The following is a 144179-nucleotide window of genomic DNA, read 5'->3' on the forward strand; positions in this document are numbered from 1 at the left end:
AACACTTGTCATTTCTTGACTTGTTAATTGTAGCCATTCTGACTGGTGTGAGGCGGTATCTCACTGTGGTTTTGATTTGCATTTCCCTGATGCTGAGTGATGTGGAGCACTTTTTCATATGTCTGTTGGCCATTTGGATGCCTTTTTTGCCTAAATGTCTGTTCATGTCCTCTGCCCATTTCTTGATTGGATTATTTTATCTTCGGGTGTTAAGTTAGACAAGTTCTTTATAGATTTTGGATACTAGCCCTTGGTCTGATAGGTCCTTTGCAAATATCTTCTCCCATTCTGTCGGTTGTCTTTTGGTTTTGTTGACTGTTTCCTTTTATGTGCAAAAGGTTTTTATCTTGATGAAGTCCCAATAGTTCATTTTTGCCCTTGCTTCCCTTGCCTTTGGCAATGTTTCTAGGAAGAAGTTGCTGTGGCTGAGGTCAAAGAGGTTGCTGCCTGTGTTCTCCTCAAGGATTTTGATGGATTCCTGTCTCACACTGAGGTCTTTCAACCATTCTGAGTCTATTTTTGTGTGTGGTATAAGGAAATGATCCAGTTTCATTCTTCTGCTTGTGGCTATCCAATTTTCCCAATACGATTTGTTGAAGAGACTGTATTTTTCTTTCCATTGCACATTCTTTCCTGCTTTGGAAAGATTAGTTGACCATAGAGTTGAGGGACCATTTCTGGGCTCTCTCTTCTGTTCCACTGATCTATGTGTCTGTTTTTGTGCCAGTACCGTACTGTCTTAATGATGACAGCTTTGTAATAGAGCTTGAAGTCTGGAATTGTGATGGCACAAGCTTTGCTTTTCTTTTTCAACATTCTTCTGGCTCTTTGGGGTCTTTTTTTGGTTCCATACAAATTTTAGGATTGTTTTTTCCATTTCTGTGAAAAAAGTTGGTGGTATTTTGGTAGGGATTGCGTTAAATGTGTAGATTGCTCTAGGTAGCATAGACATTTTCACAATATTTTTTCTTCCAATCCATGAGCATGGAACATTTTTCCATTTCCTTGTGTCTTTCTCAATTTCTTTCATGAGTATTCTGTAGTTTTCTGAGTACAGATTCTTTGCCTCTTTGGTTAGATTTATTCCTAGGTATCTTACGGTTTTGGGTGCAATTGTAAATGGGCTCGACTCCTTAATTTCTTTTTCTTCTGTCTTGTTTTTGGTGTATAGAAATGTAACTGATTTCTGTGCTTTGATTTTATATCCTGACACTTCACTGAATTCCTGTATGAGTTCTAACAGTTTTGGGGTAGAGTCTTTTGAGTTTTCCACATAGAGTGTCATATCATCTGCAAAGAGAGAGAGTTTGACTTCTTCTTTGCTGATTTGGATGGCTTTTATTTCTTTCTGTTGTCTGATTGCTGACGCTAGGACTTCTATTACTATGTTGAATAATATTGGTGATAGTGGACAGCCCTGCCATGTTCCTGACCTTAGAGACAAAGCTCTCAGTTTTTCCCCATTGAGAATGATATTTGCTGTGAGTTTTTCATAGATGGCTTTTATGATATTGAGGTTTGTACCTTTTTTCCCTACAATGTGAAAAGTTTTAATCAAGAAAGAATGCTGTACTTTGTCAAATGCTTTTTCTACATCTGTTGAGAGTATCATATGGCTCTTGTTCTTTCTTTTACTATTGTATTGTATCACATTGATTGATTTGTGAATGTGGAACCAACATTGCAGCCCAAGAATGAATCCTACTTGGTTGTGGTGAATAATCCTTTTAATGTACTCTTGGATCCTATTGGCTAGTATTTTGGTGAGAATTTTTGCATCCATGTTCATCAGGGATATTGGTCTGTAATTCTCCTTTTTGATGAGGTCTTTGTCTGGTTTTGGGATCAAGGTGATGCTGGCCTCATAAAGTGAGTTGGAAGTTTTCCTTTCATTTCTATTTTTTGGGACAGTTTTAGAAGAATAGGTATTAATTCTTCTTTAAATGTTTGGTAGAATTCCCCTAGGAAGCCATCTGGCCCTGGGCTCTTGTTTGTTGGGAGATTTCTGATGACTGCTTCAATCTCCTTACTGGTTATGGGTCTGTTCAGGTTTTATATTTCTTTCTAGTTCAGTTTTGGTAGTTTATACGTCTCTAGGAATGCATCCATTTCTTCTAGATTGTCTAGCTTGTTGGCATATAGTTGCTCATAATATGTTCTTATAATTGTTTGTATTTCTTTGGTGTTGGTTGTGATCACTCCACTTTCATCTGTGATTTTTTAAAATTTGGGTTCTTTCTCTTTTCTTTATGATCAGTCTGGGGAGGGGTTCATAAATCTTATTAATTCTTTCAAAGAACAAGCTCCTGGTTTCATCTATCTATTCTAATGTTTTTTTAAGTTTTTATATTTTCCACCTCAGATTGCCTTTGCTGTATCCCAAGGATTTTCAACAATTGTGTTTTCATTTTCATTTGTTTCCATTAATTTTTTAAATTCTTCTTTAATTTACTGGTTGACCTATTCATTCTTTAGTAGGATGCTCTTTAGCCTCCAGGTATTTGAGTTCTTTCCAACTTTCCTCTTGTGATTGAGTTTGATTTCAAAGCATTGTGGTCTGAAAATATGCAGGGAATGATCCCAATCTTTTGGTACTGGTTTAGACCTGATTTGTGACCCAGGATGTGATATATTCTGGAGAATGTTCCATGTGCACTAGAGAAGAATGTGTTTTCTATTGCTTTGGGATGGAATGTTTCGAATATATCTGTGAACTTCATCTGGTCCAGGGTGTCACTTAAAGCCCTTATTTCCTTATTGATCTTTTGCTTAAATGATCTGTCCATTTCAGTGAGGGGGATGTTAAAGTCCCCTACGTTATTGTATTATTGTCTATGTGTTTCTTTGATTTTGTTATTAATTGCCTTATATAATTGGCTGCTCCCATGTTAGGGGCATAAATATTTACAATTGTTAGATCTTCTTGTTGGATAAGTATAAAGTAGAAGTAGAAGTAGAAGTAGAAGTTGGGTAAGTATAAAGTATAAGTATAAAGTATACTTAAAGTATACTTTAAGTGTGATATAGTGTCCTTCCTCATCTCTTATTATAGTCTTTGGTTTAAAATCTAATTTGTCTGATATAAGGATTGCCACACCAGCTTTCTTCTGATGTCCATTAGCAGGGTAAATGGTTTTCCACTACCTTACTTTAAATCTGGAGGTGTCTTTGGGTCTAAAATGAGTCTCTTGGAGAAAGCATATCAATGGGTCTTATTTTTTCATCCAATCTGATACCCTGTGTCTTTTGATTGGGGCATTTAGTCCATTTACATTCAGGGTAACTATTGAAAGATACGAATTTAGTGCCATTGTATTGCCTGTAAGGTGACTGTTACTGTATGTTGTCTCTGTTCCTTTCTGGTCTATGTTACTCTTTGCTTAGAGAAGCTTTTAAAATTTCTTGTAGGGCTGGTTTGCTGATTGCAAATTATTTCAGTTTCTGTTTGTCCTGGAAGCTTTGTATCTCTCCTTCTATTTTCAGTGACAGCCTAGCTGGATATAGTATTCCTAGATGCATATTTTTCTCATTTAGTGCCCTGAATGTATCATGTGAGTCCTTTCTGGCCTACAAGGTCTCTGTGGATAGGTCTGCTGCCAGTCTAATGTTTCTACCATTGTGGGTTACAGACCTCTTGTCCCAAGCTGCTTTCAGGATTTTCTCTTTCTCTCTGAGATTTGTAAGTTTTACTATTAGATGTTGGCTTGTTGACCTATTTTTTTTTTATTTTGGGGGTTCTCTTTGCTTCCTGGATTTTAATGCCTGTTTCTCTCCCTAAATTAGGGAAGTTCTCTGCTATAATTTACTCCAGTAGTTCTTTGAAAAACAATAAAATTGATAAATCCCTACCCAAACTTATGAGAAAGAAAAGAGAAATTAATAAAATCACAAATGAAGTGGAGAAATAACAACCAATGCCACAGAAATGCAAACAATTATAAGATAGTGTTATGAAAAGTTACATGCCAACAAATTTGACAACCTGGAAGAAATGGGTAAATTCCTAAAAACATAAAAACTACCAAAACTGAAAGAGGAAGAAATAGAAAAGCTGAACAGACTACAACCAGCAAAGAAATTGAATCAGTCATCAAAAAATCTCCCAACAAACAAAAGAGCAGGGCCAGATGGCTTCGTAAGTGAATCTTACAAAACATTTAAAGAAGAATTAATACTATTCCTTTCAAACTATTCCAAAAAATAGAAATGGAAGGAAAACTTCCAAGTTCATTCTGTGGGGACACCTGGGTGGCTCAGTTGGTTAAGTGTCTACCTTTGGCTCAGGTCATGATCCGAGGGTCCTGGGATCAAGTCCTGCATCGAGCTCCTTGCTTGGAGGGGAGCCAGCTTCTCCTTCTGCCTGCTGCTTCCCCCGCTTGTGTTCTCTCTCTCTCTCTTTCTTTCTCTTTCTCTGACAAATAAATAAATAAAATCTTCAAAAAAGAAATTCATTCTATGATACCAGCATTACCTTGATACCAAAATCAGACAAAGAATATGCTGAAAAAAAGAACTACAAGCCAACATTCCTGATGAATATGGATGCAACAATTCTCAATAAAATACTAACAAAATGAAACCTATAGTTTATTAAAAGTTATTCACCATGATCAAGTAGGATTTATTCCTGCACTGCAGGAGTAGTTCAATATTTTCAAATCAATCCATGCGATATACCACATTAATAAAAGAATGGATAAGAACCATATAATCCTTTCAATACATGCAGGAAAAGCATCTGACAAAGTACAACATCCATTCATGATAAAAACCCTCAAGAAAGTAGGATTAGAGGAAACATAAGTCAACAGAATAAGGGCCATATACCAAAAAACCACAGCTAACACCATGTTCAATGAGGAAAAACTGAGAGCTTTTATTCTATATTCAGGAACAACACAGGGATGGCTACTTTCACCACTGTTATGTAACATAGTACTAGAAGTCCTAGCCACAGCAATCAGACAACACAAAGAAATAAAATGCATACCAGTCAACAAGGAAGAACTCAAACTTCCACTGTTTGCAGATCATATGATCTTCTTTATAGATAACCCAAAAGATTCTACCAAAAATTGCTAGAACTGATACATGAATTCAATAAAGTCACAGGATACAAAATTAACCTATAGAAATCTGTTACATTTCTATATACCAGTAATGAAGCAGCAGAAAGGGAAATAAAGGATCGATCCCATTTACAATTGCACCAAAAACCATAGGATACCTAGGAATAAACCTAACCAAAGAGGTCAAAGATCTACATTCTGAAAACTATAAAACACTGATGAAAGAAATTGAAGATGACATGAAGAAATAGAACAACATTCCATGCTGATGGGTTGGAAGAACAAATATTGTTAAAATGTCTATATTACCCAAAGCGATCTACACAGTTAATGTAACGCCTATCAAAATACCAATAGCATTTTTCACAGAGCTAGAACAAACAATCCTAAAATTTGTATGGAACAACAAAAGACCCCAAGTAGCCAGAGGAATGTTGAAAAAGAAAAACAAAGCTGGAGGCATCACAATTCTAGACTTCATATGATATTACAAAGCTCTAGTGATGAAGACAGTCTGGTGCTGGAACAAAAATAGGCACATAGATCAATGAAACAGACTAGAAAAATGCAGAAATGAACCCACAACTATACATCCAATTAATCTCTGACAAAGCAAGAAAAAAAAGTCAATGGAAAAAAGGCAGTCTCTTCAAGAAATGGGGTTGGGAAAATAGACAGCCACGTTCAAAGAATGAAACTGGACCACTTTCTCACACCACACACAAAAATAAATTCAAAATGAATGAAAGACTTATGTGTGAAATAGGAAGCCATCAAAGTCCTAGAGGAGAACACTGGCAATATCTTCTGACACCAGCCAGAGCAACTTCTTACTAGATATGTCTGTCTCCTGAGGCAAGGGAAACAAAAGCAAAAATAAGCTTGGGACTTTATCCAAATAAAAAGCTTCTGCCCAGTAATGGGAACATCAACAAAACTAAAAGGCAGCCTACAGAATGGGGGAAGATATTTACAAATGACATATCTGATAAAGGGTTAGTATCCAAAAGATATAAATAATTTATAAAATTCAACACCCAGAAAACAAATAATCCAGTTTAAAAATGGGCAAAAGACATGAAAAGATATTTTTACAAAGAAGACATTCAGATGGCCAACAAACACATGAAAAGATGCTCAACATCACTCATCATCAGGGGAATGTGAATCAGAACTGCAATGAGTTATCACATCACACCTGTCAGAATGGCTAAAATTGTTTAACAACACAGGAAACAACAAGTGTTGACCAGGATGTAGAGCAAGGGAAACCCTCTTACACTGTTGGTGGGAATGCAAACTGGTGCAGGTTTGTAGAAAACAGTATGGAGGTTCTTCAGAAAGTTAAAAATAGAACTACCCTATGATCCAACAATTGTACTACCAGGTATTTACCCACAAGATACAAAAATACTGATTCAAAGGGATACGTCCACCCCAGTGTCTAGCATCCCAGTAGCAGCATTATCAACAATAGCCAAATTTTGGAAAGAGCCCAAATGTCCGTTGACTGATGATTGGATAAAGAAGATATGGTATACTGGAGTTGGGGGAGAGGGCTCAGTCGGTTGAGCATCTGACTCCTGATCCCAGCTCAAGTTATGATCTTGGGGTCTTGCGTTCCAGCTCTGCATTAGGCTCCACACGGAGCATGCAGCCTTCTTCGAATTCTCTCTCTCCCTCTCCCACTTCCCCTCCTCATGAGCTTTCTCTCTCTTTGGGAAAAAAAAGTTGTGGGGGGTGTATGTGTGTGTGTGTGTGTGTGTGCGCGCGTGCACACACACACACACACACACACACGTGCACTGGAATATTACTCAGCCATAAAAAAGAATGAAATCTTGCCATTTGCAGTGATGTAGATGGAGCTAGGAAGCATTATGCTGAGCAAAATAAGTCAGTCTGAGAAGGACAAATATCATATGATTTCACTCATATGTGGAATTTAAGAAACAAAACAAACAAACATGGTGATTGGTTGGGGGGGGACAAAAGAGAAGAAAACCAAGAAACAGACTCTTAACTATAGAGTCTGTTTCTGATGGTTATCACGGGTGGGTAGGGGATGGGTTAAATAGGTGATAGGGATTGAGGAGGGCGCTTTTGGTGAGCACCAGGCATCATGTGTGATGAATCACTAAATTCTACACCTGAAACTAAATCCTCACTGTATGTTAACTTACTGGAATTTAAATAAAACTTGAAAAGAAAAAAAGTATCCTTGTCTCAATGTACTGATTTTGATCATCCTACTGTTGGTTGCGGAAGAGAATGTCCTTGTTTGGGGGAAATACACAATTAGGATTTAGGGATTTTCTGTACAACTCAGAAAAAAACCAACATGGATAGATGGATGGATGGATGGATGGATGGATGGATGGATGGATGGAACAAACGTGGTAAAATGTTAACATTTAGGGAATTTGGGTAAAGGATATATGGGAACTTTTGTATTATTACTGATACTTTTCTGTCAGTATGAAATTATTTCATAAAAAAAGAATGTGAAAGAGTGAAGGCAGCTTTATGGAAGGGGATGGAAAGAAAAGTTGAGTTTGATGATTTATGGAGACAAGGGGAAAATATACAGGAATCAGGGAAAACTATGCAGTAAGAAATTCCAAGACAGAGCATGCGGTCAGACTGCGCCCGGAGAAAGCATGTGGGCTGAAGGTACCTGGCTGACCCAGCCGCATTGGTGGATTTGCAATCAGCTGCTACTGTGTGGAGGTACACAGTGTGAGCCAATGCTACTTCTGCTTTCATAGATAGAATTACTTGGTTTACCAGTTGCATATGGGCTAATCTGCCTTAGAGAAACAGACACATAGCACAATAGGTTGGAATTTTATTCCCATTTCACAGATTGAGAACTGAAGCTTAGGGAAAATGAGAAACAGTTTAGGCCATGTTGCTGATAAGCAGCCAAGGTCATTGTGGCTGAGATGCCAGGGTATTCACCAAAGACCCATGCTTCCTGTCCACGGTGAGGAGCAGCTGCTGGGAAGCGGCTGCCTCTCTGGAAACTGCCTCGGCCGGGTTCCTCTACATGTCCGCGGAGCCCTGTGACTATTCTGCCTAACAATGTGGACCAGCAATGCAGACTTCTGCCGGAACCGGCCCATGAAAAACTCCTTCGTGATCTTCCACAGACTCTCTTGTATGTAATCCGCTGGCTGAATGGGGAAAAGTCCAAGACATAGAACGGGGTGAGAGCCATGTCGCAAGAGGAGTATGGGGCCCTGATGACCATGAACATGGAAAGCTGCTTAACCAGGAACGTCAGACCCTGGAGTGAATGACAAACGAGTCATTACTACAAAGCCTCAAAACTGAGATCTATCTGCAATGACCACTAACATCACTTTAACTAAATCACTGGTATGGGTCCTTGAGGCTGTGTCAGACTGACGGCAAGGCCCCTGCCTTGAGCTACAATCCTGTGCTGTTTCCAACAACAACAACAAAAAAACCCAGGAAAAGTTTGTGAGAAATCTGATTCACTTAGGCGATTAGATTATGGTGTAACGGGTTCCACATTTACCTCTATACTTACTTACCTGTATTCTGCACATGCATACATTATCCACCATTCTGTATATCCTGGGAGTGGGAACTGGAGGCCCTCGTAGTTTGCCTAAACAGTGACTTCACCCAAGACTCTCCCACTTACATTCGGTCCTGGGTCACTGGCTCAAGCTTAACCCCTAGACTCTTGTCTCACACTCTCATTGGAACATTCTGGACAAGAACCCACGGAGAAGGTGCTTTGAGACACTCAGCTCCTGCTCTCTTGTCACCCAACCTCTACAAGCAACCACCCAGGTAATAACAGTTTGGCAATTCCAGTATAATGACATTTCCAGTATAATGACATTTCCTGAGACACGTTTATGAGCCGTTCTCTACAAATCTGCTTGGTCAGATGCCATAACAGGGACCGTTTGTTAAGAAGATAATCCTGGTCTGTGCATTTTACTCGATAAACTACAGTGGAGAGGTTTTCCTGTTGCAGATATCTTATGTCATTAAAAACCTCTCTGGCTTTGACTTAGGTATTGAGTTAAAAGTAGAAACTAGATCTTGATCATGAGAATTACTCTAACAAAGTCGTGATCCCCGTAGTTTTCTTATTCAGAAATTTGCATTAACTCTGACATTCCAAGAATTGGAAGCCATACACAGCGGTGGGAAATGTATCAGCAATCTAATCTTGATTTTGCTCTCAAGAGTGATGTGACCTTGCGAAAATCATTTAAGCTGCAAATTCGTCATCTGTGAAAGTAGACTAAAATGAGTTCTCTCTGATGTTGTATGGAAAATGAAATAGAGATTCTGCTAAGTGTCATTTTGACCTGGGGTCTACACAATGGTAAATCTCTTTTCCTGGCCGTGCCCATTACTGTCCATGGCACAGGGTAGATTAGAAAATGTTTGACTAAATAAAAATATCAATTTATGCGGCACCTGTGTGGCTCAGTCGGCTAAGCAACTGCCTTCGGCTCAGGTCATGATCCTAGGGTCCTGGGATTGAGCCCCACATCGGGCTCCCCGCTTGGTGGGAGGCCTGCTTCTCTCTTTCCCTCTGCTGCTCCCCCTATTTGTGCTCTCTCTCAACCAAAAAATAAAATCTTTTAAAAAAAAATCAATTTACATTGTGTTTTTAGAGTTGACTGGTATGTTCTAACTTTTTTAATGCCTGGCTTCTCTGGCTTTGATAGTCTTAGTAAGGAGCCAGCCACATGACTCTTAAAGCCCGGTGCAAAATGGAAATGCAGGCAGGGTCCCTTGTTCAAAATTCTTTAAAATTTTAAGAGGGCAACAGCAGCACATGTAACTAAGTGAAGATGCTTCTAAAGATTTTATTTATTTATTTGACAGACAGAGATCACAAGTAGGCAGAGAGGCAGGCAGAGAGAGAGGGGGAAGCAAGCTCCCTGCTGAGCAGAGATCCTGATGCGGGCCTCCACCCCAGGACCCTGGGATCATGTCCTGAGCCAAAGGCAGAAGCTTTAATCCACTGAGCCACCCAGGCGCCCCATGAAGATGCTTCTAAGTGTGGGGTTGGGGTGACTGAAAAGATCCCAAGCCTTTAGAGGTGACTCTGAACATAGTTAAGAGAACAGACTCGAGCTAGATTTCTTGTGTTCAAATCCCAGCTCTCCTTTTTTTAGATGCATGATCTTGTACAAGTGACTTTAACCACTCTCTGCCTAAGTTTCCCCATCTGCTAAAGGAAGGTAATTAGAATGTCCAACCCATAAGGTTATTGTCAGGTTAAATGAATTATTTACATAAAATGATTAAAGTTGACACATTGAGAGCACTCAATTACTCGTAACAATTACTACTATTATTTTTATTTTTGTACTGAGCCCCGGGAGATTAGTGTTATTATTCCACTGAGGACTAAGGGCCATATGTATCTCTTGCACTAACGTGTACCCAGGGCTTAGCAAAGATGCTGGTGCTTTTACTGCATGAAGCCATTGAAAATTAAGGTTGATCTCAGATAAGGTAAAGGCAACTCACTTTACTTTAATACACTGGTTTTGGTACTTGAAGCTGCATGAGACTGACTCAAAAGTCCATTCTCTAAGCTAATATGCTATACTCTTCCCAACATTAAAAACACAGTTGCCTGGGTGGCTCAGTCCATTAAGCGTCTGCCTTTGACTTAGGTCATAATCCCAGAGTCCTGGGATCATCAGGCACTCTGCTCAGTGGGGAGTCTGCTTCTCCCTGTGCCTCCCACTTCTGCTGCTGTGCTTTCTTTCTCTGACAAACAAATAAAATCTTAAAAAAAAAAAAAAACAGTAAAAGGTTTTGGAAAAAATGTATGTGAATCATCTAAACATGAAGATTATATAGCACCAGGTTTCACATTTAACTTAAATAGACTGTCCCTGGAAGATTTTTAAGTACAGATTGGCCGGGTATCCATCCTGGGAGTGGGACTCTAGACACCAGTTTGCCTGAGAAAAAGTGACTTCACCCAAGATCGTCCTGCTCACAGTCAACCCTTGCCCATGTTGGTTAAGTAAACATTGAATCCTCGCTTGACTTATGAGGAAACTAAGTTTAGAAGGGCTCAATAACTTGCCTAAGTTCACATACCAACTACTTGGTCAAGTTAGGATTTGAACTTGGATGTCTCACGGTTGATCATGATCTTTCTACTCTGTAATAGAGCCTCCCAGACACCATGTCTCCCCTCTGTTGCTTCTCCAGGCTGGGGGCTTGTTGAACTGTAGCAAAAGCAGAGTTCAGGACATAGACAGAAGTCCAGTTTCTAGCCTCTTTCCTACCTCCACCACGTTTAGCTCCATCTGACTATAAGAAGATATGAAACATTCATCTTAATTTTGGAATGTGATTAAAAAAATTAAGAATGCTTACTGCTGGCTCTTGTTTGAACAGCTCAGTTGTTGGAGTCATTGAATCTAATTATTTGATACAAATATTTAACCATTTTAAACTAGCCAGCTCGATGAAGAATCAAATCATAGTTTTGGAAAGGAGCAGCATAATGTAAGTCACGATCCCAGTGGAATTTTCCATTGGAAAAAATCCGTTTCCATTTTATTTATAGAGTGCATGTTCTGGAAACATCTCTGGCCCTCTAACAGAGATGGCGGCTCCCATAGCTTTGTCCATAAAGTTACCAATGTAGCATAATAATAGCTACGTGACATTTATAGAGTTTGATTTCTGCTGTGACACTTCTTACTAGTTTTTTTTTTTTAAGATTTTATTTATTTATTTATTTATGGGAGAGAGACAATGAGAGAGAGAGCATGAGAAGGGGGAAAAGTCAGAAGGAGAAGCAGACTCCCTGCTGAACAGGGAACCTGATGTGGGACTTGATACCTGGACTCCAGAATCATGACCTGAGCCGAAAGCAGTTGCTTAATCAACTGAGCCACCCAGGCGCCCCTCACTAGTTTTATAAGTAGAGAGAATATAAAGATATCTAATTTCTTGGTTTTACCAGTGTGAAAATACTTGACAGGATTATAGAAGTAGTCCTAAATTATTAAATTTATTAATTTATATCATTATTTTTATTATATTAATCTATAAAAGTATGCCTGTCTTGGGCTACTTTTTTAAAAATTTACTTATTTTCTTAATTCCAGTAAAGTTAACATAGTGTTATATTGGTTTCATGTGGAGAGTATAGTGATTCAAGGATTCAACAGTTCTATACATTACTCAATGCTCATCACGAGACATGAACTCTTAATCCCTTTCACCTATTTCACCCATCCCCCCTCCCACCTTGCCTCCGGTGACCACCAGTTTGCTCTCTATAGTTAAGAGTCTGGGTTTTCTTTTTTTGGTCTCTTTTTTTAATTGTTCGTTTTGTTTCTTAAATTCCACATATGACTGAAAGCGTACTAGTGTTTATCTTTCTCTGACTTAGTCCACTTAGCGTTGTACTCTCTAGATCAATCCATGTTGTTGCAAATGGCAAGATTTTGTTCTTTCTTTATGGCTGTGTAATATTCCATTGTATATATATATACCACTTGTTTATCCATTCGTCTATTGATGGACACGTGGGCTATTTCCATAATTTGGCTATTGTAAATAATGCTGCAGTAAACATAGGGGTGCACATAGCTTTTTGAATTAATGTTTTCATTTTCCTTGGGTAAATATCCAGTAGTGGAATTACTGGATCATATGGTAATTCTATTTAATTTTTTGAGGAACCTCCATACTGCTTTCCACAATGGCTACACCAGTTTGCATTCCCACCAACAGTGCACAAGGATTCGGGTTTTTTGCACATCCTTGCCAACACTTGTTGTTTCGTGTGTTTTTTTATTTTAGTCACTCTGACAGTTGTGAGGTGATACCTCATTGTGGTTTTGATTTGCATTTCCCTGATGATTAATGATGTTGAATATCTTTTCACGTGTCTATTGGCCATCTGTTTGTCTTCTCTGGAGAAATGCGTGTTCATGTGTCCTACCCATTTTTAATTAGATTATTTGTGTTTTTTAGTGTTAAGTTGTATGAGTTCTTTATTTTAGATACTAACTCCTTATTAGATATATCATTTGCAAATATCTTCTCTCATTAAAGAGGTTGTCATTTTGTTTTCTTGATTATTTCTTTTGCTGCACTGAAGCCTTTTATTTTGATACGGTCTCAAGCATTTATTTTTGCTTTTGTTTCCCTTGTCTCAGGAGGCATATCTAGAAAAATGTTGCTACAGTCTATGTCAGAAAAATTACTACCTCTGCTTTCCAAGATTTTTATGGTTTCAGGTCTCACATTTCGTCTTTAATCCACTCTGAATTTATTTTTGTGGGACACCTGGCTGTCTCAGTTACTAGAGCACGTGACTCTTGATCTCAGGGTCTTGAGTTCAAGCCCCATGGTGGGCACAGAGCTTATTTAAGAAATAATAATAATGAAATAATGAATTTCTTTTTGTGTATGGTGTAAGAAAGTGATCCAGTTTCATTCTTTTTCATGTAGCTGTCCACTTTCCCCAGCATTTGTTGAAGAGGTTTTTCCCATTGCATATTCTTGTCTCCTTTGTCAAATACTAATTGGCCATATAATTGTATATATATTTCTGGGCTTTCTATTCAGTTCCACTGATGTGTGTGTCAATTTTTGTGCCCATACTATACTGTTTTGATTACTACAGCCTTGTAATATAACCTGAAGTCCAGAGTTGTGATAGAAGTATCACAGTTTTATTCTTCTTTTTCAAGATTCCTTTGGCTACATGGGGTCTTTTGTGGTTCCATACAAATTTTAGGATTATTTGTTCTAGTTCTATGACAAATGCTGTTGGTATTTTGATTGGGATAGAACTAAATCTCTAGATTTCTTTGCATAATGCGGACATTTTGACAACATTTGTTTTCCCAGTTTGTGAGCATGGAATATCTTTCATTTGGTTCTGTCATCTTCAATTTCTTTTGTCAGTGTTTTAATAGTTTTCAGAGTACAGGTCCCTTCATCTCCTTGGTTAAGTTTATTCCTAGGTATTTTATTCTTTTTAGTACAATTGCAGATTGGATTGTTTTCTTAATTTCTCTTTCTGGTACTTCATTATTGGTGTTTAGAAATGCAAGAGACGGGTCGCCTGGGTGGCTTAGTCGGTTACGCAGCTGCCTTCGGCTCAGGTCATGATCCCAGTGTCCTGGGATTGAGTCCCACATCGGGCTCCTTGCTCAGCGGGGAGCCTGCTTCTCCCTCTGCCTCTGCCTGTGCTCACTCTCTCTTACAGATAAATAAAATCTTAAAAAAAAAAAAGAAATGCAAGAGACTTCTGTACATTGATTTTGAATCCTGTGAACTTACTGAATTCATTTTATGGTTCTAATAGTTTTTTGGTGGAGTGTTTAGAGTTTTCCATATATAATACCATGTGATCTGAAAATAGTGAAAGTTTTACTTCTTCCTTACCAATTTGGATGCTCTTTATTTCTTTTTGATGTCTGATTGCTGTGGCTAGGATTTCCAGTACTATGTTGAATAAAAGTGGTGAAACAGGACATCCTTGTCTTCCTTCTGATCTTAGTGGAAAAGCTCTCAGTTTTCACCAGTATGATATCAGCTGTGGGTTTTTCACCAGTATGGTATCAGCTGTGGGTTTTCATATAAAGCCTTTATTATGTTGAGGCATGTTCTCTCTAAACCTGCTCTGTTGAGGATTTTTATCATGAATGGATGTTGTATTTTGTCAGATGGTTTTTCTGCATCTATTGAAATGAAAGGTTTTTATTCTTTCTCTCATTTTTAAAAAAGATTTTATTTATTTATTTGACAGAGAGAAAGAGAGAGCACAAGCAGGGGGAGCAGGAGAGGGAGAAGTAGTCTCCCCACTGAGCAGGGAGACTGGTGTGGGGCTCATCCCAGGACCCTGGGATCATGACCTGAGCTAAAGGTAGACATTCTGATTGAGCCATCCAGGCACCTCTAATCTTTCTTTCATTTACATGATGTATTATGTTGATTGATTTGCAAATATTGAACCACCCTTGCATCCTGGGAATAAATCCCACTTGCTCGTGGTGAATGATATTTTTAATGTATTGTTGGATTTGATTTGCTAATATTTTGTTGAGGATTTTTGCATCTATGTTCATCAGAGATATTGGCCCAAGTCTTTTTTTTTTTTTTTTTTTTTTCTGTAGTGTCTTTATCTGGTTTTGGTATCAGGGTAATAGCTAGCCTCATTGAATGTATTTGGAAGTTTCCCTTCCATTTCTATTTTTTGGAATAGTTTTAGCAGAATAGATATTAACTCTTTAAACGTTTGGTAGAATTCATCTATGAAGCCAGCTGGTCCTAGGCTGTTGTTTGTTGGAAGTTTTTTGATTAATGACTTAATTTCATTGCTGGTAATTGGTCTGTTCAAATTTTCTGTTTCTTCCTGTTTCAGTTTTGATAGGTTATATGTTTCTGGGGATTTATACATTTTTTTTCCAGATTGTCCAATTTTTTGGCATATAATTTTTCATAATATTTTCTTATAATCCTTTGTATTTCTGTGGTGGTGTATCTCCTCTTTCATTTCTAATTTTATTTGTATCCCCTTTCTCTCTCTCTTTGTTTTTATTTTTTTTGATGAGTCTGGCCTAAGGTTCATCAATTTTGTTAATATTTTCAAAGAAGCAGCTCCTGGTTTCATTAATCTGCTCTATTGTTTTTTAGTTTCTATTTCATTTATTTCTAATCTTCCCTTTATTTCCTTCCTTCTACTGGCTTTGAGTTGTGAGCTTGATCTTTTTTTTCCCTAGCTCCTTTAGGTGTAAGGTTAGAATGTTAATTGGAGATTTTTTTTTTTTCTCCTTAAGGTAGGCCTGTATTGCTATCAACTTCCCTCATACAACTGCTTTTACTGTATCCCAAAGATTTTTTACCTTTTTTTTTTTTTCATTTTCATTTGTCTCCATGTATTTTTTTTTAAATGTTCTCTTTGATTTCTTGGTTGACTCATTATTGTTTAGTAGAATGTTATTTAACTTCCATGTATTTGTGCTCTTTCCAGATTTTTTTCTTGTGGTTGATTTCTATTTTCATAACATTGTGGTCAGAAAAGATGCATGCTATGACTTCAGTCTTTTTGAGTTGGTTGAGACTTGTTTTGTGATCTATCCTGGAGAATGTTCCATGTGCACTTTAAAAGAATGTATTCTGGGGCACCTGGGTGGCTCAGTGGGTCGTGATCCCAGGGTCCTGGGATGGAGCCCCGCATCAGGCTCTCTGCTCAGCAAGGAGCCTGCTTCCCTTCCTCTCTCTGCCTGCTTCTCTGCCTACTTGTGATCTCTGTCTTTCAAATAGATGAATAAAATCTTTAAAAAAAAATAAAAGAATGTATTCTGCTGTTTTAAGTTGGAAGGTCCTGAATACATCTGTTAGATCCATCTGGTTCAATGTGACATCCAAAGCCACTGCTACCTTGTTGATTTTCTGTTTGGATGATCTATCCATTGTTGTAATTGTGGTGTTAAAATCCTCTACTATTAATGTTTTTACTATAGATTATTTCCTTTATCTTTGTTATCAACTGCTCTGTATCTTTGGGTACTCCTATGTTGGGTACATAAATATTTAAAATTGTTATATCTTCTTGTTGAATTGTTTTATGATTATGTAGTGTTCTTCTTTGTCTCCTGTTACAGGCTTTGTTTTAAAATCTATTTTGTTCAATATGAGTAATTCTACCCCAGATTTCTTTTCACTTCCATTTGAATAATAAATGTTTTTCTATCTCTTCACTCTCAATCTGCATTTGTCTTTAGGTTTGAAACGAGTTTCTTGTAGATAGCATGTAGATGGGTCTTGCTTTTTTATCCATTCTGTCACCCTGTGTCTTTTGATTAGAGCACATATTTATTTATGCTCAAAGTAATTATAGATAAATACATACATATTACCATTCTGTTACTTTTTTATGGTTGTTTTTGTAATTCTTCTCTGGTCCTTTCTTCTCTTGTGGTTTGCTGGTCTTCTTTAGTGATATACTTGGATTTCTTTTCTTCACTTTTTGCATATCTGTTACCAGTGTTTTGACTTGTGGTTGCCATTAGGTTTATACATAACATCTTATGCATATAACAATCTATATTAAGTTGATGGTTGCTTAAGTTAGAACCCATCCTAAAAGCACTAGATTTTTACTTTTCTCCTACCCGCCATGTTTTAGGTGTATAGTGTCATACTTTATATCCTTTTAGTTTGTGAATCCCTTGACCGATTTTTATAGATTTGCTTAATTTTATTGCTTTTGTGCTCCATACATTTGTTACTCCTGCTTATGGTCTTTCCTTTCTACTCAAAGGATCTCCTTTAATATTTCTTATATGGCTGGTTTAGTGGTGATGAATTCCTTTTGTGTGAGAAAGTCTTATCTCTCCTTCTATTCAAAATGATATGTTACTGGATGGAGTATTCTGGGCTGCAAGCTTTATTCTTATGGCACTTGAATACATCATGCCACTCCCTTCTGGCCAGCAATTATTCTACTGAAAGATTAGCTGATAGCCTTATGGGGTTTCCTTTGTATGTAACTGTTTTCTTATATCTTGAAGTTTTTAAAATTCTCTCTTTATCACTACTTTTTGTCATTTTAATTACTGTGTGTCTCTGTGTGGACCTCCTTGGTGTGGATCTCAATTTCTGTTTCTTTCCCCAGACTAGGGAAGTTTTCAGCTATTATTTCTTTAAATAAATTTTCTGCTCCCTTTTCTCTCCCTTTTCCTGTTATCCCTATAGTGCAAATGTTGTTATGCTTGATGGTGTCACTGAGTTCCCTTAGTCTATTCTCATTGTTTTTTCTTTCCTCTGTTCTACTTGATTGCTTTTTCTTCTCCTTCTTTTTTTCACTCAATTGCTTTTTATGACTCTGTCCTTCACGTCGCTGATCCAATCTTCTGCTTCATTTAGTCTTTCCTATTTATTCCCTCTAGTGTGTGTGTGTGTGTGTGTGTGTGTGTGTGCTTGTGTGTGTGTGTTTAAAGATTTTATTTATTTATTTATTTATTTGACAGGCAGAGAGAGGGAGGGAACAAGTAGGAGGATCAGCAGAGAGAGAGGGGGAAGCAGACTCTCTGCTGAGCAGGGAGCTCAATGAGGGGCTTGATCCCAGGACCCTGGGATCATGACTTGAGCCAAAGACAGATGCTTAACCAACTGAGCTAGGTGCCCCCTCTAGTATATTTTTAATATCAGTTATTGAGTTCTTCATCTCTGATTGGTTCTTTTTTAGGCTTTCTGTTTCTTTGTTGGGGTCTTACTGAGATCCTCCACTCTTTTCTCAAGTCCAGTAAGTAACTTACGACCATTACTTTAAACTCTCTATCAGACATATTATTTAGCTCCATTTTGTGTGGCTCTCTTGCTGTGATTTTGTCCTGTTCTTTCATTTGTGACATATTCTTCTATGTCCTCATTTTGTCTAACTCTCTGTGTCTGTTTCTATGTGTTAGGAAAGTAGCTACGTCTCCTGATCTTGAAAGTAGTGGCCAAGGAAGGAAGGAAGGAAAGAAAAAGTGAGAGAGAGGAAGGAAGGGCCTTATGAATAGAGGTCCTGTGGTGCCCTGTAATGCAGTGTTGCCTGTTCAACAGAACCTGGCACTTTGCAGGTATCTCCTATGTCCATCACATGCACCCTATTGTTGTGGCTGAGCCTCATTTGCCTTCAATCCAGTTATCAGCAATGGCTCTCTTTGCCTGTTGTGGGCAGGGTTTGGTCCCTGTGTTGTTAGTAGGCCAGTCGGGGTTTGCCTTGGGCTTGAGTCAGACTAGGCACTTACCAGAGCTGCTGTAGCATCAAAATGTAGTCTCCCTGTGTCATCCCCTGAGAAGACTTGTTGGTGGGCAGGGTTTGCAATCAGACCATATGTCTGCCCCCAACCTACTGCTTGGGGCACAGTGGAAGTAGTGTATGTGGTTATCTTCCCTTCTCTACAGGGTAGGAGTCATTTTGGGATGGTGCTGGCCCTTGTCAGGGCTGCTTGCACAATGTCAGCCTTGTGGATTCCTGCTAAGGACAGGTTAGAAAGGGTGGGGTGCCTGGTGTTAGCAAGCTGGGTGGAGAGAGTTGGCACTGGTCTATATCTATCCTGGAGGCCAGGGGAAGGAAATGGTGCTCCCCAGCTCTTTTGTTCTTGAAGAAATCTCCTAAAGATCTCTAACCCTCCAGCACATGTTCTGAGATTAGTAGATAAATCTTCCAGTATACCCCAGGCATTTTTCCAACGGCTGTTTCTATGCGATATCTCAGTGGGGCTGCTTGTTGTGCTGTCTCTTTAAGGGTAGGGACTCAGTATCCTACCACCCTCCACCTTTCCTAGAACCAGGCCACTGATTTTTAAAGTTCCAGATGTTAAGTCCCACTGATTGTAAAAACTCACAATGTTAAGCCCCTCTGGCTTTCAAAACCAAATGTTATGGGGATTTATCTTCCCAGTGCAGATCTCCTGTGCCTGGGGTGCCCTGTGTGGGGTCCACTCCTCTCTCTTCTCCCTGCTTGCAGTGTCCCTCCCACAGCCATTCTTGTAGGTCCACTTTGTTCCCATCCATGTCTCCACCCTTCCTTCTGGTTTTTTTGTTTTTTAAGATTTTATTTATTTATTTATTTATTTATTTATTTATTTATTTGACAGAGAGAAAGAGAGTACAAGAAGGGGGAGCAGAAGCCAGAGGGAAAAGCAGGCTCCTGCTGAGCAGAGAGCCCGTTGTGAGGCTCGATCCCAGGACTTGAGTCGAAGGCAGATGCTTAACCAACTGAGCCACCAGGCTCCCTCTTCCTTCTGTTTTTGATGTGGTTTCTTCTCTATGTTTATCTGTGGAGAGTCTGTTCTTCCTGTTTTGGGGTCATTTTCTGGGTTATTTACACTTATGTGGGTGTTATCTAAGTGTATCTGTGGGATGAGGTGAATTTACAATCCTCCTACACTGCCATCTTCCCCAGAAATCCTGTGTAAGACTACCTTTAATGGAAAACCTGACATTGATAGTCATCAGCAAGCCACTAGGTTCTGATGGGGCTTGTGGGTAGGGGAGTAGATGCTGTCAACAGTTTTCCTTACCAAAGCAATGTTGACAACATTGACAGTATTGTCAGTCCATTTTATTATATCCAAAGTCCTTATCACCACCTTCAGCAAGTTTTGGGAAAATAGATTCAGAAAATTAGATTTTTGTTAAATGACCACTTTTAAAAGTGTAAAATCAACCTGCTTGGAAAACATAGGGAAAATAAGGTAAACCTTATTCTGAGGTATTCATTTCTCTTAAAATATACTGAAAAGGCTGTATATTTATTTTCCAAGGAAACACCATACATTTTATTGGTGGGAAAAGAATCACAGGTGGTCAACAATATGTTCAGAGCTATTGTCAAATTCATTCTCAGTAAAATGTGGAAAGAACCCTGTATTCTTTTTCTGGTTGTTTGATTTATAATCCATAAACCACACTGAACTGAGATGGAATAAATCAATTTTAAGGATATATGACTTTCTATATCAAAATTTAAAAACTTCTAAATGATTTCTCAATAATCGGGGGGAATGGAGAGTTCCATCTTATACATGGTAAGAAACCCAAAACACTTCTGTGCATCAAAGGACATAATCAACAGAGTGAAAAGGCAACCTATGGCATAGGGGAATATATTTGCAAATCATATATCTAACAAGGGGTTAATATTCAGAATATATAAAAATCTTCTATAACTTGCCAATAAAAAAACAACCAACCAATTAAAAAGTAGGCAAAAAACTTGAATAGACATTTCTTCAAGGAAGATATAAAAATGGTCAATAAACACATGAAAAAATGCTTAATATCACTAATCATTGGGGATATGCAAATCAAAACCACAGTGAGATGGGGCACCTGGGTGGCTCAGCCAGTTAAGCATCTGCTTTCAGCTTGGGTCGAAATTCCAGGGTCCTGAAATCGAGTCCCACATCAGGCTCCCTGCTCAGTAGGGAGTCTGCTTCACCCTCTGTTTCTTCTCATGTGCATGCAAAAAAAAAATAAATAAATAAATCTTAAAAAAAAAATCCCACAGTGAGATACTACTTCATACCCATTAGGATGGCTACTATCAAAATGATGGAAAACAAGTATTGGCAAGGATGTGGGGAAATTGGAACCTTTGTGTACTGTTCATAGAAATGTGAAATTGTGCAGCCACTATTGAAAACAGTATGTCAGTTGCTCAAAAAAATAAAAAATAGAATATATGATCCAGCAATCCCCTCCTGGGTATATACCCAAAAGAATGAAAAGCAAGTTCTCAAAGCAATATTTTTACACCCATATATATCCATGACACCATTATTCACAAAAGGTGGAAGCAACCCAAATGTCCGTTGACTGTTGAATGGATAAAGAAAATATGTTTTATACACAAAATGGGTAACTATTCAGTCTTGAAAATGAGGGAAATTCAGACATATGCTACAACATGGGTGAACCTAGAAGGCATCATACTCAGCGAAATATGCCAGTCACAAAAGGGCAAAATATTGTATGGCTCCATTTATAAAAAGGTACCTAGAGTGGGGCTGGGAGTGGGGGTAGGGAATGGGAGAAGTCTCTCATTGGTACAGAGTTCCAGTTTTGCAAAATATAAAGCATTCTGGAGATGGTGGTGGCAATAGTTGCACAACAATGGAAATGTACTGAATACCACTGAACTGTACACTGAAAATGGTTAAGATGATAAATTTTATGTCACGAGTGTATTTTACCAGAATTTTTAAAATAAAGGAATATATGACTTACTACAGCAGCTTCTTTATGCTCATTGCAATGATCTCCATATCTAATTAATCTAAACCCTTTTGAAAACAAACCTATCAATGTCTTCCTTCTCTGTGTTGTGACCTTGGGTTGAAAATCTCAATGCTACCTAATACACTGCACAAGAGAATTAATTAAATCCCAGACATCTCAGCATCGTTAAACACAGATGATCACTCCCTTCTGGTAAGACTCTCCACTCTCAACTTCCAAGGTATGACAGTGTTTTGGTTTTCTTTCTACTTACTGACAACTATTCCTTATCTTTGCTGGTCTTCCTCCTCTACTTGATCTCTAACATTTCTAGTAAATTTAGACTCCACTGTGGGCCTCTGTCCCGTGCTGTATGTACTCCCTCCCTAGGTGATTGCATCCATTCCACAACTTTCAGTTCCACTGAGAAATCCTGAAAGGGAAATGGTAGGGATGTGCCATGCAAATGGAAGAATATTTGTGGATGTTACTGGAACAGCAAGTTGGCCCCCCTCCAAAGCTAGGCTCTCAGCGGGTGCTGGAAAATCTCTGATACCCTGTAGGATTCTCTACAACCAAATGCTCAGACCAGCTGTTTTCTAGCTGCCATGTAATCATTTAAAAAAAAAAAAAAGGCAAACAAGATTCGCTGTATTTAGACTGTCTACAGTCCTTTTTTTTTTTTTTAAATCATTTTCCCTTCCTCCCTCTCTGTTATCAATCCTGTTTTTATCTTTATTCCTTAACACCAATAGTCTAAAGGCTGCGTCCCTCATTGAAGTTTCTTGGAAGCCATCTATCCCCTGCTATTTCTCAAAACTGTCCGGATTGAACCTTTCTTCTGAGCTCCATACCTATGTGGCGGTCCAAAGGAAGATCTGGTAACTTGATGTCGCGAGATGCTTGAATTATCTCTAAGGAATCTGAATTCCCAAATGCCCTCGAGCTTCTCCCTCTCTTAGTCATCCCCTCTCAATAAATGGTACAAACAGTTGGTCAAACAGAAGCCAAGGGAGTACCCTAAGTTTCCTTCCTTTCATTTTTATTTAAATTCAATTGATTAACATATAATGTACTATTAGTTTCAGAGGTAGAGGTCAGTGATTTATCAGTCTTATATAATAACCAGTACTCATTACATCACATATCCTCCTTAATGTCCTTAATGTCCATCACTCAATCCCCACCCCACCTCCAGCAATCCTCAATTTGTTTCCTATGATTAAGAATCTCTTATGGTTTGTCTCCCTCTCTGGTTTCATCTTGTTTTATTTTTTCTTCTCTTCCCCTATGATCCTCTGTTTTGTTTCCTAAATTCCACGTGAGTGAGATCATATGATGTGTCTTTCTCTGATTATTTCACTTAGCATAATATCCCCTAGTTCTATCCACGTTGTTGCAAATGGCAAGATTCCATTTTTTGATGGCTGTGTAATATTCCATTATATAGATACACACCACATTGTCCTTATCTATTCAATACCCATGGACATATGGACATTTGGGCTCTTTCCATAGTTTGTCTATTATGGACGTTGCACAAGTTTTCTTTTCACTCCCTTATTCATCTCCCATAACAGCAAACATTTGGCTGAACAAATGAAAGGAACTAATGAATGACTTATAGCAAAAGAACACATTTCATAGGTGGGCTTAATGGTGAAATGTTTTGATAGTTTATTCATGTAAAAAATTTATTTTAACCATCTACCATGAACATAGAACTGGGAGGAGAGCCAACAGAAGAAATAAGCATGGTACACACCCTTAAAAACATTCTAGCTAAGTAAAATAAGACAATCCATAAGGTATTCAAAAATGAAGTAGCTTAAACTTTTCACGCAAGACTGTGGAATGCAGAAGAAACACTTGAAAGATGAAACAAAGGAAGAGAAGATGAGAGAAGAAGATAGGGGTAGTACAGATGCACATAAAGGGAGCCACTTGATGGATGGCTTTACTTATCAGCTGAGGTCTTTATATCTGTCCCAGAAATAGCAAAGACGCATTACATTTATTGTGCATACAAGTGACTTGATATTTTAGAGTAAGTTTGTTGACATTCTTATACAACTTCATTAAAAATATTCACAATGATAGTTTTCATTTATTTTTAGATGCTCTTTAGGTTTTTTCTAGCTCCAAATTCAGTAATTCTGTGGTTCTCTTACATTGAAATAATTTGTGACTATTTGTGGAGTGTTTGTCCACACTCCCCAGCCTCTGAGCCTGATACTTTTGAAAGGTTCTCCCCAGATGAGCTTTTCCTTTCAGACTGATGGAGGTAGGAAGCATTTTTTGTGCTTAGGCACCTAGGTGGAAACACAAAGCCAAGACAAGGTATGGGAGAGGGTGGTCCTGGTATTTTGAGAGGAGAGAGCAGACATGTACCGGGGCTGACCCATATTCTCAAGTGCATTGCTGAAATTAACCTCCAAGAGGCAGACGGAGTGGAGAGAAACTCCTAGGCTTGCTTCTGAACAGACTCAGAAATGCCTGAGGGCTCAGACTCTAGAGGTAGGAGGTTAATGAATTAGCAAATGTGGATCTTAATATCATTATCATCTCAGTTAAATCCACAAGCTGGTGAGAGTGTGATATTTGAGAAAGACCTAAAGGAGGTGAAGGAGGGAGCCATGTGGCTATCTAGGGAAGACCATTCCAGGCAGATCCTAAAGTGAAAAGGCCCTGGGAACAGAGGGGAGGTTGGAGTTGGGAAGGCAGGGCATGCTTAGTGCATTCAAGGATCTCAAGGAGTCTGTGTGGACCAGTGATACTAAGGAGGGTAAATCCTTAGGAAATGCAATTCAGTGGAGGGGGTTGAGAGGTAAATCACAGTGAGCCTCAGAAATCACGATACATTATTTAGATTTTATTTTTTTGAATGACAAGAGAGTTCACGGAAGGGTTTCGAGTGAAGGAGGAACAAGATCTAACAACATGTTAGAATGGATCTTTCTGGCTGCTCTAGAGAGCATACATGATAGGGGGCGAGGGCAGAAGCAGGAAGACCAATGACGATGCTATTGTAATGGTCTCGGCAAGAGGTCAATGCGCCATTCTCTTGGCAGTAGAGAGAAGTGTTGGGGTTAAGACATAACTCCAAAGTAAAGTTGGCAGAATGTACTTGCAGGTTGAGTGTGCAGTGTGACAGGCAGGTTTATTAGCTTAAGCAACGGGAAGAATGGGGTTGCGTCTTGTTTTATCGATTATTTATTTTAAGATGGGAAAAAGGGAGGGGCGCAAGTTTGAGGGACATGGAATGAAGAGTTCTACTTTGAACCCGTTCAACTTGAAGTGCCTCCTACAAGGGTATCTAAATGGAAGTGTAGAGTGGGGATCTGGATATGCGAGACTGAAGTTCAAGGGGGGAGATCCAGGCTAAAGATATATTTCCGGAAGGCATCCTTGTATAGATGGCATTTAAAGCTGTGGGACAAGAAGAGTTCATCTGGGCAGTGAGTGCAGATAGAGGAGAGACAGGCAGCTGGCTGCTTGCTGCTGGGCTAGTCTGCAACTTTCTGTCATAGCCACCAACAGAAAATTGGGAATTTTGTAAATATTGTGCATATTGAATTCTTGTAAATATTGTGACTTTTGTAAATATATCAAGACTTGTAAATCACTTAACCGGATCTGTTCCCAAACCTCTTGTGTCAGTTGATCTGTTTCCATCGTTACAACATTCAAGTGAACATTAGAAGAACTAATTAATACTCATCTGAAGTAAGACCTGATTCTTTGACTATAGGAGACTCTTAATGACAGGGAACAAACTGAAGGTTGATGGAGGGAGGTGGATGGGGGATGGGCTGGATGGGGGATGGAGGGCACGGGTTGTGATGAGCCCTGGGTGTTGGATATATGTGATGACTCACTGAATTCACTCCCAAAATCAATATTGCACTGTATGATAACTAACTAGAATTTAAATAAAACTTTGAAAAAAGAAAAGGGAAAAAAAAACCATTTCCTAGTAAGTTTCAGATATATTCAACAATGGCAAATGACTAAAAAAATTATTAATAAAAAAATTTCATTCTGTAGGATTAAGTATGGGTAGGACAACTTTAAGAGACTAGGAAAAAATGAAAATCTGGATAAATTCTGTATTCAAAATGCCTCTCTTCACAGTGCTTTTTTGTCTCTTGCCGTAGTTTCAAGAACTAAAACGGGAAATAAAAAGTATGCAGTTTGCGCAAGAAAGGTGACATGGAACTCCGGTCAGTGGGTCTATATTCAAAGGAAGGGCCTTGCCCTTACATCACCTTAGATGGCAGCATAGCCACTGCCTTCCTGGGTGGAAGAGGCAGCTAAAAGCAAACTACGGGGAACTGTCACCGACATTCCCCCTTCCTTACATGCCTCATTTGTAAGATAGTAAAGAGCCAAATTCAGGAAATGTTACGCTGCTCCAAAAAGCCAGCATTTTGTTACAGCAGCGGTGACTCAGGAATGTACCACGGGAGGGACAAAGCCAGATGTTCAGAACTTGCTCTTAGATGCCAGGCTGCCTGGCACCGTCCTGTGCCTGAGCTGCCATCAGGGATTTGTGAGCAGCGGGGAGGGTTAAATTGCCTACAGGTGAGCATTCGGCGAGAGACGGATCGCAGCAGCTGGGGGCACACACGTTCACGCTGGATGTCTGTCTTCTGCTTTGGCTCTTCGAGTCGTTTTTCAGTACAGTCTCATCAGAGAAAACGGATACTTCAAATTTTAGTTGACCCTCACCTCAGTACGTCTACCATTTTTTTTTTAAGATTTTATTATTTGACAGAGAGAGATCACAAGCGGGCAGAGAGGCAGGCAGAGAGAGAGAGAGGAGGAAGCAGGCTCCCTGCAGAGCAGAGAGCCCGATGTGGGGCTCGATCCCAGGACCCTGAGATCATGACCCGAGCTGAAGGCAGAGGCTTAACCACTGAGCCACCCAGGTGCCCCCACGTCTACAATGTTTAAAATTCAGAATATTACGTTTAGTCATCACATATAAACAGTGTCTCCTAACAACTTCACTGGAAATCCCCAGGAAGTTAATTTATACTCATGACTTTATTATGAAGTCCTACCATTACCTACTAAGAGCTATTTCTGGAACCAGATTTGGCCAAGTCCCAGGATCACTGCCAAACTTCTACAAAATTTCCTCGTAATGTGTTGTTGTTGTTACAATGTTTAAATTGTGGCAAAATGTACATAATATAAAATTTACCATTTTAACTGTTTTTAAGTGCACGGCTCACTGTTAGGCAACCAATCTCCAGGATTTTTTCAGACCCACTAAATGACCACTCCCCATTTTCCCCTCCTTCCAGCCCCTGGCAACCAGTACTTTCTACTTTCTGTCTCTATGAATTTGACTCCTCTAGGCACCCCAAATAAGTGAGATCATACAGTATTTGTCCTTTTGTGACTGGTTTACTTCATTTAACATGATGTTCCTAAGGATCCTTTGTGTGTAGCATAAGTCAGAACTTACTTCCTTCCTTATTAAAGCGGAATAATATTCCTTGTATGTATAGACCACGTTTTGCTTACCCATTCATCTGTCCATGGACACTTGGGTTTCCTCCACCTTTTGGTTATTATGAATAATGCTGCTGCGAACACAGGTGGGCAAATAGTTCTTTGTGTGCCTGTTTTCCATTATTTGGGTATATACTTTATAATTCTGATGTAATTTTTATGTTTCTAACTTTTAACCTCATCTCATTATCGTTTTGTACAGTTTGAATTATAGAGTTGTAAGGGACTTTACAGATCTGGCCCAACTGTCTCATTTTTTCAGATGAAGAAACTAACACCCAGCAGACTTTAGTGAATAAGGTCTCACCGAGAGTTGAGAGCAGAACTGAGACTAGAATCCAAGCCTCTGAACTCCTAATCCAGAGAGCAGGCTATCATATAGGCCCACCCTGGGGCCACCCGATAATAATATCCATCCCCTCTCCTGCTTGAATTCTCCCACCTACTGTCTTGCTATATATTTGAAAAACTGGGCAAAGGTGTACTGCCTGTACCTAAATGAATAATTTTTATCTCCAGAAGAGCATTAACCAGCAACGAGCAATGTTCATGCGCCCCAACATGGGCTTTTTAGCGTCAAAAGCGAGACTCCCAAAAGCAGATACACTACAAGAAACACCTTTGTGACTGGTTATTTGTCATGGCAGATGCTCAAGGAGGTAAAAGGAAAATTTTTTTCTTTTTTTTAGATTCTTTTTTGTTTATTTATTTGACAGACAGAGATCACAAGTAGGCAGAGAGGCAGGAAGAGAGAGAGGAAGGGAAGCAGGCTCCCCCACTGAGCAGAGAGCCCGATGCAGGGCTCCATTCCAGGACCGTGGGATCATGACCTGAGCCGAAGGCAGAGGCTTTAACCCACTGAGCCACCAGGCACCCCAGGAAAAAGGAAATTATAAACTCACACTAAATGATGGGCAAGGATATGCTGGAGCACACTAGTGTTGTTAGGGACCCTGTTCAGAGTTATGGGGGGTGGGGGAGACAGTGTTACATAGCCAAGCTTATAATTATTTTAGAGGGATTGTGAGCAGGGGGAGGAGCAGAGGGAGAGAGAGAGACTCTCAGGCAGACTCCCTGCTGAGCACTGAGCCCGCAGAGCCAGACATGGGGCTCAACCTCATGACCCTGGAAGAGTCAGACATAGCCCACTCGGCCACCCAGATGCCCCTCCAACACCTTCTCTTAACAATAATTACCTACTGCCTTGTGGCATCTATTTTATTGGTGTATTTTAATATGGAAATTGAGTTCTTCTTATTGGATCCTCTACAGCACCTGGAAAGATGCCTTATATGTCATAAATTCTTAAATAATTATTGACTTGATGTGAAATAGAAATTCTGGTCTTGTTTAACCTTGTCCTTACCCAATGAATGTCGATAAACTTATTAAAAATGTAATGAAGTGATTTAAACTTCCCAAATGATAGACTATTAGATCATTCTGTCTTGTTTTGATATTTCAAGGAAGATGATTTGTAATGTCTGTGGAAATAACTGATAGATGTTCCTTTCTCAAAGTGAACAGCAATACTTCTGGCACGGTGAAAAGTCTATGCTTGTTCTTATGGTGACCAGTTTGAAGTCATTGTAGCTCAGGTTCGTGCCTACCCTAACTTGATCCAATATCACAGATTGCCTTGTGTTTCATGAGCCCTGCACTCTGTAAGTCATGTTAAAAATGAGTTTGAGGGGCACCTGGGTGGCCCAGTTGGTTGGGCAACTGCCTTCGGCTCAAGTCGTGATCCTGGGGTCCTGGGATCCAGTCCCTCGTTGGGCTCCCTGCTTGGCGGGGAGTCTGCTTCTCCCTCTGACCTCTCCCCTCTCATTCTCTCTCTCTCTCTCATTCTCTCTCTCTCTCTCTCTCAAATAAATAAATAAAATCTTTTTAAAAATGAGTTTGATTTATTTTTCAGAGTTCACTTAGTTGCTTAGAAGATGAATATGTTGGGGGCGCCTGGGTGGCTCAGTGGGTTAAAGCCTCTGCCTTCGGCTCAGGTCATGATCCCAGTGTCCTGGGATTGAGCCCCGCATCAGCTCTCTGCTTGGCAGGGAGCCTGCTTCCTCCTCTCTCTCTCTGCCTGCCTCTCTGCCTACTTGTAATCTCTGCCTGTCAAATAAATAAATAAAATCTTTAAAAAAAAAAAAGAAGATGAATATGTTGTAAAACTTTGAAAATATTTCTATATATGTTTTACGGGGAGGCCGTCCGTAAATTTCACTCACACTGCAACTTGCATGAACAGAAAAAAAAATGTTTATCTTTATAACTGACTTTGGTCTTCTTGACAAGCCCTTATTGTTTGAGGAGTATGAAATAACATTTAATTTTTATCCTAATACGGTAATTTTTGCCTGAGGCAGTACTTTAAAGAGGGCTTTTTCATAAATCTTCGTCTGTTTAAGATAAAAATCACCCGTCTCAGATTTCCTCTCTGCCCTTCCCTTACTTCTCTACAAGAAAGGAAAATGTGTGGCTTACTGGAAATGTGCTCTTTTCTCTGGCCTCTGCAGTGACGACAGCACCCTTCTGGTCATATTTTGTCTTCCCAGCACCCTGGGGTGAGGTCTGCAGTCAGTGTAATTTATAGTTGGGGCTCCTGGCTTTGGGATGCTGGTGGAACTCCCTGTATAACTGGGCTTCATGTTAATGAAGATCCTTCTGCATTTTTACTTTGCCTTCCTTTATGTTTTGGCCCAGCTACTGCTTAGCTAAGACTGTTTTTCACATATGACTATTTTTCCCCGTTGTGCCCCTGTGCAGCTACCTACCTCTCTATTAGGGGCTTATAGGAACTCCTAGATCCTTCTCATATTACCCAGGAACTGAGGATGGCTAAGGAAAGTTAAAGAGCTGTATTTCATCTGCCTTGCCACACTCCTCCACCAGTGTTAATGTGATATGGTCTTGACCTGGTTTGTTGGCAAAAAGGGACAGCGATCAGGACCCATCCTACTCCTCCTGGTTCAAGCTGTCTCCTCTTCCCCACAGCACTTCAAGACCTATAGCAAGCTTTCCCCCACTTCCATCTTCCCCTTCCTGTCTTTCCCTCAAGCCTGGATCAAGATATGCTGGATTGGTGGGGGAAGGGTCACCAGGTTGGTCAGTTGGTAGAGCATGTGACTCTTGATCTTGGGGTCGTGGGTTCAAACTATGTTGGGTATAGAGTTTACTTAAAAAAAAAATAGATACGCTAAGGGGAAAATGAAGGAATTTGAAAAATCCTCTATCTCAACAAAGTCTCTCTTGCAACATTACTGCCTTTGTGTGAAATTTCATCTGAAAATGTCACAAGCTGAGTATGAACTCAACTTTCCTTTTACATTTTTTCTGATGCTGTCCTAATTGACATTCCCTGATTTTCTACAGATTACTATTTTCAGCTAAGGAGAGGGACTTAAATGCAGAAATATAAGAGAAAAAAAATATTACATGCTATTATTCCTAGTAATGATTATATTTACTTTGAGATTAAGATAGTATAAATACTATAAACAATATTGTAAAACATAAATATTTTATTGTAAAGTAAGATAGAGTTCTAAGTCAGAGAACATTCTACCTGCTAATCAGTGTGTACTGAGGAGTTCCACATGAAGGAATGCAACCTGGGATAAATACAATTCTAGAGAGTTAAGAGATAAAACTATGAATTCTGACAGCCCCAATGGTGTTATTGCAGATCAGTGGTTTTTTTGTTTTGTTTTGTCTTTAAGTAATCTCTATACCCAACATGGGGCTCAAACTCATGACTCTCATTCATGATCTCAAAAAGATCAAGAGCTAGTTTGCTCTGTTTGCTCTTCCAACTAAGCGAACCAGGCATCCCTAGATCAGTTCTTTTTAATAGTCCAAAATATGGGCTATCAAAAGGATAAAAAATGGATAAGGATAAAAAATGCAAAATAAGAAACTACAGAGTTCTGTAAAAAATACTGACAATGTGCAATTAATTCTCACTTTCTTGCAAGTGGATTTTCCCTTGATGGATGGTCTGAATAAAAACCCAGGGACACTTTTCTTTTTTTGACTTTCTCCCCATCCAGACTGGTCATTGGCCATGCCCTCTCATGTCTAGATTATAGTTTCCAATTTTGGACTATTGCAAGTTACACAAAGCTAAGACTATGTTTTTAATCCTACACATAGAAAATTGAGTTTGCATGGTGGAGGAAGGGGACTGGGCAGATGTCCCAACATTTCAAAATTAAATACCAACTTTTTAATATTAGTTCATTAATTTGTCCATTCTTCACTCAAACACATTTAAGCATCTGTCCTATAGTCAGCACAGTGTTAGGTCCTAGGTAAACATTCACGAATATAAAACAACTCAGTCTCGTGGGAAAGACTGATTTATAAATTAATACTTATAGAAGGATTATTCTGGTGATACGCATGATGGACAGGAAGAGACAGGGGCTAAAGAGGGGAGTATTATCATAATCCAAATTAGAGTAATGTGGACTTAAACGAGATTACTGGGACTAATACCAAAGTTAAGAATTTATTTGAGGGAACTTCCTGAAGTAGAACCAGAACTGGGTTAAGCTACAGACCAGCAGGGAAGCTGCCGAGGTCCCCCATTTACAAAGAGTCACTAAAACACCATTTCAAAAAATTAGAACTGTTTTGTCACGTCCTCTAGATTTCTACAAACTGTTCTGTATATACTTGACAAAACATAAATGAATATTCTCTTATCAAAGTAGATAATTCCTCAGAGAAAAACTCTGAATGATTTCTTGCCTCTGCCAACATAAGCCTAGCACTATTTACCATCACTCTAATAGGTACACGCCCAACGTACGGTATGACTATGGAGTAGGCTGCTATTTCCAACACCACTAACCTGATGATCACATGAATTTGGCAGTCACAATAACAATCAGAAATTCTAGATCAACATTAACAAAAGCAACAGTAAACACATTCTTTCCAAGTGCATATGGAACAACTTCCAGAAGAGGTCATACGTTAGCTCACACAACACGTCTTAATACATTTAAGAAGACTGAAATATCAAGCGTCTTTTCTGACTACAGTGTTATAAAACTAGAAATAAATTACAAAAAGAAAACCAGAAAACTACAACTATGTGCAGACGAAACAACTTGCTACTGAACAACCAACTGATCAACGGAGAAATCAAAAACTATCTTAAGGGTGCCTGGCTCACTTGGTAGAACATACAACACTTAATCTCGCAGTTTTAAGTTCAAGCCCCACACTGGATGTAGAGATTAATTTAAAAATATCTTAAATAAAAATCTTAAGACAAATGAAAATGGGAATATACAAAATTTATGGGATACAACAAAGCAGTCCTAAAAGGGAAGTTCACAGCAATAAATACCTCCATTAAGAAACAAGAAGATCTCAAGTAAATGACCTAAACGATACATCAAGGAACTATTAAAAAAAGAACAAAATAAGCCCAAAGTTAGTTGAAGGCAGGAAATAACAAAGATCAGAATGGAAATAGATGAAATAGAGACTAAAAAGACAAAAGAAAATAGTGAAATTAAGAGCTGGAGTTTTGAAAAGATAATAAAACCAACAAGCCTTTAGCTAGATACAGCAAGGAAAAAAAGAGGACTCAAATAAATAAAATAGGAATGAATGGGAGACATTGCAACTAATACCACAGAAACACAGAGGACAGTAAGAAACTCTCCCTCTCTCTCTGCCCCTCCCCCAACTTGCATTTCCTCTCACTCTCTTTAAAATAAATAAACCTTAAAAAAAAAGAAATAGATCGTTATCTTACACCCTACAGAAAAAATCAACTGAAAATGGAATAAAGACCTGAAACCATAAAACTCCTAGAAGAAACCATAGGCAATAAGCTCCCTGACATTAGTCTTAGCAATGATGTTTTGAATTTAACACCAAAAATAAGGGCAACAAAAGCAAAAATAAACAAGTGGCGCAACATCAAATTAAAAAAAGCTTCTGCATGACAAAGGAACCTGTCAACAAAATGAAAAGGCAGTCTATGGAATGGGAGAAAATATTTGCAGATCATGTATCTGATTAGGGGTTACTATCTAAAATATATATGAAGAACTCCTACAAGTCAATAGCAGAAAATTGGTGAAGGTTGTAAAAAGGTACACATATCCAGTTATAAAATAAATAAATCACGGGAATGTAACATACAGTGTGGTGACTATAGCTAACAACACCATATGGTATGTTTGAAAGTTGCTAAGAGAGTGGATCTTGGAAGTTCCCATTATAAGAAAAAAGTCATAAATATGTGCAGTAGTAGATACCTATGACTTTCAGTTCTAAATGCTGAGGGAAGAAGAAAAGAACTGCTCTGCTCAAGCAATCTAGGTTTGCACAGAGTGGAAAGCAACTGTCATCCAAAGACTGGTAGCACTACAGAAGGACAGAGATTTCATGAGTATAGAAAGTTGGAGTCAGTTCTAGAGAGCAAAGATATCTTCAATAATCCCAAGAGTTGGCAACCAAGCTGTAAAGCAGAAAGAGATCACCCATGGTTTAAAGAACCAATAGTCCAGCTATAAAGTACAAAGCAATCTCTGGAAACTTGCCATTACTTAGACCTTATGCCCTGCAAAATGGAAAGTCCTCATTCCACCATCAAAACATTTAGAGACAACATTTAACTAAATCCAACTAAATGCAACAAAGCTGAGACCCAGGTCAACTACAGAATAAATTGACTCAGCCCCCAAATATAGTGGCCTGACATAAAAGGGGCATGTACTTTTCTAGAAGAAAATATTGTTTATTTATTTATTTATTTATTTATTTATTTATTTATTTAGTTTTTAAGATTTGTTAAGTGATCTCCACACCCAACATGGGGCTTGAACTCACAACTCCAAGAGTCTCATGCTCTCCTGACTGAGCCAGCCAGGTGCCCCTTTGTGATTTTTTATACACATCATCCAATATGCAATCAAAAATTACAAGATGCATGAAGAAGCAAGAAAATGTGACCCATTGAAAAGAAAGAAGTCAATAGAAACAAACCAGAGATGGACATGAGGTTGGAAAGACCAGACAAGAACTTTAAAATAACTATGTTACTGTGTTTAAGGATTTAGTAGAAAAGGTGGACATCTGCATGCAAATGTAGAAAAATTTAGCAGAAACATGTAATCTATTATAAAAAGAGCCTCATGGAAGAGTTAGAAGTAGAGAGTACGATATCAGAAAAGAAAATTTCATTAGGTAGGATTAACAGCAAACCAGACAGAACAGAAAAAAGGATCAATAAACTAGAATACAGGATAATAGAAAGTGTCCAAGTAGCGAAAAAATAAGGAAAAATAAAAACACTCAGAATGCCCAATATATGTGGAACAATATCAGATGCTTTAATATATGTGTAATTAGGCTTCAGAAGGAGAGGAGAGAGAAAGAATGCAGAAGCAATATATAATGAGATAAGACAATTTTTAAAATTTGATGGTAAAAGGTATCAACTAATAAACCTAAGAAGTTGAATAAACCCCAAAGGAAAAAAGCTAGGCACAACATAATAAAAAATTTGAAAAACAAAGAGCAAATATTTAAAAAAGAGCAAATATAAAAAGTAGCTAAAGAAAAAAATGGCCCATTAAATACAAGACTCAGGGGCATCTGGGTGGCTCAGTTGGCTTAAGTGCCTGACTTGGTTTTGGCTCAAGTCATGACCTCAGGGTAATGGGATCAAGCCTTTCGTGGGGCTCTGCACTCAGGGCAGGGTCTGCTACAGATTGTCTCACTCTGCTCTTGGCCCACTTGCATGCTCTCTCCTTCTCTCATTAAAATAAATAAATAAAATATTTTTTTTAAAAAAATCTTTAAATATAGGAAACAATAGCTAATTTTTCATAGGAACAACATCAAATAGATGACAATAAAAGATAAAATGTTAAAAGAAAGAAACTTAATCTAGAATTCTATTTTCAGTGAAAATATCCTTCAAAACCCAGGGGAAAAGAAAGACATTTTCAAATAGACCACAGTGAGGAGAATTTATCTCCAGCAGACCCATATTATGAGTTTTTCAGGTTGAAGTAGAATGATGCCAGATGAAACTCAAATATATGCAGGAGAGAATAGGGAGCAGAAAAGGTTAAAATGTGGTTTAAAAAAATGTTTTGTTTCAGTCTTCATCTCTTAAATATATTTTGATTTACCTTTTAAAAATTATTGGTGTTTTAAAACATTAATAAAACAGTGTAAGGTTTATGAAGTATGAAGAAGGAAAATATAAGAGCATAAGAATACATAGGGTGGAAGTGGGTAAGTGAATTATACAAGCATAAGGTTCTTATACATAAAGTTAATATTATTTAAAAATAGACCATGGAAACTAAAAAACATTTATTAAAATTTCTAGAGCAACCTCTAAAAATAAAACAAAATGGGATATAATACTAAAAAATGTATAGATAAGGTAAAATACTAAAAATAATACGTGACTTATACAAAAGAAGAAAATACAAGAAGAACGGAGAAACAAAGAACAAATGGAAAATAAAAACCAAATAACAAGATAGGATACTTAAACCCAACCATATCAATAATCATATTACATGTAAGTGGAAAAAATGCTTTATTCAATGGCAAAAAGCGAGACTTTATGTTATTTACAAGAAATACACTTCAAATATAAAGTTAGAGAAGTATCAAAATGATGCGCCATATAAAATATAAAAACTGCTGAAATCTAAAAAAAGTCTGTCATTTAGTTAATAGTATTGTACTAATGTTAGTTTCCTGGGTTTTCATAATTGTCCTTCTTTTTATGCAACATGTTACCTTTGGGGAGAGCCTGGTGAAGAGTACATAGGAACTTTCTGTACTATTTTTGCAAGTTCTAGGTAAGTCATCTTCTCTTCTCTATAAGAAATACAGAGAAGAGTCACATGCTTTACCAACAGGCTCTGTCAGTAAAGCGTGCAACTCTTGATCTCACTGTCATGAGTTCAAGCCCCACATTGGACATTGAGCTAACCTGGAAGGAAGGAAGGAAGGAAGGAAGGAAGGAAGGAAGGAGGAAGGAAGGAAGGAACAGAGGGACTGGCACTTGCAGCTGAATGGGTTTTTTCTGGTTTGGAGTTTTTGGCTTTTCAATTGCTTCCTGATGGTGGTAGTTCAGAGATCAAAAGGCCACCTTTTATTTTGTAATGTCTCTGTCCCTCTTAAACAAAGCTAGTATATTTCCACTAATGCAATTCTCTTACAAACTTAATGGACTTCCTAAGAATCTTATCGGGGTTTATTATATTCAGCAAACACCACACACAAATATCACAAAGATAAGCTCTTTCTTTCTTGTGCTCCAGTAAGATTGCTGTGGAACTACAACTTTCAGATTCTTAGAAGCCCTATTGTTTAATGCAGAGGATCCCTAAGGCAAGTTTTTAAGATTTCAGAGAGACTTTTGTCTATTTGAGAGGGTCTGTGATGCAGCACTTAAATCTTTCTGAGATCTTTATATGTTTCTACTTTTATCTGTTTTTAAAAGTAGGCTCCATGCCCAGCATAAGGCTCCAACTCACAACCCAAAGATCAAGACTCACATGCTCTACTGACTGAGCCAGCCAGGTGCCCCAAACCTTTCTGAGATCTTAACAAAAAGCTTTATAGTCACATTCTTGGTGTCATCTCTAGATCTTGTTTTCTTGACAGTGCACTTGACTTGATCTCTGCCTGAAAGTAATTTCCTAATTTCAACACGTTTTTCACTTGGAGAGTCTGAAAATAAGAAACAGTGTATTGTTTTAACCCGTTAAGTCCTAGATCCTTAGTATTTTCTTATTGTGGTAAAATATCATAAAATTCACTCTCCCCCAAATTTCCAAGGGTACGATACTGTTGAGCCACTGCACAATGCTGTGTAACATCTCTCAAGAGTTCCCTGCCCATGTGGCTTGACTAACCCTCTCTCTATACACTCACTGAACAACAACTCCCTCCCTCCCTCTGCCCCAAGCTCCTGGCAACCACCACCCTCCTTTCTGTTTCAATGAGTTGGACTACTTCGGCTCATACAAATGGAATCATGCAGTATTTGTCCTTTCGTGACTGGCTTTTTTCACTTAGCAAAATGTTCTCAAGGTTTACCCATTTTGTAGCACATGACAAAATTTCCTTTCTTTTTAGGGCAGGAATATTCCATTGTATATAAATACAACATTTTCTGTATCCATTCATCCATCAATGGCCATGTAGATTGCTTCTACCTTTTGGCTACGGTGCATCATCTTACAGGAGGCTTAGGTGTGCAGATCTTTAAGATCCTATTTTCAGTTCTTTAGGATATATACCCAGAAGTGGGGTTGCTGGTTCACATGGTAGTTCTATGTTTAATTTTGCTCAGTCCTTACTAGTTAACAATCCTTTCCTTGGCTTATCTCTATCTGTACCTTATGACAAGCAGCTTAAAGAAACTAGATAACACTTCTGACATCTGACCGGAAATCTCCTTCGCTGGATCCATCGGTTCATTAGGAACTTCGTCTCTTGTCCATGTTACTACAGGTAGCAACACTGCTAACCTTTCCACCACTACATAACAAAGGTCTCCTTCCATCGAGCTTCCAATATTTTCCTCACTTCCTTTAAGTCTTCATCAGCAGCCTCCTTGAGGGCCATTAGGATTCAGCTAACGGAATCTTTAAGGCCCTACTCCTCCGTCTTGCTTCCTCCTCCCAAAGCCACTCCATGTTTTATTATAGCAGCACTCCACTTACAGTTAGCAAGATCTATCCCACTTACATACCCTGCATAATGATCACCCCTTCTTTTTTTTTTTAAGATTTTATTTATTTATTGGACAGAGAGAGACACAGCAAGAGAGGGAACACAAGCAAGGGGGAGTATGAGAGGGAGAAGCAGACTTCCCACTGAGCAGGGAGCCCAATGTGGGGCTCTATCCCAGGACTTTAGGATCATGACCTGAGCCGAAGGCAGATGCTTAATGGCTGAGCCACCCAGGCACCTCTGATCACCCCATTCTTAATGGCTTAAAACAATAATTATTGTATTATTTCCCATAGTTGGGGGCATGTTGAATGAGCTCAGGGGTACTTATGACTCTCGATCTCATAGTTATATAGTCAGAAGGGGGCCAGCATCATCTCAAAACCTTCCTCATTTACATTTCTGGTGGTTGATGTTGGCTGTCATCTTGACTGCACTTGGACTAATAGCTGGAAGACTTACATGTGGCCTCTTTGTGTGGCTTGGGGTTCCTTCCTCATGGAAGTATACCCTTACACTGAAATGTAAGGGTTTACTTCCTAAACAGAAAGAGCCAGATGGGAGCTGTATTGTCTTTTGTGACATAACTTTGAAGGTCTTATTTCTGAGGTCATCACAGAGAACCACGATTGAAGGGTAAAAGACCTTCCACCAATTAACTGGGTGAGAGGCAAGTTTCTGCAACAGTATGTAATACTGGAAATATTTTTGCAGTTTTGATGTTATTGTTGTTTTTGGAAAAGACATAAATGTGCCTCCAGGTCTTTTGATGAGGTGGTGACGTGGTCAGTTTGGTCACAGTTATCTCCAATGATCAGTCGAGGAGAGGATTCTCTAATGCCCATAGTGGGTAGGCTAAAGGGGATGTTGTGATCACTCTTCCTAAATGAAGTAGCACAAAATGATATGAGGCAAAATTTTTATTACTTGAGGGCCAAATGAGGCCACCACATGTGTTCGTAAATACAGGTTTCTGGAGCACAGCCACACCCATTCCCACTGTTGCCTGCAATGGTAGAGTTGAGTAGTTGCATCAGAGACCACAGGGCCCTCAGAGCCTACAGTGTTTTCTATACGGCCCTTACAGAAAAAGTTTGCTGACCGCTGAGATGGATTACTCATAGCTCATCATAAGAGCAGGTGGTAGATGTATTTTCCCGACCTCAAATCATAAAAGATGTGCCCAGTCTCTTTTGGTCAGATCTCTTTGATTAAGGTGCATGGGGGGAGGGGCTTATGGGATGCTCGACCATGAAGAGGTGGGAGGATGCTGGACACCTTGGCCTCCAACTTCAATGATGAAGCTAACAGACCATGAACCAGAGGTAGATGTTTACATAGGCCTTTCTTAAGAAGACCTCAGAGTAGATGGAGTCCTACTCATGGTGTTCAAATCCTTCTTGTCACATTTGTTTAACTGTGAAGAGATGACAGGGGCGCCAAGGTGGCTCAGCTGGTTAAGCACCCAACTCTTGATGTCCGGTATTGATCTCAGGGTCATGAGTTCAAGCCCTGTGTTGGGCTCCACACCCATGGAGCCTACTTAAAAAAAAAAAAAAAAAAAAAAAGGGTAGATGGCAGAGTCCATGAAACTGTTTTTAATGAGGGTGGTATAGGCTGATACAGGAATGATCTCAAAAGAATCAACTCAGAAGACTTCTCTGTGGAGGGACTGGAGGGTCAGGTTTTCCTGATTATTGCTTTTAGAAGCTTCGTGATTGGGGAGAAAGGGTTTTTTTTTTCTATCTTATGCTGATTACTTTTTTCTTTTCTCCAGAAAGGGCTTTTACCATAGCATAACCAGGGAGTCAGTTGTCATGGGCTCTCTCTTAATAATTGCTATTCATGGAGGGGCGCTTGGGTGGCTCAGTGGTTTAAAGCCTCTGCCTTCAGCTCAGGTCATGATCCCAGGGTCCTGGGATCGAGTCCCACATTGGGCTCTCTGCTCCGGAGGGAGCTTGCTTCCCCCTCTTTCTTTCTGCCTGCCTCTCTGCCTACTTGTGATCTCTATCTGTCAAATAAATAAATAAAATCTTTTAAAAAAATAATAATTGCTATTCATGAAACTTTGTTTTCTGAAATTATCTTCCGTGTCTTGAATTCTTCTGCCTGTAAATTTGTTTCCTCTACATCGACCATTTCAGTTCATTCCTTGTAGTCTTCCTAAATTAGTCTCTTCTAAAGAATGTCTGTCTGCTCAGGGAGTTCTTTGAGAGCTTCTATTTTCGGCTAGAGGGCTTTGTGTTTCTTTTCCAGTTGTGCCTTGGTTAATTGCAGAGGTCAGAATTCAAGGTAACAACTCTCTGATGGTTTGTTGGTTTTTTTTTTACAACTCTCTGATGTTGTTCTCTCCATCCATGTGTACAGCTCACAGCCTATCACTCATTTTGGACTGGGATTTGAATTGTGATGTGAATCTATCCTTTTCAACTAATATTCATATAGTTTCTGCACATGGGACATAAATCCTCTTTTTCTGATCTTTTAGTACCTCATTCCGATGATCTACCCATTGTCAACTAATTTACACCTTTCATTTTCTCTTTTATTATATGGTATTTGCCGCCTGCTTCCGATGGAGGATCTGGCTATTTCAGTCGCACAATGCAATGATTAAAATGTTCAGTTTCATTTTCCTTGTAAACAAGAGTTCTTCTGTGTCTTTCTGAGACTTCTGAATTAATTAAGTGTGTCCTCTCAGTGAGTTCTGAATTCCAGGCTGCTACGCCCTCCTACATGCTCCTCTTCAGTCTTGTATTTTCTTCTCTAGTAGGAAGGAGGACTTTCAACTTTACATTGTCTTTATTGCCTTTACTTCATTAGGGATATTTTTATATTTTTGAAAATTTTGTGGAATTCCTTTTAATTCCTCGTAATGTGTATGGATTTCTATCTTTTCAATAATTTATCCCAGTTCTTTACACTGTATTCTTTCTTGGTTTCAAGGTGACAAGCATATATTTCAAACATGGTTTGGCCATCTTCATCAAGCCCAAGGGCTGTATTTTCTTTTTTTTTAAGATTTATTTATTTGAAAGAGAGTGTGTGGTGGGGAGGGGCTGCAAAACGTGAGGGAGAGAGACAGTCTCAAGCCGACTGGGCGCTGAGTTTGAGCCCGACGTGGGGCTTCATCCCAGGACCCTGGGATCACGACCTGAGCTCAAACCAACAGTCAGACGCTTAACTGACCATGCCACCCAGGCGCTCCACATCTTTTTGTTTTGTTTTGTTTTTTAAGATTTTATTTATTTAATTTATTTTGGAGAGAAAGAGAGCACAAGCGAGGGGAACAGAGGGAGAGGGGAGGGAGGGGTGAAGAATCTCAAGCAGATTCTGTCCTAAGCACAGAGCCCGACGCCCAGCTTGACCTCACAAGATCATGACCTGAGCCAAAACCAACAGTCAGATGCTTAACTGACTAACCTACCTAGGTGTCCCCCAAGGGTTTTATCTTTAGTACCAGCCCCTCTAGTAGAGATATCTGTATTTCTGTTTATTGGTTTCTTCAAATATTTATTCCTAATATACCATCTTTTTAAAAAAATGTTTGCCCTCTAGAATTTTAATCAAAACCTCAGACCTTGATTTTCAAATATCTGGAAGTTTCAAATTTTCTTCATTACATCAGAATGTATTTCTTTAAAGAACTGAAGTTCCTGTCCAGGTTATTTCCCATATTATTGGCTAGACATTCTTCCTGGACAAATGTAATTTTGGCTTAATGGTGTGTAGCATGACTTTAATTAGGAGGAATGTGGAGAACCAATATACTTCTTGAACCGTCATATAGTCCACTTGTCAACACGAGATGTCTTTATTATAAGCAGTGGTTTCATGAGAGTACTGTTTCTTTACCCTATAGAAGCAGGTAATCAGGTTATATTTAAGCTCCTTTGAGTTGGTTGATTTCTTTTCTTTTCTTTTCTTTTCTTTTTTGATCTATGTATTTCTTCAAGTTCTCATGACATACTTAAAAGAATTCTATGTTAGGCTTCTTAGTAAGGTTGAAAATTTTTATTTCCATGGAGTTATTTTTCACTCTAGCAAAATTCCTATTTAGTTAATAAATCTATTTCTCTTCCCTATCTCTCTCCTCTCTATCTTCCAGGCAGGGAAAAAAAAAAAAAGAAAGAAAGAAGAAAGAAAGAAAGAAAGGAAAAAGAAGGGAGTCCCAGGCAGAAGAATGTAACCAGAAACAGGCATGAAGAAACTGCATTTATTTGGGAAGAACTCATGGGAGCATAATGGGAGCTGTGGCAAGAGCCTGAGTGGAAAATCAGTGGAGCCACTGGGGGAGGGTCCAATATGGTCCAACCATATGGAGTCTAACTTATCCTGCTGAATGGACAACCATCTAAGTCTGTTTTCACACAGGAGCACTGTGTAATTTCTATGTTGAGGAAGATACTTCTGAACTAGGTTCAGAAGGTGTATTGATAGTGGGAGACAGGTATTGGAAGGAGGGAGACTGGTCAGAAGATAGCTACAGTAATTTAGAGAGACCTGGGGGAAGGTCAGTTGTGCTCCAGCTAAAGCAGCATCTTTGAAACACTGAAGGGGAAAGCTCCATTGATCCACATATGAGAGACCCAGCCTAGAGTGCCAATGAGGAGGAGGGGGAAATCACAGAAACAACTAGATGTAGACGGAATTCTCAGTAGCCTGACTAGTGCCCACATGTCCTGTTAGACAGTATGTAAAAAGCTTATCAGGAGGCTTCCTGTCTGCAAGACTGACAGAATGTGTCCCACCCTCTATCTTTCTGTTAGGGGCTTCCCAGAATTTCAACCTTTTACCCTCACACTAAGCCCTTGGTATCTCTTTTGGGCACTTCCTGGCCAACCAGTTTGTACCCCCTTCGCTAATTTACAGACTACCTTGTTTAGTTGCCAAATTTATCGTCTGTCCCTAAAAGTAGTGATAAGTTAATAATGCTGCCTTGCTTGGCTCATAGCAGTTGTTGTGAGAAGCAGACCTACATACTTAAAACCACTTTAACTGTTTTGCTTTGTATCATAAATAACTTCATGAATTTTTTAATATAGGCTGATGATGATCCTTTTGAAGTCTGTCTTAAGTCACAGTGCCTTCAGCATAATATTGAACTACTGTGTTCGTGTGTGCAATGCTTTATAAATGAAGTGGTGTGACCATAGATTTTATTTACATTTATTTATACTCTGCCTCAATAATTCAAATCTGGCTCCATGATGAACCTGTGAATTCATGGTGCCAAGATCAACACGAATCCTTTAAAGTTTATGCTGAGAGTTTATGCTCTTCTCTACACGAGTAGAGAAGAGATTATTATCAGCCCTGATGGGAAGGACACAATTGAAACTCAGTGAAGGAGAGCTCCATTCCCAGAGGACAGGCAGTACCATGCCAAGCTTCTGGTGTCATCTCTTCCAGAAAACCTTCCCGGGCCATTGCAAGGTGGATTGGCTGTGGCTCTTCTGCAAGCTCCTAACACTGGATGCACATTTCAGCACTCCTCACCCATGCTGTGACCATTTGTGGCCACACATGCTTGGCTCTTGTCTACGCCTTTGATCTATTTTCCATCCCTTCCCCACATATTGTATACTTTCCACTTGTCACTTTAATAAATGATCCATATGTTTTATGTGCTGTGATAAGCTCAAAGACTATTAGAACTGGAAAGGAAAAAAAAAAAAAGAACTGGAAAGGAATTTGGGGTTTTCAACTATTTGCATCAGACATATAGCACGCACCCACCACAGCAATATACAGCACCCATTGTGTGTGTGTGTGTGTGTGTGTGTGCACGCGCGCACGTGCATATGTGTATATGGCTATGAGAATCTCAATTTTACATATTTGATGCATAGATATGTATGTTTGTATATGTCTGTATATAATATAGAGAGATAGTATATGTATACAGATAGCTGTATAGTTATTACACACTGTATATGTACAGTATATAGCTATATGTATACACTATATGCGTTTATCATTCACTACCGCAATGTTTAATGACCTCCAACGTAGATGGAATGCAAGCAACTCCACTTTGTCTTACAGACAGCTAGAGAGGTAATAACAAAAGCTTAAGCATTACATAGTGTATGAGGCTCTTTAACAAATGGACCATGATTAATTGTGAGGGAAATCTTAATCACCAGCCACAGCCACAACCACAGCTTCTTTGCAGTACACATTGTGGCTACCCTCAGGAGAATGACTTGCACTTTAACTCTCTCCCCCGCCTCTTTTGTCATCCTAACATTTCAAGGAAATTCACAGGTCACTCTTAGACACTCTTTTTATAAGGATTCCTTAGGCCATTCCTATCAGAAAATACTTTTTTCTCCCATCTGTCAAAAATATCCCTTGCTCCATTCCACGACTCCTTCCTTTTTTTTTTTTTAAGATTTTATTTATTTATTTGAGAGAAAGAGAGAGTGCATACACATGCAACAGAGGGAGAAGCAGACTCCCCGCTGAGCAGGGAGCCTGATGTGGGATTCGATCCCAGGACCCTGGGAGGTCATGACCCGAAGGCAGATGCTTCACCAACTGAGCCATCCAGCCATCCCTCCACGACCCATTTTAATAACTGCCCTATTTCTGCCCTTTTTAGAATAAAGGTCCTATAGTCATTATCAGCAGTTCTCTCCTTCCAGTCTCTCCTGAACTGGTTACACTCAGGTGTGCACCCACTCCACTCCTACGCTGCTCACCTCGAGTCACCCATCATCTCCACTTTTCCAGAGCCACCGGTCACTTCCAGGGCTCACCTCAGTCACTGTATTAGCAGCATTTGTCATAGCTGGTGGCTTCTGCCTCCCCGCACCACCTGCATTTCTTAGCTTCCAGGATGCTTTCCTCTCCTAGTCCCTTCCCCATGTCCCTGCCCGCTCTTCCTCGGTCTTTTTTCCCCCATATTCTTCCCCATCTCTCTACGCTGGATATGTTAGTTCCCCTACCACAGTCCTTGGTCTTCTCTTTCCTATCTATACCCATTCACTTGGTGACCCTTTCTGAGTGTCATGGTTTTACGTATCGTCTATATGCAGGTGACTCCCAAGTGTGTATCTCCAGCCCGGACCTTGCCCCCACATTCCAGACCTGTGTATCCAACTGTCTGTTTGAATCACCATTCAGACCAGGAATGTACATTTCAGATTTGGCAAGTCTAAAACTGATTTTTCTTTCTTTTTTTCCTTTTTTAAGTAATCTCTACTCTGGATGAGGGGCTCAAACTCATGACCCTGAGAGATCAAAAGTCACATGCTCTACTGAATGAGTCAGCCAGGTGCCCCAAGAGACAATTTTTTAAAGCCACTTAGAGGACCAGGGCTGGATCCTGGGGTCCTGGGATCAAGCCCCACATCGGGCTCCCCACTCAGTGGGAAGCCTGCTTCTCCCTCTCCCACTCTCCCGCCTTGTATTCCCTCTCTCAATGTCTCTCTCTCTTTCAAATAAATAAATAAAATCTTAAAAAAAAATAAAACCATTTAGAATGATTAATTTCAACATTAAGAAGAAATAAAAACAAACAAATTCAGGATGAAATGCAACAAGAATTGATCAAACTCAGGAAAGTAGTTGAAGATAAAGGTGTGTCTTAAAAAATGAAGGAAAGGGACGCCTGGGTGGCTCAGTTGGTTAAGCAGCTGCCTTTGGCTCAGGTCATGATCCCAGCGTCCTGGGATCAAGTCCCACATCGGGCTCCTTGCTGTCAGGGAACCTGCTTCTCCCTCTGCCTTTGCCTGCCATTCTGTCTGCCTGTGCTTGCGCTCTCTCCCTCTCTCTCTCTGACAAATAAATAAATAAAATCTTTTTAAAAAAATGAAGGATAAACTACAATGTACCCAAGGAAGAAGGAATTCAAATAAAAATTTAAAAGAAACATTGAATCCATTGACGTATGAATGGACTATAATTCAGTGATAAAAAAATCAAAAAAATTCACCATGGATGGACCTTGAAGGCATTATACTAAATGAATTAGTCAGACAGAAAAAGATACATACTCTGTAATCTTACTTACATGTGCAATCTAAAACACACACACACGCACACACACACACAACCAAACTCATACAAGAGAGGTCAGATTTATGGTTACCAAAAGTGAAGGGTAGAGAAAGAGGAATTTCAGGAAGGTGGTCAAAAGGTACAAACTTCTAGTTATAAAATAAATCAGTACTAGGGCTATAATGTACAAAAGGATGACTATACCTAGCTCTGCTATATGATACAAAGGAAATTTGTGAAGAGTAAATCCCAAGAGTTCTTATCACAAAGAAAAATAAAGAAACATTGAAGAAAGTGAGTAAAACACAACTACTGAATCATTGAACACTACATCAAAAACTAATGATGTACTACTACACAGTGGCTAACTGAACATAATTAAAAAAAAAAAAAGAAAGTGAGTAAAACAACAAGCAAATGAAACTGAGATGAAGGTATATTAAAAGAAATCAAGAGAATGTGATGGGAATGTAAAATAGACAAACACACAAAAAAATCAATGTACACATAATTGGAATTTCTGAAGAAGAGAAATGAAACAACAGAATAAACCTCACGTTTAAAAATTTTTTAAAGCTTTTCAGAAATAAATTTAAATATATTTCAATATTTTGAATTTGTCACTTAAGGGCCCACCACATGCATGAGAAAAATGACCTGTTATAATGACCTCAGAGACATATCTTAGAAAAAAAATCAACAAACTTTAAAGCAAAGGAAAAAGGCTTAGAGTCTTAAAGCATAAAGATAAAATTACTTATAAAGGTAAAAAAATTAGGCTGATATCAGATTTCTCAAGAGCAACATACAGAACTTTAAAGCTTCAAAAAATATATAAATTCATGCAAGAATAAATTTAACCCTCTTTAAGGAAAAACAACAAAATAGCATTCAACAGCACAATACTCACGTTTAAAATACAATTAAAAATTACTAAACATGCAAAGAACCAAGGAAATGTAATCCATAGGCAAAGAATAATTAGTCCAATTGCAAGAGACCCAAACATCACATGTAAAGTAGCAGACACCTTTATAAATATGCTCAAGGATGTAAAGGAAAACAACATAATGAAGTGAGAAATGGAAGATACTAGAAGAAAAAGTCAAGTGGAAATTTCAGAGCTGAGATGATATATCTGAAATGAAGAAATTTGTTGGATGGAATTACAAGAAGTTTAGACACTGCAAAAGAAAATATCATGTACCTGAAGTTATAGTGATAGAAATGCTTTCAAATGGAAGCAGAGAGCAAGGATAAGGTTAGGGGTAAGAAAAGAACTTCACTAATCTGTGAAACACTAAGTTATCTAATGTATATATAATTTGAATCTCAAAAAAAAAATGGAGGCAGAAAAATATTTAAAGAAGTCAGAGCCAAAATGTTTCCTAATATGATAACTATAAATGTACATATCCAAGAAGCTCAATGAACCTTGACTAGAATTAAAACAAATAAAACAGCATCAAGTCACGTATTCATCATATTGGTAAAAACTAGTGAAAAAGAGAAACTTTAAAAAGCTTTTGGGGGGCGCCTGGGTGGCTCAGTGGGTTAAAGCCTCTGCCTTCAGCTCAGGTCATGATCCCAGGGTCCTGGGATCGAGCCCCACATCGGGTCTCTGCTCAGCGGGGAGCCTGCTTCCCCCTCTCTCTCTGCCTGCCTCTCTGCCTACTTGTGACCTCTGTCTGTCAAATAAATAAATAAAATCTTTAAAAAAAAAAAAAGCTTTTTGGGTTTTTGTTTGTTTTTTTGAGAGTGAGTGAGAGCAAGTGCACACATGAGCACATGAGCACATGCACATGCCTCAGGGAGGGGAGGGGCAGGGGGAGGGAAAGAGTCTTAAACAGGGTCCATACCCAGCATTAGGCTTGATCTCAGGACCCTGACATCATGACCTGAACGGGAATCAAGTGTTGGTTGCTTAACTGACCAAGTCAGCCTGATGCCCTAAAAAGCATTTGAAAACAAAACTCAATAGAAGTGGGCCAAAGGCAAGAAATACCAAGGACTATTTTCAGAAACAATGAAGCCAGAACACAATGAAATGACATCTTTATTTTGCCAGAAGAAAAACTCTCAACCTAGAATTCTATATCCAGCAAAAATAATTTTCAAAATAAAGGTAAAATAAAGACATTCAGACAAAACACTGAGAAAAATCTCTCTCTCTCTCTTTTTTTTTGACAGCCAGACTTGTACTAAGGAGATATTTATGGATGTTTATTATGCTTGGGGAAAATTATACCAAGAAAACATCACTCTACCAACACAAGAAAAACAGAGGAAGTGAAGGGGCAAAGGAAAGGAAAGGAGGAGAAGAAAAGAGGATGTAGAGGAGAAAGAGAAGGAAGAGGAGGAAAAGTTGAAACAAGAACAGAATAAGCAGGTAGAGAAGCAAAACAAGCAGAAGTAGAGAGAGCCTTCTCTTTTTGTAAATGAAGAGGCCACGTGCATATTTTTATGTATTTCCTCTAGATAGTTTAACGCGACAAGAGCAGAGCTGAGTAGTTGGGACAGAGACTAGTTTACCATCCGGCTCTACAGGAAATGTTTGCTAAAGTCTAGTTTATATATCTCATATAGAGATTATCACACTGGATATAAAAGTAAGATCCAATTACATATATTATCTCCAAGAAACATGCTTCAAACACAGAAATATAAGTAAAAGTATGAAGATTCTATACCATGCAAACATTAATTGTAAGATAAAGTGGCTATATTAGTCTCAAAGTAAACATTGGGGTAGGTAAAATTAACATGAATAAAGAGTATTTTGAATAAAGAATAAAGAGAATAAAGAGGGTATTTCCTAAAGATAAAAGGATCAATTCAGGGGAACCTGGATGGCTCAGTCAGTGAAGTGTCTGCCTTTGGTTCAGGTCATGATCTCAGGGTCCTGGGATCAAGTCCCACATCAGGCTCCTTGCTCAATGGGGAGCCTGCTTATCCCTCTGCCTTCTGCTCCCCGTGCTTGTGCTTTTTCTCTCACTCTCTCTTTCTCTCTGGCAAAAAAAAAAAAAAAGGATCAATTCACTACAAAATAACAATTTCAATTGTGTATCTAATAACAGCATCAAAATGTAAAAGCAAAAGCTCTCAGACAAGAGAGAGCACAAAAATCCCACATAACTATAGCTGGAGATTTCAACACTCCTTTCTAAACAACTGATAATACACAGAAAATAAGTAAGAAATATAGAAATAAGTAAGTAATATAAATATAAATATATAAATATATATATTTATTAAATATATAAATATTTAATTTATATTAAATATATATTATTTAATATATTAAATAATATATATTTAATATAAATTAAATTAATATTTAATATTTAATTTAATATAAATTAAATTATATATTATTTAATATATATTTAATATATATATTTATATATTATAAATATATAAATATAAAATAAGTAAGAATATAGAAAACTTGAATCCTGTCAACCAACTTGACCCAACTAAATTCTACAGAATATTCTACTCAGCAACAGTAGAAAACAGTTTTTTTTCAAGCACACATGGACCATTCACCAGAACTGGGTCATAAAATAAGTCTCAATAAATTGAAAAACAATTGAAATAATAAAGAATATGTTCTCCATCCCAAATGGGATTAAATCAGAAATCAACGGCAGAAAGATACCTGGAAATTCCAAACATATAAAAATCAATACACCACACACACACACAACTTTAGAAATTAAATAACCCATTTCTAAATAGTCATGGGTCAAAGAAGAAATCACAAGGGATATTATCTCAAAACACATTTTACTGAATGAAAATGAAAACACAACGTATCAACATACATGGATTGCAGCTAATGTAATGTTTATAGAGGAATTTATACCTTTAAGTGTTCACGTAGAAAAGAAGAAAGTCTAAACATGTTCCCAGGTTTCCACCTTAACAAACCAGAAAAAGACAGTTAAATCTGGAATGAATTGAAAAAGGAAATTACTCAGAAAGTAGCAGAAATCAGTGAATAGAAAATAAATGATAAAGAAAATCAATGAAACCAAAATTGTTCTGTTAAGACCAATAAATCTCACAATACATTAGCTAGATGAATCAGGAAAAAAATAAAGAAAATAAAATTATCAATATAAGGAAACTACCCAAACATTTAAACATAGGAGACTGGTTGAATGCACTACAGCATATTCATATGATGGAGACCCGTGCATTTATAGAAACAAATGAGGAAGGTCTCTGGGGAAGAAATGTGCAGTGGTTTCCAGAATATATTAAGTAAAATAAGTAAAATGCAAATCAGGACATGTAATATGCTACCTTTTACATAAGAGAGGAGGAAGAGACTTATATATTTGTAAAATTATTATTATATTTATAGATTTATTTATAAAAAATACAGGAGAAATTACAACTAATACCACAAAAATACAAAGGAGTATGAGAGACTACAATAAATAATTATATGCCAACAGGCTGGATAAACTACAATAAATGGATAAATTCATAGAAACATAGTGTATATCAAGAATGAATCATGAAGAAAAAGAAAATCTAAACTGACCAATAGGGGTAAGAGGGTTGAATCAGCAATCAAAAAACTTCCCAACACAGAAAGGCCTAGGACCCAATGGTTTCACTGGTGAATTCTGCCAAACAAAGAATTAATGTCAATGCTTCTCAAACTCTTCCAAAAAACTGAAGAAGAGGAACACTTCAGATTCATTTTATGAGGATGGCCTTACCTTGATGCCAAAGCCAAATAAAGATTCTCTGAGAAAAGAAAATTACAGGCCTGATGAATGTAAATGTAAAAATTCTCAACAAAATATTAGCAAACCGAATTTAACAGCACATCACAAGGATCATTTCACCTTGAACATATGGGATTTATTCCTGTGATGCAAGGATGTTTTGACATCTGCAAATCAACCAATGTGATACACCATTAACAAAATCAGTGACAAAAATCATATGATCATCTCAATAAATGAAGAAAAAACAACTGGCAAAATCCTTTTTTTTTCCCATGATAAAAACACTCAACAAATTGGGTTTCGAAGAAATAAATGTTCGTCAAAGGCCGTATATATAACAGGCCCTCAGTGATACTCAATGGTGAAAGTTAAAATCTTTTCCTCCATGATGAAGATGGATGCCCACTTTCACCAGTTTTATTCAAGATACTATTGGAAGTCTTAGCTAGAGCAAGTAGGCAAGGAAAAGAAATAAAAGTCATCCACATCAGAAAGGAAGAATTAGTTATCTCTGTTCACAGATGATGTGGTCTTATATATAGAAACCCTAATGACCCTACTAAAAAGTGTTAGAATTTAACAAATAAATTCAGTGAAATTGTACAATAAGAATACAAATACAAAATCAACATATAGAAATCAGCTGCACTTCTATATACTACGAACTATATGAAAGAGAAATTAAGAAAACAATTCCATTTAAAATAGCATGAAAAACAATACTTAGGAATAAATTTAACCAAGGAAATGAAAGGCGTGTATAGTGAAAACTATGACATTGATGAAAGAGATCAAAGAAGACACAAATAAAGGGAAAGATGTCCCATATTCTTGCATTGGAAGAATTCAGATGGCGAAAATGTCCATACTACCCAAAGCAATCTACAGATTTCAGGAATCCCATTCAAAATTCCAGGGGTGGTTATTTTCACAGAAATAGAACAAACAACTCTAAAATGTATATGTAATCACAAAAGACCCCCAAAAAACAGACCTAGAGGCATTACAGTACCTGATTTCACGCTATAGTATAAAGCTGTAGCAATCAAAACAGTATAGCACTGGCATAAAACAGGCACATTGATCAGTGGAACAGAATAGAGAGTCCACAAATAAACCCCTACATATATGGTCAGCTGATTTTGGACAAGCGGGCCAACAACACACAATGGGAAAAGGATGGTCTCTTAAATAAATGATATTGGGAAAACCGGACAGCCAAAAACAGAAGAATGAAATCAGACCCCTATCTTACACTACTCACAAAAATGTAAGACTTGAAATCACAAAGCTCCTAGAAAAAAACAAAGGGAAAAAGTAATTTCCTGGATATCACATGTAAAGCACAAGCATCAAATGCAAAAATAGGAGACTACATGCAACTACATTAATCTCAAACCTCCTGCACAGCAGAAGAAACAAACAACAGAGTGAAAAGGCAACCTATGGAGCGGAAGAAAATATTTGCAAACAATATATCTGATAATGTGTTAATATCCACAATACATAAGTAACTCCTACAACTCAATAGAAAAAAAAAAACCCAAATAATCCAATTTAAAAATGAACAAATGACTTGAATAAATATTTCCCCAAAGAAGATAAATAAATGGCCAACAGGCTAACATGAAAAGGCACTCAACATCTGTAATCATCAGGGAAATGCAAATCAAAGCCACTGTGAGCGATCACTTCACACCTGTTAGGATAACTGTCATGAAATTTTAAAAATGCAGTTTCCGTTCTTTGACTCCCCCATATTAATTCACATTTATCTCTCTTATGGAACTTACCATGTTTTGCCAGGGGATTATAAATCAGACCCTTCAGTTTAAATCCTTATCCTGCCCCTTGTGATCTAGGAAATGATGGAACTTGTTAGTACCTCACTCTTCCTAGGCATAAAGCAGAGGTGGTAATACCCACCCACAGGTTTACTGTGAGGGTTAAATTAGATGATGCATGGGAAGAATTGAGAACAATATCTAGCTATATGCTATGTACTGCATAAGTAAAGGAATAATTCCAAAATGGAAAAAAAAATCAATCCCCTAAAAATTGAAAACAGAACTGAAAGTAAACTAACCACATCTCAAGTTGATGGCGCAGTCATATAGAGAAAATAATTAGATCAGGTGACTTTAAAACACACTGTTTTCACTATCTGTCCCTAATGGGACATATTACATAAACAAAAAGAATACAATAAACTCTTAGGTGGAATAAAGCAGATAAGTAGTTTTGCAAATGTCATCAGGAAAAAAAGTTTCCTATGAGAAAATGAAACACAAATATAAAATCAAATAAATTAAGATACAACGCTATAATATTACATTTGAACTGGAATACTAGTATTAATTCAAGATTTTTTCTTGAACATGTACTATGTTCAAGGATGTAATATGTAATATTGTAATATGTTGTAATATGTTATATATAATTGTAATATGTAATATTAGTATGAATTCAAGATTTTTTTCTCTTGAAAAAAATTACCTATTTCCTAGCTCTAATCACTGAAAAGATCTAGGAGCAATAACAACCCAGTGGCAATGAGTACTACTGATGGTGGTTTCTAACTACCATTTCCTTCTAGAAGGAACCCAGGGTTTTTGAAGAAATGACTGATTTCAGGTCAGGAGCAGGAAAATGTACAGGGTAAGTCTGGGCCATCTTATACCAGAAGACAAGAAAATTATCAAGGATTAGTGTGAACACATCTAAAACACACAGGAGCCAGGACTCCTGGGTGGCTCAGTCGGTTAAATGTCTGCCTTTGGCTCAGGTCATGATCCCAGGGTCCTGGGGTTGAGTCCTGCATCAGGTTTCCTGCTCAGTAGAGAGCCTGCTTCTCCCTGTTTGGCTTCCCCTGCTTGTGCTTTCTCTCTCTCTCTCTCTCTCTCTCTCTCTCTCTCTCCCCTGGCCAGATAAGTAACTATTTCAAAGTTGCTAAGAGAGTAGATCTCAGAAGTTCTTATAACAAGAAAAAAGATTGTAACCATATGCGGTGATTGATATTAACTAAACTTACTGTGGTGATCATTTCACAGTATAATCATGTGTTAAATCCTTACGTTGTACACCTAAAACTAATACAAGGTTCTATGTCAATTATATCTCAGTAAAGAAATAATTTAAAAAAAAAAGGCAAAATGGGGGCAGGATTGGGCTACTGATAACTGTTGAACTAATCAGGATTGAGTTAGATTATATGATTGTCTCTATTTTTATGTATGTTTACAGTTTTTCACATAAAACAATGTTACAGAAAAATTATTTAGGTGTCTCTGACCTGGACTGGTTTAAGTTATTTACTGGGAATATACTAAAAGTCAGTTCAACTTTAGGTAATGTTTGTTGGGCAGGGGGGTGGGGGGAGAGCCTTCATTGTGTAATTACAGTAACATATAACATAGTATCGGTGTTTGTGAGTAATAAAAAAAATCACTAGAGTGAGAAATTGTTCAAAGTTTTAGGTTCTATTTCTTGAGATGAACTCATCAATTTTTAACTGGATTGGTAAGTTTTAAATCATAAGCTGATAAAGTTGGGTGATAGATACATTTTCTGGAATACATAAAAAGTCTTTTGAAATATCTAATTTTCTAAAGAAACCTTAGTAGACAGCAGAGTCGGCTCCACATACGTGGGGAAGCACACAGCTTATGTGTGCACCTGGCAGAACCCCCAGTACAGAGAAAACCAGGTGCTATTTCCTAACAACACCTTCTTGAGCGCGTCCCAATACTATAGTTAGAAAATGGCTCAGATTTTTAGTTGCTTTCCCAGAACTCAAAGATTGTCTTCCTGTTTATCTTGGGGGGATGCCTATGTTATACTTGTGATTTTTCTGTTCTCTGTAACATATTAAAACAAGATCGTCACAGATGGGGAAACAAGAGGTCATTAGTTAACAATCAGATGTTTGATTTTTATTTCCTGAACAGCCAAGATACACTCTCTTGTGAATTTTTAACATATTTTTTTTTTTTTTTTTAAATTTTATTTTTTTATAAACATATATATATATATATATTTTTCCCCCAGGGGTACAGGTCTGTGAATCTCCACATTTACAAACTTCACAGCACTCACCATAGCACATACCCTACCCAATGTCCATAACCCCCCCCAACCCCCCTCTGCCCAGCAACCCTCCGTTTTTTTTGTGAGATTAAGAGTCACTTATGGTTTGTCTCCCTCCCAATCCCAACTTGTTTCATTTACTCTTCTCCTACCACATTAACCCCCCATGTTGCATCTCCTCTCCCTCATATCAGGGAGATCATATGATAGTTGTCTTTCTCCGATTGACTTATTTCGCTAAGCATGATACCCTCTAGTTCCATCCATGTTGTCGCAAATGGCAAGATTTCATTTCTTTTGATGGCTGCATAGTATTCCATTGTATATATATACCACATCTTCTTTATCCATTCGTCTGTTGATGGACATCTAGGTTCTTTCCATAGTTTGGCTATTGTAGACATTGCTGCTATAAACATTCGGGTGCACGTGCCCCTTCGGATCACTACGTTTGTATCTTTAGGGTAAATACCCAGCAGTGCAATTGCTGGGTCATAGGGTAGTTCTATTTTCAACATTTTGAGGAACCTCCATGCTGTTTTCCAGAGTGGTTGCACCAGCTTGCATTCCCACCAACAGTGTAGGAGGGTTCCCCTTTCTCCGCATCCTCGCCAGCATCTGTCATTTCCGGACTTGTTAATTTTAGCCATTCTGACTGGTGTGAGGTGGTATCTCATTGTGGTTTTGATTTGTATTTCCCTGATGCCGAGTGATATGGAGCACTTTTTCATGTGTCTGTTGGCCATCTGGATGTCTTCTTTGCAGAATTGTCTGTTCATGTCTTCTGCCCATTTCTTGATGGGATTATTTGTTCTTTGGGTGTTGAGTTTGCTAAGTTCTTTATAGATTCTGGACACTAGCCCTTTATCTGATATGTCGTTTGCAAATATCTTCTCCCATTCTGTCAGTTGTCTTTTGGTTTTGTTAACTGTTTCCTTTGCTGTGCAAAAGCTTTTGATCTTGATAAAATCCCAATAGTTCATTTTTGCCCTTGCTTCCCTTGCCTTTGGCGATGTTCCTAGGAAGATGTTGCTGCGGCTGAGGTCGAAGAGGTTGCTGCCTGTGTTCTCCTCAAGGATGTTGATGGATTCCTTTCTCACATTGAGGTCCTTCATCCATTTTGAGTCTATTTTCGTGTGTGGTGTAAGGAAATGATCCAATTTCATTTTTCTGCATGTGGCTGTCCAATTTTCCCAACACCATTTATTGAAGAGGCTGTCTTTTTTCCATTGGACATTCTTTCCTGCTTTGTCGAAGATTAGTTGACCATAGAGTTGAGGGTCTATTTCTGGGCTCTCTATTCTGTTCCATTGATCTATGTGTCTGTTTTTGTGCCAGTACCATGCTGTCTTGATGATGACAGCTTTGTAATAGAGCTTGAAGTCCGGAATTGTGATGCCACCAACTCTGGCTTTCTTTTTCAATATTCCTTTGGCTATTCGCGGTCTTTTCTGGTTCCATATAAATTTTAGGATTATTTGTTCCATTTCTTTGAAAAAAATGGATGGTACTTTGATAGGAATTGCATTAAATGTGTAGATTGCTTTAGGTAGCATAGACATTTTCACAATATTTATTCTTCCAATCCAGGAGCATGGAACATTTTTCCATTTCTTTGTGTCTTCCTCAATTTCTTTCATGAGTACTTTATAGTTTTCTGTGTATAGATTCTTAGTCTCTTTGGTTAGGTTTATTCCTAGGTATCTTATAGTTTTGGGTGCAATTGTAAATGGGATGGACTCCTTAATTTCTCTTTCTTCTGTCTTATTGTTGGTGTAGAGAAATGCGACTGATTTCTGTGCATTGATTTTATATCCTGACACATTACTGAATTCCTGTACAAGTTCTAGCAGTTTTGGAGTGGAGTCTTTTGGGTTTTCCACATATAGTATCATATCATCTGCAAAGAGTGATAGTTTGACTTCTTCTTTGCCGATTTGGATGCCTTTAATTTCTTTTTGCTGTCTGATTGCTGAGGCTAGGACTTCTAGTACTATGTTGAATAGCAGTGGTGATAACGGACATCCCTGCCGTGTTCCTGACCTTAGCGGAAAAGCTTTCAGTTTAATTTTTAACATATTTTTAAAGGAGAAATGGGGCTAGTCCCTGGAAGGTAAATTGTTCCCTGGGCTTTCCTCAAGAGTCAACACAACCATTTGTACATTCATGTCCTCACTTAAGTCTGTCCTGCGCATTGACTCTCAGCTTTGCCGCAATCTTTGTAAGTCTCTTGTCAGTTTGTAGTGGTGATTGCTTAATAGTTTACGTTAACATTGCCAGAAAGAGCAAAGGGAAGCCAGATCCGTGGTGGGTTAGCTTTGGCCCAAGCCAGTGAGGTATGGGGATGACAGTACTTTTACTTCAATTCATCCTTCCGTTTCTAGAACAGTTGATCTGGATTAGGTTCGGGGCAGGAAAAAACTCGTAATAATTCCTGGCTTTGGGAGATGCAAGCCTTTGTTCTCCCCAGAGTATTAGGTAACACTCCTAATGCTACTAATCATATAATCCCGAGAATTGAGAGGGACACTCATTCATTGCCTTACTCTGGTTTCACCCTTGGTAAATGAGCATCATAACAGTACACACCTCATAGTGTATTCATGAGGATTAAATGAGTATTTGTAAAATGCTTAGGACAGAGACTGACATAAGCACCATAGAAGTGTTTATAAGTTCCTACATGACAATGTAAATCTCTTAACATCTGAGTAAGTGGCCACTGCTACAATGTTGGTAGAGTTCCAGAATCTTCTTGGTGAACTTCTCATTGGCTGGCTGTAGCATTGCCAGCAGATGGTTTGGTGAGATTCTCACTAACTTGGAATTAGTTCACAGATTATTGAGACTACATAAGTGAAAATTCAGAAATTGTGGATCTTCGGAAATATTTGAAATAATATTTTATATTTGCTCAGTTCATGAAAATTTTGGAAGTGTCATATTAAGTATTTTCAAGGTATACATGTTCAGTTTGTGATTTTGTGTACTTAGAACAAAAAGGAAGCAAACGAAGGTTGTTTTTTTTTTTTTTTAAGATTGTATTTATTTGTCAGAGAGAGAGAACACGTCCAAGCAGGCGGAGAGATAGGTAGAGAGAGAAACAATTCCCCCACTGAGCAGAGAGCCCCACATGGGGCTCGATCCCAGACCCTGGGATCATGGCCGGAGCCCAAGGCAACCTCTTAACCGAATGAGCCACCCAGGTGACCCACTACTGAAGGTTTTGATATGAGTATTTGTTCTTTTAACTAGACATGGAGAAAAAAAGCATACAGGCATGTAAATACACTTGTTTGCACACCATAGACCTAAACAGTAATTTTAAACAAAATTGTTGGGCTACTTTTAGTACCTACAAATAACTAAATTTAGAAGAATCACATGTTTGTGGAATGAGTGTTCTTCAGTAAAGTTCCTGCCCTTGAGGATAGTTAAGAATCATTTATAATTACTCTAGCAAAAGGAGGCCTATGAAGTATTCTCTTTTACATGTATTGGAATTATAGTTCATATAATTTATGTATATCAAAAATGTTTTAAAAGTTTGCTATTTTAAGTCATTGGACAGCTTCTTTACATTTTTAAGAACTTCTTAACTAATTTGCTTGGAATCTTGCTTAGTGCAGAAGGCAGACCTAGCAATTCCTTTCTCTTTGTTCCAATCCCCTTCTACCCACCCCTCTCTTACAAAACAGTCCAAATTCGAGGTTGTCATTATTAGTTTACGTGTCCGCCCCGTGCACTGGACCATATACCTGTCGAGTGTACATAGTAGAACTAGTTCATTTGTGTGCCAAGCACAGTGTGGCACGTAGCATGCTGCTAAGGCATTTGTTGAAAAAGCCTAATTAGCAGTATCTGAAACAATATTTTACTGCATTTAATCAAGCTCTGGGAAAGTTGGATACACAATTGAGATGGATTCAGGTGTTGATTCTTTCCAGAAAGTTGGACTTTTAGTTTGGTTTGTAATTTGAAGCTGTGAGTATAACATTTACCTCAGTCTCCCAAAGTCCAAGCTAATTGGAATTACTGTCCTCAGTCACCAGGACAGACGACTGGATCGAGGGGAGACTGTTTAGTTACATAGAAGAATTTAGGGACACTTCTAAGTTCTGCATAGTTGGTGCGAGAGCTGTGATGTTTTTGACTCAGGCCAGTTAAAAAACAGAATTCTACAAAGTAATTTCTAATCATTCCTTGTATTCTCCTGCCTTTGACCTTTCAACTGCTCTGCTGTCAGTCTGAGAGGCTGTCATCTCCAGGACTGATGCTACTGTCAATCTGTTCGGATGATACGCAAGCCTAGCACAGCATTTTCACAGTAGCAGGCGTTCAATAAAAATTGTGAAAATCTAAATTGCAGCTTTTTATTCTTAAGTGGCAAAGTGGAAAGAAATCTCTGGCTTTATTTCTGATAAGATTTTTATGTCTTACAAAACAAAAATAGGTTCATCGGGCGTAGCACGGATTCTAACACGAGATTTTTTAAATTTAAGAAGTCGTTAATGCTCGTTGACCGCCAAAATCCAATTCTCAGGAGAAATTCCATCAGTTTGAATTTAAGTGCCTGAATGTGGATATTGGAACGACCACTGATTAACTTGAACTTGGCAGCCAAAAATTTCTTCAGAGGATTTGACGCTCGGCAACATCTCGTAAGGCTTAGAAATGGCTTTAAAAAAAAAAAAATAAATAAAGTAAAATTTCAGTACCTGTAAATGTGCCTCACACGGGGCATGGGGGCTAGGATAAACGCTGCAGCGAGACTTATTTTTTGTTTTTAACCACTTCAGGCCTCGAAATAGAGGCCGTGTTGGTGTCATGGAAAAAGCAGCCTTGGAATCTGACAGAGTCTAATTCCTGGATCCAGTCCCAGTCCTGCGTGACCTTGGGCAAGTTACTTTACTTCTCTGAATTTCCGTTTCCTCCTATGCAAGACCGGGACAGCGAGAACCACCTTGCAGCGCAGGCTGGGGCGCGCCGAGAACCCACCTGGCGGGTCCTAAACCGACTGCTGCCATATTCCGGGCCCCGCTCCGCGCAGCTCCCGCCCCCGCGCTCTCCCCAGCAGGTGTAGGCACCGTCCGCCGCGCAGGGCCGGTCTGTGGCCCGGCGGCCCCGCCCTTCCGCTCTCGCGGGCCTGCCCCTCGGCGTCCCCGCGCAGGCAGCGGCGGGCGGTGGCAGCGCGCCGGCCTCCGTGTCCCGGGCCCGCCCCGGGCGGGGCGCGCAGAGGGGCGGGGTGGGGGGGGCGCAGGCTGCCGGGACCCGGCTCCCAGGCCCAACCCCGCCGAGTGCGGGCGAGCGAAGGCGGCCCCGGCGCCGCCCGCGCCCGAGCGCGTGTGCGCGGCCACCGCCCCCTCGGCCCTCCCCTCGGCCCTCCCCTCGGCCCCCTCCGCCCTCGCGCGCCGCCCGCCCGGGTCGTGGCGGGGCCGTGGTGTACGTGCAGAGCGCGCAGAGCGAGTGGCGCCCGCACGCCCTGCGCTCCTCCACAGGCCTGGCCGGGCGACCGCGGACGTTAAGGCGGCGGCGGCGGCGGCGGCCGGTCTCGCGCGCCGGGCCCCGCGTGTCCGAGCGGAGGTCTCTGTCCGCCGCGCAGGCCGCGGTGCCCCAGCTCGCGGCCGCGATGAGGCGCTGAGGCGGCCGCCGGCGCTGCGCGGCCGGACCCGAGGACGAGGAAGCGGCCGGGCCGAGGGCGCGGGGCGCCGGCCTCCCTCAGGCGGGGAGTGGCGGGTGCATGGCGCAGTGACGGCCTCTGTCGCTCCGCTTGCTCCCCGTCCCCGGGCGAGGCCCTCCGGCCGCCACCTCTCCTGCTCGGCTGCCGCCTCCGCCGCCGCCGCCATGGCTAATGACAGCGGCGGGCCCGGCGGGCCGAGCCCGAGCGAGCGAGACCGGCAGTACTGCGAGCTGTGCGGGAAGATGGAGAACCTGCTGCGCTGCAGCCGCTGCCGCAGCTCCTTCTACTGCAGCAAGGAGCACCAGCGCCAGGACTGGAAGAAGCACAAGCTCGTGTGCCAGGGCGGCGAGGGCGCCCCCGGCCACGGAGCGGGCCAGCACCGGCACCCCGGCCCCGCGCCCGCCGCCTCCGCGCCGCCGCCCAGGGCCGGCGGGGCCGGGGCCAGGGAGGCCAGGAAGGCAGTGCCGCGCCGGGACAGCGCCGCCGAAAAGGCGGGCCCGCGGGCCGCCGCGGACGCGGCCATGGCAAAGGCCAAGCCCGCGGCCGACCCCGCTGCGGCCGCGTCCCCGCCTCGCACGGCTGCCGGCGGCCAGAGCCAGGCGGCGGCGGTCGAGGCGGAGCCCGCGAAGGAGGAGGACCCGGAGAAGACGAACCTGTACCCGCCCAGCCACACGCCGGGCGAGGGGCTGAGCCACGGCGGCGGCCTGCGGCCCAACGGGCAGACGAAGCCGCTGCCGGCGCTGAAGCTGGCGCTGGAGTACATCGTGCCGTGCATGAACAAGCACGGCATCTGTGTGGTGGACGACTTCCTGGGCAAGGAGACCGGGCAGCAGATCGGCGACGAGGTGCGCGCCCTGCACGACACCGGCAAGTTCACGGACGGCCAGCTGGTCAGCCAGAAGAGCGACTCGTCCAAGGACATCCGAGGCGATAAGATCACCTGGATCGAGGGCAAGGAGCCGGGCTGCGAAACCATCGGGCTGCTCATGAGCAGCATGGACGACCTGATCCGCCACTGTAACGGGAAGCTGGGCAACTACAAAATCAACGGCCGGACGAAAGTAAGTGAGCGCTGGGGGGTGCGCTGGGCGTCCCTTAGCTGCGCGGGCCGCCCCCGGCCCCGCGACAGGAGCGTGGTTTCTTTGTAGAAAGTAATTTCCTTCTTGTGTACGTAGACCCCATCGGGAAAACGGTTCCTGTCCGGAGATAGGTGCTTATATCCTTTCTCTCTTGCCCACTGTTTTCCACTTACTGCCCCTTTACAAACGTCTCTGTCTGGTGGCATGGTTTTGTGGCTGACCTTAGGCCCGCCCTTTCACTTGGCTGTTTTTTGCTGTTTTTGCTTTTCCAGTGCACTGTCAGTTCAAACCTCACTGGAGTTTTAGCCTCCCGTTGGGGGTAGTAGAGTAGTTCCCAAAGCCAGCGCTGGTTCTGCATCTGCCCAGTGTTTGCCTACACCCCTAAATTCTCCCTATGGTGTCGGAGCCGCTCATCAGGTTCTGGTTTACAGAGTGGAATGCTGTGTTTGGTTTAAGGAGGTGCCGGCCTGACCGCGAAAAGGTAAATTTGAAATCAGTACTTGGTCAAAAGACTCGTGTATTCAGGAAGAGCTTGGCTGCACCCCTCCCTTCTCCTATCTCCTTCCCCTTCCCTGTCCCTGCTGTTTTGAAACCCCCCACAAAACGGGGAAAGAAGTATTTCCGTTTTTAGACCTTGCAGTGTAGGTGGGTTACATTTTTAGCATAGGTTTCCTTTATTCGCTTTGTTAATATAATCCTTCTGTTGAAACAGAAGTGTGTTGTAGCTTCCTGCTAGGAAAAAAACAAAACCCACGGAATTGGAGCAGGAGGGAGGGCTCGTTCTAAAATCTCAATTTGGTGGAATCTCTTTGTTTTCTCTTTTACTCTTGTAGCCCCCCCCCCCCATTCTTCCGCTGGTACCTAGTCTAATTCCTCTTCCCTCCTCTCTATGGTAAACCTGAGACTTCCCTCCTTAATGCTCTCTCTCGCAGTTCTTTTTCAGGTTGCTTCCCAGGTCTTAATCTTTTCTTTGTATCCAGCTCTTCCCCAGGCCGCCCTGCTCCACCCTCCTCCACCATCAATCTGCGTCTGATAGTTTGAGTTTTAAGAGCTTGTCTTAGGAGACCGTCACGTGTGTGTTTTGTGCACACACACGGACTCTGCCCACCGGTTCTTTTGTGTGTTGTCAGGGCATCTGTTTTGCCAGCATCATGGGTGACTTTCAGGCTGCCTGAAGGCCGAGCATAAGGCAGTGAGGAAAGTTCTAAACATGAAAATTTTGTGGGGAAAAATACAGTGTAAACTCTAATTTATATATTGCTGCCTCATTACTGGATGAAGGCACATGTCTTCATGTGTGGTTTCAAAAAAGTGAACAGTCGCTTAATATTAAGCTAGAGGAGGAAAAGGAAGCCTGATTAGACCTCAGTCTCAGTCTGCAATAAGAATTTCATTTATATAAAAAAACAGAACTTTTGTCATGGATCAAATCTTAATATAGTCATGAACTCTAGAGCAGGAAGGAAACCGGCCTGCGGGAAGATCCCCACCGGTCATTAGTTGGGGTATAAACTTAAGGCTAATTTACGAAGAAGTTAATGTCCTAAATCTTCCTTGATCTGCTTTCCTTGGTTAATTTAGCTTTCTGAGTTAAGTCCTCTCCTGACCCCCTGTTTTCAGTGTGGCCTCAGGGAAGGGATAGTAGTTAGCCCGGCAAGATCTTAGAGCAGTTGCTTCTCACCGGGAGGTTGTTGGAAAATAGCCACCTCTGCATCAGGCATCCTGGTGCCTGAAGGGAACAGTAGTTGAGGTCCTAAATCACTCTAGCATATTATTTTATTTCTTTTTTTTGTTTGTTTGTTTTCAAAGAGATTTATTTATTTATTTGAGAGAGAGAAAGAGAGCTTGCATCGGGGCCGGAGGGGGAGGGGCAGGGCAGTGGGGCGGAGCCAGGCATTGGGAGAGGGGGAGAGAATCTCACCACGACCCTGAGACGGGACCTGAGCCAAAACTGAGAGTCAGACGCTTAACTGACTGAGCCACCCAGGCATCCCAGAAGGGCAGATTTTAAACTCCTTAGACTGATCTTATGCTTACATTAATTTTCAGCACACAACTTGAGAATCCATGAATGTTTTTAGGGAACCTCTTTCATTGTATTTGTTTGAGAGAGCTTTTGTTGATTGTGTTCAATCATGTAATTTTAGTATTCCTAAAAAAAAACGAAGATCTTGCTTTGGGGGAATGGGAGGGCTGTCGGGTTGTTGGCCACCATATATTGAGCAACCACTGTGGGCTAGGCACTAGAGTGGGCCCAATGCAGACGTGATCACCATAATCAATCTTCTGAAGTGTAAGTGGTAGTTTTGCTAATTTACATTTGAGGATATTTCAGGTCAGACTTGGCTAAGGACAGCCACTTGTACTAACCTCGATGGGATTCATATATCAAGCCCCAGGCTTTTTCTACTATACTGCATATAGGTAGGATAGTAGATGAGCTGTGGATTACTTAGCATACAACTGGGACTAAAATTTGCTATATTTTATTGATGGTGATAGCATTAGCCTTGTGTGTGAATAACTACTTTATGGTTGGCCTTTATAAACTTTTTAGTAGATGACTACACAGTGTTTATTTCCGATGTATATTTCAGTATCTGAAAAGCTGCTTTATAGTTACCCATTTGAGTCATGCTCATTTCTGTGTAACTTTTAAGAGGCAGAATATGGGCACTAATGGGATTGAAGAGAGGATCTTCAGTTAAGAATTTTGTTATTCTTTACACCACTGTAGTAATTTAAAAAGTACTTGCCCCAAATGTGTACTGTTTTTCTCACTTAGATTTTCACAGCAACACTGTAAAATGGGTAGATTGTTGATATATTTTTCCTGTTCATAGTTTAGAAAGGTGAGCCTCAGGAAATCATGAGCTTGTGGGAAATCATGCCACATACCAAGACTTAAATTGAAGTTTTCTGACCAAGAACAAATATCCTTTTTTATTTATATTGTCTATTCTGAGTGGTCTTTGTGTGTGTGAGGGCCTGATAATCAGTGATTTATACTTGGCTGTGGCTCATTCAGTGTTAGACTTTGATTTCCCCCAAGTTTCTACTTCAGACATGCTTATCTGGCCCACTGTTTGTCCAGCTCCTTTAAAAGAGGAACTGTGGGGGAAGGATGAAGTAATGCTCTCTAGGACACATGTAACTGAGCTGCAGCTTCCACTTTCTCTGGTCCTTTTTTCGGGATTTTCCCATCTTTTGCCCTCAAACTGACCTTAGATCCTTTTTCCTTTCTCACACCCTTCCTTCAGCCGGCAGTGAGTTCAGTAGGAAGAAATCATGGTCTGCTGATCTTTGAAGAGCGGTGTCTTGTGGGCTCTAAGAAATCATAGGTGGCTCCACTTGGGGAGAGGAGGAAAAGGAATGCAGATGAGCGGGGATCATGGGAAAATGCTGAACCTTTCAGTTGGAATTTCTCAGCTACTCTGAAGGAAGATGTGCGTGTTAGAGTAGAAATGCCAGAATCATATACGTATTTTTGGAATTCATCCAAAACTCAACTCTGTTCAGTTCAAATGTACATCAAGAAAAGGAATGATAAAATGGGTTGAGGCTAAGAAGCAGCAGATTATATTCCTAGGATTTTTCGTTAGTGTCGCCCTTAGTCAGCTCTGGCTGGTGATGGTTTTCAGAGCAAAGAATAGGATGAGGAAAATCCTGTTGGCTTTATTCTCACTACTGTAGTAGAGATGTGGTGACAGGCGTTTTAGATGTTACAAACAAAACCAAACATAACTTCCTTCTCGGTCCACTTCTGCCACTTTCTCTGTACTCTTGGCATCCACCATGCACGAAGGGGAGCAGCTGGTTTAATGTTTTAATAGGTCTATCAGTCTTAAAGATCAGAGTCCATTATTCCGTATGTGAAAAGGTCGAAAACATTGCAAGTGCAGTAATAAGTTTCCCGAAGCGCTTTACAGTTAAGAGAGATGTGCGGACTGAAAAAGCCGTCTTCATTGGTTGTGACTGAACCAAGTTCAACATTGTAGGAAAACATTTTGTATAGCGAATTAGTATACATGTAGTTCACATATAACGTCACTTCTTGAACTATTAAAGAATTCTATTTTAAATTAAAAGGTTTTGTGTTTTTTGGACGTTTTTAACTCTTTATCCACCTGTTACCTAGTAAGCCCCAGGAATACCCTGTAAGACCTTAGTCCTGGGAGGACGGCATCTGAACGGAGAAGGCTGGTGGACTGGGCGCTGCTGGTCCATCTGGCAGGGATCCTGGGTCGGCCGCTGCTTCTGTGCCCCTGAGCCAATTGCTTCATACGGCTGCATCTCAGTGACTCCGCTTGTCCACTGGTGTTAAATCATAGTTGCCTTTCCTGCCTCACAGGCTTGCTGTGAGCAGTATGTATAATTATGCGTGTAAAAGCGCTGAATTGTAAAGCCCAGTGTTAAACTGTTGTTAACTATTACTCCACGAATCTGAAAGTTCTCCTGTTTTTCTGAATCTTTCTGTAAGAATGAGCTTTTCCTGTCTTTCCTTTTATAAGCTAGAGGGGAAAAAAGACTGAGAATGATCACCCATTTTTTATCTGACCACTCCTCCCAAAACACATACATTTCTTTTTAAACAGAGAAAATAAGTCCTGGAGAGGTTAAGCGGCTTGTTCAAGGTCATAGAGTTCCTTACTGACAAAACTGACTGATGTTTGATTCAGTTGATTCTTATCAATTCTCTGCAACTTTATGCTGGATCTTGTGTAAAAATGACATATTCTTACTTAGCTAATTTTGGGGGTATTTTGGGGCCATTTTTTGAGAATTGCTTGACCATTTACAGCTTCCCTTTTTCTTCTCCCTTTTACTCCTGTCATTGTACAGTATGGCTTACCTGACATTCTAGTTTAAATTTTCCTCCTTAGGGACAGGCTCCTTGCTCAGCCTGCTTCTCCCTCTGCCTACCACACCCCCTGCCTGTGTGCTGGCACACATGCTCTCTCTCTCTGACAAATAAATAAATAAAATCTTTAAAAAGTTTTCTTTAAATTTTCCTTCTTTAGTTAATTCCTCCCTAATTTCCCTAGATGTTCTTTATTCACCTTCTTTTCTTTCCTCCAGCATTAAAGCCATTTTCCTGAATCAGGCCTTCCCTCTCTTGTTTCCTGAGTAGGAACTATCTTTCCGCTCTGCCTCTGTGATTTACACATTTATTCTCTCTTTTCCTTTACTTTTTTCCCCCCACTATCAGGCTGCATATCTGTCTTTGTTCATCTTCTCCAGCGTTTTCTGAAGCTTGTGTCTTTCTGGTATGCCTTTGGATAGATGTTATCACCTTCGTTATTTAATTTTTTGCTTTAGGCCTTTAAAGTGACACCAAATGTTCCAGTCTTGCGTTTGACCAGATGCTTAGATGGTTTTCATAGATGCGGTTTACTACTATGCCTGCCTTCTTTTTATTATGTTTGCATTTACCTCCGTTCCCACTATGCCTTTGTTTCTGCACTTGAAATACTGTCTGTAACTATGGGATGGCGTTCATATCAGTTATGAACTATATTCATAGATGGTCTTTGTTATTCCAGCTAAAACCTTCCTGTTCTAAATAAATAAATAAATAAATGAAACAGACAAACAGAAAACTGACAGATGGTTAACCAAAGCCTTCCCTTAAAATCGTTGTTACCACACTTGTATTTCCTAGTCCAGACGGGGAACTGTTCTCCCACCTTTATTGGAATGTTTTGTACTTCATTATCACATTTTCCCAGAACCGACTCACAGTTCTGTTTCCAAAGAGCTCGGATGTTATCTGTGGTCTCTGTTTGCTCATTGAGGCCACTATGAAATTTTCATGAGTTTGGAATCCTCATTTTCCTTATTCAGTGTCCCAAACCCCATTTCTTGGCCAAAGCAAAATGTATGTGCTCTTGGTTGGCCTTGTTGTATTCTCTGAGTCCTGTTTTGATAGTCCTTCCATTCATTTGTTCATTCACCAAATACGAAGCGAGGACTTGCCTGTTCCAGGAGCTAGGAATGTCTGAGCAATGACAATACCAAAAAGCCCTTGTTCTCATGGGGCTTAAATTCTGCTTGAGGTGGGCGAGAGGTGGGGAAAGACAGTCACTAAACAGATGCATAAGTAAATACATAACGTGTTAGGTGGCAAATATTAAGGCAAAAAATAAAGAAAGATAGTGACCAGAGGGTAGTCTCTTAGGATCGATAAAGTACTAAGATGATATTTTAAGTAGACACTGAAGTAGACACCTGGCTTATGTGGATACGTGCAAGGAGAACATTCCAAAGGAAGATATTACATAGCAAATACTATGGCCCTGACACAGAATGTGCTAGATGGGTTTGGAAAACAGCAAAAAGGGGGCCGCTCTGGTTATAGGAGAGTGAAGGAGGGAGTAGGGTTAAGAGATGTGATCCCGGAAGTGGTGGTATGGGAAGTAAGGTCACGTGATGTAGGATTTTGCCTTATAAGCCATGGCAAGAACTGGGTTTTATCCTGTAGGCAATGGGGAGTATCTGCAGACATGGTGGGATAAGTTGGATTCTGGATAGATTTTAAAAGTAGAGTCTGTGAGATTCGCTGATGGATTTGATGTGAGGTCTGAAAGACAGGAAGGAAGGAGTCGAGAATGACTCCGGGTTTTTGGCTCAGGCAGTGGGAAGGAAATAATGATTATTTTGTCTTGCCCTAACTCTTCTGCCTTTCTTCTCTTGCCCCACTTTTTCAGTTTCCATTTATAAGGTGGTTGACACTTAATTTGCAGCCAAAGCTACAGAGAAAAGTTCTCTGCTCTTCCTTCGCACATTCCTTCTGACTGCCTGTGCTTGCTGCTGTTGTGGACCTTACAGCCCATCCTCTTCTGCAGAGGCTGCGTGGCTTCTTTACATGCTGTGCTCTCGTCGGCCCTGCCATGGATGCTGTCTGGGAGTTACTACAGCATTTCTGGTGTTGTCAGCAAGTGAGGCTGTGTGTCTTGTATGAATTGCTCAGTTAAGATGGCTTATAGATACAAATCATGTAAAAAGAATTACACAAGGGGGCGCCTGGGTGGCTCAGTGGGTTAAGCCTCTGCCTTCGGCTCAGGTCCTGGGATCTCAGGGTCCTGGGATCGAGCCCCCTGTCAGGCTCTGTGCTCAGCAGGGAGCCTGCTTCCCCCTCCCTCTCTCTGCCTGCCTCTCTGCCTCCCTGTGATCTCTGTCAAATAAATAAATAAAATCTTTAAAAAAAAAAAAGAATTACACAAATTCTGAAATTTTAGGGAAACATTGGAGAAAATGGGTTGCATGTGAGAGACAAACATAGATTTAGATTAAATGTCAAAATAAAGTCAGAAATAAAACACCTTGGTTTAAAAATGCTGTTGAAAGTAAAACTACTGTAGAAAATAAGAAGAAGAAGGAATATAAAATACCAAAAATAATCCCATTGAGGGGCACCTGGGTGGTTCAGTCAGTTAAGTTTCCGACTCTTAATCTCACCACAGGTCTTGATCTGAGGGTCATGAGTTGAAGCCCCACATTGGACTCCCATGTTGAGCCTGGAGCTATTTTAAAAAATAATAATAATAAAAAGAATAAATAATGTTGAAAAATTAAAAAAATAATCCCGTTGACATGTACCTAGGACGATGTGGTAGCTTCATACAGTAGTAAGGAAAGAGGGGATAAGTTGAGGATAGCGTTAGGCTCCATATTCAGTGATCTTAAAAAATGCTAGAGAAATAGGTATTCTCATCCCCTTGCTGTTGATCCTGATACTGGAATTAGAACTAAAAGTACCAACTATCAAATGGAAGCTAATGGTGTTAAAATTGGAATATTGTATCCAGGACTTTGAAGGATAGAAGGCCTCACTTTTGACTCCAGATAGAAGTATAGATAAACATTAGGTGATCGTGTATGAAGCGGTTTTTAAAAATTTTAAACCTGAGGGGGCCTGGGTGGCCCAGTCGGTTGAGCATCTGCCTTCAGCTCGGGTCACGGTCCCAGGGTCTTGGGATCGAGCTCTGCTTTGGGCTCCCAGTGGAGAGCTTGCTTCTCCCTCTCCCTCTTTTGCTCCCCTGCTTGTGCACATGCTCTCTTTCTCTTTGTCAAATAAATAATTCTCTAAAAAGACTAAAAATAAAAATTAAAAAATTTAAACCTGAAAAGTTAAACATGAGCTATAGAATCCAGGAATCTGTATTCTCAACTTAATTCAGACAACTTCAATTTAAGACTGAATTTTGAACCTTTATTTTTTTTTTGAAATTTTATTTATTTATTTATTTGATAGACAGAGATCACAGATAGGCAGAGAGGTAGGCAGAGAGAGAGGGAAGCAGATTCCCTGCTGAGCAGAGAGCCCGATGTGGGGCTTGATCCCCGGTCCCTGAGGTTATGACCTGAGCCAATGACAGAGGCTTAACTCACTGAGCCACCCAGGCACCCCTAAGACTGAATTTTGTATAATAAAACTTAGGTAGAAAATATCAAATCTAGCCAATTAATTGAAAAGGTTTGGTCAGGATTCTGGAGTCTTCAGAGATTGACCATGCATCTGAATTTTTTTCTCAGTATTGGTACTCCACTCTGGTCTATAAATGGTAAGTAGAAGTTCTGAGTCTGTAGTTTTGTCGTGTAAGTGTTCTTCATTCTAGCTCTAGGTATTTGTTACTTTCTATTGTGTCTTCCACTGACTTCTTAGCACTATTTCTCTGAAATAGATGTCTTAAAAATTTTCTTTCTTTCTTTCTTTCTTTCTTTCTTTCTTTCTTTCTTTCTTTCTAATTAGGCTCCATGCCCAACATGGAGCTTAACTCAAGACCCTGAGATCAAGACCTGAACAACAGTCGGATGCTTAATTGAGCCACTGAAGGCACCCCTTAAGAATTATTTTATATTTATTTTAAGATTTTATTTATTTGAGGGGTGTCTCAGTTGGTTAAGCATCTGTCTTTGGCTCAGGTCATGATCCCAGAGCCCTGGGATCAAACCCCATGTTGGGTTCTCTGCTCAGCAGGGAGTCTGCTCCTCCTTGCCCTCTGCCCTATCCTCTCCCCCCACCCCCGCCCACTTAGGCTCGCTCCCTCTCTCTCTCAAATAAATACAATCTAAAAAAAATTGTATTTATTTGAGAGAGAGCATGCAGGTTGTGGGGAGAGGAGCAAAGAGGGAGGGGGAAAGAATCTCAAGCCGACTTCTGCTGAGCAGGAGCCCACACAGCTGATCTCACATCCCTGAGGTCTTGACCTGAGCCAAAACCAGGAGTCAGATGCTTAACCGACTGAGTCACCCCAGGTGCCCCCAGAATTTTTTAATTAGAAAATTCAGTGATCTTTTACCCCCTTAGACCAGGTCTTCTTGTTGCTTCACTAGCACGATTAACCACACTGCCTCTAGAATCCCAAACAGCTTGCTCTCTAGTCTGGGTCTTAGCCTTTCAGTTATTTTTCCTCTTTATACTTTTCAGTTTTCCTTCTTTTTTTTTTTTAAATTTGAATTCAGTTAGCCAACTAGTACATCATTAGTTTTTGACGTAGTGTTCTTTGATTCTTCAGTTGCATATGACACCCAGTGCTCATCACATCACCTGCCCTCCTTTATGCCCATCTCCCAGAGTTCTCCTTCTTTACCCAGCTTTTTTTTTTTTTTTTAAGATTTTATTTATTTGACAGAGAGGGAGCACAAGCAGGGGGAGCAGCAGGCAGAGGGAGAGGGAGAAGCACCCTCCCCGCTGAGCAGAGAGCCCAATGATCCCAGAACTCTGGGATCATGACCTAAGCCAAAGGCAGACGCTTAATGGACTGAGCCCCCCCAGGAACCCCTCTTTTCGCAACTTCTAACCGTAGTTTTTTCTTGCAGCTCAGTTCTTAACTTTCTCCTCATCGCTGTCAGAAGCCACAGGTGGGAAGAACTTGAAACATCTATATTTCTAGAGTTTTCTTCTCCACTTGTATTACTTACCTTTTGCTACATAACAAACTACCCTAAACTGTAGTGACTTCAAACAAAATCTGGGCACAGCCTGGCTTCATCCTTCACCTGTCGGCCAGGGTCTATGGTCTCTATGGTCTCCAAGGCTTGAATGGGGTCTGTCTGCCTCCAGGCTCTCTCTGTGGCTGTTGGCAGCGTTCGTTTTCCCGTGGGTTGTTGGACTGAGGACCTCAGTTCCTTGCCATGTTGGGCCTCTCCCAGCATAGCAGCTCGCTTCATCAAAGTATGCAAGCCAGAAATGCCCTAGCAAGACTGAGGTCCCAGGCTTCTGCAGCCGCGCCGAGGTAGAGACAGCCATCCTGGACTGTGTTCTGTTGTTAGCAGCAAGTCCCTAGATTGACTCCACATTCAAGGGGAAGGAATTACACCAGGCTCTGAATGCCATTTCTTGAGTTGTTTCTCCCTTTGCAGTGTCTGCCCTTAAATGTTATTGTTCTTAATGGTCTGTGCTTTGTCTTCTGTCTTTACTCTAGTCAACACTTTTCCTCCCTGGCTGATACGATGATGTGCCTGGGAAGCACAGGTTCTTAAGTTAGTTTGCCCGTGTTCAGAACCTTGTCTAGCTGCTTAGTTGCACTCTGATTTGAGGCAAATTTTCTTACAAAGCATCAGCTTCCTCACTGGTTTAACAGGAGTTAATAGCACGTAATTCCATAAGGTTTGTTTGAAGATAGAGGGGATAATGCATGAGAAATGTTCAGCAGATCAGTTAGTGCTCATTTAACGTTAGCTGGAACTGCGCTGGTAACAGGAGGAGGATGAGAGAGGAACAGCCATGACTTCAGCTGTTGGGGTTTGTCGGAGCTCCTTGATCTGTGCCTTGCCCTGGTGTCTGTAGAGGACTAAGGGGCATCTCCACCTGAATGTCCTCAAAGTACTGCAAACTCAGCATGATCGAGACTGAAGTCCTCCCAAGTTTCCTGCCAGAGGGGACGAGAGTTGGTGGGTCTGTCTGGTGGGGAGAGGAGGGAGCAGGTTCAGAATTGATCCTGTCTGTGGACTGCATTTATTTTTTTTAACAGCCATTTACAGAGTGTCCAGTATAATGCCAGGACCAGTGCTGGGCACTGGTAGTTCCAGAGCACCCAAGCCAAGGTCATTCTCTCTGCCATTCTGGAGTGGAAGACAGCCTTGAGCCTGCTGTGTGTGGGTGTTGCTGAGATGGACAGGATCCCACGAGAGCCCATCAGGGGGCCTAAGTTGCAAGCCAGGAAGGGTCTCCTCGAGGCGTTATTTAGACTGAGACTTTCAGTCCGTTCCCAGTGGAGGAAGTCCTTTCAAAGTCTCCAAGTCTGAAGAGAGCACGATGTTCTAGAAGAACATACCTTCTTTTATCAATATGGAAATTGTACTCCTTTAAAAATTACTCCCTATCCCTCTTGTTCCTGTTTACATTTATTCTCTCCGGTTGAGACGTATTTTCTTCTCTGTCTAGATTATTACAAAAGCCTTTTTTTTTTTTTCGGTGTCTTTCTATTCCAGTCCTTTCTATCCTGGTGTTATATTTCCAAGACACAGATTGTATCATAGTCCGTATCATTGTTTCCCCCAAAGTCTTTGTATGCTATACAGACTTAAAAAAAAAAAAATTCGGGGCACCTGGGTGGTTCAGTGGGTTAAAGCTTCTGCCTTCAGCTCAGGTCATGGTCTCAGGGTCCTGGGATCAAGCCCCACATCGGGCTCTCTGCTTGGCGGGGAGCCTGCTTCCTCCTCTCTCTCTGCCTGCCTCTCTGCCTACTTGTGATCTCTGTCAAATAAATAAATAAAATCTTAAAAAAAAAATTCATTTCTCATATTTTCTTCTCCAGGCACTGGAGCTTTCTTGCAGGTTCCTTGAACCTGTTTTCGCTTTCTTCCTCAGCACATTTCCCTGGCGCTTGCTGTGTGGAAAGGTGGTAAGGAGGTTTCTCTAAGTTGATTCTTGCCCCAGTGCCTCTAAGCAGAATTGTACTTCTAACCTGCCTGTTGCTGTGACACTTCTTATCTCTGATAGAACCTTTCTCCAATGGTGGGTTTCCTCTGCAAACTGTGAGCCACCCCAGGACAGGACCTGTCTTTCCCCTGTCGCGTGCTGCTCCTTGCATCAGGCATCCCGTATGGTACTCGCATTTCCACTGCGCTACTCCGGTTGGGATTTTGGTCACTCTATACCTGGGTTGTTTCCCAGCGTTACTATTTTTGCCTTAATTCACTCTTTCCTATGTAGCACTTCTATCCATCTTACATGAATTTACCGGCCTTCATAAAAATCTACTCAAAAACCTTCCTGAGTTGTACTTACAAGGGCACAGTTTGACTCTTGTGCACCTAATGCCCAGCAACTGCTTGGTCCCACACCGTCTGTCCATTCTTAATTGCTCCTCCTCTTGGAAAAACAACCACTTTTTCTGCCAGATTGTTTTCTTCTGTCGCTGTCCTCCTCCTCCCAGCACATCTGCGAATTCTTTGACTGGTTTATGACTCCCACACCCTTGCTCCAGCAATTTCAGTCTTTAAAATAGAGCTTAAATCCCATTCCCAGATACTGCCTTGAATGCTGTACCTGTCTCTTTTTTTCTCTAAAACTTCATATGCATACCTTTTGTTCTCAAGGTGTCTTCTCCAGAAAGTTAAAAGGGCAGGAGACTGTTTATAGTACTCTGTCTTACACAAAGCTCCTTCCGTTCTGTCATGGCTTTTATTATTCATGTGTTAACACTAAGTGAATGGTACTCAACTGCGCCACCAGGTACCTTACCCTGCTTCCCGTTATTTCCATCTGATTTCGAAAACTACACTTTTTGAAAGTCTGTGAGAGTTTTTGTCCTATTGCGATCAGCTCTCCTTTTTGTGCTTACTATGCTGTTTCTAGTCCCTATTTTCCAGATAAAAATAACCCAGGCCAATAAGGCCTAAACTATTTTTAACTGCAAGTAGGGGGAGAAAGTTCTGCTGTGAAGGTGAAGTTTCATTCCATTGCCTAGGCCCAAAGTCAGTGGATCAGGTTACAGACCATGGTGGGACCTTGCACGTCCTTGAACCTCCAGGGGAAGGGCCAGCATGTCTTCCCTGCCTCGCCCCCACCAGGGGCATGAGACTCCCCAGAGAACACGCGTCACTTCAAAACAAAGCAACATAATAGGCATGATGTTGAAAGTGACCTCTTGTATCTTCTTGTGCATGACCTGGAAGAGAGAAGCTTGTGGCTAGCAAACTGACCCAGAGTTCAACACTGATACTGCATGATTCATGTACAAAGTAAAAATTTTCAACAACAAAATTTTAAACTTCTGAAATTACCGTAGTTTTGATTTGGTTTTAGAACTATAGTTTACTCAGATTTTCAAGTAACATTAAAGGAGGTTTAAGAGTGATATTTAACAAGAGAGGGCATGGATTAAACAAGGTGAATAGTATTTCTTTATCATCAGAAGACCCTTGGCTTTAACTGCATTCAAGCATTTAATCAGCTTGGGAGAAACAGTTGATTTAACTGTTCAGAGAGGGCACTGGTAACGCAGATGCTAGTACCTGGACGGACAGTGTAATGGTCGTTCGAATTTGATCTTGAAATGCACTCAAACATTTGTATGCTTTAAAGGAATTGCACTTCCTAATTTTGCTGAAGTTTGGAACTTAAAATGTTTGCATTCTCTGAGTACGATTTTTGGGTTGGTAAGGAAAATGGCCTGAGATTTCATATTTACTAAAGATTATTTATCTGCAAAAGAATGGTTGTAGTTTGGGGCACCTGGGTGGCTCAGTGGATTAAGCCTCTGCCTTCGACTCAGGTCATGATCTCAGGGTCCTGGGATCAAGCCCCACATTGGGCTCTCTGCTCAGCGGGGAGCCTGCTTCCTCCTCTCTCTCTGCCTGCCTCTCTGCCTACTTGTCATCTCTGTCTGTCAAATAAATAAATAGAACATTAAAAAAAGAATGGTTATAGTTCTAGGTGGATGCAACCCAGATTATTTTATATCAGATTTTTTGAATAAAGAAAATTTGGGCTAAAAATCATGTATGATAATAAAATAGCATCCCTCACCAAGAGCTTAGTAGTTTTTTTTCAAGGTAATGATGTAAGTTAGTGATTCATAACTTTGTTTTGCTGTGTACCTTCTCACCCTAAAAAGAACATACATAATGTTTTGCTTATAATAAGGCCCATCCATAGACCCTACATTAAGAACATGTTGCAAGAAGAGTTCTAAAGAATAAAAGAAAACAACATTTTTTAAGCATTTAATATCTGGTTATGGTACAGTGAGGTTTCTTTATTTATTCAGTTGCTCTTTTTCCCCCATGTCTATAAAACTATGTTTTAGATTTATTTTTATTTTATTTTATTTATTTTTAGATTTTTTCCCCCCTCTGGTAGTAGTCATTTTAAGTTACAGAGACCCAGATGAAGGGATATACATTTTTTTTTTTAAGATTTTATTTATCTATTTGACAGACAGAGATCACAAGTAGGGAGAGAGGCAGGCAGAGAGAGAGGAGGAAGCAGGCTCTCTGCAGAGTAGAGAGACCGATGCGGGGCTCCATCCCAGGACCTTGGGATCATGACCTGAGCTGAAGGCAGAGGCTTTTAACCCACTGAGCCACCCAGGCGCCCCAGGGATATACATTTTAATTTAAAACTGGTGGTTTGTACGTACAGACTTCTGAAAGATGTTTGCCTCGTACAGTCTGGTTATAAAACAAAACAAAGTTAACTGGTATGTACCAAGGTCGAAACCATGACCTTAGTACCTCTCCAAGCACATCTTGCTAGGCTAAACCTTGCTTTAGAATTCTAGGTATGCAGTTCTACCATGAAAGACTGAGAACCTTTTATCACTCATGGTTAACACTGGATTGTGATTCTGTTTTTTCTCTTCCCTTTATACTGTCTTATTCCCTGCTCCCATTGCATTTAGTTCATTTGTTTTGCTTCTGTTTTGGTTTTTTACGTGTGGCATCAGTAAGATTAATTTAAATTAAAAAAAAAATAAAAACCCTGGGTCACCTGGGTGGCTCAGTTGGCTAAGCATCCCCGCTGTTGATTTCAGCTGAGGTCATAATCTCAAGGTTGTGAAATCAAGGCCCAGGTCCAGCTCCTTGCTCATCAGTAGGGAGTCTCTGTGATTCTCTCTCTCCATCTCCCTTTGCTCCCCCTGTGAGCTCATGCTTTCTCTCAAAAACAAAAGCAAAAAAAACCCACCTTCGTAACAGTTCCCCAGGAGCCCAGGAGTAGGGGTCCTCTTACAAAAATGAAACTGGAATTCATATTGGTTGGTTTTATTTATATTAAAAATAGTTCCTGTAATTGTTAGAGCTGAAGGACTTCTTGATAGTTTTGGTAGGAAATATATATATATATATATATTTATTTATTTATTTATTTTTATTTATTTATTTGACAGACAGAAATCACAAGCAGGCAGAGAGGCAGGCAGAGAGAGAGGAGGAAGCAGGCTCCCTGCCGAGCAGGGAGCCCGATGCGGGGCTCGATCCCAGGACCCTGGGACCGTGACCCGAGCCGAAGGCAGAGGCTTTAACCCACTGAGCCACCCAGGCGCCCCGGAAATATCTTTAAATATGTAAGAATAATTTGTTCACATTGCTAGTTTTCAGGAACTGTGTTTTGATGTGGCAAATAACAGTAAGGTATTTCTCTAATGCACTCTAAAGATTCTTACAGGTTTTTCTTGGTCTTAGAATTGTCTCAGGAATGGGAAAAGGAGGTGATTGTTGACCGGAGCCAGGAATGGGGATAGCCCTGCTGTGCTCTGGATTCTGGTCCTCTGGCTCTCTGAGCACTCAGCCACTCAGCATCTCTCCCAGTCTCTTCAGCTATGAAATGGGAATCATGTTGATCTAATTAACAGGAGAAATATTGAACAGTTGATTATTGTAAGAAGCTTTTTATTTATTTAAAAAAATTTTTGTGGGGCGCCTGGGTGGCTCAGTGGGTTAAAGCCTCTGCCTTCGGCTCAGGTCATGATCCCAGGGTCCTGGGATCGAGCCCCGCATCGGGCTCTCTGCTCAGCAGGGAGCCTGCTTCCTCCTCTCTCTCTCTCTGCCTGCCTCTCTGCCTACTTGGGATCTGTGTCTGTCAAATAAATAAATAAAATCTTTTAAAAAAATTTTTTTTGTAAGGCTTTTTTTTTTTTTTTTTTTAAATTTTAGTTCATTTGAGAGAGAGTGAGCGAGAGAGAGCATGTTGAGAGAAGGGGCAGAGGGAGAGGGAGAAGTTGACTCCCCACTAAGCAGGGAACCTGGTACAGGGCTCCATCCCAGGACTCTGGGATCATGACCTGAGCCGAAGGCAGAGGCTTTAACCCACTGAGCCACCCAGGCGCCCCTCTTCTGCCAGTTTTTAATTGGATTACTTGGGGTCTTTTTGGTGTTGAGTTATAGGAGTTCTTTGTATATTTTAGATATTAACCCTTTATAAGATGTGTCATTTGCGAATACTCTCTCCCATTCAGCAGGCTGTCTTTTAGTTTTGTTGATTGTTTCCTTTGCTTTGCAGAAGCTTTTTATTTTGATGTAGTCCCAGTAGTTTATTTTTGCTTTTGTTTCCCTTGCCTTAGGGGACATATGTAGGAAAATGTTGCTATGGCCAGTGTCAGAGAAATTACTCCCTGTCCTCTCTTCTGGAATTTTTATGGTTTCAGGTCTCACATTTAGATCCTTAATCCATTTTGAGTTTATTTTTGTGTATGATGTAAGAAAGTTTGTCGAGTTTCATTCTTTCGCAGGTAGCAGTCCGGTTTTCTGAACATTTGCAGAACCTTATTTTTAATCAAAACAAATCTGTTGCTGATTAAGCAGTTGGCACATAGCTTTGGCGCTGTGAAAAAAGAAATGGTCAGTTGATAAGGGCGTCTTGCGCTGAATTTCACATTGTTATGTTACACAAGGACGTGAAATAACAGACTGGGGATACCTTGATCAAAGGATTTCTCTCTTGCCCCCTCTTCCCACTCCCATTCTGCTTTCACCACCCCCTTCACCATCACCATATCCCCTTAGCATAACAAAGTCAGATGGCAGTGAATATTTTATTTATTAGTAATTTAATTACTTAAGGTGCATTTTAAAAAATTGAAACTCTTAGGCATTAATTTAGAAAGCCAGTCATGCATATAAATAAGCTAGTTCCTATAAAACAATTGGATTAGATCTCACACAAATGAGTTTATACTGACTTTATAGTTTTTATTGATGTACACAAAGATTAGATAGTTTCATAATTTGTTGGTATTACTTAGTATTTCTTTTATTTACCACATAGTCTGTAACTTAATAAGAGGCTTTTAAAGTCCTAAAAGTTAATTTTTGCTTCCCTAAAATGAGGGGTAGTGTTTGGGGTTGGCTATTTTTTAGCCAGGCTTTGTGGCTGAATTTTTACTTTACCTTTAACATAGCATCATCTTGTAGTTGATCATCAGTTCATAGAATTACTTTGGTGTCTGTGGTGTTGAATTTGACTCATGATAATTGTGCTTATAGTGAAAAATGCATTTTAAGAAGCCTATGTTGCCCTTGATTTAGGAAATTGCTTGTAGGTTCCACACTTTTTTTCTAAAATTGATTGTTCTTAACATTGTTAACAGTGGAAACATGAAACCGTTGAAATGAATTCTACATATTATAGTAGGTAGCTTTTTTTTTTTTTTTTTTTTAAAGATGTTGTTTGTTTATTTGTCAGAGAAGGGGAACGCAAGCAGAGGGAGAAGCAGGCTCCCTGGTGATCAAGGAGCCTGCCCGATGTGGGACTCAGTCCCAGGACCCTGGGATCATGACCTGAGCTAAAGGCAGATGCTTCACCAGCTGAGCCACCCAGGCGACCCAGTATATAGCTTGTTTATATTGACACTGGATAAGATCATTTTAGTCATTTACAAAGAAAATAAAGCTTATTTGAAAATAAGGAATGGAAAGGTGCCTGGGTGGCTCCGTCCATTAAGTGCCTGATTCTTGATCTCAGCTCAGGTCTTGATCTCAGGGTTGTGAGTTCAAGCCATGCATTGAGCTTCCACACTAGGCATGGAGACTAGTTAAAAAAAAAGGAGGAATGGAAGGGCAAGTGAAGTGAAAACTGCATGTGTCCATAACTTGAATTTTTCTTATAGAACTTTATCTATCTAGATAGCATATAGAAGAATAATGGCTTTGAATTACATCATAGTTTAGTAATTTAATATAGTTTAAATACTTGGTAATTTTAGTGATTGCTGTCTTTATTTGTGAGACATAAAGTGCGTGCTGGTGCGCATGCAAGCATGTGGGGACAGGGTGGAGGGGGGTGTCAGAGGGAGAGGGAGAGAGAATCCTCATGCTGACCCCCTCCTGAGCGTGGAGCCCAGTGTGGGGCTTGATTTCATGACCCCGAGATCATGATCTGAGCCAAAATCTGGAGTCTTGACACTTAACTTATTGAGCCACCCAAGTGCCCTGATTGCTATCTTTTCAATTTGGGAATTGCATATTTATCTGAACTGTAAAAATCTTACATGTGGAAAAGCAGATGCTGCTTTGCTTCAAATACATGAAGCAGAAACTGACAGAATAGAAAAGCAGTAGGGGTGCCTGGGTGGCTTATTTGGTTCGGTGACTGCCTTTGGCTCAGGTCGTGATCCTAGAGTCCTGGGATTGAGTCCCACATCGGGCTCCCTGCTCAGTGGGAAGTCAACTTCTCTCTCTGACCTTACCCCCTCTTGTCTACTCTCTCTTTCTCTCTCAAATAAATACATAAAATCTTTATTAAAAAAAGTAGAAAAGCAATAGACAAAAATTACAGGTGACGATTTCAATACTTCCTTCTAGTCATTGTTACAACCAAGTAGAAGAAAATCAGTAAGGGTAGAGAAGACTTATTTTTTTTTTTAAAGATTTTACTTATTTATTTATTTGAGAGAGAGAGAATGAGAGCGAGACCATGAGAAGGGGAAGGTCAAAGGGAAAGGAGACCCCCTAATGAGCAGGGATCCCAATACAGAACTCAATCCTGGGACTCCAGGTTCATGACCTGAGCTAAAGGCAGTCACTTAGCCAACTGAGCCACCCAGGCACCCAGGGTATAGAAGACTTGAACACTGTCAGCCAAGTTGACCTAACTGACATTTGTTGAACAGTCTTCGAAATGACTGAATAAAACATATTCTTCACAAGCACACCTGGGACATCAAAGGAATTGACCGTATACTTAGCCATAAAACAAGTCTCAATAAACTTGAAAGGATTAAAATCACTCAGAATATATTCTTGGGCCACAATGGAATTATATTGTAGATAAATAGTAGAAATCTTGCAGATCCCACATCTGTGGCAATTTAACAACACATTCCTAAGTCATCTAGGAGTCAGATAAGAAAGATGTAGACATCTAGGTTAGTGGGAAGGATTAAGAGTCCAGAAATAGACCCATATTCGAAACATCATTGATATTTTTTGTTGTTTTTTTAATAAAGATACTAAGGTAATTCAGTACAGGGTTGTTTTGTTTTATTTTAATGAATGGTGTTGGAATACGTGGATATCTATCTGGAAAAATAAACATGACCCATACCTCACTCCATACACACATCTAAGTTCAGAATGGATCTTTGACCTAAATGTAAGACCTAAAGCCATACAAATTTTTAAAGAAAACATAGGAGAAAATTTTTGTGACCTTGAGATAGGCAGAGATTTTTTAGGACAAAACAAAAAGATGAACCATAAAAGAAAAAGTCTGGCAAATTGAACTCTAAACAGTAAAGTTTTTTGCTTATAGAAAAGCAACACTTAAAAGAAGATGTTATTTTATCTCCTTTGGGGACAAAATACTTACAAAATATGTATCTGACAAAAGACTTGTATCTGGAATATATAAATTTTTTTAGATATAAACCTATATTATAATCTACATACATGGATATAAAAGGAAAGAAGTAACCACTGTTAATGTCTTGATATTCCTTTTTTCTCTCTGGGTTGTGCTGTTACGGCTAAATTTTTCTTTATAATTTGCTCTTAAGTTTTTGTCACTTAGCTTCTGTTATCTTTTATTAGAAAATATTTTTATCTTTATTTTTTTTAAAAGATTTTATTTATTTATTTGACAGATAGGGATCACAAGTAGGCAGAGAGAGAGAGGAGGAGGCAGGTTCCCCGCTGAGCAGAGAGCCCGATGCGGGGCTCGATCCCAGGACACTGGGACCATGACCCGAGCCGAAGGCAGAGGCTTTAACCCACTGAGCCACCCAGGCGCCCCTAGAAAATATTTTTAAAGGGAAAGTGGTCAGGGTGATTATTGGATGTTGAAGTCATGGAAATAGGTCAGTGATGGCTCACTTACATAGCAGCAAAGAGCTGGTGGGAAAATCATACTGTTTTCTGTTCTCCTGTAAATGTGTCTGTCTCTCTTTTTTCCTCCTTGGTGGCAGGTAGGATCCAGTCAGTTCCTTGAAGACTGTTGGACTGAAAGCCAGAGTTCCTCACTGACTGTTGTTAGCTGGGGGACTTTTTCCTTTCCTTGACCTTTTATAGGGTAGGGAACATGACAGAATTTCACAATATGGTAGCTGACTTACCTCAGAGTGGGTAAGTGAGAGAGGGAGAGAGGTATGAATATTTCTTACAGCTCAGTAATAAGTGAAACAACCTAAGAGAAAAGAGGCAAAAAATGTGAACAGGTATTTCACAAAAAAAGATACATAGATGACCAACTATATGAAAAGATTCTCAGCATTATTGGTTGTTAGGGATATGAAAGTTAAAAGCACAATGAGATGTCACTGTACATACACTAAAATGGCTCGATTTTAAATACTGACAATACCAGATTTTGGTAAGGATGTAGTGCAGTTGGAATCCTCATACGGATACATTCATTACTTGTGGGAATGTAAAATGGTACAGCCACTTTGGAAGACAGGTCGACCTTTTCTCAAAAAGTTAAATATAGACTCATCATATGGCTCTAAGGATCTAAGTATTCACTCCTCTGTATCTACCAAGAGAAAGAAAAACCTGTCCACACAAAGACTTGAGTATTATCATTCATTATAGGCAAAAATAGGAAGCAGCCCAAGGTTCTGTCACCTGGTAACTAGATCGGTAAGATGTGCTACATGATGCAGCGGGATCCTGTTCAGCCACAGAATGAAATGACCTGTACTCTCTGGGGCAACAACATGGGGGAATCTCAGAAACCTTGTGCTAAGTAAATACTGTCCAGTAATTATTTAACTAGCTCTGTGGTAGAAGTCGGTGTTCTTTCTGGTGTTTTGCAGTGACAAGTAATTCTGCATTAGATACCGTTGAAGATGTCTGCAGTTTCTTTAAGAGACATTCCAGAAGTAGACCTGCTGGGTTAGAGTAGATCTTTATATACGTATATGGCCAACATTACCAAATGCTTATGTACCAACCGCAGTTAAAAGTACTCTTTCTACCTGGATTATGTCATTTAATTCTCCCAACAACCATATTAATGTATAGGTACTTGTTTTTTCTCATTTTTCGGTTGAGGAAACTGAGGCACAGAATGTTGTTTAATTTCAACACAGGCACATTCACAGTCGAGAAGAATACCAACCATTCACTTAAAGGAACATTCCTTTGATAGTATACAGATACAGTGTACAGTTCTTTGAGTTGGTTTTTTCACATAAATCATGTAAAGAGTATTGATCAAATAGTAAGTTCATATGAACCTCAGACACTTAACCACGTTCCTGTCTTCCAACAGGCAGGGTGGGCAGAGGGTCCTCCAGGTGACACTAGTGTCGGGGGCCCTCTGTAGAGCTTCGGAATCAGAGATTTTGATCGAGAGTGAAGACCAGACGACTTCTTAGAACTCAAGTGGAGCTTCGAATTCCCATTTGGGTCTGAGAAAACTGGTTTAGAGCATACTCTTAATCGATAAGGGATCTTAAAAATGTGATGTCTGATATATCAGACACCCAGAGGAGATTTGTTGAATAACTATTCTAAACACCTCTTAACAGCAAAAAGGTTGGGCAAAGAAAAAAAGATCTGTAATTAACAAAAACAGCTGGTCTACATTTTCTTGATTGATACTCTCTTCCCATAAATTGATACTCTCTCACCTTTCCCCAGGGCTTTTACAAGTAGGTGGTATCATCTGCCTTTACTTGTTCTTCAGGTATCTATTCCTTAACCTCGCTGGTAAAATGACAGGTGTCTTCAAGCGCTGTTCTGAAAGCAATCTTTTGAAAGTGACTTTTCGCTCTTACAAGAGGACCTGTCCGTTTCTGTCTCCCATCTTTTTTCTCCTTAGCTGTTCTGTAGCGCTGTACCCCCGAGGTGGTGTGGTGCATTAGTGTAGGATTCAGAGTGACGGTGCCTGGATACACAGTCTGGCTCTGCCACCGGCCGGTTGTGTCATCCCGGCGAGTTGCGTGCTTTGTTTTCACATCTGTTCTGCGGGAAGCAATGGGGCTTCCTCGTGACCTTGGCGAGAACTAACTGAGCTGATACGTGTAGCACATTGTACCTGGCACGCAGGGAGCACGCAGGGAGCTGTCAGCATTCCCGCGGCCTGCTGTGCACCTATCCTGGGTGTCGTGATGCTGCGCTGGCCTGGCTTTCTGTCATCTCTTGAACCGGGCCTCTGCTGCCTGCCTTCTCATGAAATGTAGGTGTTTCCCTCTGATTTGGTGTCAGCATTTTTCTCTTCACATGGGATGCGGAGCTTGGCCACTGGCTTTGGTATCAAGTAGACCCGGGTTTCAGTTACACCCCTGCCCGTATTAGCCATGAGACCTCAGAACTTAACCTGAATCCTTTCCGTGCTTGGGCGTCTGATCTGTAAAACTGGGGTAATTCCTTCCTACACCGCAGGAGTGTTGGGAGGATGAGCGCGAACCCGGGGCCCAGTAGAGGGTCTGCGCTGTGGTGGCTCCTGCTGTTCTCTCCAGCTCGTCTCACCCCCTCGCTCCCACCGACTTCTTTTCAGGTGTCATCACGGAACTGTGGCGCCTTGATGCTTTCCCCTCGTTGGTTTTCCTTCTCATGCCCTGAAGGTGTGCTTTCCTTTTTTTTTTAATTTTTTTTTAAAGATTCTATTTATTTATTTGACAGAGCTCACAAGTAGGCAGAGAGAGTGGGGGAAGCAGGCTCCCTGCTGAGCAGAGAGCCCGATGCGGGGCTCGATCCCAGGACCCTGAGATCATGACCTGAGCTGAAGGCAGAGGCTTTAACCCACTGAGCCACCCAGGCGCCCCGAAGGTGTGCTTTCTGTAGGTTGTAGTGATACTGTAGAGTTCGCATATCTGATCTCAACCAATCCTCTCTCATCTTCCCTCTGAAACTACCCTATGTTCCATTTTAAAATTCATGTTCTTGACATCCTCCTGTCACGGTACGACTAAGCCTTAGGTTGGTTCGTGGTGCCGTTCAGTCTGGTTTTGGTTCCCGTCGGTGTAGGCTCCATTCTCACCTATACCAGCTGCAGCCTGTATTTGGCCTGCGGTTCTCACTACTGTATTTAGACCTTCATTGTCTTTTTTGGGAGTTTTTTCCCCAGTAAGCCACGAATGTCATCTCCCCACCTCCATTATGCCTTGTCCTTCCTATTCTATTTTTTACATTTTTCCCTTATCAGAGTCCTGTTCCTGAAGTGGGAGATCAGCAGATTTCCCCCCAAGGGGCTAAATAGATATTTCAGGCTTTGTGATCCGTATGTTCTTTGTTGCGATGTTCAGCTCTGCTGTTCTAATGGGAAAGCAGCTGTATTTCAATAAAACTTTATTTTAGAAAACAGCTGGTGGGTGAGATTTGGCCCACAGGCCAGAGTTTGCTGACTCCTGTCCTAAATGACCGCTCAGATTGTTGTCTGTGCTTGCTTACATGACTTCAGGCGTTCAGTAGCTTGAAAAATGGAGCATGAATTCCTTAGCACAGAGTATGTAAGATCTGCTGTTATATGGCCTTGATTTCGCTTTATTTTTCTGTACACTCATCATGCATTCTTTATTTTCTTTCTTTTTTTTTTTTTAAGATTTTATTTATTAACTCGAAGAGAGAGAGAGCATGCATGCAGGGGTGGGGGCGGGCAGAGGGAAAACGACAAACAGATGCTCCGCTGAGCAGGAAGCCCAATGACGGGCTCGATCCCAGGACCCCAGGATCATGACCTGAGCCAAAGGCATACGCTTAACCAACTGAGCCACCCAGGCACCCCACATTCTTTATTTTAGCAAATGGAACTACTTCCTGTTCCTGGGACATGCCATGCTTTTTTAGGGCATCTCATGGTTCTTTTGTTGGTCTTGACCTAGAGTAAGCATCCTTCCTTACTATTTTTCCCTCCAAGCCCCCCTCTCTAATGACCACTCTATACAGTATTTCTTCAAATGATTCTCTTTTTTAATACTGATTGCAAGGTAGGATAAACAGTCTTCCTAGTGCCCAACTTTCTTACCCTTCATTAAAATATTTTGGTGTTAAGCGTTTTGCTTTCCACCATTTGGAGAAGAAAAATGTGATGTGGTTGCCCAGGCTCCAGAAAGACTAGTTCTCCTAGCAGCTGCTCTGAGTGTTCGCTCCTAACTCCTCGACGCAACCAGACTTGCGTGTTAGTGATACGGAACTGTATGAAGTTCTTTGGGAAGGCGGTTTTAGGTCTCATGGGCCCGTCAGTTTCTTCGGAACGTGGTATGACCTCCATAGAGTAGGATACTATTTTGCGTGCCCATCTCAGTCTTTCTAAGTTCCCTGGGTGAGGCAGGAACACCGCTGGCCCTGTGTGTCTTCATTAGGGCTTGGACGTATTCTCCGTCAGCTTTGTGGGCACATGCCTTATGGGGCCTTGGAAATCTTCCTGGCAGTATTCTAATGCTTCAAATTAAATATTTCTTTGGTGCTTTCTCTAGACCTGTGCTGGGGCCTAAAGATAAGTAAAACACAATCCTAGCTTAAAGACAGGGATCTGTAGACTTTCCCAAAGGGCGGGATAGTAAGTATTTTAGGGTTTGTGGGCTACATAGTCTCTGTTGCATCTCTCAGCTCTGCTGTTGTACTTTGAGAAGAGCTATAGATACATAAATGACTGAACTTGGCAGTGTTCTAGTACAAAATTTTATTTACAAAAAGAGATGAGGGGGCCAGATTTGGCTTGCAGACTGTAGTTTGCCAACCCCTGGCCTGGTGGCATTGTGCCAAAGGATATTTGAAACCACAGGTAACCAGTGTATCTTCCTTGAGTGTCAGTTTTACTCCCTTAACATACGGAAAAAGTTAAGTAGTTTTAATTGGTAAGTAATTGTAAAAGATTCTTTGAATAGCATAAGTAAGCTTCCCCTAGACTAGAATGTAAAATTGAAAGGACTATTGGAGATGAAACTGAGCCTTGCAAGAAATATCTTGCTTGTGGTGAGCTGCTTAGATCTGTATCTGCAAACTCTCCTGCGGTTTGTTGGAAAAGTTTGAAAAGTGCTGCTAGGCATTGGAGCCATTGAAGGATTTAAAGGAAGGCAGTGACACCAGATTCTAATTTTAGAAGGCTAACTTGAATGGGGCATAGAGAAAAATTTGGAGCAGGAGCTGGCCATCCCAGAGTCAGGGAGACGAGTTAAGAGGCTGTTACATGAACCCAGGCAAATGATAAGGACCTCTTTTAAGATAGAGGTAACAAAGATGGAGAGATTGAGACAGGTTGGAGTCAAAGCAAGGATGTTTGGTTTGATCTGTTGTGTCAGGGAAGGGACATGGAGAGGGGAAAGAAAGGGGTTTATAAAGAAGAGTCACCTGAAGGCCAGGGCAAACAGGCAAGTAAGGTGTTTCGGCATAGTGGAGCTTCCTTTGCCTGTGGGCTATACAAGGAGAAGTTGGTTTTAGAGGTCTAAGACTCCAGAGCGCCATCTGGACTGTGGCGGTTGGCATATAGATGGTAGCTAAAACCACAGGATGGAATGCAGTCCCCTGAGAGGAGCGTTGTACAGAGCAAGAGTAAGGCTAATCACAGAAGCCTTAGGGGAAAACAGAACTTCTTCATCGGTGGAAAAGGGTGGGGGTAGGTAGTATTGGCAGAAAAAGAAGAAAACCGGAAGACTGTTTTTGAAACCAAGGGAGAATAGAGGTACAAGAAGATCTCTAGTATCAGACACAACAGACAGGCTTCGTTAGGATTGGAATTGGAAGACAGGTGTTGCTTTTATTAAAAAGGCGGGGGAGGTTATAATTTGGGACTTTGCCCATGGCAGTTTCACGGGAGTTGTGAGACGTCTGACGGAATGCGGTGAGTTGAGTGGGAACGGTAGAAGTGAGAAGATGGCAGCAGGGACTCTAGACCCAGCCTTCTCAAGCTTTAGTGCTGTCTCAGTCACTCGGAGATCTTGTGGAAGTAGCCTGAGTCAGTGAGTCTGGGGGAAGTCTCCAGATCATGCATTTCCAGCCACCTCCCCAGCAGTGGGGATGTTGCTGTTCCGAGGACTGCCCAGACCCACAGTTCCCTCATTGTGCATCGGGCCCCCCAGGGCACTGCCGCAGACTCACAGGGGTGCCTCGGAATATTTTTAAAACTTCAAGGGAAATACGGCAACATCTCTTGGATGGTACAGTATTAAATCACTGTGTTCCTTTGCTTGATGTCATACCTTTGGAACGTAGGTTTTCAGTACTCGTTCTGATAAAAAAGTAAGTGCTGCCTAAAAATAACAGCGAGGCAGGAAATGAGGCTGTTGTGTCCAATCTGATTCCAGGGTTGGAAAAGTTACGCAGGCCCCCAAGGTGCAGAATTGTTAGGACCTTTATACCTGCCAAGTGGTTTGGCCCATACTACTTAATCAAGAGAACTAATAAATACTTTTTTGGCTTACAAGTGTCATGAAAAAATTGCTGAGACATTAATTACTCTGTGGACCAAGATAGTTTGAGAACCACTGACATAAACTCTATTTCCTAGAAACTATGGAGCCAAGCAGTTGAAAATACTGGATGGCAGTTAATAGCGGAGGAACAGAGGAGGGTTTGTTTTAAAGTAGAAGAGACAGGTATGTTATATGCTGGGGCAAGGAGCAGCTGAAGAGACAGGGATAAAGGTATTGACTTGGAGTAAACCGTCTCTGAGAAAATGAAACAGGATGGAATCTAGATCCTGCTTTTCTGAATGTTGCCTCAGACCAGCCGCCTTGTTTTGTTGGGAGAAATGCAGAATGTCAGGCCCCATCTTCTAACCTCCTGAATCAGAGTATGTATTTTCGGTAAGATCCCCGGGTGATGTGTATGCATGTTAACATTTCAGAATTGCTGTAGGAGGCAGGGTCATCCCTGCACGGGGGAAAGGACACGTCTTCTACTTACTCCATCACCACACTGTGTTATCTGGTACACACCAGCCATCCCGATGGGGGGAATGAGATGATGGGGCTTTTACACTTAGATGCATTGAGACGCATGGGAGGAAGAAGCTGAGAAAGTTTCTACCTGGTTGCCTTAAGTACCTGAGATAAATAGGGGACATCTCCATCTAGTGAGTTAAAATGTTGGCACTGAAATAATGGCTGAGACGGCCTGCAGTGGTGCTTGGTAGCTTGGGTGCAGGAGCTACAAGGATCGGATTCATTTAAACTTGCTAGTTTCAGGGTGAGGTGAAAGAAACGTAGAGAGGGCTGGTACGACTTCTGTCCTGGATCTGGAAAGAGATGAAGCCAAAAGGAGAAAGGTGAGGGTTTGAAGGAGTAAGAGGACCGGAAGTCTCCTTAAAAAGCCAGTGAGAAAGTACATCTGGGAGTGGGAGGGATCCTGCCCTTGTTCTTATCCACCAGGAAGAGGAACTTTCTTTCCTGTCAGGCTACACAGATTTAGCAGGACTCAGACACGGATTGGCTAACAGGGAAGAAGGATCAGTCTCTAGAATGACTCCTAGGATCCCAGGAAGACATAGTTATTAATTGGTGAAGAACTGATCTCTAATGAGGGTTTTTTTTTGGAAGGGCAAGAAGAGAGAAGGGGCAGTGTGGAGATAGGTTAAGAGGAGATTTGGCAATGTTAAATTTGAGCGTAGGAGACTGTGTAGGTAACACTGGAAATACAGACATGGGACTCAAGTCAGATATGAAGATCGACTTGAGATCAGTGGTATAATAATAACTTCTAATTGAGTGTTACTCCCTTCAGGTGGAAGGCTGAGGAGTTTATAAAGCATTGCCACATTTATCCTCTCATCAACCTGTTTTACTTTTTTAATGTTTATTTATTTATTTACTTAAAATTTATTCATTTATTTCAGAGAGCGGTGGCGGGGGGTAGGAAGAGGGAGAGAATCCTCAAGTAGACGTCCCACTGAGCGCAGAACCCCACACAGGGCTTGATCCCGGGATCCTGGGATCATACCCTGAACTGAAACCAAGAGCCAGACGCTCAGTAGACTGAGCTACCCAGGTGCCCCTGTTTATTTGTTTTATTTTTAAGTAATTTCTGTCTCTGCCACGGGGCTCGAACCCATGACCTAGAGATGTAGAATAGCATGCTTTTCAGACCTAGCCACCCAGGTACCCCTCTTAATGGACCCTTTGAGGCAGGTATCAAACCCCCTCACAGTTGAGGAGGTAGGCCTAGACAGATTGCCCATGGTTCACGTGTTTAGTGAGTGGTGGAACCAGGATTAGAAGCCAGTTGTTGCTGATTTCAAGTCCATCCCCTTCATGGTAGAACTCTTACTACATCCTTGATCACCAGCTTCTGGGAGGTGACTGGTACCAGACGTGTTAGATCTCAGATGCAAATATCAAAAACAAAATGAAAAATCCCTTAAATGGGCTTGAGCAACCAAAAAAATTTATTGGTACCCATGATTATAGATTCTAAGGATCAACCTTCTGGCACAGTTGGAACCAAAGTTGCAAACGATACTATCAAAACGTGCTCTCTCTGCTCGTCTTTTCTGTTGGTTCTTCTCTTGCAAGCTTTTCATGTGACAGCAAGTTGGTCCCAATAGTTTTAGCTGTATATCCTAGAGATGTACATGGGAAGAGAGCTTCTCTTTACCAAGGGCTCCAACTAAAGTCCAAACAGGACTTATTATCTCTATGTGGGCATAACAACAGTATACACCCCAAAGGGATGTGATCTCAGGATTGTGGATGAATCCCACATTGGGCTCCCTGCTTAGCAGGGAGCTGGCTTGAGATTCTCTTTCTCCCTTTCCCTCTGTCCCTCCCTGCCGCCCCACTGCCTACCCCCCAACTCTTGCACTCTCTCTCAAAAAAAATTTTTTTTAAAAAGCTAATTAGGGGCTCCTGGGTAGCTCAGTCAGTTAAGCGTCTGCCTTCAGTTCAGGTCATGATCCCAGAGTCCTGGAATTGAGCCCCATATTGGGCTCCCTGTTCGCTGGGAAATCTGTTTCTCCCTCTGACCCTCCCCCTTCTCGTGCTCTCTCTCTCTCTCAAATAAATAAATCAAATCCTTAAAAACTTTTTCAAAATGTAGTTAGTGCTACTGCAAGGCTTTTATTATCAAAATAATTTATTCTGAGGTTGCCTGTTTATCAGAATTGGGTATTAGAAATTAGAAAATAATATCTCAATGTGTCTTTGAGGTGGTATTTTAAGCAGTAAAACCTGGTGTTTTGTAGTGACTAATAAAACAAGTTTTTATTTATTTAGTTTGAGTTTTTAGAATACAAAATTTACTAAGTACTGTTTAACTTTGGAACCCATTATTTTTGGATTTTGTGATGCCAGTTTATTTCCTTTAATCCTGTTTTAACTGTCTATTCTGTATCATTACGAAAGAAGCAATGTAGGTTTGGAAATTGATTGGGAAACCCAGATTTTTGTCTTTTGGGGATTCCCATGTCTGAAGAGTGTGGGACAGATCCTTATGGTCTCTTTCAAATTGAAATTTTAGAGTCTTTAGAATGCTGTGTCAGAAGTGTTGCCAGATGGGGGGCACCTGGGTGGCTCAGTCAGTTAAGCCTCTGCTTTTGGCTCAGGTCATGATCCTGGAGTCCCAGGATCGAGCCCCTCGCCAGGCTCTCTGCTCAGCCAGAACTCCGCTTCTCCCTCTCCCTCTGTCCCTACCCCAGCCCATGTTCTCTCACTCGCTCTCTCCCAAACAAATAAATAAATTAAATATTTTTTAAAAGGGTAGTGTTGTCAGATGGAACCATACAGTCTCGGAACCAGATTGGAAGACTGTACAGTTCAGGTTCCTTATCTTAGAAATGAAGAAACATGGCCCAGGTGTGGCGATGCCGGATCTCTGCACACTTAGTCGTGGAGCGGGAACAGAGGCTTTGCCACAGCTCCTCTTTCCTTACAGTGCTCGTACTAGGGGAAGACAGCTAACATTCTTTTATTTGACTAAGGAACATTACTGAACAGCTTACACGTGTGAGGCATTTTGCCAGATGCGGAGATGTGTAAATGCAGGAATGTGTGTGGAAAGCCACGCAGCAGAGGCTCTAAGCTGGGCTACAGAGTCCAGCAGACCTGGGTCCTCAGTCTCGCTGACCAATTAGCTCTGAGCCCCGTGTAAACTAGCCACCCCAAGGCCTGATTCCTTGTCTGTAAAGCGAGGCTAGTCGAAGCAGACATTTCCTGTAGCTGTGGGAAGGATTAAATGAGATATAGTACAGGTTATGCTTAGCATAGTGCATGGTGCAGAGTAGGCCCTCAGAGATTATGGTGAAGGCGTTTATGAAAGAACAAAGCCGTTAAGATTTACAAAACACTTTTCCTTTTTTGCATTATTTAATTCATAGCCCTGTGAGTAGGTAGTGATAATCCTAATTTTTCGAAAGAGGACACAGCTCTGGAGGCCTGGGGTTCATCCAGCGCCCCGCAGGTGTTGGTCGTAGCTACCATTAACTATGGCGCAGGCAGCGTTTTTAAGCACTGTTGTGTGTACTAGTTCGTTTGCCATGCAGGTATACCGTTGTTATTTTCCCTTTACAGACAAGGGAAGTCGGGCTCAGAAAAGTTAAATGATTTGTCCAGAGTGACGCAGCCCGGAAGGGGCAGCACTGGAGTTGAGTGCAGGCAGTCAGGCTTCGCATCCCGGTCTTCTGAATCTCAGTGTGCTGCCTTTATTTCAGGCGGCCTTTGGGGAAAGTAAAAGCCATTTTGCAAGCTGGAAAGCACTGTGTAAAATGTGGTGCTATTTTTATGTGACTCGGTCCCTGTATTTTGGAGATTACAGTCTACAGGGAATGTGTCTTCTCCAGGCTAAACCTGTTCACATCCTGCCCTGTTCCTTACTGGACATTGCCCTCAGCACTTTGGCCATTTAAAAAAAAATACTCTCTGATGTATCCTCAGAAGCGAATAGGGCCTGGGAAGTACGGAGTCTCGTCCTGCTATTTGATGTAGTTTAATGGGGCTGGAGCTTTTTAGCAGCAACCCAGTGGCTAGTTGAAATTTAGGATCAACCAGAACGCCTCGGCTTTTTGTTTTGTCTTCTTTTTTTAAGGTATCTTTTCTGCTAAACCATCTTATCCCCCTGTGTAGCTTACGCCATGTAGTGAGCATCATACCTGCCTCACAGGGATTCTGAGAATTAAGTGAAAGAATGAACATAAAGTTCTTCGTGAGGTGACTGGCATACAGTAATACTCAGTCCTTGGTGGTGGGTTTCCTGTAAAGTGCACTTACCTAAACTTCTCCTCCTCGGAACAGTTATGCTCATTCATTCAAAATCATTGATAGAAGTGTAGCTTAGGGGCGCCTGGGTGGCTCAGTGGATTAAGCCTCTACCTTTGACTCAGGTCATGATCTCAGGGTCCTGGGATCAAGTCCCGCATCGGGCTCTCTGCTCGGCGGGGAGCCTGCTTCCTCCTCTCTCTCTGCCTGCCTCTCTGCCTACTCGTGATCTCTGTCTGTCAAATAAATAAATAAAATCTTTTAGAAATATAATTTAATTGGCCAGAGGCTACAGAGAGTAGGCAGTCCTCCCTGCTGACACAGGCCTGGATGGGGATTCAAAGAAGTGAATGGTCACTTTGCTCAGCTCACACCTTACCATCTTATCAGTCACATGGGGGGAGGATTTTTCTTCAAGACTCTTTCAAATGTATCTGGTTGGTTCTTCATAATTAGTTTACTTAAAAGTCTCTCAAATTATATGCAAAAGGGGAGCCTGACTTTTAATACTTCACCTTAAGACTTGCAACATTCTCTTCAAATTCCTGTCCTTAGAGCGTCTGTCCTCAGTTACTGTCTTACAGCCGGTGAGTCGCTCTGCTTAGAGAGTCCCTGGGCCCCACCTAGAACCAAAACACAACTTCCTCTCCTATCAACAGCACATTTATTACGCTGAGTGAAATCAGTCAAGCAGAGAAAGACAGTTATCTTATGGTTGCACTTATGTGTGGAACATTAGGAATAATGTGGAGGACCGCAGGGGAAAGGAGGGAAAACTGAATGGGAAGAAATCAGGGAGACAAAGCATGAGAGCTTCTGGGCTCCGGGAAGCAAACTGAGGGTTACAAAAGGGAGGGGGTGGAAGATGGGGTAACTGGGTGATGGGTATTAAGGGGGGCACGTGCTGTGCTGAGCCCTGGTGCTAATATGCAACTGATGAGTCACTGAGCACCACATCGGAATTAATAATGTACTGTATGCTGGCTAACAGAACATAATAAGAAACAGCCCGTTTAGATATAATATTGAATGACAGTCTGTGGAACTTGACCTGTAGCGGACTGACACATAATGTTGATCTGATGAGCAGGGTAAATGGGGTTTTAAAAGGATTCAGTAAACATTGTGACGGAAAGACTAAGCCTGGGCCAGCAGAAAACTGGGGCCCAAAGAAGCCTGTGGCTTGGAAGAGCTGGGGAGAAGCAGCAGACTGGTACGGACGTTTGTTCTGATAGGCTGTGGGGACGTGGGCTCGAGACAAACACTGGAGGTTCCCGGTTCCTGGCAAGATGTCTACAAGTCCGTGGGTGTGAAGGCTTAGAGAACTTAACTGCTTAATGCTTTTTATGGAAATCTTGTATTCTGTTTAGATTCTCTTCCTCAACCATTCACTAGGTACTCTTGAACATCCTTTTTTATTTTTTTATTTTTTTATTTTTTCTTTTCATCTTTTTTTTTTTTAAAGATTTTATTTATTGATTTGACAGAGAGAGATCACAAGTAGACAGAGAGGCAGGCAGAGAGAGAGAGAGGGAAGCAGGCTCCCCGCTGAGCAGAGAGCCCGATGCGGGACTCGATCCCAGGACCCTGAGATCATGACCTGAGCTGAAGGCAGTGGCTTAACCCACTGAGCCACCCAGGCGCCCTCATCTTTATTTTTTTTTTTAATAAACATATAATGTATTTTTATCCCCAGGGGTACAGGTCTGTGAATCACCAGGTTTACACACTTCCCAGCACTCACCATAGCACATACCCTCCCCAATGTCCATAACCCCACCACCCTCTCCCGACCCCTCTCCCCCCAGCAACCCTCTGTTTTGTGAGATTAAGAGTCACTTATGGTTTGTCTCCCTCCCGATCCCATCTTGTGTCATTTATTCTTCTCCTATACCCCAAACCCCCCACGTTGCATCTCTCCTTCCTCATATCAGGGAGATCATATGATAGTTGTCTTTCTCCGATTGACTTATTTCGCTAAGCATGATACCCTCTAGTTCCATCCACGTCGTCACAAATGGCAAGATTTCATTTCTTTTGATGGCTGCATAGTATTCCATTGTGTATATATACCACATCTTCTTTATCCATTCATCTGTTGATGGACATCTAGGTTCTTTCCATAGTTTGGCTATTATAGATATTGCTGCTATAAACATTCGGGTGCACGTGCCCCTTCGGATCACTACGTTTGTATCTTTAGGGTAAATACCCAGTAGTGTGATTGCTGGGTCATAGGGTAGTTCTATTTTCAAATTTTTGAGGAACCTCCATGCTGTTTTCCAGAGTGGTTGCACCAGCTTGCATTCCCACCAACAGTGTAGGAGGGTTCCCCTTTCTCCGCATCCTCGCCAGCATCTGTCATTTCCTGACTTGTTAATTTTAGCCATTCTGACTGGTGTAAGGTGGTATCTCATTGTGGTTTTGATTTGTATTTCCCTGATGCCAAGTGATGTGGAGCACTTTTTCATGTGTCTGTTGGCCATCCATTGCAGAAATGTCTGTTCATGTCTTCTGCCCATTTCTTGATTGGATTATTTGTTCTTTGGGTGTTGAGTTTGCTAAGTTCTTTATAGATTTTGGATACTAGCCCTATATCTGATACGTCATTTGCAAATATTTTCTCCCATTCTTTCAGTTGTCTTTTGGCTTTGTTAACCGTTTCCTTTGCTGTGCAAAAGCTTTTGATCTTGATGAAATCCCAATAGTTCATTTTTGTCCTTGCTTCCCTTGCCTTTGGCGGAACATCCTTTTTTAAAGTAGGCTCTACATCCCATGTGGGGCTTGAACAGACAGCCCTGAGATCAAGAGTCACATGCTCTACTGACTGAGCCCGCCACACTCCCCGACTTAAACATTTTTTTTTTTTTAAGATTTTATTTGTTTATTTGGCAGAGATCACAAGTAGGCAGAGAGGCAGGCAGGGGGGGCAGGAAGCAGGCTCCCTGCTGAGCAGAGAACCTGATGTGGGGCTCGATCCCAGGATCCTGAGATCATGACCTGAGCTGAAGGCTGAGGCTTTAACCCACTGGGCCACCCAGGCACCCCCTACTTGAACATTCTTAAAGATAAGCTGTGCCTAGCCCCAAAATAAAGCCATGTGGTACTGAATGAAAACCAGTCTGTTGGCGTAATTTAGTAACTACACCTCTGTGCGTATGTACGCACGCACACACGTGCATAGTATATGTGTATTATTTTTGTCATCCTGTCAACTTTTAGCAGAAGATGGTAAAACTCAATTTGCATTTTGTATTAAAGTGCAGATGATGTCTTTTCACGATGGTCTTCAGGTGCTCACCCTGGGCACTGCTGAGAAAGCCACTTGGCACAGCTGATGGCAGAAGAAAAAATAATAAATCATATTAAAGTTGTCAAAGTTACTCTCCCTTTTCTCTCTACCGTTAATCATTAATTGATTGACTCAACAGAGGTATGAGCACCTGTATTTGGCCACAGATTAATAAGATCTGCTTCGTGTTCTGTAGGAGTCCAAAATCTGATGGGGGAAACCCAGAAAATAAATACTACAAGGGTGTTTAGGTATGGTGGTTTATAAGTAATTCAGGAGAAAGCAATGAACATTAAACTTGTTCAGAGTGGTAAAGGCAGAGTAGAAGTTAATGTTCTTTGGAACAGGGCCATCATTGTCTTCTGGGACCAGACCTGGTGCTTGCAGGAACTGTACGTCTGAGCAGTAGCGTGAAGGCTCTGTGGAGAGCGCGCTTCGGCACTGCCGGTAAAAGGGAGATGGGACTTCGCCGCATCACTCGGGGGGCGGGGGTGGCAGGACTGAAGTGAGCTGCCCCGGGTGCGAGTTCTGCAAACTAAAGTCCCATAAAATAAATCCATGCTCCTACAAGGGCAGCGCCTGGAATCTCTGTTGGTCACACCACAGACACGTTCCAGAAGTGTCTGGTTATCTGTCCGCAAAGGGAGTTATGCTCTTATCATTATCATCGTTACTACTGAAAAACTCAGTTCATTATTGGACTTAACGATTTCTTAAGGGTCTGATTTGTGTTTTTCATGACCAGTCTTTTCAGCTAAGGAGTCCCCATTCTGTGCCCATTTAAGTCCTAAACTGAAAGAAGCGCATTAGTAATTACTGAATCTCTCTCCCAGCAGTAGGGCTAGGGCCAAGTTGACACTTCGAAGCACTTCATTTGAGTGCGTTCGTTCATTTTGGGAAATTTTTAAAAATCCGCTCTTTATTATTGTTGCATTGATTCTGCATCAAGAATATCTTACTAAGAACAAAACACAAACATTCCTTTGGAGAGTACCCCACAAAAGGAAATAGCTGTGGTTTTCCAGCTCCAGGAAGAAAAGCAGGCTCGTGACTTCTAGCTGTGCTGCAGCACCAGGCCTCGTGGTCACCCGCTCCAGGGAGTGAGAACTTAGAGTTGATAAGTCACTTCCCTGCTCAAAACTCTTCCGTGGCTCCCTCTTACCCCTGAGATAAAGTCCAAGTTGATTATCAGGGAACACTAAACTTCCAAGGGGTTGGCCTTGGATATCATCTGTCACACTCTTTGCCGGGTGCTTCGGGCTCCCCCTCGCTTGCAGTTACACACGGGACATGCGCGCACACACCGTGCTGTCTGTTGTCTTCGTCTGTGACTTTTTCTTTTCCTGGAACAGTCTCCCTGACCTCTTTTGCCTGACTAATTCATATTCTTCTTTCAAGGCCCATTTTTTTTTTATAATTTTATTTTTTATAAACATATATATATATATATATTTTTCCCCCAGGGGTACAGGTCTGTGAATCTCCACGTTTACAAACTTCACAGCACTCACCATAGCACATACCCTACCCAATGTCCATAACCTCCCCCCCCCAACCCCCCTCTGCCCAGCAACCCTCAGTTTGTTTTGTGAGATTAAGAGTCACTTATGGTTTGTCTCCCTCCCAATCCCAACTTGTTTCATTTACTCTTCTCCTACCACATTAACCCCCCATGTTGCATCTCCTCTCCCTCATATCAGGGAGATCATATTCAAGGCCCATTTTTTAAGAAGCTTTCTCTGACCCCAACTTCCCCTGCAATGGAATGGTATCCCGTGCCTGCCTTGGTCCTTTTTACTGTTAGTTGTGTTGAAATTACTAGTTTTCCTTTCTGTCCCACTGGAATGTAAGTTCTTTTAAAAGCAGGGACTGCCTTCCTACAACAGGGCTTTACACGTACCCTAACTGAACATGTTCAGAACCGAACCTCTGATCTTCCACATCCCCCCCATCCTCACCTGTTGTCTTCATCTGTTTACAGTAATTATAGTTTTCCAGCTTCTCAAGCCAGAATCTTAAGAATCAACCTCTCACAGCCCATGCCAGTCTTTCTGGAAGTCCTGCTTATTCATCCAGTCCCTTCTTACCACCGTGGCCCAAGCAGTCATTGTCTCTCACCTGACCTGATATAGTGCTGTAGCCTTCTCACTAGTCTTCCAATGCTGCTACCTTCTCTCCGTTTTCTGCACCAGGGGTCAGCAAACATTTTTTGCCGAGGGCCAAGTGGTAAACATTTTAGGACCACACAGTCTCTATCATGGCCGCTCAGATCTGCTGTTATAACGTGACGACAGCCATACAAAATGTAAACGAAGGAGTGTTCCAATAACACGTTACTTCCAAGGACAGTTGGCTGTAGTTTGCCGGTCTCTGCTCTACATGGCAGCCTGACTATGCAAAACCCGCCAGTGACTTCCCCTTCTGCTTCGTCTTTACAGTGGTCCCTGAAACCCTGTGTGATCTGTGTCCCTAACCCTTGCCTCTCTGATGTCATCTCCCAGTCTCCCCTGCTTTGCTTTCTTCTGTGGCCACACTGACCTTCCTTTTCCTCAGACATGTCAGGTGCAAGGTGTGCGTGGAACATTCACTTCCTCATCTCTTAACATTTTCTCAGATGTCAACTTCTCAATGAGGTTGACCTGACAGCCCTATTGATAATTATGCCCCAGCCTTGTATTCCCTACTCCTGTTGTTTTTTCTCGTAGTGTTGATCTTCTAACAGTCTATATTTTATACTCAATGCTGATGTAATTAGTTTGTCATTTTTCCTACTAGAATATGTATTGCCTAAAGGCAGTCACTTTTTTGTTCTGTCCGTTGTTGTATCCCCAACATCTAGAATAGTGCCTGGCATATAGTAGGTGCTTGGAAAATATTCGCTCAGTAAACAAATAGTGGATATATTTTAAATTGTGGTAGTTGTTTCTTTATTTTTTAAGTAAACTCTACCCCCAGCATGGGGCTCAAACTCATGACTCTGAGATCAAGGGTTGCCCGCTCTTGTGACCGAGCCAGCCAGATGTCCTGGTGGTTGTTGTTGTTGTTGTTGTTTTGTTGTTCAATGAGTTCTGGCTTCTGTCTCACCACCACCAAATCTTTCACATTCTTAACTTTGCTGCGGCTGCCCTGTCCCCAGCAGTCCCACTCCCCTCCATTCAGGCTCTCATCTCTCACCTGCTGGTAACCCCTGATCCATGCCATCCCATCTGTTCCCTACCAGTAGCCCAAGTGACATTGGTAAGATCGAAATTGGGTTATTTTGCTCCCGATACTCGGTTTGGCCCTCTGCTACTCCGAATCTTTGCAGTGTTTGTTTAAAATTCCGAGATCCCAGGTCTCATCCTGTACCACTACATGATGATTTCAGGTGGAGGGGTTGGGCATATGTCACCAAGTGATTCTTGCTGAACACATTTGGTTACACGAGCTTATGAAACAAAGCTTCCCAGCAAGTCAGTAAGAGCCTTTCTGCCCTGTCCCTGCCTGTCTTTTCTGCCCAGTCTTCAGCTGCTCTGCACTGCATACTTCCTCTTCCAACACTGTTTACCCATTGGCATTTCTCTCGGGGTGCCATGTTTGTTCGTGCTTTTTGCAACTGTTCTGTTCCCTTTCCTGGGAATCTTCTCCTACTCTGGAAGACTTGTATTTTTATCCTTCAAAATTGTGTTCCTCTGTCACTCTGACCGCATAGTCTTTTCTGACACCGGTTCCCATGAGAGCATTCATCATCTTGGCTGTCTGGGTACCTTGTGTGAGTGCGACTATTGTGTTTACCCCACTGGCCTGGATGCTTTTGCATGATTTCACCTGTTATGACCCAGCTTGCAGTTGTTTGAGTAGTAGGTTCTTTTTGAGAGATACTGCGCATGTTTGCAAGGTATAGGGAAGTGAGGATGACGGATCTACTGTCCCCAAACCTGACTTTCAAAAGGCACGTTACTAGGGCACATCAGGCTCCCCGCTCAGCAGGAAGCCTGCTTCTCCCTCTCCCACTCCCCTGCTTACGTTCCCTCTCGCTGTGTCTCCCTCTGTCACATAAATAAAATCTTCAAAAGGCACATTACTGGGAAAGCAGAACTCAGCTGGAGCTCTGCCACACATACAAACACGTTTTAGCCAGTAAGCGCAAACATACTTTTTGTTTTGTTTTGTTTTTTATTTGACAGATAGAGATCACAAGTAGGCAGAGAGGCAGACAGAGAGAGAGGAGGAAGCAGGCTCCCTGCCGAGCAGAGAGCCCGATGTGGGGCTCTATCCCAGGACCCTGGGATCATGAACTGAGCCGAAGGCAGAGGCTTTAACCCACTGAGCCACCCAGGTGCCCCAGTGCAAACATAGTCTTACAAACTTTTCTAAACTGGATAAAGTCCCTCCTCCCCATTCTTTTAGGAACTCTAGCAGGTACCTTTTCTGAGAGTTTTATTCCAGGCAGAAGTTCTGATCTGGTTGTAGGATTCAGTTTAACCTCGTTGGGATCAGACAACAAAATTCCCTGATAGGGAACTAATCACAGAACCAGCAAGAATTCCGAGGCCTGGGGTACATTCCAAAGTATATACGCCACAGGGTTCATTAGAGTCGTATACATGTGCTCACGCAGGAGCATCGGTCCCCTTTGTGATAACCTGTGGCCAAACCACATATCCTGAACACCACTCTTTGCTACTGTAGTCATTTCTGGTATCTGTTAGGCAAGCTACCATACCCTCTGGATTTGAGCAGAGAAGAGAAAAGTGGGCTTATCCCACTGGAGTGAGGGTTGGTTTTTTTTGTTTGCTTGGTTTTTTAAGATTTTTGTTTGCTTGTTTTTCATTTGAGAGAGAGCAAGCAAGAGCATGAGCAGGGGACTGCCAGGATCATGGCTTGAGCCAAAGGCAGACACTTAACCGACTGAGCCACCCAGACACCCCTGGAGTGAGATTTTTTAACAGCAGCTTCAGCATTAACTAGTGATTGTGTATCTCCATAGGGGTTTTGCAGATGTTAACCTCCTGCTCCAGGAGGCATGTCAGGAACCTCTAATCTATGCCCTCCAGTCCATTTAAAATAAGTAAATATGCATTATAATCTGTGCTGAAATAATGTATAAATAAATAATGTATAAAGATAATAAATAATATAATATATATAATATAAATAATATAAATAAATAATGTATATAGTATGATAATGTATAAAGAAGAGTTTAAAATCACGCCTCTCTTCTGGACTCTGGGATCGAAACAGGTGTTGGAAGGATCTGTATCCCCATGCCGAGTGCAGTGCCGGCTCAGGAGGCCGAGGGAAGTGCTGAAGCAGATGTTTGTAATGTGAAACAGCTGAGTATTTTGTTTGTTCCCTTTTTGTTTCTCTTTTAATGCTAAATTGCATACTCTGCCAGGGAGCTGTATTAATAACATAACAGGCTTACCCTAGCTGTCTGAGTATGTGTCTTACCACTGATACCTCCTGGCATGGGCTCGAATGAAATCACGCCACTCCCTGGGTGGGGATCAAGCTGAGGCCTGCCTGGGATCCCCAGCCTCTTCATGGGAGAGAGGTTGCTCTGTCCTCCTCCTCAAGTTTGTGGTTAGTGGGGGCGGGCAGGGGCGGGGGGCGGTGAGTGGCATAAATACAGAGCCCCACTTAGGAGCCCGGGAAAGGGTTGTGTGTAGCTGGTGAGATTGGAACTGAGGTTAGCAAATTATAGGTTCTCTGTTCTGACAGCAGGGCTTAGACAGCTCAAATAGAAACAGCTTCACCAGATGGCTTCCTAATTTATAAAGTATGTAACTGCAGTTCCTAAAAGGGAGAGTTAATAAGGCATCATTATACATCTCTAGATCACATTGCCTCTTGGAAGCTTTGCCCTTAAGCAAGTTGATTTTCAAATGTATATAGAAGTCTTTTCTCTTGGGCTAGAATGAGGGCCCAGTAAGGAAGGTAGTGTGTGTGGTGTTAAAACAGTCCATCATTCCTGAGCCACTTGGGGAATAATTTGGAACAATGCTATTTATTATCTTTGCTTTTTTTTCCCTGCATTTTTCACATTCCTATGAATATAGTCAGAAAGTCTCTTGGACTTTTTAAAACTTTAGTTTATGTTAATAATTAATATGGTTATACTCTGTCTTCCTGCACAAATAATAACTATATTGTATTAAAATATTCTGTAGGAGTGCAGTAAAAATGTTGAAATTGCTGTCATGTCACAGGATGGAAGGCTAGTAGCTGAGGAGCTCTTAAAAATCGGTAGAAAAAGGATGACCAGCCCGAGAGGAAAGTGAGTAAAGGATGTGAGTAAGCAGTTAATAAGAACTAAATGGCCAATAAAAATACGAAAAATGTTTGCTTTCACAAACTGAGATGTAACTAAAATAGTGATACAGATTTTTACCTATCAAATTGCACAGTTTTTAGAAGAATAAAATTCAGCCAGGATTGGCGAGTGGGAAGGATGTGTCTACTCCTGCAGAGCTGGCGGGAGTATCAGCTAATAGAACCATTCAGGAGAACATTGCGGCGATAAAAACATTTAAAGACTTATAATTTCACTTGTAGGAATTTAATTTTAGGGAGGCCTTGAGGATGTTTACAGTGACACATCAAGAGAACTGTTGTTGATTGCGATGTTATTTATAACGGCAAGAAGTTTCTTAAAACATTTTACAGAAACAACCTGAATGCCCTTGTGGTCCTGTGGTTTTGTACTGTGTATTTATCATTTACGATTAGTCAGCTTTTGCCTGGTTATTAAGTTGTTTTTGCTGTGATCAGGAAAGCAAAGTTTAATCCATTTTTATTCTAAATGAGTTTGTTCCCTAAGAACCTATCCTCTGGTCTCTTCTCTCCCTACACTCTGGTGTTTGGCAGTCTCTAGCAGCCACATGACTCCTGCTATCCCATGTGAAGATCTCCAGCCATGACTTGCTTTTCCAACCGCCCTTGAACATCTCCATCCAGAGGGCCCACCAGCATGGCAGATGTCCAAAATGTCCAAAAATTGAACTGGCCTCCCCAAGTCCGTGCTCCCTGCTTCCGTTAATGGTCTGTTACTCTCAACCAGACACAGACTCTCAGAAACCATCTTCAGTTCAGCCACATCCCCCGTCCCGACTGTGAAAGCACTTACCAAGTCCCCTCCCTTATCTCATGGCCATGACCCCCCGCCCCATTCCACTCAGCTCCTGCTCCCTCTTTCTCGACCATTCCCAAAGCCCCTCCCCTACATCAGATTGCTGCCTTGGTCTGTAACACTTGGGTTCTGTCTGATCTTTTCGAGGTCTTGTTTTTTCCTGCCCCGTTTCCCAAAGGCTTCTTCCGTCCGTCTTGTCCCTGTGTCTTGACCCATAGTTCTGATCATGTTGCTCCCTTGCCCCACAGTGCTGGCTTTCCTCTCCCTGTAGAATAAGAAGGCACTCAGGTGTGTCCCCAGGCTGACCCCTCTCACCTTTTCAGTTTTCTTCCCCCTTCTCAAGAACTCTGTGCTTATTAGCAAATCTGAATATTCCTCGTCACCAAATAGTTCTGTATTTTCTCGCATTTAGAACTTGCTTTACATAATTCATTCTGTTTGAAATACCCTCTCTCCAGCTTACATACTTCCTTTCCGCTTCGTTCAAATACGGCTTCATCCATACACTTGGCTGTGATGTCATGGTATTTTCTCAGGGCCTCCTCACAGTCTTCTGTTTCTACTTGGAATTAGTTCATTCAGGCAGTGCTGATCTCCGAACAGGCTTCGTTGCCTCGAGTGGACTAGAGGTCTGAACCAAGAGAAACTGTCCCTGTCCTTATTGCCGGATACTGTTTATCAGTGTGAGTTTCATTTTTGTCATGACGTGGGTTTGAAAAATGTACCTCCCAAAACACACAGTCTGAGGCATTTATGGTGGGATATTTATTGATAATATTAAAGTTTAGCAACTAAGTTGAGATGTAAAATTTTTAATGTACCTAGATTGAACTCCTCCATTACCCCTCCCGTCCTAATGAACAAAATACATGACGTTTTATAAAGTTTTTAATTGTATTTTTTTGGAAATGAGTGTTACCTAAACAGGTATAATTGAAGTCTGCAGTTTTAAAATTTGGTGGTTCTTACAGTAAATACCAGCCTATTCTTAGTTCACTTCCTTTGGTGACCTCTTTTTCCTCATATTTGAGACAGATGTATGTAACCCAGAGGCAGCAATAGTGGTGGGTGGGCGTGCTTTCGGGATAGTTGGGGAAGAAGCTTCAAAGGTCAGGTGCAGGGCACCTGGGTGGCTCAGTGGGTTAAGCCTCTGCCTTCAGCTCAGGTCATGATCCCAGGGTCCTGGGATCCGGCTTTCTGCTCGGCGGGGAGCCTGTTTCCCCCCTCTCTCTGCCTGCCTCTCTGCCTACTTGTGATCTCTCTCTCTCTGTCACATAAATGAATAAAATCTTAAAAAAAAAAAAAAAAAAAGGAGTCTGACCCTTCACTTAGACTGAGCCACCCAGGCGCCCCTAGGAAGTACATTTTAATAGGATAAATTTTCAGATAGTACACCATTTCCCCTCATTCAGGGAAAATACTGCTTTGATAGCCCGTAAAATTTTCGTTCTTGTAGGTTTGAATCAGTGTTTTAAAATAATTCTGTTCAAAAAGGAAAAATTTTTTTAAAGTTTCCTGGTTCAGCTTCACACTGAATACAAGTCCTCCAATGCCAGAAATAAATGTCTTCAGATTCCAAAGGGGTATCACAAACCTCTTCCTTCCTTTTATTCTCAGAGTGAAAAACAAATTTATGGTGTTTCTTATCTTAAGAACATCCTCAATCATGTATATTTTCATATCAAAAAGGAAAAAATAGTATTTAATTGTTTTGCTTATGTTGAAATAGGCTTTTTCCCAGTGGGAAGTGGAAATATTTAAAGCTGGCATCTCAAAGAGATGGCAGATTAGGAACATACCGCAGAATTGTAAAGGAGCAATTGCATTGTTTCTTTTTCAAACAAATGCCTAGATTCTTTGCTGTCCTCTACCCCAGACCTTATAGGAGTACAGAGTCCTTCCTCGTCCTTCTCCTGAGAAAGGACAGGACAGCCATGGAGTATCACTTCAGTCCTTAATAACTTATTATTAAGTCTCATTTTAATTTTTCTTGATAGACACTGGTGCCTTTCCTTAGCCTTAGAATCAGTAGTACATCTGACGTAAATCTATTGGAACAGTTTTATCCTTTATAGGTGTGTCTTAGACAATTTGGGCTGCTCTTAAAACAGCAACGAAAAAAACGCAGATTGGGTAGCTCATAAACCACAGAAGTTTATTTGTTCACGGTGCTGGAGGCTGAAAAGTCCAAGATTAAGGCCACCACGCTGGTCACCTTTGGTGAGGGCCTTCTTCCTGATTCATGGCCATCGACTTCCCACTGTCTTCCAGGGTTAGAAGGGGCAGCGATCCCTGCAGAGTCTCTTACAAGACACACATCCCAGTCCTGCGGGCTCCACCGTTGTTCTCTTCGCACCTCCCAGAGGCCCCTCCTGTTGCCATCATCTTGAGGGTTAGGATTTCAGCTTGTGAATCTGGGGGGACATCCACGTGCAGACCCAAGCAGTGTGCTCTATAATATCTTCCACATAAATCCTAGAATAAAGAAGCTGCCTTCTTTTTTTTTTTTTTTTTTTTTAAAGATTTTATTCGTTCATTAGAGAGAGATCACAAGTATGCAGAGAAGCAGGCAGAGAGAGGGGGAAGCAGGCTCACTGCTGAGCAGAGAGCCCGATGCGGGGCTCGATCCCAGGACCCTGAGATCATAACCTGAGCCGAAAGCAGAGGCTTAACCCACTGAGCCACCCAGGCGCCCCAAGAAGCTGCCTTCTTAAAAGCGACCCCACTGTCCCTTAACGGCGTATTAGTAATCTTCAGACACTTTGCTTTTCTTCTCTTCACCAAATCACATCTGTCCTTTATAAAGATAACCTTAGGTCTTATATGTACCTCAAAGCCTCGTCCCCTTATTTTATTTTACCCAACATTTTTCCAAATTCTTTTTGTTTATTATTTATACTACTCAGTTCATCATTCGTTTTGTGTGTGCCCACTTTCCTCTTTTCTTTCGTCTTTTTCTCCTCTCTTTTCTCTCTTCCATTTAGGTCCTTTCAGATAGATACCATAACAGCCCTTGTTGTAGGGTGATATGGTAGGTATGCCGTAGATATATTTTTCCATGTTTTTAAGACTTTTTATTTAAGTTCCTGTCAATGCCATAAGTATTTTTTAACGCTGTCCGCGACATCTAGACTAATAAGGTGTTTGAGCACATCTTATGAGTAGAGAATGAGTGGTTATTGGTTGCTTTACCAAGAAATTAATAGAAAATAAACTGAATTTACTGAAAGTATTGTGAATAAGAGTATGTTAGTTGCATATTAAAAGCAAGCAATACCAGAATAGCAACATCAGAGTCTTCATAATGCATATATATGTAAAAGACACCAGGAAAACAAAATTACCAGTTAAGAAACAGAAGATGAGTATTATTTCAAAACTGGAAAAGCTATGTTACATTTAAGGAACTTTAAATTTTGATGATGCAGATCATAGCTAAGGATAACTGTTTAAGTATGAATACTGGTTGTAATCTTCGTAGCTGCCAGATTTCATGAGATTTAGAGAAATGCCTTTTTTTTTTTTAAGTTTTAATTTTAATTTCAGTTAGTTAACACATAGGGTTACCTCAGTTTCAGGTGTGCTATATAGTGGTGACTCAGCACTTCCATACGTCCCCCGGGACTCATCCAAGTGCACTCCTTAGTCCCCGTTCCGAGAGATATACCTGTTTATGTTTGCTACGGTCCCAATGGGGAAGAGTCTTGGTACATGCATCAGTTACTAAATGCAGTGTCACTATGTCATTATTGGGCTGTGCAGTTGTTTGCATAAACTCATGACCCTTCCAGACCTTTGCAGGTTTCCTACAGGGCTTGTCCTTCCCCAGAACATCTATCTAGGAGTGTGGCCCCCTGGGTCTCAGATTTTCTGTGGTAGCGTGGTTTTTCTGGGTGTGCTTAGGCTCTGTCCTTCTCCTGTAGTCTCTCCTTGTACGTCTGGAGGGGCTTGTCTGTCCAGGTTCTAGGACTCCTACTCCTGCCTTGCTGCCCTCTCAGCTATGTCCCAGCATGCAGATGAATGCTGCCCTAGTAGGAGGCTGGGGCAGAATCTGCTTGTCTTCACTGCAGCCCTCCATCGGTCGCTACCCCCGGGTACCTCCCCGTACCCCCAAGGGCTCCAGGGAAGGCAGGTTAGAAGTGACCGATACAGTCAGCTCCCATGTTGAGGCATAAACCTGATGTCTGCAGCTTGGTTCTGTTCTAGGGTGTCATCAGCATTGCTGAGAAACTCCTTCCTCCAGGATGCGTGTTATTAAAACCACTCCTCCACTCATATTTCCATTTCTGGAAAGCCCTAACTCCATGCATTCCATTCCGTGGGAGAGACCCTCAGAGCCGTCCTTGACTCTTCTTCCGGTCCACTTCTGATCCATTAGTGGATCCCATTGGTTTTCTGCCTTCAGAATTCACCCCACTTTGTCACCCTGGGCAGGCCTTCTTTTGGTTTCTCTCCCAGAAGCTGCAGTAGCCAGCCAGCTGCCTTCTCGCTCTCCTTCCTGCCCACAGTCTGGAGTAGCGGCTAGCTGTGTGGGTTCTGAAGCTACATTGCCTGCATTCCTACCTGCTCTGCTGTCTAGACACTGAGAACACTAATTGGCCTTTCTGGGCCTCAGTTCCTTTTTTTTTTTTTTAAGATTTTATTTATTTATTTGAGAGAGGGAGACAACACGAGGGGGCTGGGTGGGTGGGCAGAGGGAGATGGGGAAGCAGGCTCCCCACTGAGCAGGGAGCCCGATGTGGGACTCGATCCCAGGACCCTGAGATCATGACCAGAGCCGAAGGCAGACACTTAACCGACTGAGCCACCCAGGCGCCCCCAGGACCTCAGTTTCCTTATCAGTTGAATAAAGATGGGGATGATGATACTAATTTACCTCATGTGGTTGTGCCAGATGAGTTAGTAGACACAGATTACTTAAAATAGTGTGTGGCAAACAGCATCCAAAAAATACTAGGTAGTGGGTGATATGGAGGTCATTGCACTTGTTAGTTTTTATTCATACAGAACTGAAACTGACCTTCTTAAAACATCGATCAGACATCTCTTCCGTTGGCTTCCTGTCAGTTTTAGAACAGAATCCAAAGTCCTGACCATGGCTTGCTGAGCCCACCATAGTTTGCCTTTGCTCCCCTAGGCCTGCTGGCCTGCTGTGGTTTTCCACTCGGCCCAGCCACTTCTGCCTTTGCTCTCCTTTTCCCTCAGCTGGCAATGCTGACCCCACAGATACTTACACGACTTTCCACTCCCTTCATTGAAGTCTGTGCTCAGATGTGAGCCCCTCACATCGGTCTTCCTTTACTGCTGTTCTAGAAATCATCCTGTTCTCCATATCCTTCAACTTTATGAAAAGATAACTACCTAACAGTATATTACACATGTTTGTTGACTGGTTATTTCAGCACACTAGGTTCCCTAATGAATGAAAGCAAGGGACTCCGTTCTGTTCATCACTGTAGTCACCGCTCCCCTCTCCTCCCACCAGGGCCTTGCAGATACACAGCTGGTGCTCAGGAGGTGTTTGCTGTGGGATGGGTAGGGTGGCTGGACGAAGGAAGATTTTCCCCCCTTGTTCTTTGCACAAGAGACGCTGAGGTTACCAGATAGTTGGAGAGGCTTGAGTGAACTTTTTTGAGATGAGACCACTTTAGGAAAGAATTCGGGTTGGGTTTTTTGGTTTTTGTTTTTTTGTTTTTCCATCCTTTTTGTGGATAAGAATGTATCATGTGATTTATGATAATTGTCTTTATTAATCACAGGTGGATTAATTGCACTGTTAAGCAGGTGTCTTCTTATAGTTCCTGTTCAGGGTCTTTTGCATGTGCTATACCATTAGCAGCTGGTGATAGGGAAATGTTTTGAGTTTTTCTTTTATTGAATATTATTAAATCCACAAACCCATGTTCTTCTGCCTATTAACAACCTTAAGTCCCAAGAGAAAGCATGTAAGTCTTTTTAAGCTTTCAGTTTTAAAACGCTTCTAGTCTCTTAGAGATGGAACACCGAGTTACCTATTCACTAATCAGTTGAATATGAGTTTTACAAATTAGCATTTGCCTTTTATGTTAAATAATGTAATTAATAATGTAATATAATGTTAAATAATGTAATTTCATTACTGTTTGATAGCTTTGTACTAATTCACTGACAATACTGATCAGTTGACTTCAATACATGAAGAAATTATATACATGAAGAAACATGAAATAAAAGATTTCAGAATTAGTGATAACCTTGACCATCTTTGTTTTAGTTTTCTTCATAATTCCTGAGGTTTTTTTTTTCTGTGTAACCATACTTTCTAATTTCAGTCGATTATTATGTACTACAGTCCTAGAACATGTGAGTTCTGGTGCTTATTTTGGACCTTTTTCCACCTTCATGCTTATTAATACCCATCTATCTTCTGAACTACATCTTGTTACAATGTGAGCAAAAAATGACTTTCTGATTTGAAGAGGAGTTAGTCCCATGCTAATTTGTCACTTGGCCTTTTCTTTAATCACTGACATTAAATGAGTGACTGGAGTTGACCTTCAAAATTCAGAGACTGTTAGATGAGGTGTTTGGCTGTCAGACAGTCATGCCGGTGTTCTGTCTGCCGTCAGCCCAGGGAGGATAGAAGTCTCCCGTGGAGCGGAACAAAAACTCACTTGATCTCGATCATCAGTATGAATAAAGATCCTGAAAGTGTGTCCTGCGATCCTTCTGGCCTCCGATCCCCTCTCATGTCGGTTTTTCCCGTCACCATGAAGTGGACCTCACCAGGCCTTGGGTTATTTACCAGCCTACCTGTGTGTTCTTCATAAGTTTCAACATAGGCTACCTTGGCCCTTTCTTATCTACAAAATATGATCTTTATTTAGAAGAATTTAAGTGTAAGAGTAGCCAAAAATCAGAGATTTCTTTTATAAGGTGTTTTGCCTTTTTAGTCATAAATGTATAGACTTTTAAAATCCCCATCGTTATTATTACAGGCCATGGTTGCTTGTTATCCTGGCAATGGAACGGGTTATGTGCGTCATGTTGATAATCCAAATGGAGATGGAAGATGTGTGACGTGTATATATTATCTTAATCAAGACTGGGATGCCAAGGTATGCAACTTCATTGACCATTTATTTTTTTTTCCCGTAGCTATTAAGACTCATTCTCCTCTTAGGGAGACTGTCTTTAACACATGGAATAGTTAAAATTTTCTTAGATGTGTTTTGGTTTTGGGTCTTAGGAGGGTATCTTTATAACTTGAAACATTACGTTATCTCAAAAAGTGGATTCCCTTTTTTTCAGATACTGAGGCATGCATCCAAAATTTAACTTTTTTTGTTTGTTGCTGTTTTGTTTTGTTTTTTAAGTAAGCTCTACGCCCAGCGTGGGGCTCGAACTCATGACTCCGAGGTCAAGAGTCACACGTTCCACCGACTGAGCCAGCCAGGTGCTCCCCAGAATTTAACTGTTACCACAGTGGATTTCATTAAAATATATACCTTTTAATAACTTTTACAAAAAACTGCTGAGAATAACTGTTTAATCATGGCTTCTGAGAGAGATTATGTATAAACAGCTGTTGGCGGATTATTTCCTGCTTACTCCTCTTGCACAGATCTTATCTGGCATTGGATTGCAGAGTCGAATATTGGAGGCAGGATTCCTTCTTTTTCTGACTATGGAAAAAAACTTGAAGTTTATCAATACTGACAAATCCTTTAAAACCAATTAGAGTATCCATTTAATTTTCTCTTATTTTAAATGTTTATTTCCTTAATATTGGCCTGAGTTTCACTTGAGTTTAAATGATTGAAACTTCAGAACTATGTCATGCTTTTATATTACTTTGGAGGTTGTCTAAACTAATATTTGGTTGATTTTTAGAAATCCTTATTTACTTTCATTGGAGCAAGAAATTCAAATAGAAAAGTGAACACATTGTATAGCTCAGTGGATTTTCACAGCATGAATGTACCTGGGTAGCCAGGGCAAGTTTTAAAAATCAAATAACCTTTAAAACACTTCCCCCCAACACACAAACCTATACACAGGAGGGAAAAACCACCAAGTCTTAAATATGTAAAAACCTAGTCCTGTCTTAAAATGTAGGATGTGCTCACAGGGCTCAGTAATCTTTCTGTGTCATACAGATTTAAAGATTCTCCTCAGTCCGAGTTGAAAAGGGAGGTAAGTTTTATTGCTAAGTAAATTAAGTAAATTTTGGTTTTTCCAGTCTAGTTTTCAAAGTTTAAAATAGAAACATAGATCTGGTCATTCACCTTGAGCCCAATGGACAAAACAGATTGGTGTAACTTTAGTTAAAACTTCAAAATTTATTTTTTTCCCTAATTTTGTGAATATCTTGAAAGCTAAAAATGTTTGAGCAACTCCTAACTTCTGTATTTTGTTAGGTTCTTTCTAGTTTTGATCTGACCCAGCCAAGGTCATTAATATATAGTTTTTTAAATTAGTGCCTGAGCTGAGAAAACTCCCCAGTATTTTTGTAGGTAGAACTGAAAACTTCTTTGCAAGATTACAGAAATGTGTGCAGTGTGCCAGATACCGTTCTGGCTGCTGGAGATGGAAGAGAAATACAGTAGCCTTCACAGAGCCTGGGATCTAGCAGAGGAAAGCTAGCAGTAGATGAACAGTGACCGACTGATAAGTGGTTCTGCCCAGCGCAGGACAGATTGCTATGAGACCGACTGCATGGGGGGGGCGGGAGGACATCTGCTTCAGGGGTCAGAGGAAGATTGGAAGCTTTAATTATCTCTTTAAACATTTGCAGCAGATCACCTGTGATACTCCCCGTGCCTGCAGTCAGCGGTCAGGGGGAAGAAAAGGATGTGTTCTTGGTCACAGTCTAGAGATTCTTAAGATGTTTGCATGAGTGCCGTGGGAATCAGTCTGAACAGAACTTGAGGAAGGTTCGGGTACTTTGAATTTAACTTAAGGATGAGCCTGATGAACAGCTTGTCTGGCTAGACATTCTAGGCTCAGCGTCCGTGGTGTCTCGATTAAGTATGAAAGTTCCTTTCAGTTCGAGCATCTACCTGCTTAGGAGTTAGTTCTTCAAGGGTAAAGAGCTCCTCAGCTGCAGGTGGGTTGTGCCTTGCTCTCACTCCCCCCAGACTGTAATTATCAGGAGGATGACGTCTGTGTACATTATTCCCTACTCTGTACCCGGGGTCCACCTCAGGTCCTAGAACACTAGGAATTAATAGGTGAGTCCATCTAATCCCAGATAGAGACGGATGGGTATTCGGGTAAACAGTAATTATTCTTTCTGGATGGAATCCCATTCTGTACACAGGTGGCCATCAGTGTGTCAGGCCCAGGCTAGAAAGGGAGACCTGTAATCTCTGGTAATGACCACATGATGATGGTGGTGACAATAAGTGATGACACCTTCTACTGATGTAGTTGAATTCCTTATTTATTTAAAAAGATTTTATTTATTTATTCATGAGAGTCAGAGAGAGGGGCAGAGGGAAAAGGGAGAAGCAAGCTCCCCCCGGAGCAGGGAGCCCGATGCGGGACTCAATCCCGGGACCCTGGGATCATGACCTGAGCCCAAGACAGATGCTTAACTGACTGATCCAGCCAGGTGTGCACGTGTCCCTAGTTGAATTCTTCAAATAAGAGGTATTAAACTTGTTGCTGTCTTAATACTGTTGAACCCTGAAACACAATAAACTGCTGAGTTGACATCACCCCTTCAAGATAATTTGAAATGGACACATTTTAAAAGAATAGGCTAATTAAGCACATCATAAACATACCTACATAAAAGACATGTGCTAGTTTTTAAAACTTGATTCCAGTGTCATTTTAAGCCTTTTGAATTCAGATAATACTCATCTGTTTCATCGGTATTTACAGAAATCCCTAAAACAAGAATTGAATTTTTCCTTTTATCAGTGAGTGTACTTGGAATCTCAGCTTCTCTTCATACCTTTTATTTTACAAATAATCCAGCTAAGAGTTTTAATTCTGAAATGGTCTTTTTTTCCCTCCCTAAATTTCATTTGGTAGCGTTCTTGCTCTCATACTTACATACTGGGCTCTTTTCTGTAGGTAAGTGGAGGTATACTTCGAATTTTTCCAGAAGGCAAAGCCCAGTTTGCTGACATTGAACCCAAATTTGATAGACTGCTGTTTTTCTGGTCTGACCGTCGCAACCCTCATGAAGTACAACCAGCATATTCTACAAGGTGTAGTATTCCTTTTAAGAAAAAATTGGTAAAGACTGTGGTAGGAGAGGAGGGGATGGACAGGATGTACTTGAGAGTTTTCTAGTGAGCATCTTCTGTTCTTTATTCAGTCGTTGACTTTTTAAAATTGAATAATTTTATTTACTATTTATTCTCGGTTAGTGCTTAATGTTTGTGACTTTCTTTGTGTAACCACTTCCATTTGGGGTAAGAAATGGAAGTACAGGCCCTCTCCTCTCTCTACCCTGTCTCGTTATTTTGTGCATCTCTACCTATAATCTGTTCTGATTCTGTGAGAGGACTTACTTGGGGGACAGAAAGGCTCAATAGAGAAAGAAAAGGACAGCTTTTCAAAGGGAGGAAAATGAGAGGGATGATGTTGAAAAATTAAACAAAGCAGAAAAATAAGAGGCACCTGGAGAGTAGAAATGAAGAGAGAAGAAAGGTTGCCATGTGTGGGAGTTCATGTGAGAAAAATAACCCAGTAGCTTTAATAATAAGTATCTATGAGCCTTATTATACTTTTGACACTTTCTACTTTGAAATGTTAAGACTCTTAAAATAGAAGATGTTGTAGACATTGTTACAAATATTTGTAGAAAAATTGCACTATTTTGCAAATACCTGTTTTTCACTGTAGAAGGGACTTTGAACCTTGTGAGTTACTGGCCAGCAGTGGTTGGGTCTGGTGAGAAGGGGCCGGGCTGTAGTCACACCAGGGGAAGAGCTGGCTTTTCCCGGCGGTATCAGGCATGGGCCAGCCTAATGAGGTTCCAATTCCAAAACTTGATCACCTTTTTTTTCTTGCTTCTTCCTTTCCCTTTCCCTTCCCTTTCCTTCTCTTTTGTTTCCTTTCCTTTTCTCTCCTTTTCTTTTTCTCTTTCCCTTCCTCCCACCCAACATGGGGCTCAAACTCATGACCCCCAAGATGAAGAGTCACACACTCCACCAGCTAGCCCGGCACTCCATTTTAACTTGCCTCCTTCTGAGCTGTGTTGCCCTAACCCTAATTCACATAGTGAGCAGCAAGCTGAGTAATTTGTGGCTGGAGATCCAGGGGGGCGTCCTGTCCCATTACACGATGTGCTGTCCTAAATCCCCCATCTCTCCTGGCTTCCCAGTGCCCGTCTCTGCCTGTGCTGCTGCTTAAAACCCTTTTGACCAAGAAGCTGCTCCAGGAACCTTCCCTTTTAAGGAGTCTTGAGTATGGTCTGCCTGTATCATTTTTAAATGAAGAAATGACAAACATTTTTAAGTAGTAAATGTCAGACAGTTGTGGGGGGTACATACTACAGAACTCAAGGAGGGAGAAAATGGTGTTAATTGGAATAGATGGAGTAGATGGCCCAGGTGTCACCGTGAAGACAGGAGCTCAGCTGGGCCCAGAATGACCAGAAGCGAGGAGTATGGCAGTGTTAGGGAAGCCCTGGGACAAAGGTCAAGGTTGTTCAAGACTCTGATTACTAAGTAACTGGAAGTTTGGGGCATGGGCAAAAAGAGAGAAAATTATCTGTCTGTGCCCTTTTCCCTTCCCAAGGCCACCTGGGAAAATAGAAGAGGCTACGTGGAGGGAGCAGAATCTGGAAGTCAGGACGCCAGACTCGGACCTCAGCCTGGTCACTCAGCAGCTGAGTGATCTGCCGGCCTCACTTTCCCCGTTGGCCCAGACTCCCAGACTCTGCCTCCAGTCTGCGTTTGACTCCTTCCTTCAGATACGTTACCTAGTGCAGGTCTGTCACACGCACGGGCTCTTCATTCGGTCACTGATGCCCCCCCCCAGAGTCCCCGCCCCGGCCCTAGTTAAGATACTGTGACTGTTGTGTTCTGCCGAGCAGTCCCCACGTGTGGTGCGTTTCTGCTTCCTATAGTGTGTGAACACTTTCCCCATTATTGGGACCAGGAGGTGTCATAGTGTGCTTTATAGTATTTAATAAACCAGAGATTCTTCCTCTATTTGGGGAACTAGCTATTCCAAATAAGTGAAATTTTCGGAGGAATTAATTTTGGCTAAATAAACTTCACATGTCAAAACACAGTGTAAAATTATTTTGATAAAAATCCCCAAAACTCTTAGCATAATTTACCTCTATCTTAATGACACCAGATAATAAAATTATAAACACCCACTGTTAGTCTTTGCTGTCCTACTGTGGTGTCCTCAGAAGCTGCTGGAACTGGGAGCCATCCCTTCTGCCACAGGGCCGCAGGCCGTGGCTCCTCTTCTGCTTCTCTTTTTTGAGAACTTTCGCTAGTGATGCTGTGCTTTTCCTGTCGGGGCCATTCTTTTCCCTTATTACTGTCTGTTTCTGATCTGCTGTGGACTCGCAACAATAATCAAGTAGGTTAAGCAAGTAGTAAGAAGAGCCCCCAAAACTCAACTTCGCAACATCTATTTTAGCTATTTCTGGTTCTCCGCTGCGCTCTTGAACGGCAAGGTTCCTGGAGAGGTGGGTCGTCACTGAGCTCGGTGTTCCTTTGATAACATTCGGTCAAGGCATTGTTTTGGCGTTACACGTTGTCATAGACCATTGCAAGAGCATACCACTCTTTTTTTTCCCCCAGTGTGATCGTTCTTACCCTATTCTAAATTTTCTTTTAGGTACGCAATAACTGTTTGGTATTTTGATGCAGATGAGAGAGCACGAGCTAAAGTAAAATATCTAACAGGTAAACGTTATTTGGGGCCAGGGTCAACCATAAGGCAGGCAGCCCACAATCCCACGCTGCTGTCCCTGAGTGCACGCACGGTCTTTATTAACTCCACAAAGGCTTGCCCCTTATTTTTGTCAGATTCCTTAGTTCCCTGATGTAAAAGGGAGACTTCTCTCAAGTCATCTTCCTTGTTCTCTTTAACCAACACTGTCCGAAGATGAGGAAAGTTTGAGGCCAGAAACCTGAGAAAATGATTCAAGTACAAGCTGAGTTTTTTTGTGATTACCCTTCCCAGTCACCGGCTGCCCAGCTCGTGGTAATGGCGTCTGACTTCTCTCACTCTCCCGTTAGAAGGAAGTCAGTAAATACCCTTTCCCTATTAAACGTACACTCTCTAGAGAATATCCGGGTCTTCCACGTTGAATGTGGACGTGAAGAAAGTGAATACAAAGGAGACGAATTGAAATGCCGAAATCAGTAAGGCAGCCAAGCACGTCGAGGCCGTCCCTGCCAGCCAGTGGTGTCCGTAGATCAACACGCTCGAACCGAATCTGAAGATCCTTCAGGATGCCAGCCCCACCCCCCCAACCCCCACCACCAACTGTCTCCTGAGAGCAGGGGGTCTTAGTTTTCCATCAGATGGACCACTTCCCTCTTTTCTTTAACCCTATCTTATATCTCCAAAAGTCTGCTCCGTCCTCACATTACTGATGTGCTGTATTTTCATGAGCCATTGATAATCCCACATCATCCTTTTGTAAAATTATAAAATTGGATGTGCATTGCTTTTTCTATGTGTTTTTAAAGTTATTATTTGTGGCAGAACCCTAGTGGTATGCTTTCAGTGACGCTGAACACACTGCTATTTTATAGCAATTCAAATTGCTTTTTAAGTAAAAAGGAGATAAAATTATTATCTCTGTAGAGAATGGCTTTCCCCTGTGAGGGTTTACCAGTTCAGAGTAACGTGTTCATTATAACAATGCTGCAAGGTAGTGAGTCTGATAGTTTTCAGATGATGTATGTTTGCAAAGCTGTGGCGTTGTGCGCACTGGTAGGAGCTCAGTGGGAAGCAGTAACAGAACAACAGAAGCTCTCTGGTGCTGAATGAATGAATGAATGAATGAACGAACGAATGAATAAATGACTTTTTTTTTTTAACCTCGCAGGTGAAAAAGGTGTGAGGGTTGAACTCAATAAGCCTTCCGATTCCATCAGTAAAGACGTCTTATAGAGCCTTCAGTCCAGCAAACCCCACTCCACCTACAAGAATTGTTGACGCTCTTCGTTAACTTGTGAATATGAATAAATGGGATAAAGAAAAATAGACAACCAGTTGGCATTTTAATAAGGAAACAGAAACAACTTGGTCGTGTTGCCTCAGAAAGAAGATTGTGACTGTGACTTTGTACTGCATGACTTTCCAAACCTGTGATTGCTCATGGGAAGGATACAAGCTACCGGCTGAAAATGGGGGTGACATCTGGACGTGAAATAAGTGCCCTAGGTAGAAGTTTTTCATTCTTATATTTTGCCAGATCTGTCATCTAGATGAGTTCATTTCATCTCTCCCTTTTTTATATAGTCGTTTGAATTTGAAGTAATTTTTGTATGATCAGGTACAATACATCAAAACCGAATTGCGAAAAAAGTACAGTATTATTCCCCCAAATAGCATCGATCTATTTTTGTAAACTTGTTCGAACTATTAAATTTTGCCCTAAAAAAGACCTCTTATCATGATTGTTGCCAGTGACTGATGATTCCTTTCCTTTCCTTTTTACTTACCGTAAGAAAAGGAGCACTTTAATCGCCAACTGAAAACTCAGATTGTTTTGTAGTCCTGTCTTTTACACTAATTTGAGCTCTTAAAAGATTGCTGCTGTTGTGTTTTTGACATTGTTCGTAACGAAACGTTAACAGTAAAACCATCACTGTTTACTACCAGTAACTTTCAGTTCATGTTTTATACGGAAAAATACCCAGGTTTTATTCTTTTAAGTTTGTATTTTTAAAAGACTAAAGTGACTGGCACTAAATGAACTTGAGTTTGTCCTCAGCATCAAGTTCCCAAGACAAAGGGCTCTCTCATGCTTTCAGGTCTATCCTATAGATGTAATAGGTGACGTCCCCTTCCTAAGACTTTTCCTTTTGCTCCCCGTCAAGTTGATCGGACTTCCAGTTTTGCTGTTAACGTTTTCTTCCCACTCCTGCGACGCACGTGATCTGCGGTGGAGAACCTGGCTTCTGTTGGCTAGCATCAGGGGGGATGGAGCGCCAGAGCTGGGCGGTGTTAGCGCAGACCAGATGTTAGCGAATCCTCCGCCCGAGCCAGGGCAGGCCTTCCCCAGGCGTGACGTGATGCTTGCCTCTTTGTCAGTAGCTGGATGTTTAGCTTAAAAATACAAAAGAAGTGGAAAACCAGGTAATTTTATTATTCTGTTTTGTGACTCTTCTTTTCAGGGAAAAAAAGGGACTATTACAAAAACACACAAGGCCTCCCAGACTTCTGTTTTTTGATGGATGAACTGGGATGGACATCCAAGACTTCATTTTCCTGGGCTAGTCTTTAGCAGAGGCCAAGGGTGGGATCCATATTTAACATGAATTATGGGTCAGACCTTGCCCACTTCAGTTTTCTACGTCTACCCTTGATCTTTGCCAAAATGTGTGCACAGAAATACTTTGTATATTTCAACTCATGACAGTTTTAGCATCTGTATAGTTTGTATTCAATTAGAGACCTTTTCTATGGAAAGCTCAGTAATTTTTATTAAAAGATTGCTATTGTTCATGTAAAACATGAAAAAAAGTTGTTTAGTGAAACTGACAGTATAGACTTAGGGTGGGATGAAAGGTTTCAGTATTGTGAACTCACTTAGGAACGTGCGGGAGAAAATTGGAGTTTATTGTTGTTTTTCCTTGCCCTTGTTCGGTTTTGTTCCCCTTCCTCTCTGTGTTCCAGATAATGCCATGTGACATCTCTGTAGTAAGTGCCTCTGCCGGCCAGACCTGGGGGTGCGGGTTGTCTCTGCCATCTGGTCTGCGGCGCGCTGCGCTAGGCTGCCACTTGGAAGCGCTGTCGTTTTTAGGTCTAGTAGAGATTGTGTTCTGTTGAGGGGGTTCATGTGGTCGTCAGGGTGGTCCTGCAGCAGCCTTGCCTCTGGGAGCCCCAGAGTCATTCGCGTGTGTATCTCTGCAGTTGTGCAAAGTGTCAGATTCTACTCTCTGTGCGTGTGCTTTCCAGACAGGTCTTAAAATCGGTATTTTTCAGAAAATTATATCTAATTTCTTGGAGATCATTGTGAAAGGATCAAGAAATCCAGTGTAGCCATTTCTTTAATATCCACTTAAAATCTGTTCATTTCATGTTAGTGGGACCGTTAACTTGTCACCAAGCAGGACTCTATTTAAACTACTTGTGGCCTCTATGTGTTTAATCCTGGTTAAAGATGAAGCTTCTAATGCTATTTTTCAACATATTAACCAGCTGTAAAACACAGACTTTTATCAACAGCAGGCAAGGAATTTCAGGATTCATACACAGATAGATGGTGAAGTCATGTAATTTGAAAAGTGGTGTTTCGTTATGAAGGAGCTCTCAAGTTGCTTGTAAAGCTAATCTAATTAAAAAGATGTATAAATGATGTTGAAAAACTATGGTGGTTATTTCCAGCTGTCTTTTTTTTTTTTTTTTTTTTAATCCTTTCTCATACACTGACTTTCTTAATGGGCCCTTCCATCACATAAGGTCCTTTTCTGTCACACATCTCTGGCATAGTCCAGAATGTTTGGTATTGCTTTGTATAAATAATAACAAGGGAAAGAGAGAGAACAGTAAACATAGGAGTCTTAACAATTCTAGAAACATCCTGGGGGTAATTGGCCTGTCCACGGGACCCATGAGTTCTTTATTTGAATTCTCAACATTTGGATTCTTGCCCTTTGAATAGGATTTTTAAAAATTACTCCAACACCAGTGCTGTCGGGTACATCTGTGTCACCCCTCTGCAGCAAACAGGAAGGGGCATTAGGCATAGATCTGCAGTTTCATAGGTGTCCTGTGTGTGTATGCACGGAAGTTTAGTCGTGGTCAGAGCCTAAAATGTAAGAGCTCTTACAATGTGAGATCAGTGTCCTTGTTCATTGATCTCTTAGCTAAAGGACGTTTGGTGTGGTGGTTTTGTTGTGTTCTAGCCTATCATGGGGCATGTGGGAAAAGGTACTGAAATATAGTGGGGTGGATTAAAGGCGAGGGCAAATGAGTCAGAGATGAAGACTAATTTAATTAGGTAGTGTTGTAAAGAGAGCACAGGACTGACAAATCTGTTTAGCTCTGGTCCAGGCACTTAATTAGGTGACCGTTGGAGCCAGACCTAAATGAAGTCCAGATTACTTCCAAGGTGCGCGTGGCCCAAGCATAAGGGTTCTGCGGTGGCCAGAGGCCACCATGGTAAATATGTATACCGTATGTTTAACCATGGCCTTGTGTGCAGGTGGTTTTTAATTCACTTACACTCACGAGGAAATGCCCAGACTCCACTGCTTCAGGATCAGTCTTTGGACATCCAAGGTCAGGAATCCATTCCCCCCCACCCTTGCTTCTGTTGATTTTAATGCAGATTCTATTCCTCATCGCCAGTGAGTGAATTTCACCTGAAATTTGGCAAGCGCCCAAGGGATGAACCACTGGACAAATGACCCGTATGAAGGGCTGGGCCTCGGGAGCTGGAAGGAGTTTTGTGAGGAGAAAACACTTCAAGACAAACCACTTCACAAGACAAGCAGAGCCTTCCCAGCTGCCGGCAGCCAAAGCTCCTTTTATCAAATGGGTGATTTTTCGACTCTGAAACAAGGGGTCAGGGTCATAAAGATCATTAGGGCATTTTTGGATCAGGTCATCTTTTTACTGAGATTAAGACATTTTCTGCCAAAATTAATGACTATTATGAGTTCTGTGAAATCGCTCCACAGTTTTTCCTCAGAACCTACGGAGTAGGCGAACGTCCTCTCCGGTGACAGTTACAGCAGCTGAGAGCAGTGACTCGTTCAGGACCGTGTAGCCAGGAAGTGGAAGAGAGCCAGGACTTGAGCGTGGACGTCCTTTTCTTGTTTAACTTTTTTAAAAGTCAAAGTTCTACTGTATATGGAGCTAAGTCAGCCTGTTCTAGAAGGGTTTTTAAGGAGATGAGCCCCGCACGTGCTTCCCCTGAGGACAAATTTTAACTCTTAAGTAAGTGATTCTTTGGATGTAATTAGTTGCCTGATTAGTTCTTAGTGACATAATCATGTTGCTACATGTTGGATTTCCAGGGTAAGGGCTTATCTGCTAACCGGTTCCCCACTCGAAAGGTACGACTGCAGGTCCCTATCCAGCCCCCCAGGCCAGCCCCCGCCGACGCACGGACAGCACACTTCACATCCCCTGCCTTCCTCATATAATTCTGCTGTAACTTAGATCAGGTTGATCGTTCAGACTGTTGGTGACACTCAGAGCTGGGACACAGAGTAAATCATGGTGACTTTACACCCACAATTTGCTTGTATCCTCCTGCCTGATTTTCCTACTTTTCCTGTGGCTTCTCGCCTGCAGTTGTCTGGAGCCGTTGTCCCCTCTGCCTGCTACACAGCCGTCTTCCTGAGGTCTCCTTTCCCCATTGTTCTGGAGACCCCCTCCACCACTCTGCTGGGTCTCTGGTTTCCTGGATCCCTTATCTTCCCCTTTCTTGGTCGACTTCCTCAGTCCGGGAGGGGGAGCGTGTCCTTCACGTGTCTTCCTGAGAAAGAGTAGGTGGGTGGTAAATTTTTCAAGACCCGTGTCTTTGTTTTACCCTCACACTTCATTGGTAACTTGCCCAAGCTTCCCACTCTCGTTCGGAAAGCATTTTCCTTCAGCATTTGGAAGGCATCGCCTCACTGGTTCTAGGTTCCAGCATGGATGCGGAGAACTCTAACGCCATTCCTATGTGCCTGACTCTTCAGAAGGAGGCCGCTTTTGCTCTGTGGAAGCTCGTGGAATCACTCTTTGTCCCTAGAGCCCTATGGTTAGTATAGAAGAACCAGTTCCACTTAAGAGATACAGTATTTCTGGGGCACCTGGGTGGCTCAGTAGGTTAAAGCCTCTGCTTTCGGCTCAGGTCACGATCCCAGCATCCCGGGATCGAGCCCCACATCGGGTTCTCTGCTCCGCGGGGAGCCTGCTTCCCTTCCTCTCTTTTTGTCTGCCTCTGTCTACTTGTGATCTCTCTGTCAAATAAATAAATAAAATATTTTTTTAAAAAAGATACAGTATCTAACCTTGCTTTGCATCCATTTTAATGTTTCTGTTTCACAGAGGTTTTGCTCAGGTCTGGTCATTTTTGCTGGGTGTTCGTGTCTAAGGGGAGGTACTTGAGCTTCTGGTTTTCCAAGAAATATTGGCAGCCGCCGAAATCGGAATCTCTTTCATAGTCTTCCGGACACATACGGACAAGGAGAACCGAGCAGGTCACCCAGAGCGCATGCCTACACCACAACCGGGAGTGACACACAGAAGTTCAACCTGCAGGAGAGGAGAGAAGTCCGCCTCCGAGGCCAGCGTCAGGCCCCATGTGAAGGCAGAGTCTGGTGGAAACTGTACGATGAAGGGACGAGAGCAGTAGGGGCTTAGAGGTGGCAATACACGGGGGGGGGGTGGGGGGGAGGCAGGGGCCCCACCTCGAGTGATGCAAATACAGACAGTCCCCGACTGATGGTGGCTGACTCAAGGATTTTTCAGCTTTACAGTGGTGCGGAAGCAACGGGCATTCAGGAGCAACTATACCTGGGGTTTTGAGTTCGGGTCTTTTCCCAGGCCAGCGGTTCGTGGTACACAGTCACTCACAATGCTGGGTGACGGCAGTGCCTTCCAACTCAGAGGCAGCCACACCATCACGAGGGTCAACAACTGACACCCTTCCCGCCTCCTGTAGCCCTGTGGCCATTCTGCTTGTCACTTCCGGTGCAGTGTTCGGTCGGTTGCAGGAGCTACGCAGCACGTCATTACTAAACAGCCGCGTGGTAGGTGACTTTGCCTCCCTGTAGGCTGACCTAAGTGCTCTTAGCAGGTTCAGAGTCAGCGGGGCTGAGCGGTGAGGCCCAGTAGGTTCGTGTACTAAATGCGTCTTCAGCTAACGACAGGTTTATTCCGTTGTAAGCGGAGGAAGATCTATGTTGATAAATCTGAGCCCGGTTCGCCAGAGAACTGGCCACTGGGTCATCAAGAGGAAGATGTTTGGACAAGTACTGTTCCTGGGAGGAGGCGTCGATGTCTCCTGGAGGCTTGATGGTCAAGTGCAAGAAGGAAGCAAGGGGCGGGGGGGGGGGGGGGGGGTCTCAGAATCCAAAGAGAACAACCCCTCCAGCTCAAAAATACAAGCGCGCTCTCTGGGGAACACTGCACCTCCTGAACCAGCAGAGCGCGTGCGACTCCGCCCGGCCGGCCGCAGACCCCTCCGCTCTGCCAGCCAGGAAGAGAGCGCCTTCCAAAATGAGCACAACAACGAAGACGGCATCTCTCAACACTGCCCTTAGGAGAAAACAAAATGAGAGTCATTGACAGCTGGTGAAAAAAGTCTCTCCTCAGCAAGAAGGCCGAAGAAAACCGCAGGGAGAGCGAGCCTGAGTCAGACATCCTTCAGCTGGGCTGTTCAGAAATTAAACTCAACACTGGAACTTAAAAATTCAAAATGTCAGGGGCGCCTGGGTGGCTCAGTCGGTCGAGCGTCTGCCTTCAGCCCACGTCATGATCCCAGGGTCCTGGGGTCGAGCCCGCTGTCGAAGCTCCCTGCTCTGCGGGGAGTCTGCTGCTCCCTCTGCCGCTCCCCCTCGCCCTGCTGCATGTGCGCGCCCTCACGCTCGCTCGCTCTCATAAAATCTTTAAAAAATTTTCAAAATGTCAGAACAAACACAAAACAAGAAAACCTGCAACAACCTATAAAAAATTGAAAAAGGCAAAATTATCTCAAGATTCAATTACAGGGCAGCCAAGAAGAATACATTTCAGCTGAAAATAGTGACGGGCACTGGAAAAAAGTAGAAAAGCAGCCAAGAGTACATAACAAAAGTTACAAGAGAGTAGAGTGGGCGCACGTGAGTGCGTGTGCAGCGAGGCAGCGCGCACACAGACCTGGTACCCAGCCGCGGGCACGGACGGTCGGCCAACACGCAGCACGGAGGGCTCCCAGACGTGCTAAGAAGGTCACCTTGTGGAGCCTGTAGGTGCGGCTACTGCCTATGTGGTGGTAAGAATGGAACTGAGCAGGTGTTGGGGGGGTCCCTCTTCGTAAATGCGGTGCTGGGGCGCTGGGGTGGCTCAGTCGGTTAAAGTCTGCCTTGGGCTCAGGTCCTGGGATGGAGCCTTGTGCCAAGGTGCCGGCGCAGTGGGAGTCAGCTTCTCAATCTCTCTCTCTCTCTCTCTGCCCCTCTAACCCTCCCCTGACTCCTGGTCTCTAAGTAAAATCTTTTAAAAGATAAAAATAAATGCATTCCTGGAAACCTTTGTACCTGTGTGTATGTGTAGGTACACACACGTTCATCTCTTGAACTGTTGTTTTTTTCTTAAGATCTTATTCTCATGTAACCTCTCCAGCCAGCATGAGGCTTGAACTCATAACCCTGAGATCGAGAGTCGCGTGTTCTACTGGCTCAGCCAGCCGCGTGCCCCTCTACTGAGCTACTTTAAAGGTACACAAATACATAAAGGAATCATGTGAGGAATCTTCTGTGAAAACAAAAAAACAAATGCCTTCCCTGTTTCTTTCATCAGGCGCAGATTTTCCTATATTTAGTTTGCAAGGAACACTTACCCCTGGAATGATCTGGGTCTTAAAAGAGTGTTCTAGCTGGCAATACACAACCTTGGACTCTTCAGAGAGGTACGGAGGAGAGTCGGTGTTCATGGGAGTATCATCGAGAAACCACACAAACGGAACTTGACAATGCCCAGCCGTTTCAGCCACTCCACACCCAACAATCCGAGGCTCCTCTGTGTTCTCTTCAATTCCGCTGTCGGGGCGGAGGACAGTATTGGTGTCCTGGGAAGCCCTCACACTGCTGTAGGCGACACGAGGAAAGTGCTCTGTCTCAGACTGTAATTTCAGAAATAGTAGGAAAGTATAGGTCTTGCCTTGTCTAGAAGGCTTCCTGTTATGAACCGCCCCGTTCTGCTGTATGTGTGGGTGACTGCCTGCTTGCAGAGCGGTCGAGTGACAGGTGGAATGAAAACAAGGCTAGGAGGTTAGGGTGCCCTGTATGTCACTCCTTGTTTGTTGGAACAAGCACATTGTTGGCCTGCCCTGTTTCTTCTCACAGGAATTGCGATCAAAGCCTATCCTTTCCTTGCTATGGATCAGAACTGGTAATTATTGTTCCAGTTGTTAAGTTTCTTGTCCATTTGGTTTGGCCTCGGCTTGGGGTTTTTTTTTTGAGAAATTGGACTTCCCAAGAGCGCCCCCTGGTGCTCAGTGAACGAGGGGTAAATCTTTTGGCAGGGTTGGCTCCGGTACGCGAGGCAGCCAACAGCCGCTTGTTTCTGGATTACAGCACACAACATCGTGAACTTTAATAATGATCTGGCTGCAGAGTCCCCCCAAAAGAACAGTCTTTTCATTTCAAAAGACCTATGATGATGAAGTATGTATCCTGTAACCTTCTGGTGGAATAGTAGCAAAAAGAAGCCAGCACTAACCTCCACGTGGCATCCTTTTCTTTTAACTCTCTAGGCAATTGGATCTGTAATAGTAATGGTCATATCAGAGTTTCACTTCAGTGGTAGATATGCTGCTAGTCAACAACTAAAACAAACTGCTAAAAAAGCAAGACAAGGAGAACAAGAAGCCAGCGGCCCTCAGTGAGAACAAACCATACGGAGCTCAGCGTTGTTCTGAGCAGCCCTGGGAGAGGAGGTTGTGTGCGCGCCCGGGTGCGGGATCCCAGGGAGGCATCAAGTTTGCAGGAAGATACACAGTCACTGTTTCACTTTGACAGTGAAATTTACTGAAAAAATCCTGTAAGCTTTGTGGGGTGCCTGGATGGTTTCGTCGGTTGAACTTGATTCTTTTTTCTTTCTTTTTTTTTTTTTTTAAGATTTTATCTATTTGAGAGAGACACAGAGCACAAGCGGAAGACAGAGGGTAGCCAGAGAAGCAGGCTCCCTACTGAGCAGGGAGCCCGATGTGGGACTTGATCCCAGGACCCAAGGATCATGACCTGAGCTGAAGGCAGATGCTTAACCGACTGAGCCACCCAGGTGCCCTGAACCTCTGATTCTTGGTTTCAGCTCAGCTCTTAATCTCAGGGTCCTGCTGTGTTGGACTCCGTGCTCAGTGCAGTCAGCTTGAGAGTCTCTCTCTCCCTTTGTCCATCCCGTTCATGCTCTCTCTCTCAAATCACTCAGTCTTAAAAAATACACATCCTGGGGGTGCCTGGGTGGCTCAGTGGGTTAAGCCACTGCCTTCGGCTCAGGTCATGATCTCAGGGTCCTGGGATCGAGCCCCGCATTGGGCTCTCTGCTCAGCAGGGAGCCTGCTTCCTCCTCTCTCTCTGCCTGCCTCTCTGCCTACTTGTGATCTCTGTCAAATAAATAAATAAAATCTTTAAAAATATATATATACATCCTGTATAGCCCTGGGTGTTAATACACAAGTAATGAATTGTCGAACACTACATCAAAGACTAGTGATGTTCTACATGTTAGCTAACTGAGCACAGTAATAAACAGAAATCCTGTAAACTTTGAAGAAAACAAGCTCAGCGCTTTAGGACAATGGGACAGTATGAGTTTTTTGTTGTACTTTCCACTTTAGATACACATTTATAGTCTACAAAGCAAGACAGAGAACTTTCCAAATTTAAAATTAGGTAGATAATGGGATAGCCCTGACTTGAGTTCTTAATACAGTCTACCACCCTTCTCCCCGACCCCATCTCTCCAGAATGTATGCTGATAGCATTTAAAGGTTGACCCAGGATTACCAGCTGTTACTAGTGCAGGACGTGTACTTTAAAGGGTAAAAAAAAACTAAACCAACAGAACAGAACACTCTTTCTTTCATAATAATGACTCAGAGTTGAGGTTAACAATTCTTTTGGTGCAAGATTTCTCAAAAGCTTTAACACAAATTGAAGTGAAGCCTATTTAATTCCAAATTTAAAATTAACTTTCCTCTTCTTGCCACCTAACATGTTGTCATCATCCCTTAAAACTGACCAACTCGCGGGGCGACCGGGTGGTTCAGTTGGTTAATCGACTGACTTGATTTCTGACTCAAGTCATGATCCTGAGGTCCTGGGATTGAGCCCCGCATTGGGCTCTGCTCAGCGGGGAACCTGCTTCTCCTTCTGCCTCTCTCCCTACTTATGCTCTGTCAAATAAATAAATAAATAAAATCTTAAAAAAAAAAAAAGATTTTCTCTCTCTGCCCCTCCCCCCAAAACTGACCAACTCTTGATTGTACCACCTAGCTCTTCCTCAACCCATCCTCTCCTGCCCTGCCACTGCCCTTCTTCCTCCCATGTATGTTGCCCCCAGAGAAGCCATAAAAACACTTTTCAAATGTTCTTAAACAGCTTACAAACCTTTCCAAACCCTCTCCCTGCCCCCTTCCCCAAACACCGCAGCCCCCGAATCAACAGATGTGTGTTATCGGGGACCACACAAACCAAACGTAAAGTGGACCTGACCCCATCCTCTAAATTCCTCCTGGCTGGGTCTGTCTGCAGTCCTGCCATTTTACCCCTCACATCTGTCTGTTCATTTGGAGTGGCTGTTCCCCAGTAGAGCGTGGTCTGGCTCCAATGCCTTTCTCGTGCTCCTTCACTCTGCAGGGTCCCTTCCATCCTTCCTTACCAGGCTACCCTGACTCACCCTAGAAGATCCAGCTCAGGAGCGGTCTCCTCCAGGAAGCTTCCCCTGACGGCCTGGCTGTGCTGATGGTTCCGCAATCCCCGCAGCTCCCAGCAGAAACCAGTCAAGAGCCCTTTCTGGGTTCAGATTAATCTGCTCTCATAGCACTGCCCAACGAGGCCGTTTGAGAAAGCTTGAGGACATGGACTATCTTGTTCACTTCTTTGCCCCAGAAGCTCATAGAGACTCAAAAACGGTTTACCTGCACGTAATTTCCTAAACGGAATTAAGAAAAAATTATCCTCTATGAAAGTACATAATTGCATATATCCAACATAATACACACATTTTAAGTCATTTATCTATAAATATTTATTATATACTATTTTTCAACTTCATACTTAAAAAATACTAAACTTGTAAACACTCAACTAGATGAGCTAAAACGAAAAGGCCTGAGAGTAGTGTCAAGACAGTGAGACAGCCGGAGCTCTCCCTCATCGCCGGCAGTGTTGACTCAAGCCAAACCCGCGTACACCCTGTGCCCCCGCACGTCCAACCCTGGGTGTACACCCAGCAGACGGGAGCAAGAATGTTCTTAGCAGCGTTACAGATCGTAGCCAGCTCCAGACGGGGAGTAGTTAACAGAATGGTGGGATAGACTCTGGCGTATTCAGCCACTACAGAGCAGCGAAACAGAAGGAACTTCCGCACGTGGCAACGAGGGTGGTGCTTCGTGAAGTTCAAAAACGAGCTCCAGCAACGCGCGGTGACGGGAGATGTAAACGGTGGTTCCATCCGGAGGTTGTGGCTGGAACCGGGAAGAGGCAGGCGCCCAAGCGGCCGCCCTCTGTGGGAGCCGCAGTGCTCCCTCCCTGACCTGGGCAGCGGTCGCCCAGGAGAGCGCGATGTCCAGTTCACACTTAGGAGGTAGCCCCTCAGGTGTGTGAGGGTCATGCTGCAACAAAGGTCAGAAAAAAGAAAACCTGTGAACTAAACTCTTGGGAAAATGCCAACATGCCAGAGGCAAAGCCTCCAGAAAGAAAACTGATAAAAGTATCTTTGTCTCTTTGCTGTAAAACATGGAAAAGAATGTTTTTAGAAAGAACTGTATAGTTTTTAAAATGCACAAACGGTATTCCTTTTTATTTTAATGGTTACAACTTTGGTTTAAGGTTCATAATACTGTTTCCAGATACTGTTCCTCTGTTAACACCAACTAGGTAACTCTGTGATGTTACTTATGCGGTTCCTTAAGCCCCCGACCCACACATTTGGTTACATTTTGAGAAAACCGCTCAACTCTGGACTACAGGACTGCAGGAGTCATAGTCTAAAATTTTTATTTCACTATATTCCTTCTGTACTTTAACCTAAAACCTGCTGCCACCTTTTAGTGATGACAGGAATAAAATTCTTTAAAATACAGAAAATCTATTTCCTGCTAAGGTTAAAAAAAGAAACCAAAACCCCCAAAACTCTGAGTACCCTAAAACAACTGATATACTTCGTCCTCTAGATTGTATTTTTGGTCAATGTGTCTCATGTTCTGAATATTAAACTACAGTTCTTGGACCGAGTTTTAATATTAATAAAAAAATACTCAGTTTAACCGAATACCTGCCAGGATTCTTCAGTGAGTATTCTGAGGAAGTATATAAATAAAAAGATTAACAGATCCAAATACCTTTAAGAGCAAGAAAGAACAAAAGTTTCTAAAAATTATGCATGTGTACAAGCAGAATAAACTCGGCCACAGGATATGTGAGGCAAGAGTGAAAAATACAGCACCTTCCGACAGAACATTTTCCATTACAATCTCATACATGTGCATGGGAAACAGAACTAGATCATAACCCATGGATCTCAGCGCTCCCCAGAGCTTCCTGAGCAGTTGACGCTGTATTCGCGGGGTAACACAGGTGGGCGTGTGGCACCCATCTTCAAAGCTTTTCAACTCTTGACTTTGATGCTATCACCTTCAAGGCACCGGTCCAAGTGCTCATTAATCTGAGACTCCAGAACTTCATTCTGACAAACGGGACAATCAACCATCCTGAGGCAGCTGGCTGGGCTGCTGGGACTCGGAGTCGCAGCTGTAGGATGGGAACGCCACTCTGGACCATTTCCACCGCTTTGTACTTGCTCTTTCTTGATAAAAAACTTGTCAAAAACATTCTTGTCTTCTAGCCTGGGTCGTTTACTTGGGAATTTCTCTTCGGGCCCACTCGCGTCCGGGGGTGCAGTCACAGATGTCGATTCCGGGGCTTTTAAAGAATTCCTCAGGGATATCTTCGAGGAGGTGACCCTTCTCTGAGAACCAGAAGAGACCGAGTTTTTAGGGATGTCCCCGACTGTCAGGCTTTTCGTGGGAGAGCCACTCACACTTCGGAAGGCCTTCTGGCTGGCAACTGAGATTGTAGGAAAGTAGTTGCTTAAGACATTTTGGTGACTGGTAGTCAGAACAGGGGATACAAGAGGAGTTTTTTTACTCGAACCATTATGTTCAAATTTCACCTCAATTTTAGAGTTGGGTCTGAGGGCTTTCGCTGAATGGTCTTGACCTAAAAGATCTTGGGTTTTATTAATTGTATATGGAGTGACAAACTTCCCAGATGAAGGCGAATTGCTCCTTTCTCCCAGAACATATCCTTTCCCACTGAAAGGGATTAACAGTTGGGTCTCACCTCTGTTGGGCTTATCTGCAAAAGAAGCAAAGGTTTTTCCTGACTCGAGATCAATACAGTAACCTATGTTAAGCTGACGGACGTTCTGCACAGGTCAGGGAGCTTCTGGGATGGAGAGGACACGAAGGATAAAAAACATCTTCTCCTATTCAGATAAGGAGTTGCGGCATCCAAACACTACCCGCAAAGAAACTTTTACCTTGAAAATCCCCTAGCATTCTAGAAGTTTAGTTCCAGAGAGAAAAGTATGCTCCCACTTTCTCACCTTTCCTCCTACTCCCACAGAACGAGGATATACAATCTCTCCACGTAAATTCTTCTCTAGCTCCTCTCAACATTTTGGATTCAGGAACAATAGTTTATTATGTTTCTGGATCCAACCAACTTCCCAAGGGAAGAAGCCTTAACTTTAGCGACCTGGGTCCCCTGTCAAAACTCGGTTACTTCATAGGAACTTCATAGGAAAGGGATAAATCTGGAAGATGAAGTACCGGCACTTACATGTCATATCCTTTTCCCATTTTTCTCCCAATGAAAATACATACATCACCAGCAGAAGTCTCTCGGTACAGTCCAGCTGATAGGAAGGGGTGGAGTTAGGACTAATTCCGGGCATTGTTATTTGAATTGTTGTTTTTATTTTGACAATCGTTTTGCCTTCTGTTTCCCAATGACTCATCAAGTCAAGATAGAGAGAGGGACTTTACCCTCCAGTATTATCCATGGAAACTACTTCTACTTTAACTCACATCTACATAGAGCGAAGCACATTCTTCTACCGTCACTTCATAAACGGGAACTGTTTTTCCTAAGTCCACACTTAAAAACATCTCCAGGAGAAAGAATCCTTAAGGTCATCCTAGCCCCCATCCTGCAGAGGCCGCCACTGCCTTTACCCGGTTAGCCGTGGTCCCAGCAAAAGGGGAAGACCAGACAGCAAGGTACCTTTATTTTCTGCGGGTGTTGGCGGCTGCCCTACTTTTGTCTTTCCTTTGCCTTTCCTGGAGTAATTCTCCGGTTCCTTGATTTTGATGTAAGTGCCGCCGCACGTCTTCTGGTGCTCGGCCCACCAGTAGTCATGAGCAGAGGGCGCCCGGTTGGTGGCACGTTTGACATAGCCGTAGTAGGGCTTCCTGTGCTGGCACGGACCGCTGCAACGCCACCAGTGTCGCCGGTACTCGTCCACTTCGTCGTGGAAAGTGTGGTACACCTGGGCGAGAGAGCGTGTTCGTGTTAACGAGGCACGTGAGCAAGTTTACGAAAATGCATAAGCAGCCTTTGCTGTCCCACCGTCCCCGTTTCCGTGAGCCTCCTGCGGTGACGCTTGGAGAAGACAGCCACCACCCCCAGCTTCGGAGCAAAGGTTCATTTTAACGGGCGGGCAGCAGCTACTACTTCATGAGCTGTCTAAAGAGAGAAAAATCTGAGATAAGAAAAGAAAACTGGTTTAACGCACAAAAGCCCCTATCAATGCCAAAAGCTTTAGAAACCAAGTTTCAGAATTACCACAATTTAGGGTAAAGACACAATTTTATACAAGCCGTAACATGGAAGAATTGTTCCTACTGCTGAACCGAATTTTCTCCTACAAGTACCACCGCCCAAGGGTTCGTTTATACGGAATATAAACGCTCCCCCTTCCCGCACAAGCACCTTGCCGGACGCGGCCTCCGCCAAGCCCACGCCACATGCACGCAGCTCTTTGCTCCAGTCTTTGCAATGAGCCCTTACAGGTCATCATTTTTATCTGCTTAAGGCAAAGAGCGCCCCAGATTTCAACTGGTCCATCTCTGTGTCCCTCGTGGCTAACACAGGCTCTGGCACAGTCAAGGTGCTCAGTGGCATCTGCCACCTGCCTAAAGGAAACGCTTCATCACTGACCCAAAGAATATTCTCTGCGAATGTGCTTTTCAGTCCTTACACAGGATCCTTTAGTTTCACCCTCTAGAAGGAACCTTACTTACGGGAAAAGTGGTCTGAAAGGAAAGTGAGCCCCCCCACCCTCGGTGGCCCTGTGGACAGCAGGGCACCACTAAAAAATTGCTAATCCTAAATAACCCTAAATAAATCCTAAATAACCATTACTACTGCAATAGTATAAGCTATAATAGGATAAGCAGCATCCACGGATAAGGTTTTTTTTAACCAAAGACATTTAACTTTCTCATGAATTTCCCGAGGGAAAGCACGTGAAGCCTTCGGTCACTCTTCAGCGAGGTTTCATCCTGGCTCTCTGTCTTAAGCAAAACCCTTGCGTGACTTGGCAAGCGCGCCCAACAGTGTGTATTACGTTCGGTGCACGAGACACCGGAGGGCGGGGGTTTGGGGACAAAGATGTACGGAACACCCTCCCCCCCTACACTGAGAATTCTGCACTTAATTCACTGGCCAAACAGCCAGGGCATTGCATCTGTTTTGCTTCCAAGTCTTGTAACTCCTACAGCCTGGGGATGTGACTTCTTTAACGATGTCGTCACTAAAATAAAATTGTGCAACTGAATGTCCTGTGGAGTTTGTTATAACAGGATGTAACCTGTAAAAGCAAGGGCTGTCCACTCGATAAAACCGCTCCTCGATGAAAACACACAGACGCGCAAGATAAAAGAATATATCCTCTTCCAAATGAACAGTAGGAAGTATATCAGGACTTTGCTTACAGTGAAAACGCTGATGAGGAAACTAAAGGCCTTTTGCACCAGCACCTCCACAATTCTTTTGCTAGTCGGGACTTTATGTGACTGTTTTTTAATGCAAGCCACTTTCTTGATGTTGAAGTAACTTTATTCGATAATTAAATGAGCTCTCTAGAATATTAAAGCCAACAGCTAGAAAAAAATATATACAGAAGGTGCGCATGTTCCATTTTCCACCACACTGGCCTTTATGCCTTTCAAAGGCAGGAAATCTCTGCAGGAATGAATAGCCTATTTGGTTCAATTCGATGCCGCACTCATTGCGCCCTCGTGGGGGCACTGCACCACACAGCTTCTACGGAGGTGCACAGAGACCAAGAGAGCCGCCCTGTGTTCAGAGGTCGGACAGCAGAACAAAATACTGTAGAAGGTCCAGGAGCTGCTGAGGACACTCAAAGGAGAGAGCAGTCCTGGCCTGCTGCAAAGACGAGGGGCATGTGACAGCACAGAGGAAGTGGCACATGGGACGGAGAGCACATGTGAGGGGCAGCACCGGGGCGGGAAAGTTCTCTCAGAACCAAGACAAGCTGTGGCTGTGGGAGGCAAGAGACAACCAACAGGATGGTCACCTGATCAAATGAATCCGTAATAAATAAAAACTTCTAGTATTTACCTTGTACTCAAACTGGGCTACAACGTTTGTATTTTTTTCCTTCAATCCTCAAGGACCCGAAGGTAAGTGTCCTTACGGCCCTCGTTTCCTCCTTCTATGCAGACGCCCCACTGTCCAGCATCCGTGGAGCGGCCTCGGAACCCCAGCCTCAGACTCCTGGGTTTTCTGACCCCAGGCTCTGCTTCCGACAGGGTCATGCAGAAATATGAATCAAGACTTTGGGTGATGGGAACGACACATGATACAGGAGCGACCGAAGGAGACTATCACATGGAAACAAAGCTGAGGGACAGTTGTGATGACCCAGAGGTAGGGCAGGCCTGCAGCCACTGTGTGTACAGTGTCGCCCTAGCCATGCTCAGAGGCCTTGCGGGGGCTGGGACACCCAGCCCAAGACGAGCCGGTCAGCTTCTCTTCGCTTGTCTTACCATTTACTGTGGAAATTCCTCAAAGATAGTATTTGTTCTGACCCAGGTTGTCTATTTTTAGTTAAATCCCAAGAATTACTGGATAAATAACTATTAAAAATCATAAACATTATACTTACTTAATATTTAATAAGCTGATTAAATTAATAAATGTTATATTTATTATTTAAATCACATACCGTTATATTGGCTCCTGTCAGGCGATTGATGCGATGCATGTGTTTACAAAACTCTGGCCCGTGCCCCTCCCGGTCTTTATCATTATTAGTGACAAATAAATACGCGTGTATCATTTCATGCAAGAGGGTCTGAAACAGAAAACAAATTAATTTGTTAGGGAGCTTTTGAAAATAAAAATGCATTTTCTTACTCCACGTGGGGTCTTAACTTTGCTTAGATCACAGGCTCCTTTCAAAAACTGGTAAAAGTCATAAACTGTCTTTCTAGAAAAATTACATACACATACATTCACAAAACTTTGCATATATTCTCCGAAGCTCTGCAGATCCCAGGTTAAGAACTCTGTGTTCCAAGAAAGGCTTTTTAACTCTTCACTGAAACCCAAAAGGAAAGATCAATGAACTCAACTACATAAGAATCTTAAAATTCTGTGTGGGGGAGAAAACACAGTGACTGAAAAGACTAATTCAGAACGATGTATGTGCAATGCATCCCTCAGGCTATTAATTCTTAAACTATAAAGAGCTATTAAAGTCAACAGAAAATGACCAATAACCCATTTTTAAGTGGGCAAAGGTCACAGATGGGTTCTCAGAGAAAGAAATATAAAGCCTCTGTCAGGGGCACCTGGGTGGCTCAGTGGGTTAAAGCCTCTGCCTTTGGCTCAGGTCATGATCCCAGGGTCCTGGGATCGAGCCCTGCATCAGGCTCTCTGCTCGGCGGGGAGCCTGCTTCCCTTCCTCTCTCGCTCTCTCTGCCTGCCTCTCTGCCTACTTGTGATCTCTATCAAATAAATAAATAAAATCTTAAAAAAAAAAATCCTCTGTCAACGCTGAAAGTTTTAGAAACCAAATTGTAAAATGATCAAAAATTAGGATAAACCATAAACATGAAAAAAATGGGCAACTTCATTTATAAAACAAATACAAACTAATACTACACCAGTAGGTCACTTTTGCTTATCTACATTAGTAGAACTCCTGGAGTTTGACACCATAAGGAAAGCTAAGGGGAAACAAACATTCCCGTCTATCTCCGATGGGACAGCAAAAGGAGCCAAAGCCCACGGAGGAGAATGTGGGAACATCTCACAAAACTACAAATGCACTTATCCTCTGACCCAGCAATCCTGAGACTAACAGGAAAGGTCACGTGTACCAGGCATTTTCACTGCGGCATTGTTTATTATGTTAAGACCGGAAATAAGTGTTCAGCAACAGGGGCCCGGCTGAGGGAACTACGGAAAATCCACAACATGGGATTCTATACAGACTTAAAAAAGAACGCAAAGATCTCTATGAAGTCATCTGGAGAAACCTACAGGGTATGCTTTTGAATGAAAAAGGCAAAGTACAAAGAAGAATGTACACAGTCTTTTGTATGAGAAGTAGGTCAAGTGATCGGGAGAGGAAATAAGAATGGACGTAAATATTTGCAAACAGGGGCACCAGTTAGGCATCTGACCCCTGGTTTCAGCTCAGGTAATGATCTCAGGGTTGTGAGATCGAGCCCCCTATCCGGCTCCACACTCAGCGCAGTCTGCCTGAGGTTGTCTCCCTCCCTTTCCCACCCTCCCAAAGGCTCATGCTCACTCTCTCAAATAAATATTTTTAAAAAAATTTGCAAAACAGAACAACGAAACAACAAAGAAACTAATAACAAGAGTATCTTATAGTAGTTGGGGAATTCAGCATAGAGAGGGAAGGAGTAGGACAACATTTCTAGGTGTATAGCTTTCGATAGCTTTGGGATTTTGAATCGTGACAATTTCAGAACAAACAAACAATAAAATCTACTGCTCTAGTGAATAGCATCTGATGGAAAATCCTGTGATTGGCCCAAATTTCATCTGAATTTACATAAATCTTGTTTGAATTAAAACAACAGCCTACTGCTCATTTCCACACCAAGGATGCCAAAGTGCAGGTGCAAAATTCAGAGAAGTATTTAAGGCTGCCGTTTCATAATGTATCCTAAAGAAAAAGGAATACATTTTTTACAAAGTGAGAGTCAGTGGGGCACGTGGGTGGCTCAGTTGGTTAATTGTCTACCTTTGGCTCAGGTCATGATCTTGGGACCCTGGGATGGAGCCCTGCATCGGGGGAAGGGGGGGTCCTCTGCTCAGCAGGGAGTCAGCTTCTCCCTCTCCCTCACCCTTTGTGCCCTCCTTCTCTCTCTCTCTCAAATAAATAAATAAAATCTTTAAAAAATATAAATGCTTTCTTAAAAAGTGAAAGTCATGAAGGTCTTCAAGAGCAAACCTTGTTCGTAATGTTTTTACAAAGAATTTCTATCAAAAGAACTAGACTTGCCATTAATGAATTGTAGTCTTATCAAATTCTGCTGAACAGAAAAATGGGTGAATCAAACATTTTAATTTGGTCATATGAAAACATCCCTTTTAAAATTATCAACTCCATCTCTGAAAATGAACTTAATCTTTTTAAGTAAATGCCTCTCTTTTGGGACTCAAACTCAAAGAGCATTCTACATTTCAAATGTTTTCCTACATTCTAAAGTAATGATCAGTAACTATTCTTATAAAGGGAAAGAAACTTAGTTCCTAATTTTGGGTACAATTTAAATACCTTGAAAATGGAATGGCCCATGGCACCATACCAAACCATTTCTACCTTTATATATCCACCATTTTCCACATGCAAGCTAGATTCAAGGCTCTACTCAGCACAGTCCCAAAACACCTCTACTTTCCACAACTGTTCTCTATCTGGACAAAAGCAACTACTTCTGGTCCTCAATATGCCCTAATTTCAGGCCTCGCTTTCGCTCACTGCATGCCCATTTCTTCTGCCAAGGGTAGTTTTCCTCTGCCATATCTGCTTGTCAGAATCCAGTCTGTCCTGTAAGGCTCACCTCCATGTTCTAATTAGCAGAAGTAACAATTATAAAGTGGTAGTAATGAGGCCAAGTGGTACAGGGGATAGGACAAGAGCTTTGGAGTCAGGGACCTAAACCAAGGATTTGTTACTTATCACGCTCAAGACCCTGGACCAGTTACAACGTGCTCCTCACGCCTAAAATGAGGATGTCCTGATCTTGGAGGGCCATACACACTAGATTAACTATTGTTATTAACTAGTGTTAATCTAGTCCAAAATCTGGCCACAATATGTGCTCAACAGTGAGTGGGAGGAGTGCCGATGTCGTTAGTCACAAAATACACAGCCATGAAGCTTTTCTTCTTTGTCCTCGACCACGCAAAATCGTTTCCTTTTCTGAACCCTTTTCATGATAACTTAGGTCATACTCTATGTACAGACCAGAGTCACACGGTTCCTCCTCCGTCCTTCTCACCCTGATTTGATACTGTAACTTTCTGCCAACAGCAAGTGCTCCCTTGATAGCATTACCACACATTTCCCATTCTCTTCTCGCCCATTACCTTTAAAAAAAAATTGTTCGTGTGTTTAATCATTTACATAATAAATACTCATTAAGCAACTACTGTTCTAATTGGAGCTCCTCATAAGGTTAATCATGTTCAAATTTTTTTATGCCTTTTCTGCTTATTCACTGTGTTACCAAGAGAGTCATGTTAACACACAACTATGATTGTGGATTATTTCTCTTTTTGCTTCTACTAATTTACGTTTCATGTAGCTTAAGGTTATATTACTTTAAGGATCAAATTATGTGTTTTTATTTAATAGATTATTTTATCATTCTAAAATGTTAACCTTTTTTTCTAGTAAAACTTCTTCCCTTAAAATCTTCAGTTTGATACAACAGCTTTCTGTTATTGTTCGGATGGTGTACTTTTTTCCAACCTTCTACATGTAATGTATGTGTGTCTTCACCTTAAGCCTATCTCTTTTCATCTAGTATGTCATTCCAAGTCTTTAGTGCTTAGTCCGTTTATATGTAATAGAACTACTGATATTGTCTTTATGCCTACCTCTTTTTTCTTTGCAGGACTTTGTTCCTTTATCCCTCCTTCCTTTTTAAAATTATTTCTGTTGTACCATTCTATACTTAGTAGCCATTTACTTTTTTTTTCTAATTGTGGTAAAAAGCATGTAACATAAAATCTACCAGCTGAACTACTTTTAAGTGTACAGGAATGTGAAGTATATTCACATTGTTCTGAAACCCATCACCTTTCATTATCCTTAAAAACACCATCTTTTTTATTTCTGAGCATGTTTTAACATATTTCCCATCCAATCTCTACCACTCTATCCTCTTTGTAATGCATATGCTTCAAGTGACGTAACTGGGGCAAGACCAGTCACACTGGGTGCATCTTAGGGAATTTCAGGCATGTTCTACACTCAACTAACCTTAATCTGGGAACTCTTACTCCTCCATTTTGCTAGTGACGCATGCCCTCGCTCGTGCTGGCTGGTTATACCAGCTCAGCTACATATTCTGGGAGGACAGCACCACAGTGTCTGAACAGAGAATCAAAGTTTGTGTGCCTTGCTTGGAAGATATGGGTCCTAATTTTTTCTCCGCTGCTAGGTATGCAACTTAAACCTGTTACTTACCCTCTCTGAGCCTTAACGTCCTCATTTACAAAAAAGAGGACAACACACGTTGTACATAAACAGGGTTGTTGCAAAGATCAAATCAAATAAAACACCTGAAAGCCTTTCGCTGTGAAAAACTATAAAAATAAGGTAATTGTTATCATTTACCCTGCAGTTAAAGTCTGCAATGACAAAAAAAGAGGTTTTGGTTTTGGTTTTACATTACAGGTTAAGTCACAGCAGTCTAAATCAGTCATAAGCATTTTCAAATTACTCAGCTAAGAATCAAGTTTATGCAAAGAATACCTCTACGAGATCCTTTCTTGGTCTCAACTTTAAAAGAGGTTCACTGAGACGGATGGAACACATTCCACCCCTCCCTTCATAGCTGCATATCCCAGCACACCTGGAAAACAACACCACAAAAAATTATTTACCTAATATACAACAAAAGAAATAGAGATGAAAGAGGAAATCCTTATACATTCTTGGGCAGGTCACACCAAGTAGCTTCTTGGTTAGGAGAGATTTGCATTTCACCCCAGTGAGATGTGTCAACAGTAATGCGTCCCTTGCCCTCGCCAGGCTGCAGGGGCCCCAAAGAGGACAATCCTGTTCTGTGGCTCCCAGTCTCCTCCCTACAAACTGTAATCAGTTTGTGTTAACAACCAGATCTCCAACAGCACGACTCGAAAACTGTAACAGAAGACTCTGTGAAGGAGACTGGTTCTTTACACACAGTTCTGTGTCTGATCTTAATCTTACTTTAGGCTGTTTTGTATCACTTGGAACACAAGCACGTGGTATAAACGCCATCCTAAACTTGCAAACCCCCTTCAGGTGCAGAACAGATTATTTCAAATCGGGATTTCTCAACCTCAGTGTACATCCTTTTGGAGGCATCCCCGAAGATCCTCTGGGTGCAGAAATATGGAAACGTCAAGCCCGTCCCCCTTCTAACACCGGAGCTCACTACCGAGTGGTGTTATCTCAAAGAGCGTGGAACAGGGCCACACACGTCCTTGGGCGGCTTCCCCGCCTCCTCGGCATTCTTTCTTAGCGATTGACTCTGGATGCTTCTCCCTCCTGGGTCAGAAATGTGTTAATTTACTTTCAAACTGGGGGAGATCCAAAGACACTTCCTTTTCCCTCACTGTGGCCTGTACACATCAAACTGCTACCGGGATGGGCCACACCGCTCCCGAAAGCTGCTGGAGCGGGAGAGAGAGCAGGAAGAGAGAGGTACCCCGACAGCGGCTGCTGGTCCAAAACAAGACCCCGCGTTTCACGCCCCCGGGCCCATCGGGGCGGAGCGAGAAGGGGAGCCCAGGGCCGGGGGCTGCGGAGGGGCTGCCAGCCGTTCTCGCTCCCCCAGCGGGGCTCGGGACTCACAGGGTCATTCGCATGCTCCACTTCACCTCGACGGCCTCCAGCTGGCCCCAGAAGAACCGATCGTTGAACTGCACGAATAGGGCCTGCAAATCCGGGGTTGGGTCCACCAACTCCCAGGACGCGTCCACCAGCGACAGAGGCGCCTGGGCCCGGTCGCGCTCCGACCCCTGCAGGTCCCACTCCTCCTGAAGCCGCAGCGCCAGCACAAGATCGTCATCCATCTCTGCCGGGAGCCCCGGCGGCGTGCGCCGGCGTTAGGCGGGCTCCGCGTCTCCGAAGCTCCGAGGGCCCGGCCGAGCTCCTAGGAGATACCGGCTCTCGGGCTGCTCTCGGGTCGGCCCGCCAGTCTCGCGAGAGCTCGGGAATAACTGGCTCTAGAACGAGAACTGAGGTTGCCCCAAGCCAAGATTCTGGGGCTTAAAAAAGAGAACTCGGCAAGACGCCTGCTAGTGGGCTCAAAACCTGGGTTTCCAGGGCTTGGACTCGAGGGAGGTTTCAGGAAACTGGTTACCGCCTTTACGCTTCGCCGCTAACTTCAAACACTTACATCACGCTCAGCCCATGCGCAGTACCCACGTCCCTCTGCCTCGCCCTCCACTCTCTTCCGCAATAGCGCCTCCAGCGCATGAGCCGTAGGTTGCGGGCGTTCCTGCGCAGGCGCGCTCTCTGCGCCCGGCCCCTGCGCAGGCGCGGTGTCCGAAGCTCAGACCCAGGCGCAGGCGTACTCGTCTCCCTTCCATCCTGCTTCCTCAGCCCTGGAGCTCAGCGGGGCTTGGGTGGGTCTCAACCGCGGCAGCACCGGCGGCGGCGATAGTGACAGTGACTGCGTGAGACTCGGACGGAAATGGCGATGGCGATGTCGGACAGTGGGGCGACCCGCCTGCGGCGGCAGCTGGAGTCGGGGGGCTTCGAGGCGCGGCTGTACGTGAAGCAGCTCTCGCAGCAGTCGGACGGGGACCGGGACCTGCAGGAGCACCGGCAGCGCATCCAGGCGCTGGCGGAGGAGACGGCGCAGAACCTGAAGCGCAACGTCTACCAGAACTACCGGCAGTTCATCGAGACAGCCCGCGAAATCTCCTACCTGGAGAGCGAGATGTATCAGCTCAGCCATCTGCTGACCGAGCAGAAGAGCAGCCTGGAGAGCATCCCGCTCACTCTGCTGCCGGCGGCCGCCGCCGCTGGGGCTGCCGCGGCCTCCGGCGGGGAGGAAGGGGGAGGCGGCGCGGGGGTCCGAGACCACCTGCGGGGCCAGGCAGGCTTTTTCCCCACTCCCGGGGGCGCCTCCCGCGACAGTTCGGGTCCGGGCGAGGAAGGGAAGCAGCGCACTCTTACCACCCTGCTCGAGAAGGTGGAAGGCTGCAGGCACCTGCTGGAGACGCCGGGGCAGTACCTGGTGTACAACGGGGACCTGGTGGAATACGAGGCCGACCACATGGCCCAGCTGCAGCGGGTGCACGGCTTTCTCATGAACGACTGTTTGCTGGTGGCCACCTGGCTGCCCCAGCGGCGGGGGATGTACCGCTACAACGCCCTCTATCCCCTGGATGGCTTGGCCGTGGTCAACGTCAAGGACAACCCGCCCATGAAGGACATGTTCAAGCTGCTCATGTTTCCCGAGAGCCGTATTTTTCAGGCGGAAAATGCTAAAATCAAACGAGAGTGGCTGGAAGTGCTGGAGGAAACCAAGAGGGCCCTCAGTGAGAAAAGACGAAGGGAGCAGGAGGAGGCAGCGGCCCCTCGAGCACCACCCCAGGTGACTTCCAAGGCCAGTAACCCATTTGAGGATGAAGAAGAAGATGAACCAGCCGTTCCTGAGGTAGAAGAGGAGAAGGTGGACCTCTCAATGGAATGGATCCAGGAGTTGCCGGAAGACCTGGATGTCTGTATTGCCCAGAGGGACTTTGAAGGAGCTGTTGACCTGCTGGATAAATTAAACCATTACCTGGAGGATAAGCCCAGTCCACCTCCTGTTAAAGAGCTAAGGGCCAAGGTGGATGAGCGTGTCCGGCAGCTCACGGAGGTGCTGGTGTTTGAACTCTCCCCAGATCGTTCCCTGAGAGGTGGTCCCAAGGCTACACGAAGGGCAGTTTCTCAGCTGATCCGGCTGGGCCAGTGCACAAAGGCCTGTGAGCTGTTTTTGAGAAACAGGGCAGCAGCTGTGCACACCGCAATACGTCAGCTTCGCATCGAGGGCGCCACTTTACTCTACATTCATAAGTTGTGCCATGTCTTCTTTACCAGCCTTCTTGAAACCGCACGGGAATTTGAGACGGATTTTGCAGGCACAGACAGTGGCTGCTACTCTGCCTTTGTGGTCTGGGCGAGATCAGCCATGGGCATGTTTGTGGATGCCTTTAGCAAGCAGGTGTTTGATAGTAAGGAGAGCCTCTCTACCGCGGCCGAGTGTGTGAAAGTGGCAAAGGAGCACTGTCAGCAACTGGGGGACATCGGACTCGACCTCACCTTCATCATCCATGCCCTTCTGGTGAAGGACATCCAGGGGGCCTTGCACAGTTACAAAGAAATCATCATCGAAGCCACTAAACATCGCAACTCTGAGGAGATGTGGAGGAGGATGAATTTGATGACCCCAGAGGCCCTGGGCAAGCTCAAAGAGGAGATGAAGAGTTGTGGGGTCCGAAACTTTGAGCAGTACACCGGGGATGACTGCTGGGTGAACCTGAGTTATACCGTGGTTGCCTTCACCAAACAGACCATGGGCTTCTTGGAAGAAGCCCTGAAGCTCTATTTCCCAGAGCTGCACATGGTACTTTTGGAGAGCCTGGTGGAAATCATTTTGGTTGCCGTGCAGCATGTGGATTACAGCCTTCGATGCGAGCAGGATCCGGAGAAAAAGGCTTTTATCAGACAGAATGCATCCTTTCTCTATGAGACCGTCCTCCCTGTGGTAGAGAAGAGGTTTGAAGAAGGCGTGGGGAAACCCGCCAAGCAACTCCAGGACCTGAGGAATGCATCCAGACTTATTCGTGTGAACCCTGAAAGTACAACGTCAGTGGTCTGATGCCCGTGTCTCTGTGTCTGTGTATGCCTATATATTGCTTATACATTATTTATATTTATATTAAGTTGCATTAGCATATTCTTTATAGTCTTAAACACAGATCAAAAATAAAAGATGCCCTCTCAAATAGAAATGAAGAATCAGAAGGAAAAAGAAAAAAAAGTTAAAATTAAGCCAAAATAACAAAACATTGGAATTATTAAAATACACACTTTCCATTTAAATTATGCTAACTCTCTAATGAATATGTTGTCACACTACAGCATTTCAGTGTATCCTTTTGGGTCAAAACACACTTCCTTCCAGTCTATATTATGCAGCTCAGAGAAATCGTATCTATAAAT

At 42.1% G+C, this 144179-nt stretch overlaps 3 protein-coding genes and 1 non-coding gene across 7 annotated transcripts in view; 3 read left to right on the plus strand and 1 right to left on the minus strand.

The window, feature by feature from the left end:
• Positions 1-60331: 60331 nt before the first annotated feature.
• EGLN1 (egl-9 family hypoxia inducible factor 1) lies at positions 60332-118414 on the plus strand. Of its 4 annotated transcripts, XM_032841138.1 has the most exons (5): positions 60332-61675; positions 110591-110710; positions 113679-113815; positions 116415-116482; positions 117637-118414. In XM_032841138.1, exons 1-5 carry the CDS (start codon positions 60779-60781, stop codon positions 117699-117701), a joined length of 1287 nt encoding a protein of 428 aa, XP_032697029.1. In that variant the 5' UTR covers positions 60332-60778; the 3' UTR covers positions 117702-118414. The 4 variants fall into 4 exon arrangements, with proteins under 4 accessions (XP_032697029.1, XP_032697030.1, XP_032697031.1 ...); XM_032841139.1 differs by lacking the exon at positions 116415-116482 and having other exon boundaries at positions 60615-61675; XM_032841140.1 differs by lacking the exon at positions 113679-113815 and having other exon boundaries at positions 60615-61675.
• Positions 96469-96554, plus strand: LOC116857232. Its single transcript, XR_004380717.1, has one exon. It is a non-coding gene; the product is annotated as a small nucleolar RNA SNORD35 (small nucleolar RNA).
• Positions 118415-129194: 10780 nt separating the features above from the next.
• On the minus strand, positions 129195-141396 carry SPRTN (SprT-like N-terminal domain). The gene is made up of 5 exons (XM_032841155.1): positions 140814-141396; positions 139728-139827; positions 134931-135059; positions 131963-132227; positions 129195-131032 (listed from the first exon to the last, which is right to left on the minus strand). The coding sequence occupies exons 1-5, from the start codon at positions 141032-141034 to the stop codon at positions 130284-130286; spliced, it is 1464 nt and encodes a 487-aa protein (XP_032697046.1). The 5' UTR covers positions 141035-141396; the 3' UTR covers positions 129195-130283.
• Positions 141397-141508: 112 nt separating this feature from the next.
• EXOC8 (exocyst complex component 8) overlaps positions 141509-144179 on the plus strand; it is a 2746-nt gene continuing 75 nt past the window's right edge. The window contains exon 1 of the mRNA XM_032841154.1: positions 141509-144179. This exon is cut by the window's right edge and continues 75 nt beyond it. Coding sequence (XP_032697045.1) covers positions 141658-143835 — 2178 coding nt within the window. The 5' untranslated portion in view covers positions 141509-141657 and the 3' untranslated portion in view covers positions 143836-144179.

This window comes from Lontra canadensis, unplaced genomic scaffold (assembly GCF_010015895.1).
Source record: "Lontra canadensis isolate GAN:19392208 unplaced genomic scaffold, GSC_riverotter_1.0 scaffold120, whole genome shotgun sequence".
Lineage (NCBI taxonomy): Eukaryota > Metazoa > Chordata > Mammalia > Carnivora > Mustelidae > Lontra > Lontra canadensis.

Coding starts and splice junctions, on each gene's coding strand:
- SPRTN (XM_032841155.1), bottom strand. CDS start 141,034: ATGGATGACGATCTTGTGCTGGCGCTGCGGCTTCAGGAGGAGTGGGAC. Junction 135,060..139,727: donor CAAGAAAGGATCTCGTAGAG/GTATTCTTTGCA, acceptor TTTCTGTTTCAG/ACCCTCTTGCATGAAATGAT. Junction 132,228..134,930: donor TGACAGGAGCCAATATAACG/GTATGTGATTTA, acceptor TCTCTCGCCCAG/GTGTACCACACTTTCCACGA.
- EGLN1 (XM_032841138.1), top strand. CDS start 60,779: ATGGCTAATGACAGCGGCGGGCCCGGCGGGCCGAGCCCGAGCGAGCGA. Junction 61,676..110,590: donor AAATCAACGGCCGGACGAAA/GTAAGTGAGCGC, acceptor TTATTATTACAG/GCCATGGTTGCTTGTTATCC. Junction 110,711..113,678: donor ATCAAGACTGGGATGCCAAG/GTATGCAACTTC, acceptor TCTTTTCTGTAG/GTAAGTGGAGGTATACTTCG.